Source organism: Spermophilus citellus (genome assembly GCF_964194105.1).
Source record: "Spermophilus citellus genome assembly, chromosome: 4".
NCBI lineage: Eukaryota > Metazoa > Chordata > Mammalia > Rodentia > Sciuridae > Spermophilus > Spermophilus citellus.
Window position 1 is genome coordinate 128,483,288 of NC_138185.1, and position 144,179 is coordinate 128,627,466.

Below are 144,179 nucleotides of genomic sequence, written 5' to 3' on the forward strand. Positions count from 1 at the left end.
TAGCAATGATCATTTGTCATGAATTGGAGATTTTTTTCAGAGCATTTCCCTGAAAAAAATCAGGGAAGCTAAGTAATACTATTATCCATCTTTTACAGATGAAATGAGGTCTAAGGGATTAAAAACTTGCTCAAATTCACATAAATCCAAATATTATGTTTTTATTTGCCTTGCTCATGCTGGTAATATTACAGATTTTCATTGCATTTATGCTTACCCAGTACTAGTTACTAGATTTCCACTTTTTATATTTTCCTATAGTGAAAACAGTCCACATCAATGATTTTTCAATATTCAGAAGGAACTAGAAAATTGAGAGAGTTTCTATAGAGGAGCAACCAATATAATTCTACCACAATATTGTTTTGGATTGTTATTTTTCTTTCAAATATTACATATAAATTAATAAGAGGAAAAAATAACAATACACTTATTTTAACATGGAATTGTACTCAGCAATGATTTTTTATTTGACAAATGAAAGTTAAATAAATGACAAACGAAAATTCATTATTATTATTTTTTGTTCAGAATCTGTAGTTACAGATTGGAAATTATACAAGGTCACAGCAGCTGGATGAAACTTGGAAAGCCCTGTCACCCGCTTCTTCAGATGATTTGACATTAGATACTCAGTTAAATTGTATTCTGTGTGGCTGGAAAACGACACCTGGCTCTTTAAGAACTGCCTGTCTCATTTGACTTTTCACCTTGACACACTGAAGGTAATGACTGGGAACTCTTCATTTTAAAACTTTCAACTCAGAACCTTTTCTCTGTCCCAACACCTGTGCTTTAGCGATAGACTGAGGCCAGAGCCACCTGCATGACTTCAATAGGACACTTTATCAGTTGAAAGAAAACACTTTGAAATAGGGTCTGGCCTAACTTTGAGGTTGGAAGGGATGGTTTTATTTACCTCCCAGTAGGAAGCTATCTACTTTAGATTTGAGAAGAATTAGAGAATTATCTGTGTTGATTTTGACATCAGAAGTGCAGATATTTGGAAAGTGCTTCAAAGCAACTTTGATTATAAGTGAGAATATAAACTACTAAAACAGTGTCTTGACTTAAAAATATTAGGTTGTGCATTCTATTTTAGCAGCAAGCCCAAATCCCCTTTTTTCCCCCAATCAAGCACTGTTTCCAGGAAAGAATAATTGAAAATTTAATAATTTTAATTCTGTAAAGATAGTCAATCAGATTATAAAATTACCCTGTTATTAAACATCAGTTAAATATGGTTGTTCTTATATCACTATTACCTAGCAAAATAAATAAATAAACAAGTCCCAATATAAGCTTCTCTCATAATGAGCATATGGTTTTTTACCCACAATTAAGAGAACCAAAGATCTAGTCATGGTGGTGCACACCTGTAGTCTCAGCCACTAGGAAGGCAGTGGCAGGACGATCAGTTGAGCCAAGAAGTTCAAGTTCAATATCAGCTTGGGCAATATAGTGAGGCTCTGCCTCAGATAAAAAGAGCCAAGATAGCTCTGAGATAGCTCAGATATCAAAACTGGGGCTTCTATAACATTTTTTTCTGAAAGAAATATGTAGCCGGGCATGGTAGTGTACACCTGTAATCCCAGCATCTCAGGAGGCTCATGCAGGAGGACCACAAGTTCAAGGGGAGCCTCAGCAACTTGGTCAGTAACTTAGTAACTTAGCAAGACCCTGTCTCAAAGTAAAATATAAAAAAGGGGCTGGGGATGTAGCACAGTGGTTAAGAGCCCCTGTGTTCAATCCCCAGTACAAAAAAACAAAAACAAAACAAAACAAAAATTCCCCCCAAAACAAAAAGCGATATGCTAATTCAATAATTAAATTCTTGGTTTAGTATTTCATGTATTATCAACTAAGACTACTAATCTATGAAATTATATTCATGTTTGAAAACAGCAATATATACATTTACATTTAAAAGAACACAAGCATTTTTAGACACATTGATCAAACATGAGACCCTTACTTTGCTACAAAACAAATCCCAAAAGAGTATTTTTACGAAGCTATGGTGACATGATACAACTATCTAATTTAAAAGTAGGGGGAGAAGTTTCAAAGACTCATTATCTTGGGAACACAACAAACACATCACTAACAGCTGCCTGGGCATTTTGAGGGGGTGGGGAGACTTAGATATTTAAATCTGCACATCTTTTACATTTAAAAATCCTTCTATTAATAAATAAGGTATAAACCAGGACCCAGAAATCATGGACTATAAAAAAATGGGAATAGACTTGGACCCAGAGAAAAGTCTCAGAAGACACACAAACTGGGGCAGATGATCTACCTAAGAGTTTCCCTCTGTCTCTTTCCTGGCAACAAGAATCTCTCTAGTCATCTGTCCAGCTTCCTCTTTTCTCAGTGGCCCTGCCTGGATCTCAGCACCGGGCTGAAGGATGTTCAGACTGAGTTGGCAGAAAACATTCATGTTTAAGTGCATTTGGGAGCAAATTAAACTGGATCCTCTCCTGCCCATGGGGACTAGATATATCCTTTAAATTGTTTAGGAAAGAACAGCTCACTTACTGCTGGAGTCACTTCATTTGATGCTGTTCTCAGCCTTTCCCTCTACCTGAAACTCCAACCATATCAAGTGCCAGTTCTTAGTTGGAACAAAACAAAACAGGCCCTGGTGAGTAAGCCCTTCCATAAATCAGGCTGACTTTGTATTCTAGATCAAAGGTCAGCAAACCCTTTCTACAAAAAGCCAGATAGTAATGTTTCAGCTTTATGGAGCCATATGTTCTCTGCAGCAGCTACTCCACTCTGCTGTTATTCAGCAAAAGTAGTCATAGCCTGTAAACAAATGAGTGAGACTATGTTCCACTTTATTTACAAAAATAGGCAACAGATTGGCTTTGGCCCTTGGGTTATCGTTTACCCCCACCCCCTTTCTACATAATAACCACAAATAGTGCCTCTCTTTGAAACTGCAAAGTGCTTCCTATGGTTCTGGCCAGATTAATGCCCATTCACTCAGGTTTTAGTGCTGTAGAGTGAGCAACCAGAGTGCCCAAGGGTTCAGTATTTACGGTCCCCTGCAGTAAATCAACATGATCAGAAGTTGACAGGAACCTGATCAGACCTGATTCTGTTTCATTTAGAAACCTGAGCATGCAAGTTTTCCTGGCTTTAGCTAATCTTGGAGATGAGGACAATGGCCATTCTGTGGTAGCAGGTGCAAATTCAGAGAAAACTAATAAATTATGGATAACATAGCATTAAGAAGGCTTAAAGGGTCAATGTACTTTCCCAAGGTGCTTAATATAAGTCAGTACTGGGGAATTCACTGCACAAGAAATAGGGACTATCAACTCAAAGGTAAATTTGCTCACATTTGGCTGACAAACCAGAAAACAGAACCAGACTTGTAAAAGTTGTGAGAAGAATAACAGCCAAGAATCACAAAATTTTCTACAATTAGAGAACATCTTACCAATTACCCTAACCAGATGGTTTATATTATTAACAGGGGAACCAAGGCCCAAGGAAGGAGAGCTAACTTGCCTAAATGAGTTGTTTATGGAGAACTCACCATTTAAGTTCCAATCTGTTGCTATTTGAGTAAGCAATCTGATTTTAAAGGTGCCCACTGACTACAAACACTCATGCTATAAGATTATGTTCTAAGTACCTTGGCTACCTCACTTGTCTTTAGACAGGTTTTCTGTTGGATAGAAGTGACCCCAGAAAACACCTGAAATGTACTGGTGGTGGGGATGGAGGAGAGGGGAGGGGAATGGAAGGCAGCTCATCACTGTTTAAATGTAGCTGACAAAAAATGCACAGGATAAAGCATTAAATGGCCATCTTCCCAGGAGTATAAGTGCTGATCTCTCATGTTGTATGATAACATGGCAAGAACAGACTGGGAAGTTCTCAAATCAAAGTTTGCATTAATCTGTTTCTCTCCTAACAAATCGAAGGCGAATGTGATCCTCGTATCTTTGGTGTCTGTGACGTAGAGGATTCCCCGAGCTATGAAGGCATTACCGGCCTTGGACTTGGGGTACGTGGTATTGATGTGCTGCACCACTGAGAAGGTTCTCTCGTCCAGCTGTGCTACAACAATGCTCGAGCCATCCACACTCGAGGCATAGATGATCCAGAGGCCCTTTTCATCTACAGCTAGGTTGAAGTAAGTCTTGGAATTTGCAAAAAGGTATTTCCGATCAAAATACAAGGCATTTTCGAGCTTCAGAATTTGGGATGTTTCTTTGCCAAATTCAAATCTGAAATGTGTACAAACAACAAAATAATAGATCTAAGTTACCATTTCTGTTGGAAAAGGTGGTTTTGTGAAACGCCTTAAACTGAGCTAGTAGACCTGGGGTGAGGCCTGGGATTCTGCATTGCTAACAAGCTCCAGGTAATGCCTGTTCTGCTGGTCCTTTTGCAACTCTGTGGGCAGTTAGGATGTAAAGGACAGTGACTAGCCTGTGCTAGCCAAAGAAGCAGGGAGGCAGCAGTATGGGGTCAGGGACAATCCTCCCTGGGGTCAGAATGAATTCACATCTAAGCAACTACTTACTAGCCATGTGACCCTGGGAAAACCACTTAACCTTGCTCATCTTCAGGTGTATGGATTCCAACTGTCTTCTCAAAGGTTCTCAGAGCTACAAGGGCCTGTAAAGATGACCTAGTCTGATCCTTTCATTATAAAAGAAAAAGGAGAAGATGAGTCCACAAATAGAAGTAGTAGAGCCAGATTGGGAATTTAGGATTTTTTTCTAACTCCAAATTTGCTGGTGATTCCTTTACTTCCTGCTGGAATTTCTTTTTTAATCCATATTATTTTAAATTAAAAGTCGCCAGCTGAGAAGACATGTAGCAATGTCAGGGCTGTGATGCTAATCTTTTTTGTCAGGTAAGTGGCGGAAAAATTGAACTGTGGCATGGAATCCCATGCCCCTTATCTCCCAGGGGCTGATTTGACAGGCTTTGTTTTGACAAATCTAGATGACTCAAAAAAGTGAATAATGATTAAAAAATGACCTCAATTCAGAAATAACAACGCAGTGACGTTAGGCTAAAATAAAACACCAGAGGATGCCATTGAGCAGCACAGGAATCTTGGTGTGTGTGCATCTGTGGATATAATTCCTGCGGAGAGCAGGAAGACTCAGGCGCTGCCTGGGGCACAGTCTCCCTTAGTCTCCCCTTCCCCTTGGGAAAGCAGAGGGAGGAGGTGAGCTGAGCTGGGGTAGTTGTGAGGATCCATAGGTGTGACCAGTGGATCTGAAGGCAGAAATGCCTGACTTTGAAAGGCTGCGTCCCTAGTCTTCAGTGATCTCAATTGTGACATGAAATTCCTCACACCCCAAATTCTGATGCCTCCAGGAAGTGACACCTGGAGGGAGCTACAAGTTCATCCAAGGATGAGGAAGTGCAGATGTTACTACTCATGGCCCCTCCACCTTGCCTCAGCCCCCCACGCCCACCCCACCCCGTGTCCAGACCAGCAATTAGTGTAAACCCCAGGCAGGGGCTTGGATAGAGAGCTCTGTCATTGTCCTGTGATGCATTCAGTCAACAAACCCTGACTGACCTCCCTTATGTGCCAGCGGGAGGGTCATAAAGATGAAAAAGACACAGTCCCCACTCCTAAGGTCATCAGAGTACCACACAGTAGGTGCTCTCTGGGGTGCAGTAAAAGGGCACGGAGGACAGAGCTGAGGTCCAGGTGGCTCACCTCACTATGGTGTTGGAGCCCCCTTTGTGGTAGTAGAGAGAGTTGTTGTAAACAGCATGCCCACAACCGTGGAAGTAGTGCGGGAGGTGGATGAAGGTGTAACTGCCGTTCAGAAAGGAGGGCCAGTCTTTGAACTCCTTCACCATGATGCCTGCAGGGGAAAGCCAGGGGAAGGCGATTACCTACCTCCAGCAACCACAGCTGGGGAGTGAGTCTGGGAGAATTTTAAAAGGAGGGAAGGTAAGAGCAACATGTTCCCTAAGGTCTCTTGTCCAGTTTGAAGAGTTGAGACTCCCAAAGTCCAGCTCTCCCTATCGGTTCCTGACAAATCATTCAGATATGGTCATCACAGAATTGGCTTGGCTCCTCCAGAGAGGCCCTGTCTCCCCTCCCCACCCCTCTCTCTAATGTTTATAAAATCTTCTTTGGTATTACAGATAGGACCCAGGGCATTTTACCCTAAATTACATCCTCAGTCCTTTTTATTTCTTATTTTCAGACAGGGTCTTGCTAGGTTGCTGAGGGTCTCACTAAGTTGCTGAGGCTGGCCTTGAACTCGAGATCCTCCTATCTCAGCTTCCTGAGTTGCTGGGGTTACAGGCATGCGCCACCATGCCTGGCCTAGTGTTTATAAAATGTTCTATTGAGCAGCATAGGTCTATACCAGAAACAGCAAATACTTGGCATTTGTGGATGGACCTCTCACAGCCTCCTGCCTCTTCCTGCATGCCACAACAGTTACTGCTAATGTCTTTTAAGCCTCAAATCTTTATCAACTGGTAATTTGGACAGTTACTACTGGCTGACCAGTTAGCCCTGAGGAAATAAAGAAGCTGTTTCTTTTCAGCTCCTTCTCTAATGAGTGCGTATGGCGGGACACATTCTGGAATGAGGCCATTGTTATAGACAATGTGTGGCCACATTTCCTTAGACCAGCATGACTAGGGTCAAAATTAGATGAAGTGTGACTGCAGGATGGTCCTGTACCTTCTCCCCTGGTCCACCAGATATCTGAGAAAAATGGCCAAGAAGTATTCTCCTGAATGGTACAAACCTAGAGAAAGATGGAGGTGCACAAAGAATTTGCCTCTGACATTTCTTCCACATTATGGATTTGGGGATTATAAGGCCTACAGTCATCATGTTGTTGTATCCTTTCGGATACTTTGCCTACAACTGGACAGGCTACATTGGGGGTGCCCGGTTGTGTCCCTGTGACTAGGACTGCAAGGCTCTCCAACCAGCGTGTTCAAGGGAGGTATGTATTCTGACCCCTGACTGTACTTTCTGAAATAAGGAGCAATTAGTATACCAATAATAGCAGGGATTTCAGAAACAGACGTAGAATAAGCCTGAAGGTAAGTGACAGATGAAAATACAATTACAGCAGGTTTGGATCCTCTGTTGATGAAAGTACCTGAAAAATGTTCAGTCACCCAGATACGGTCATCACTCTTATTAGCAGACTCTCTTATCCAAGTCCCAAATGTCTCTGTAACCTTTAATATTTGTGATGGGTTTCCAATGACAGTGATCATGGAATCTGCCAGAAGAAGAAAAAGGAAAGTTACCTGCCAATTATGACTTTAATTTTTAAAATTCAAGACATATTTTTTTTCCCTCATGGCTAGGGATTGAACCCAGAGCCTTGCACATGCCAGACAAGTGCCCTACTGTGGGAAGCCATTCTGACACGTGATTGGGTGACTCCCGTTAAGGGCCTGAGGCGCTTTGGCTCTGTCAAAGCTTTCCCGACCCTTTCCTAATGAGAGAGCCCATCCGTGTGGGGGTGTGCCTGACCACTGACCCCGGGGACCCAATCACTGACCCTGACCTTGGAGTGCAGCCCCCCCTCAACCTTCATTGGATGGAATTCTCCCCTGAATCTCTTGTTCCCCAATAAAGGGCTACTCCCCGGCGTGTTCACTCTCTCTCTCTCTCCTGCTAGCCCTGAGTAATCCTCGCTGCCCTGCTGGGCGGCTAGAGGTGGGAACCAGAGAGGTGAGCCGTCTCGGACCTAGCAATAGAAATAAGGTAACCGAGTTTGTGTGTTTTATTTCAATCTCTTCTAACTAACTTTATGCCTAGAACCTCATTAATGAAACCATTGCGCAGGCCGCGTGGTAGAATTGGCGCCCAACGTGGGGCATTCTAGATTAGTTAGATTGAGTGGGAGCGCGCTATAAAGATAAGGAAAAAAAATAAAGATAAGGAAAAAATAAAGATAAAGGAAGAGGTGACAATTTGAGTCACGAAAGTACCTGGAGATATTGAAGGAAAGAGACGTTAAATTACTTAAAATGGGAAATTCAACTTCTACGGATAAGGAAATATATCTGACTATTTTAGACAGTATAATTAATCAGAAAGGAAAACAGATAAAGAAAACTCAGTTATTACAATTCTTAAAGATTGTAGGTGAATATTGTCCTTGGTTTTGTGACCAAGAGTCTCCAAATTTACTTACTTGGGAGAAATTAGGAAGAAAGTTACAGAGAGTCTGTCTTTCTAATGAACTACCTGGAGGCATAGAAAATATACAGAAAACTTGGACGGCCCTAGAAGTTTGTCTTTTTAAATATATGGGCCAGAGTTCGAGGCCCCCTGAAGACCTTTTGAAAGGCATTCAAGGAGCTGTTAACTCTATTCAAATGGAAAATCAGCCTGAGGCTAAGTTAATTCCCTTTCCCTTAAGCCGTTTAAAAACAAAGGCACTAGGGGCCAAGCCAAAGGTTAGAAATGTGAACTTAAACTCGCAGCCCCATGCGGAGGATTCAGATGGCGAGGATCAGCCCGCCTTCTCGCCGCCATCATTTCCTCCTAGCGGGAGCCGAGCAACAATACGGGGAATTTCAAGGGAGGTTGCAGAGTGTGACGTCACTGGCGCCGACCAGGACAGTCCGCGATTTTTACCGGGACAGGGACAGAGATCGCAGACAGTTTTCTTAGGACCTTCAAAGACAGTTGAATTAAATCCTGAAACGGGGCCAGAACAAATTCCTACTGGGATTTTCGGGCCGCTTCCTGATAATACTGTAGGTTTAATTTTGGGGCATAATAATTTATAGGGAGCCATTGAGGTAATACCTGGTGTGATAGATTCAAAATTTAAAGGACAGTTATATGTTACTGTAAAATCCCATTATGCCCTAAGGCTCACCCCAAAGGATACGATTGCTCAATTAATATTATTGCCTTGTGTCTCAGAAAGGCACCTGCCGGTAGATTCAGTTTCTAAACCGCCGGACAGAGTATACTGGTCACAGTTAGTATGGCAAGAACGCCCTTTATTAAAACTTAGAATTAATAATAAAAATTTCCTAGGAATAATAGACACAGGGGCTGATATCTCGGTATTGTCCAGTAGGTTTTGGCCTAGGAACTGGCCTTTACATGTAGCACCAGCTAACCTAGAGGGAATAGGACAGGTTTCACGGCCTGCTCAAAGTGCCAACTATCTCCGTTGGGAAGATTCCGATGGAAACAATGGAGTATTTAAGCCTTATGTATTAGAGTCTTTACCAGCTAACCTATGGGGAAGAGATATTTTAGCCAAAATGGGATTGTTATTAGTTACTCCAAATTCTATAAGGTCAGTTGAGGAAGTTAATCAGAGGTATTTTCCTGGAGATGATAAGGAGACCTTTCAGGAAGAGTATCTGTTTACAAGCCAGTCTCCACGTCAAAGATTAGTAAATGCTCCAAACCAAAATGTTTACTAGGGGCCCTGAGTACTTCCCCGATCCCTAAGACAGCTGAAAAAATCACGTGGCTCACAGAGGAGCCTATATGGATTGCTCAGTGGCCCATCTCAGGGGAAAAGCTTAAAATAATTCATAGATTAGTTGAGGAACAACTTCAGGTTGGTCATATTGAACCAACGCTTAGTCCTTAGAACACACATATTTTTGTTATTAAGAAAAAGTCAGGAAATTGGAGATTACTACAGGATTTAAGGGCAATAAATCATGCAATTCAGCCTATGGGGTCATTACAGCCGGGACTTCCCTCCCCCACAGCCATTCCTTTAGATTATAGCTTGATGGTAATAGATTTAAAAGACTGCTTTTTCTCTATAAGGTTACATCCTGAAGATTGTGAAAGATTTGCTTTCACTATCCCAGCAATTAATTTTAAGGAACCTGTTAAAAGATATTGCTGGAAGGTACTTCCCCAGGGAATGCGTAATAGTCCTACACTGTGTCAAAAATACGTTGATCAAGCGATAGATCCCATAAGAAATAGCTTTCCTGATACATATATTATTCATTTTATGGATGATATATTATTGGCTCATGCTAATCCAGAGATACTTTCAAAAATTTTTACTCAGAGACTTCGCTTACAGCAATGGGTTTATATATAGCTCCTCAAAAAATTCAAAAGGTATCTCCTTTTCAATATCTAGGTCAGATAATTCAAGGACGTACAATCTGTCCTCAAAATCTTCAGATAAGAGTTAAGGAGTTACATACCCTTAATGATTTTCAAAAACTATTAGGAGATATTAATTGGCTGAGGCCATCCTTAAAACTAACTACTTCTGAGTTAAGTCCTTTATTTCAGATATTACAAGGAAATCCTTCTCCAACCTCTCCACGTCAGCTAACCTTGGAAGCTAAAACAGCCTTAAGGAAAGTAGAAATTACAATTAAAAATACACAGCTTACTAGAATAGATCCTAAAGAAATAGTGTATTTATTAATATTTCCAACTGAGCATACCCCAACAGGAGCCATATGACAAAGATTAGAAGTTATTGAGTGGATTTATTTATCCCACTCTCCTCAAAAAAACATTAATTCCTTTTCATGATTCTATAGCTCAATTAGTAATTAAAGGTAAAACTAGGATTTTACAATTAATTGGATCTGAGCCTGATATCATAATTATTCCATTTTCTGTTCAACAGACTAATTGGCTTTTTCAAGCTTCTAGCTCATGGCAGATAGCCTTTGCATATTTTCCTGGGCAGATAGATAGCCATTATCCTCGTGATAAGATTGTACAATTTGCATCATTAACGTCACTTATCTTTCCAAAGATTGTACGAGCTTATCCAATACAGGAAACTTTATCGGCGTTCACGGATGGTTCAAACTCCGGTAAGGCAGGTTTCTTCAGCTGTGTTCACACAGAGGTAATACAAACTTCTTATACTTCTGCCCAAAGAGCAGAGCTTCAAGCTCTGATTTGTGCCTTAGATTACTTTTCAAATGAGCCTATTAATATCTATTCTGACAGCTTATATGCAGTCGGAGTTACCAAAAATATTGAAACTTCAATTATTGGGTTTACTTCATCACAGAGTTATTTGAATTATTTCATAATTTACAAAAGACAGTGCTAATGCGAAAGTACCCATGTTTCATAGGACACATACATGCCCATACTAATCTTCCTGGACCTCTAGTTTCAGGTAATGACAAAATTGATAAGTTAGTAGCTTTTTGTCAACAGATGTCTTTGTATGACTGTGCCCTAGCTTCCCATTCCTTACATCATCAAAATGCTTCTAGCTTACGTAAAAAGTTTAATATTACCAAAAAACAAGCTCGTCAGATTGTAAGCCAATGCCCTAAGTGTGTTATTCACACTCCATCTCTGCCATCAGGGGTAAATCCCCGTGGATTAAAACCAAATCAAATATGACAAATGGATGTAACTCATATTCCTCAATTTGGTAAACAATGTTATGTGCATGTCATAGTGGACACTTATTCTAGATTTATTTTTGCCACAGCACGTACTAAGGAAAATACTCAACATGTAATTTCTCATTGCTTAGCAGCCTTTTCTGTTTTAGGGTACCCTATACAGATCAAAACAGATAATGCTCCAGCTTACGTAAACTCTTCTTTTCAACAATTTTGCCAAGAGTTTAAAATTAATCATAAAACAGAAATTCCTTATAACCCCCAAGGTCAAGCCATTGTGGAACGAGCTCATTTATCTATTAAGCTTCAATTACAAAAATTAAAAGGGGGGAAATAGGATTGTGACTCCCCAAAATAGCCTTAATCATGCCTTGTTTGTTTTAAATTTTTTAAACTGTGATGCAGAAGGTCACACTACTGCTGAGAGGCAAATGTCTCCCTCAGTAACAGGCCCCTTAGGCAGAGTTCTGTGGAAAGATTTACAAACTGGTCAGTGAAAGGGTCCGGACCCGGTAATAACATGGGGCCGAGGTCATGCTTGTATCTTCCCAGAAGGTGCTTTCCGTCCTATTTGGGTGCCTGAACGTGCTATCAGACATGGAGGAGATATAACCCAGACTCAAGCGACTGAGGAACGACCCGGAGGAGCCACTACCCAAAAGGAAGAGATATCGGAAAAAGATAAAGAAAGACCAGATTGAACCAGCCGAAAAGCTGATTTCATGGAAAGACGTGAAGAAGCTAACAACCCAGGCTTCCCGAATACTTCGATGCCTAGAAAAGAACAGGACCCCAGTCTTGATGGTAGCGACAGTAATTGCCCTACTGGGCTATCAGGTAAAAGGAAATCAAGTAGACACTTATTGGACATATTTCCCAGATCCACCCCTGGTACACCCAGCTGTGTGGACTGGAAAATCTATTCCAGTATTTACTAATGACTCATTCATGATGGGAGGATTTACAGATACTCATATTACTCCCAATCATGTGACTAGATTTAATTATTCTGGCTACAGTGCCCAATTACCTTTGTGTTGGTCACATGATAAACATGCTGGCTGTCTAAAAGTATCATTCAAAAAAAAGACAGCAATTGATAGGCCTAGACTGACAAATAATTCTATTTATGGAGACTTAAAACCTAATACTAGATCAGTAATTAAGATGGGACTTTCCCATAACAAGCCAGTCATTTCTACAAAACCTCCACTGATACCACACTGTCCAAATAGTTCTATAATTGAGATTGGCACCTTTCCTAAATGGATGGATTGTGTAAATACCTTTCCTGTAAACATAAGGTGTCTAAAGATAGTGGGTATATTTTAGACTGGTCTCCAAAAATTGATAAGAGACAATTATGAAGAAATTCTGCTATGACACCTACAAGATTTGTTAGTAATATTTTGACTTATAGTGAAGGAGGTGTTCAAAGAGATATTTGGTGTTTAATTGCTGCCTCAGAGTATTTACATTTTACAGATAAACCTTTACCAAAATTTGTCGGCAAGAACTATAAAGAGGGATCTTGCTATGGCTTAAGAGCCTGTGTCCAATCTCCTTATGTTTTAATTATTGGAAATTTAAAAGTTAAGTGGATAAATGACAGATATGTTGTTACTTATAATCAGTACAACCTAACTAATTGTATTACTAGGTATAATGAAAAAAAAAGGAGTGCTGATACTTCATCAGCCCTCTTTTGTTTTATTACCTGCTAATATTTCAGAGCCATGATATGCTGATGCTGGTTTACAAGTCTTGCAGCAAATTCATGCCCAGCTAACAAGACCTAAACGTGCTATTGGAGTCATAATTGTTGGTGTTTTAGCACTGGTCTCATTCATTGCCTCAACTGTCTCTGCGTCTCTGACATTGTCTCAAAATATTCAACATACAAAATTTCTTAATAATTTAGCTCACAATACTTCCAAGGCTCTGCGTAATCAAGTAAATATTGATGAGAGGATTGAAACTAAATTAAATGCCTTAGAGGCAACTGTTATAAACATTGGTAATGAACTTTCAGCCTTAAAATTTAAGGAAAGGCTTAAATGCCATGCTAATTATAAATATATATGTGTTACAGCTTCCAAGTACAATGCTTCTCTCTGGGATTGGAAAAAGGTTAAAAACCATTTATTAGATATTTGACAAAATAGTAATAATAGCTTGGATATTCTGGAACTTCATCACCATATCCAAGACATTCAAAATAATAGAGCTGATTTTTCAGATCCTTCTTCTTTGGCTAACCAAATATTAAAGGAGTTAAATGGATTCAACCCTGGAAATATTCTTAAACACTCCGCTTGGTACGTTATTGGATTATTCTCCTTGCTGTTAATTCTCTTTTGTATTGTAACTATAGGATGGCGAGTCTTCCAATCAAGGATCCAGAAACTCCAGAGAGTGAACCGCTGCCTCATTGTTAAGAAAAAAAGGGGCGATATGTGGGAAGCCATTCTGACACGTGATTGGGTGACTCCCGTTAAGGGCCTGAGGCACTCTGTGTCGAAGCTTTCCCGACCCTTTCCTGATGAAAGAGCCCATCCGTGTGGGGGTGTGCCTGACCACTGACCCCGGGGACCCAATCACTGACCCTGACCTTGGAGTGCAGCCCCCCCCTCAACCTTCATTGGATGGAATTCTCCCCTGAATCTCTTGTTCCCCAATAAAGGGCTACTCCCCGGCGTGTTCACTCTCTCTCTCTCTCTCCTGCTAGCCCTGAGTAATCCTCGCTGCCCTGCTGGGCGGCTAGAGGTGGGAACCAGAGAGGTGAGCCGTCTCGGATCTAGCAATAGAAATAAGGTAACTGAGTTTGTGTGTTTTATTTCGATCTCTTCTAACTAACTTTATGCCTAGAACCTCATTAATGAAACCACTGCGCAGGCCGCGTGGTAGACCCTACCACTGAGCTATGCCCCTCGCCCCAGGAAGCTTTGTCGGTGTACCTGCTTGAGGGGAATGGTGTTCACTGACTTTCTCGTCAGCTTTTCCCACCAAGGTATCATCGTTTGGTATGGCACACGTCTCACCTAAAACAACAACAACAACAACAACAATAATCAAAGCAAATGCAGTTGGCACAGTTTTAGAACTGCTGCTTTTCCCCACCTCATTCCAGACTCTATTTCCATAAACATCCCTTAGACTATGTCCACCAAGTTTCTTGTTTGCTTGTTTTTTAAAATATATATTTTCAGTTGTAGTTGGACACAATGACTTTATTTTATTTATTTATCTTTGTGTGGTGCTGAGGATCAAACCCCGTGCCTTGCAAGTGCTAGGTGAGCGCTCTACCACTGAGCCACAACTCCAGCCCCTTGTTTGCTTGTTCTTAAGAAGCCCCCAGCTGTTATACTTTTAATTTCCTCCCCTGCTTGATGATTTCCCAGCAAGCTTTCCATGACCACAGTTACTAAGATAATACAATTCTAATAGGATGTCTAATAGGAACAAGGCTGCATCATGCTAACTGCTAGGCAGAATTATGATCAGGCTCCATTTATTGAGGGGAGGAGCAGTGACTTCTTTGAAAGCCAGATTTGTCCCCTCTAACAGCTGAGTGCCTCTCCCTGTCATGTCTCCTGGAAAGAGCCGTTTATCAAATAGAATATGGGCCCTTCAGGGAAATATGAGCGAAATTCCAGTCAGGATCCTCCTCGAAGTCTGCCCCTGCAGTGACGGTATTCAGTTGTGCCTTCTCGCAGTTTAAGTTAGGTGATTCTCCCTGGGTCACCTCTTTACAGAAAAAAATTCTAAGGTCACCCTAAAAATACTTCCCACTAATGTGGTCCTTGATTTTTAGTTAGCCTTCTATCCCACAGCCACCACTGCCACAAATTAGCTGAAGTTCTCTGGGCCTGCCAGAGGTCAGGCCTGGGTCAGGTCCCAAAGCGTGTCTTTCCATCTGTGAAAGGGCAACGGTCTGAGAGGGGGAAGCTCTACAGCTAGACAAGACTGGATTTGAATTGTAGCTCTGTCACTTACTCATTGAGTGACCTTGGGCAAGTTACTTAGCTCCTCACGTGGCAGTTTGTATCTTTTAGTGGGAGACAATAACAATGCCAATATCACAGGATGGTTGGAGAATTAGGAGAACTAAGCGCTTGGCACCAGGCCTGCACATCACTAGTGCTCAAAAATTACTGGTGGAGCATTGTTAACCAAATACTAAAAAATAGTGATAAGAAGACAAACTATTGCAACAACAACAACAAAAAATTAGTAGTGGATGGGTCGGGGGTAGTTCAGTGGTAGAGTGTCTGCGTGAGGCCCAGGGTAAGATCTTCCACACTGAAATACTGAAACAAACACACACACACACACACACACACACACACACACATCAGTGTGGTGGGGATGGTAGTTCTATTGTTAATGTGTGTGCAGGGTTAACCAATCTGATTGCCCCTTGATCTCCCAAGCATCAGCCAAGCCCTTCTTCTCCCATGAGTTTGTGGCTACATAAAGCTCAGTCCTTGAGGGAGAAGGATGATGGATATGGCAAGGAGAAGGAACAGTCTGGTGGTAAGTGAAGGTAAAAGGTGAGGGAAATAGGTGGAGGCTCAATTCTAGGCCTTTCTCTGTCCTCTTTCCCAGGATAGATGGCTTAGATCTTCCATGAGCATGTCTCAAAGGGAGAGCTCCCATTCAGGGCAAATCTACCCCCTCAGTTTTAAACAATCTGGTCACATAGACTGGGATGCAAATCAAGAATTTAGGGTCATTAGTGGAAGGGGCTGGTGACCTGCACATTGGCCATTGAACATGTTTGGCTGCCGAAGGCCTTTGGATCTTCTGCTTCCAGGAGGCCCAGGAGGGCCTGGAGGGCCTGGGGGTCCAGGGGGTCCAGGTGGGCCTTGGTCACCTTTGGCACCTGCAAAGACAGAGAAGAAGTGAGGAGATAGAGAATGAAGAGGGAGAACAATTGATAAAGAGTTATCAACAGAGATGGGGTTTCACATGAGGGAAAGGACAAGGGAGCAGTTCCGGGGGGCCCACTGAGCTCACCCCTTCCCAGAGGTGATCAACTTAGCACTTATCTCTGCTGAGTTGAGGAGCCACCATAGTAGGTATTGAGGACCCACTATGTGCCAGGAATTGTGCTAAGAGTCTTACAGATCTCCACCTCAGTCTCCCAAACCACTCCTCTCAGAAGCTGGAGTCTCAGGGATGCTGAGCGATCTGCTGAGGTCACAGCCTGCAGACAGCAGGAACTCAGCTTCAGCTGTCACGGCATAGCTCCTCCTTTGAACAGGCTCATGTCAGTGGGTCTCAGCCCTGACTGCTTGTTGGAACACGGAAGATGGTGGAACACAGAATGATGGTTTCAAAATTCTGAAGCCTGGGCCCCATCCTGACCAATCAGAATGTTGGAAGCAGGTTGGCCTCTGTATCTTTAAAAGCTTCCTCATATGCAGCCAGGTATGAGAGGCGCTGCTGTGTGAGGGAGATGAACCAGGAGCTCCTTCAGCTCTGCTTCTATTCAGCTTTGTGACTTTTTAAACCCTTCTGAGAGCCATTTCTTCGTCTCCACATTAAGTCTCATGGTCCCTGTCCTGCCCTGTAAGAACCAGTGAGGTCACTGCTATGGTGATTTGACAGCTGTAATCTTGCCCACGGATAGGCAGTCACACCTTGGTCTTTAGATGGTCAGCGAGGGTGGTTGCCCTTTGCAGGGGTCATTGGTTTTGGAGAATTCATAAAGAAGCCACTCTCTGGGCTGTTCAGCCCTTTTGTTCTAACTTCCAGGGTTGAGACTGTAGAGATCAAGTCTCTTTAGCTGCCTCTTCCCAGCCAGACCACGTCAGCCTTTTCAGTCTTTCTGGAGTGAACAAGTGGGGGACCGCCGGGGCTGCAGATGGGTCTATGACCACTGTGGAAGGGGCAGAGACCTGTAGGTAGAATGGACCTGATCCAACCCTCCTGCCCCTTCTCCACTCCACTGAGGGTGCACTGAGTTCTGCCCTATCCCTTTTGCATTGGGTAGAAGGATGGTGCTTTTCTGAATAAAAGGTTTGTCACCCCTCACTTATTCAGCAGTGTAGAGAATTCTGGATGTGTAGATTTTCTGTGTGACTGAAATGTATCTCAAATACATGTATTTACATATATGACCCTTTCAGACCCTCCTTAAAGTTTACATGTTGTGCCTAGCAACATCCCTTGTTTATAAAACAAAGTACATTAAACATGACTTGATCTTCCCCTGGTGCTTTGGCCTTTTGCCTGGCGAAGAGTAGAGTAGGCATTCAATCCATCGTGCCTGGGTGGCTGTCTGGCTGGCTGTGCGACTGACTTGGGATCATTATTGTGAATATTTATTACCATCCTCGATTCTTGAGGACACATACTGTGCCTTGTTTACTTTCATATTCATAGTTCTAGCTACTGGCAGAGTTCTTGATTCATGGATGGTATTCTCAGATACTCAATAAATGTGTATTGAGTGCATTAGTAGAAAGTTATGTTTTCATGATATAGATGGTTTCCAAAGTACTGTGATTTCAAAATTCTTCTGCATCTCCTCCTCCATGACAATCAGCTCCTTCTACCATGTGATTATCTGTGGGGTGCTTCCCCTAAGCTTCCTTCCACACAAGTGCTGACTATCATTTTCACTCTGGACTAGAAAATCAGCCATTGAATTTTGCCCAAATTCTCTGTTAAGTGGTTTAGATGGCTATAGCTTGACTGTGAAGAAAATGCTTGTGACCTCTGTCAATTGTCCCTGGAAGTCTCTAGAGTGGCTTATTTACTTGTTGCTGGATTTCAATAGATATTTGGAAAAAGGAAACTTCCTTCAACCCATTCAATCTAACTATGGCTTTTAGACCTAAGTTATTTAAATGACTCATACTTAGATCTCAGATCTGGTCTTGCCCACATGGAGAAACAGGTACCACTTTCTCCTCTTTAAAAGTACAGAATTCCAGAATCTGCTGCAAAACAGAGGACTATGGAAAGACAATAAAGAGAGAGGACACAGAATAACAGTTGAGCTGAAAGCCAGCGAGGTCTCTGAGCATGTGTGCCCTTGAAGGGAGCCAGAGAGCACTCCTCCTACCTGCCAGCAGTACATCGTTGGACACATCTCCTTTGTCTCCTTTTTCACCCTTCTGTCCTGGTGGGCCCTCATTTCCTGGTGAGCCCAGTTCGCCAGGGTCTCCCTTTTCTCCCTTTTCCCCTGGATTTCCTGTGGCTCCAGGAAGCCCTGAGGGAAAGGAAATGACATATTAGCCTGTTGTGCAATAGATTCCTGGTACACCACTTTGCAAAAATTGTACTTTATCCTTTTGGGGTAAAGCAGCTCTGAATCAAATCATAGAGCTGAATAGAATCCTTCATAGCCATTTTAAGGCAGAAAAATGGCTGTATATACACTAAAGAATTGTGTGGGTGTGTGTGAACATGGGCACACTGCAGATTGAACCCAGAGGTACTTTACCACTGAGCCACATCCCTGACCCCTTTCAGTTTTTATTTTGAGACAGGATCTCCCTAGGTTGCTGAGGGACTGACTAAGTTGCTAAGGCTGGCTTTGAACTTGCAATCCTCCTGCCTCAGGCTCCCAGATCGCTGGGATTATAGGCGTGCACCGCCACTCCCAGCTTGCTAGAAATTTGGCTGGGCCAACAGGTTAGAGAGAGGAGGGAAGCACAAGAAGGACAATTACTATAGGAGAAAGAAGGTGAGGAAGGTCAAACTAGAAGTCTGGCACCATCCCCACAGCAGATGAAGAGGATCCACAGAGGCATGTGCCCTGGACTAATGCAAAATGCTTCTACTCACAATAGCAAAACAGGTGAAGTTGCTGTAGGATGACTAATGGAGTGAATAAAAGATAGTGGGTGAAATTTCTGCTTTTACTTATGGAGAGCCATGACTATAGGAATTACCATCCTCTCACACACAACTAGAAGTCTTTCAAGATCTGAGTGACAGTATGTCTTGGCATAGACCATGGACAGGACAGGGCACCCTAGATCATTCCAGCTTACTGCTGGGAAGTAATTCCCAGTAGCACAGGGAGGGAAAAAACAAAACAGACTAGCAAAATCCCTGAGTTGAGTAAAGCATCAGTTTGGGGAGATGGACATGGCTAGAATTTGCTAGATAGGACAGCAGAGAGGAGAGAGCTGTGTTGTAGAAAATTACAGAGAAAACAACATGGAAAGAGCTTTTCATAAGGAAGTCTGGAGGCCATGAAGGGAGCAGGACTTAGCTGTCACCTGGTCACATCCACCCTCTGATCTGAAAGTATCTGGAACAATAAGAAGGAACAATTATATTATGCTCAGAAGCTCAATATACATATCAAGAGGTAGGGGACTCTTGTTTTCTGGACATTTCCATGCTATTTATACATTCTTTCCTTTATCTTCTATCAGCCCAAAGCCATTGTTCCTTTTCAGCACCCACTAATCTAGACAAGCTCCCACCTTTCTTGCCTTTCTCAGAAAACTGATTCAGAGCTATATCTGAACCCATCTCCCGAGTTGCAATTCCTAAGACCCCAAATAAAGTCCTTTTACTCTTACAGTTCTGAGTTTGGATTGATTGGCAGCAGAAAGATCACTGGGGATCTTCAGAGGACTTCCATGAGTCTCTGGCTATTTGATGACCTGTGCAGGGTAAAACTCTACAGACCCAGGAAGAGAATTCACAGTTCAGTATGCAATTCTCAGAGCCCACACAGTGAAAAGTTCTCATCCCATCAAAGTGGAGAGACCCATAAAGTTATGGGATAGGAACTGAAGTTTTCTGAAGAAGCCACATCTGTATGAAAGATCCTTCAGCCTCTTCCACCTGTGCCGAGAAGAACACTGTGATTGTGAAGAGATGGAATGTCACATGTCCAGAGCCAACTTATTTTAGCCTATCTTAGGCCCTTTAGAAAAATAGCCATTTACTCAGCTTTTGTATCTGACCTAACATTCTCCTATCAGGTAAATTTCTTGGAATGTATTGTTAAGGTCAGCAGATCTCTAGCCTCCCCCAACCCTAAGGCGAAGAATGCTGTAATAACATCTGAAACCTGCAGAAATATTTTTCCACTTCACTATAGTCCAACCACTTCATGCCCCACACATGGCTCTAAAACTTTATATAACCTCTTTCAAGTCAGAGTGCATCACTCAGGGTAACTTGAATTATGTTCCCAGACCATGGTCACTGGTATTTGTCTCAGAATAAATTTTTTTTTAAATTTCCTTGTTATTTTATGTTGGCAGGTATATTAGATCTTGGAAAAATCATGTATTAGTAATGGAACTAAATTAGCCCCAGGGTAAAAACTGCTTGGGGACCATTATTACAGAATTTAAAACCAAGGTTGAAAGGATCAGAGATATTTGCAAGTAATTTCACTAACTGCCTGAATAGACTCCAAAATTTAATCTCCTTAGTCAATGTAATTTGGATATTAACATATTAAGCAAGAAAAAATTATATGATCATCTCAATGGATGCAGAAAAGGCATTTGATAAAATTCAACAATCATTCCTAATAAAAATTCTTATCAAACTAGAAATAGAAGGGAATTTCCTCAGTCTGAAAGAGGGCACTTGTGAAGCCTATAGCTAGTGTCGCCTTTCCCAGTGAAAGAAATGTGTTTCCCCTAAAGTCAGGAACAGGACTCGGTACCTACTCTCATCATTTTGATTTAACATTCAACAGGAAGTCCTAGTGAGTGCAATAATGAAAGGAAAAAGAGATCAAAGTCATGTTAATTGGAAAGGATGACATAAAACTGTCTTTATCTGCAGCTGACGTGGCTGTTCATGTAGAAAATTTCAAGGCATCTATAAAAAAGCTAGTAGAACTCATGAGTACACAGGTATCCAGGCCCTGAGAGGAAAAGTAGTTGCATAATATTGTACAAAGACATTGCTAGATATGGATCAATTAATGAGATACCTTATCTCAGGAATATTTGTCCATTTTGATAAGAGTCACCTAAGTGGTTTAACAATGACACTGCTCAAAGTGACAGAGATGTCAGGCAACAAAGAAGAGCCAGAGGCATTCATTAATGCAAGCAAAACTTCAATTCCTTTCTCATCTGTAATCAAGACAACTTTGCCTTCTCTGACTGCTCTGTCAGTTCCTGTGCCTTCTTTAGGCTCTAAGTGACTGCCCATTTGTTCATATATTATACCCCATTAACCTGAGCAATACCCATTTTCTAACTGTTATCCTCTGGCATTGCAAATATCCTCCCTCCAGTTTTAAAACCATATCTGACCCAGCACTATTGGGGTACAATCTAATTGTCCCAAGAGAATGCAGAATTTCATGCAGGAAGGCACCTTAGAGGTCATTTAGATCAACCTCCCAGCCAATCCTAAAAGGCTCTCTCCCAGCTGGCTCTTCTCCAGGTTGTTAAATGGTGGGGAGCACATCACAACCCATCAGTTTGTACTCAAATGCTCTTTCTGCCGTTGAAGTCAATTGTTCCCTCAAATGTAAATCTGGATCTTTTATTACCTTTCATTGACTGCAGACAAGTCATAAATATCCAAAATGGTTTCTGTCCTCCCATATTCAACGGACTATCCATAGATCATCCCAAGTAAGACAGCAGTATATGAAAGAACCCCAAGGTATTGATCACTGTCAGTAAGTATAGCAAACAAAGAAACATTTGCTAGATTTCAATCAACTATTAAAAAAAAACTTTAAAATTGGGAGTTCATAACCCACTTCAATCTAATGTATGAAATATGATATGTCAAGAGCTTTGTAATGTTGTGACCAACCAATAAAAAAAATAAAATTAAAAAAAAAAACTTTAGTGAAAACCATAAAATTCAACTATGGCTGGAAGCTGGAAGACCCATGGTCACTGCTTCTGCCAGAGGTGAATCTGGGTGACGTCATGCCCTGAGGGAGCTGCAGGGTGTCCCTTGGTTGTTAGTACTTCCTCTGGTGTGGACTTAATACTATAGTAAGAAGAAAAACAGTTGGGGCTGGGGCTGGGGCTGGGGCTTAGCGGTAGAGCACTCGCCTAGCATGTGTGGGGCGCTGGGTTCGATCCTCAGCACCACATAAATATAAATAAATAAAGGTATTGCAGCCAAATACAACTAAAAAAAGAAATATATTATTAAAAAAGTAATGCTTATTACTGAGAAAGGAGTCATCTCTTGCAACAGCTTCCCTGCCCACGGTCACTAGGTCCACTCACTTGACAAGAGCTCTTATGCAGGGCCCTCTACATGAGAAGATGTTTCCTTTGTCAGTATTTTAAATAGGCAATTTGGCACATTATCTGAAGGAGACAAAAGATTAGGACGTTGCCATAGAGTCCAGACTGCACAATGTGCCAAGTGCAACAGATCCCTTCTAAAGGTCTCACATGACCCAGATTTAGCAGAGCTCAGGGAAATGGTATCTGCTGGTTATACCAAGGTTTTCTTTTTCAGTCATTTATTCTACACAAAGAGCCTTTCTGCATCATCATCCAATTTCCCCTTCCTTTCTTTTATTACTACCTCTTATGTCTCTTATTTTCTTTGTCAAAAAGGCCATATGTGAAGCCGGGAAATGTTACGATTGTAATGAAGCGTAAGGCAGCTCCCACAGGGACAGGTATTTATTTAAAGCTGATAAAGCTCTTTGCTTAAAGGTGTTTTTGCCTCTTAGCTGGGGTGTGCCTTGCCATTTTTAAGCTCTTGTTAAGAAAGAGGTAGAACGCTTGCCTACCTACAGTCTGCCTTTGCCCTCTTGTCCACCAACGTGTCTGACAAAGCATCTCCTTGTCTTTGTTAGCAAAATCACTGTGGCCAATGCATGTCGGAAATAGAACTCCCCCAGTCACCATGCACCATCAGAGGACTTCTGTGCAACACTTTCTACTCTGACTTCAGCAAAGGTCAGGACTGCGAGGCCTGCACGGTGACACCATCGTACTCTGTGATCTGGACCCTGGTATATTTTTTGCCCTGGCACTCATGGTTGGCTCTGAATCAGCACATTCATCTAGAGAAGAAAGGCTGTGTTTTGCCTGCCTAACTTCTGTCCTAGAAGTGGCTCTCCGCTATTTTTTCTTCTGGTGTCGCCTACTCAAAACAAACATCTCCATCAGCATTGGAACTTGGGGTTGTAAGAGAGCTCCAGCTGGGGTCAACTCCATCGTCTTCACGACAGGGGGTGAGGGAGGACATTTTATTTTCGGCAGTACCATCTGTCACTTAAGCGGGGGAAAGGAGGCCAGAGGGTGTCATATAAAACTAGTCCCAAACATGAAGAAGGAGGAGGGCATTTATTTCTGTTTCTTAGATGAGCATTTGATTTTTATAGAAGACATTGCAGCATTCACTCTTATGTGAGAAAACAAGAGACAGATGGAAAATAAAGAAAATGCTTGATTTTGAGGCACAAGAATGTCAAACTTCATAGAAGATGCTAGTCGCACAATTGACAACAGTTCAGTCTCTTTGGGTTCCAACTCTCCTCTCCAAATCTAAGTCCATGTTTTCACATGCATGCAGGACAGTTCCTCTTCATTTCCTTTTGGTCAAGACATGATGTTAAGTGAAACAAAACAGAAAGACAAACACCTCATGTTCTCACTTATATATGGAAGCTGAAGTTGATCCCAAAGAAGTAGAAATTAGAATATCAGTTAGCAGAGCCCGGGAAAGGTAAGGGCAAGTGAGGACAGAGGCAGGACTGTTAGTGAGTGCAGGGGTGAAACTGGGCAGGAAGAATAGCTTGTAATTTCTATAGCAAAACAGGGTAACTGTGGTTGACACAATTAATCGAATATTTCAAAATAATTAATAGAGACAGTTTTGGATGCTCCCCAAACAAAGGAAGGAGGCATGTCTAAGAGGACAGATATGCCAATTACCCTGATCTGATGATTATACATTTTGTACATGTATTGAAATGCCACACGTTCCCCATAAATATGCATAATTATCATGTATCAATTAAAACGTACTAATAAAAAGTTAAAAAATTGGACATGCCAAAAAAAAATTTTCCTTTTGGTCTAAAATCAAGATTCTTTTTCATTTTTAGAATCAATAACAATAATAATAGCTAGCCCTAATACGGAATTGAACTGTGTGTCAGATCCTGTTCTAAGCACGTCGTATGAATACTCATTTAGTCTTCCTAACAACACTCTGGGGTTGATGCTATAATTATCTATCTTACAAACGGGTACAAGTAAAGGCAGCACTGAGTGACTAAATAACTTGCTCCAGGGCACGCAGCTAGTAAATGCAAGAGCCAGGACCGAGCCAAGTTCCTGTGCTCTAGATCTGGATCCATTCTATCCCACCATGGTTCTTAATGCTTCCAGGGTCAGATACTGAGGGTCTTTGATACTTCTGTGTCCTGGAAACAACTGTTAGGCTAGAGGTCTTGCACTCTGGCTCGTTAAGCTCACCATCTTCTCAAGTGTCCACGCTGGTTCCCAGTCACTCCTGCGCCAAAGCCCTACCTGCTGTGACGTATGAAGCAGTCTTCAAACCAGGATAGTTATAGACTACGTGTCGTGCGTAAACTTTGTATTCTCTTTCAACAGGTTTGTAAGCCCTTACAGACAGGCGCTGTGCTCTGTTCTCACTCATGCATGCATTCATTCCTTATTCATTGATTATTTATTGAACCTCAGCAGAGGCCTGGCTTATAGCTGTGACAAATAATGAAATCTATACAGTCCCTGCCTCCCTAGACAGACACTATGGTGGAATATTTAAAATGGGAAGCCATAGTAGAGTGGCTGTAACTCCACCTGCTCTAACTATGGGTGAGGAGGTCAGGGCCCTGAGGATGGAATGACATGTCCAAGGCCTCATGGTCAGTCGGGGATGGAAGCAGTTCTCCTAGAACTCCTTTCTCTGTCCCCCAGGGAAAAGTGGCATGAAAACAGCCCTGACAGGCTATGACTCACAAACATCCTGCAGGCCTCTCTAAAAGACTGGAAGCCTCCCAGCCTTCCCAGGCAGGCTCAGTAAATAAGGCTCAGGTGGGTGGGTGTTTGAAGCCCAATATCCTCCAACGATCACCTGCTCCAGCTCTCAAGCCCCTGGCTCCTTTCATGTTTGCTGCTGCTCTGGGTGTCTCCAATAACCCTGCTTGCTGCTCCACCGGCCCAAGCCTCTTGGGCATGGAAGTTGAGTATATTATGGGTAAGAACAGGCGTCCAGCACTCAGAGAAACCTGGATTCAAGCCCTGCTTGACTCACTTACTAGCCTTTTGATGTTCGACAAGTGATGTCCATCCACCTACAATGAATTTATTGAGCTTCAGTGGGCATTCCAGGCACTGGAGGGGAGAATAAAGACAGACACGGTCCACTCCCACAGACCTCACATTCTACCTAGGGGCTCAGACCATCAGCACAGCCACAATAAACACCCTGAGGTGATTTCAGGGAAGGATAATGTTTTGGTAGAGAGCAGAGGATAGACAGAGAGGGCAGGGATGATTTGGAAGAGGAGGCAACATCTGAACTGAGTCCTGCAGTATGGAAGGGCCAGCCATGGAGGAGGGGCAGGGAGCAGGAATTTGGGCAGTGGGCACAGCAGTGCAAAGACCCTGGGGCAAGGGTGGGCTTGGGCTATTTGAGAAACAGAAAGGTAAGGTTTCTCCATCTGGAAGGAACTCAGCTAGCAAAAATATCCCCCCCTTGGGTGGTGCCATGAGGATAGAATGAGCAACCCAGCGCTTAGTAGCAAGCAAGCCTGACGGTAGGTGGTGGCTGTTTACTATTGCACAGAAGATTGTTGCTAAAGGGCACATCCTGCCCCAGATGAGTCCCTATCTCTGTGGAACACAGTTCCTTTGGCACTTGTTGTTCCCTCTTTCTGGAATGCACTCCCACAGCTCCCTCTCCCACCCCCGCCTGGAAAACCACTAAGGATCCTTTTACTCTCGGCTTTAACTTCTCTAAAGTCACACCCAGTCATTTCACATCTCTGCTTAGGATCCTAAAGGGCTTTCCTGGAAGCTGACAGTAAGACCCATACTAAGCTGAAAGGTCCTAGAAGGTCCTGGCCCCACCTCCAACTTCACTTCACTACAAGCACTCCAGCCCTCCCCAAGTCCCCATGGCCAGGCATTTGCATATATTGTGCCCTCCCTCTGGACTCCTCCTCTGCTCTCATCCTTTGGGTCTGACCTAAGACAGAAACTCCTGCCCCACTGTCTCTACTACTGTGCCTCCTAGCGTCCTGCTCTGTCTTCCAAACCTACATCACCTTTTGATTCTAATGTGGATGATTGCTCACTGGTAATGTCAGCCTCCCCACCAAAGACGGAAGGTTCCTAAATGTTCCCCGACTAGCACTCAACACCTGTTCAACTTTAATGTTCTATTTTTATATCATTCAATGTGTCTAAAATATTACTATTTCAATAGAAATACATATTTATTTTTCTTTTCAGTGCTGGGGATTGAACCCAGGGCCTTGCCAGGCTAAGTGCTCTAGGCTGATCCTTTTCTAAATGATCACTAGATGCTGCAGTTCTCAGGTCTCCCCACCAGGTTTTCTTGTCCTAACATGCTCCTTTCCTAAGTGACCACACTCATGCCCACATGCCCAGTTGTCTGTCATGACTTCCTAAGCACCTCTCAAGCCCTTAGGTCTCCTCCAACTGCCCAGCTATATCTCCAAGGCTCCCTGACATGTCCCCCTAGATATCTCAAGGCATCTCAAACTCAGCATATCTCATGCTGAGCCCCCAAGTGCTTCCCTACATCCAAGTCTGGAGCTGGGATGCTCCCCTTGGAGAGGTGCTCTACCTGTCCTCTTCAGCATTCATCACCATTAGCAGACCAAACCTTCTATTGGTTATTCTGGTTTATCGTCCATCTCTTCCAGCTAGAGGGGCAGCTTCATGAAAGTGTTGGGGCACTGAGAACAATATACTCCTAAGTATGGGTATTTTTTTGGCTTGCTCAGAAATTTGATGTAAAGGACATTAAGGTCTCAAACACAGGCTCAGAATCAAGATCCTCTTTGCTTGTCTTGTTTCTGCCCACTCACAGCAGGGAGAGGCTCTGTCTGGAATTCCTGTTATCACATGAAGACTGCAGAGGGGCACACCTATGCTTTCCACTCCCACCCCACCCCCAAATCCCGTTATCTATCTTAGAGAAGAAGACTGAGGACTGCAAGCACACCCTGAAGGATTTCCCTTATAAGATCTGTTCCTTAGGCACCTTCAAATCCCAAAGAGAACCTTTATACAAGCTGGGGTCTGTGTGTCCCAAGGGCCCATTCATTCTCCCCAATAATCACTGACAACCCATCAAAACTGTCAGCATCCCCCTCCCCATTGAAAAAAGGGCATATAAGCTTCTGAGCGATGCTGGGCTAGTGGGTAATGACACCACGTGGCTGCCTCTCTGCTCCCATTTGATGCCTTTGTCAATGTACTCCAGTGAGCCTTCAGAGGGGAGAGGAGAAATTTACCTCTGTCCCACAAAGGCAGGGTTTTGTCTACTTTGTCATTTCTGGGCTCTAGTGTCTGGAATAGTACCTGCCACATAAATGTACATTTCATAAATAAATGAACTTTTTCTTTTCTGCCCTCCTACGTTGTGGGTTCCAGGCTTAGCATATCTCCCCAAGGCCAGGTGTCAGTCTCAGATCTTTTTGTTTTTTTTGAGTAATGGGAAGTGAACTCAGGGGCACTTGACCACTGAGCCACATCCCCAGCCCTATTTTGTATTTTATTTAGAGACAGGGTCTCACTGAGTTGCTTAGTGCCTCGCTATTGCTGAGGCTGGCTTTGAACTCGTGATCCTCCTGCCTCAGCCTCCTGAACTGAAATCTTTTTGAAAGCCATCTCTTCCCTACCTGACTCACACCTAGTTCTATCATGGCGCCCTCTCACCAAGACTGTTTCATCAAACACGCTGCTGAATCCTTGGGACTGGGTCACACGTTTGGAGCCTTCCCAGGATGAATCCAATGTCTGTACTCTGATAGTCATCATTATTCAATGCCGATGTTCATCTATAATTATAATTATTATTCTACTTGGAATTGTCCATCACTACTCTGTAATTCCAGTTGTAATTGCTGGCCTTCTGAGGCCTCAGCTGTCTTGGACTGTGTGTACCCATTTTCATCTACAGGGCTGCCCCTGGGAACATAAGCAGGTAGACCTTGCCAAGGGGCAGAGGTGCTCAGCAATTTTCTCCTCCATTGGCTCTCATTTAAATTGCTTATGGGAATAACAGCACAGGTGCTTAAAGGGGTAACTGTGCTGTTTGAAAGAATTTTCTAGTATTTCTTCTACATATTTCCTCAGCTGAATCTGCCAGTGCTTCTCCATGGACCCTGGGATTGATGCTTATAGCCCTTCAGAACCTGCCCACCCTGGCCCGGGCCCCTGCTTCTCTCTGCTCCCTGGACACATCTGATACCTTGGTGCCTCTGGGTCCTTGCTGAGATGATGGCAATGTTGCTACCCACAACAGGGCAGAGGAATCCCCTAGAGAGGCCAGACACCTCTTTGTAATGCTCCTGACGAGAGGACCCTATGAGCTGAATGCCCACCGAAGGGAGCCCTGGATGCTGCCTTTCTGTTCAGGTGGTTGGAGCTATACCCCTAGCCAGGGAAATCCCTCCCAGGGGCCAACATCTGCCTATTAATTTTCAGTCAAATACAGAACTTTCTTGGAAGAAGGAGGCAACAGAAGAGAAAACAGGAGCTGAACCCTGAAAGAACACCAAGTGTCCACACCTACGGCTGTCATACAGCCCATGGAGTATCCTCCCAAGGGGGCCAGCTCCCTCCATATGCATCAGAGAAAGTCAAAAGGTGGGCATTAGGGTATTAATTCCAGGGAGAGATGATCTCTTCAGTTTGACATAAACATCTGATGGTGTTGAACCAAAGAGAATGCCCTTGGCATCCCAGTGACTTCCAGGAAGGAGTTAACTTTTCATGCAGAAAATGAAACGCCCTATTCACTTTGTACATAGCTTCAGACTATTCCATGTGAAATCATGGAGACAAGAAATAAAGAAAGCTGGGTGTGATGGCACATGCCTGTAATCCTAGCAGGTTGGGAGGCTGAGGCAGGACAATGAGTTCAAAGCCAGCCTCAGCAACTTAGTAAGGCCCTAAGCAACTCAGAGAGACTCTGTCTCTAAATAAAATATTAAAAACTCAGTGGTTAAGCACCCTTGAGTTCAATCCCTTGTACAAACAACAAACAAACAAATAAGAAATAGGGAAATTAATTCAAAGAGTTGCCAAAATACCCATTTTTCCTCTTTTTCCATTTGCTCCTTTTTCGCCTTTTGGGCCCTCTGGACCAGGCTGTCCGTCTGATCCATTGTGTCCTGGTAACCCATCAACTCCTGGAGGTCCTGCATTAAAACACGGAAATATAAACATTTAAAATTGTTTTTTCCACTGAAGTTAATGTGCTTTCCTTTATTCCTTTAGCCAGTGAAACTGGGGGGGGCATCCGTCTTCTCTACATCATGTCCTGCTTCTTCCCTCCCTTCTCTGTCTGAAGAAGTGACAGGTGTTAGGAATGGTGATGGCAGGTTCTCCAGTGAGAGGGCCTGAAGAAGGATGGGATGTGGCCAGGTCACCTCCACACCTTTCCCTCCCCACCTCTGTCACTTTGGAAGGATCCCAAGGGCCCAGCCACCCACATCCTCCACTTGAACTAGGAAAGTTGATAGACTCTTACCTGGTGGGCCAGGTGGACCTAAAACAGAAAAAGAAATTTTGGTGATAAGACACAGGTGGGAGAAAGAAAACTAGCACCACAACCACCTCTTTGTCCTTAAAATGTCCTACTCGTCTATTGACCCTCAGAAACTGGTCTCATATTTCTTTATGTAGAGTTCATCATATTTGTTCAAAAGAGCCTTAAAAACAATTCAACAGAGATCCATTGGCCAATCGAACCAATTTAAGTTTTAAGAGACCGACCCACGGCCGGCGACCGCCCGCCCGCTGCCCGCGCGACTGGGTGGCTAGAGACCGCCTGCCCGCCGGCAACCACCCGCCCGCTGCCCGTGCGACTGGGCGGCTGGAGACCACCCGCCTGCCGGTGACCACGCGGCTAGACCCCGAGGTGCGGCCCAGCAGGTACAGCGCAGAGACTCTAGGAAGAGGTCTATAGCCAGGCCTTCATGAAGTAGCCAACCGGGAGCTGAAACCAACTAGAAACAGACCAGTCCCACCCCTTCCTTCAGACACCCCGGAAAGGAGCCTGGGGCCCACCATAGCAGAGAGGTGATGTCACCGGAGTTCGGCCAACGGAATTCCTTCCCAGAGGAATCCACTTTAGCAGGCATAGTCTACCACCACAAAGGAGAGACAACAAATTTATAGGAGAGAGCAGAAACACAGCAATCAAACAGAGCTGGAAAGTAACGTGAATAACTTGAAAAAACAAGGGAAAAAAGGATTACAAACAATGCAGGACAACTTAAATCTACAGGAGGACCTAGAAGCATCAGAAACAGAGATAGGGAAAGAACTCAAGGCATACCCAACTCAGATGGAACAGAATATTAGAGAAGACATGAGACAGCAAGTCCAAGCAATGAAAGTATATTTTGAAAACGAATTAAACAAACAAATTCAAATGGCAAAGAACAAGCTTTACCAGGAGATAGAGATTAAAAAAAAAAATCAAACAGTAATCCTAGAAATGCAGGAAACTATAAACCAAATTAAAAACTCAAATGAGAATATTACAAATAGACTAGATCAAGTAGAAGTCAGAACATCAGATAATGAAGACAAAGTTTATCAACTTGAAAAGAATATAGTCAACACAGAAAGGATGCTTAAATCTCACGAGCAATCTATTCAAGAGATATGGGATGTCGTAAAAAAACCAAACTTGAGAGTCATCGGGATAGAAGAAGGCACAGAGATTCAAACCAAAGGAATGGACAACCTATTAAATGAAATAATTCTAGAAAACTTCCCAGAGATGAAAGATGGAATGGATTGCCAAATCCTGGAAGCCTACAGGACCCCAAACATTCAAAACCGTAATAGACCAACTTCAAGACATATAATTATGAAGATAGCCAACGTACAGAACAAGGAGAGAATATTAAAAGCTACGAGAGAAAGGAGGCAGATTACATTCAGGGGTAAACCAATTAGGTTAATGACTGATTTTTCATCACAGACTTTGTAAGTGAGAAGATCCTGGAACAATGTATTTCAAACGCTGAAAAATAATGATTTCAACCAAGAATACTGCATCCAGCAAAATTAAGCTTCAGATTTGACAATGAAATTAAAATATTTCATGATAAACAAAAGCTAAAAGAATTCGCAGCCAGAAAACCAGCACCACAAAGCAGTTTGAGCAAAATACTACAAGAAGAGGAATTGAAAAATAGCGCCCAAAACTAACAGCGGGAGGTATCTCAGTAAAGAGGGAGAAAAATAACCAAAGAGGAAAAACTAGCCAAACTCAAATAAATAAATAAATAAACATGACTGGAAGTACAAACCATATTTCAATTGCAACCTTAAATGTTAATGGCCTAAATTCACCAATCAAGAGACATAGGCTAGTAACCTGGATTAAAAAAACAAATCCAACAATATGCTGCCTTCAGGAGACTCATATGATAGGAAAAGACATACACAGGCTGAAGGTGAAAGGTTGGGAAAAATCATACCACTCACATGGCCCTCAGAAGCAAGCAGGAGTGGCCATACTCATATCGAATAAAATCAACTTCAAACCTAAGTTAATCAAAAGGGATAAAGAAGGACACTATATACTGTTAAAAGGAACCATCCACCAACAAGACATAACAATTATCAATTTGTATGTACCAAACAATGGTGCTGCAACGTTCAGAAAACAAACTCTCCTCAAGTTCAAGAGTCAAATAGACCACAACACAATAATTATGGGTGACTTCAACACACTGCTCTCGCCATAAGACAGATCCTCTAGACAAAAGCTGAATAAAGAAACTATAGAACTCAATAACACAATCAATAACCTAGACTTAACTGACATATATAGAATATATCAACCATCATCAAGTGGATACACGTTCTTCTCAGCAGCACATGGATCCTACTCAAAGATAGACCATATATTATGCCATAGGGCAACTCTTAGTAAATATACAGGGGTGGAGATAATACCATGCATTTTATCTGATCATAATGGAATGAAACTGGAAATCATTGATAAAAGAAGGAAGGAAAAATCCTGCATCACCTGGAAAATGAACAATATGTTACTGAATGATCAATGGGTTACAGAAGACATAAAGGAGGAAATAAAAAAATTCTTAGAGATAAATGACAATACAGACACAACATACCAGAATCTATGGGACACAATGAAAGCAGTTTTAAGAGAGAAATTCATTTCCTGGTGTTCTTTCCTCAAAAAAAGAAAAAACCAACAAATAAATGAACTCACACTACACCTCAAAACCCTAGAAAAGGAAGAGCAAAACAACATCAAATGTAGTAGAAGACAAGAAATAATTAAAATCAGAGCAGAAATCAACGAAATTGAAACAAAAAAAAAATTGAAAAAATTGATAAAACTAAAAGTTGGTTCTTTGAAAAAATAAATAAGATCGACAGGCCCTTAGCCATGCTAACGAAGAGAAGAAGAGAGAGAACTCAAATTACTAACATACGGGATGAAAAAGGCACAGACACTACAGAAATACAGAAGATAATTAGAAAGTATTTTGAAACCCTATATTCCAATAAAATAGAAGATAGTGAAGATATCGATAAATTTCTTAAGTCATATGATCTGCCCAGATTGAGTCAGGAAGACACACACAATTTAAACAGACCAATAACAAAGGAAGAAATAGAAGAAGCCATCAAAAGACTACCAACCAAGAAAAGCCTAGGACTGGATGGATATACAGCGGAGTTTTACAAAATCTTCAAAGAAGAATTAATACCAATACTTTTCAAGCTATTTCAAGAAATAGAAAAAGAAGGAGCTCTTCCAAATTCATTCTATGAGGCCAACATCACCCTGATCCCGAAAACAGAAAAAGACACTTCAAAGAAAGAAAACTACAGACCAATATCTCTAATGAACTTGGATGCAAAAATTCTCAATAAAATCCTGGCGAATCAAATACAAAAGCATATCAAAAAAATTGTGCACCATGATCAAGTAGGATTCATCCCTGGGATGCAAGGCTGGTTCAATATACAGAAATCAATAAATGCTATTCACCACATCAATAGACTTAAAGATAAGAACCATATGATCATCTCGATAGATGCAGAAAAAGCATTCGACAAAGTACAGCATCCCTTTATGTTCAAAACACTAGAAAAACTAGGGATAACAGGAACTTACCTCAACATTGTAAAAGCTATATATGCTAAACCTCAGGCTAGCATCATCCTAAATGGAGAAAAACTGAAGGCATTCCCTCTAAAATCTGGAACAAGACAGGGATGCCCTCTCTCACCACTTCTATTCAATTTAGTTCTTGAAATACTAGGCAGAGCAATTAGACAGACAAAAGAAATTAAAGGCATAAAAATAGGAAAAGAAGAACTTAAATTATCACTATTTGCAGATGACATGATTCTATACCTAGAAGATCCAAAAGGGTCTACAAAGAAACTGCTAGAGTTAATAAATGAATTCCGCAAAGTGGCAGGATATAAAATCAACATGCATAAATCAAAGACATTCCTGTATATCAGCAACAAAACTTCTGAAATGGAAATGAGGAAAACCACTCCATTCACAATATCCTCAAAGAAAATAAGATACTTGGGAATCAACCTAACAAAAGAGGTGAAAAAGATTTATACAATGAAAACTACAGAACCCTAAAGAGAGAAATAGAAGAAGATCTTAGAAGATGGAAAAATGTACCCTGTTCATGGATAGGCAGAACTAACATCATCAAAATGGCGATATTATCCAAAGTTCTCTACAGGTTTAATGCGATGCCAATCAAAATCCCAACGGCATTTCTTGTAGAAATAGATAAAGCAATCATGAAATTCATATGGAAAAACAAAAGACCCAGAATAGCAAAAGCAATTCTAAGCAGGAAGTGTGAATCTGGAGGTATAGCGATACCAGATTTCAAACTGTACTACAGAGCAATAGTAACAAAAACAGCATGGTACTGGTACCAGAACAGGCGGGTGGACCAATGGTACAGAATAGAGGACACAACAACCAATCCACAAAATTACAACTTTCTTATATTTGATAAAGGGGCTAAAAGCATGCAATGGAGGAAGGATAGTATCTTCAACAAATGGTGCTGGGAAAACTGGAAATCCATATGCAACAAAATGAAACTGAATCCCTTTCTCTCGCCATGCACAAAAGTTAACTCAAAATGGATCAAAGAGCTTGATATCAAATCAGAGACTCTGCGCCTGATAGAAAAAAAGTTGGCTCCCATCTACATATTGTGGGGTCGGGCTCCAAATTCCTTAAAATAGCACGCCCATAGCCCAAGAGTTAATAACAAGAATAAACAAATGGGACTTACTTAAACTAAAAAGTTTTTTCTCAGCAAGAGAAACAATAAGAGAAGTAAATAGGGAGCCTACATCCTGGGAACAAATCTTTACTCCTCACACTTCAGATAGAGCCCTAATTTCCAGAATATACAAAGAACTCCAAAAATTAAACAATAAGATAACAAATAACCCAATCAACAAATGGGCCAAGGACCTGAACAGACACTTCTCAGAGGAGGACATACAATCAATCAATAAGTACATGAAAAAATGCTCACCATCTCTAGCAGTCAGAGAAATGCAAATCAAAACCACCCTGAGATACCATCTCATTCCAGTAAGATTGGCAGCCATTATGAAGTCAAACAACAACAAGTGCTGGCGAGGATGTGGGGAAAAGGGTACACTTGTACATTGCTGGTGGGACTGCAAATTGGTGAGGCCAATTTGGAAAGCAGTATGGAGATTCCTGGGAAAGCTGGGAATGGATCCACCATTTGACCCAGCTATCGCCCTACTCGGACTCTTCCCTGAGGATCTTAAAAGAGTGTACTATAGGGATACTGCCACATCAATGATCATAGCAGCACAATTCACAATAGCTAGACTGTGGAACCAACCTAGATGCCCTTCAATAGATGAATGGATAAAAAAAATATGGCATTTATACACAATGGAGTATTACGCAGCACTAAAAAATGACAAAATCATGGAATTTGCAGGGAAATGGATGGCATTAGAGCAGATTATGCTAAGCGAAGCTAGCCAATCCTTAAAAAACAAATGCCAAATGTCTTCTTTGATATAAAGAGAGCAACTAAGAACAGAACAGGGAAGAAGAGCATGAGGAAAAGATTAACATTAAACAGAGATGAATGGGGGGAGAGAAAGGGAGAGAGAAGGTAAATCATATGGAAATGGTAGGAGACCCTCAATGTTACACAAAATTACATATAAGAGGTTGTGAGGGGAAAGGGGGGGGAAACAAGGGAGAGAATTGAACACCAGCAGATGAGGTAGAGAGGGAAGATGGGAGGGGAAGGGAGGAGGGATAGTAGGGGATAGGAAAGGTAGCAGAATACAACAGTCACTAATATGCCATTATGTAAAAATGTGAATGTGTAACCGATGTGATTCTGCAATTTGTATTTGGGGTAAAAATGGGAGTTCATAACCCACTTGAGTCAAATGTATGAAAGATGATATGTCATGAGCTTTGTAATGTTTTGAACAACCAATAAAAAAAAAGAAAAAGAAAACATTAACTGAGGTTCTTTTAAAAAAAAATAAAATGTGGCCCATGCCAAGAGAAAAAAAAAGAAAAGTTTTAAGAGACCAAGAATAATTTCGGAAGCAGCCGACCTAATTGAGGTGAGTGACAGTGCAGGTGGGCTCTTGTGCAGCCCTGGCACAGGGGCTCAGCCATGAGCTCAGCCCACCCACTGCTGTCATTGGAGGGCTGGAAGCCTCTTTCCTGGGCAGCCAGCTGGCCTCTGGGGGTATCACCAGCAGATGCTGGCTTGCTAGATTTCTATTTGTTGCATGAAATAGCCTGAGAAAACTTGAGGGCTCAGATCAGGTAACAAACATTTTCCTTTAATGTGAAATTACCTAAGGATCTAAGGGACTTGGATGAATCATTTACATGTAACCAGGAAAAAAAAAAGATTTTGCTTCCACAGATAGGAGTGTCTTATTACCAGCGTGTCTACTTGAACAATCAGACAAGTCCGTGAGGCTGTAACAAGAGGAGGTGAATTGCTTTTGTTTCTTCAGACCACATATAATGAGTATCAATATCAGAGTGGAAAGGTCTTCCACAAATCCAAGCCTATGACCATTCAGAAAACAAGCATTTACTAAGCACTTACTACATGCACCAAACTCTACCAAGGAATCTCAGGCCCTGTGTCTTCTGTGCCTATAGCCCGTGTGAGGAAGGTGGACCCTTTGAAACCACAATGCAGCATGAGAGAGCTACAGAGAGGTAACCCCTTCCCCAAAGGGGTGCTGGGGCAGTCTAGCCATACAACGGTCTGAGAAGACTTCCCAAGACAGTGAGCCTTGAGCTATGACCCTGAAGAAATGGTGAGCCTAAGACAGCTGTAGGTTAAGAGCCAGGCATTCCACACACAGCATCAGAGTTAGCAGCACAGGTCCAGAGGTCAGAACCTGGGAGATTCAGGTGGGAGAAAGGAAGAGGATTGGCCAAGCTAGATGGGTAAGAGATGAGGCTAAGTCAGAACACAGGTGGCTGGGCAATAGAAGCACTTGACTGCCATGCCAGAAGGTGTAGACTGTAAGATGTGGACTCTCTCTGAGAGGAAATGGGGATCTACAGCAGGTTCTTCAGCAGGGGGTTGATGCTGGAGATCAGTGTGGGTTTGAGACCCTCTTTGTAGTTAGACATCAAAGAGAATCATTTGGACTAAGATGAGAGAGACATAGAGAGACACGGAGCGACACAAAGATAAGGGAGTAACTGCAGAGGAAATAAACAAATCTCTCTAATTAAAATCAGGGATAAGGTTGGGATAAATCTGGTGACCACAGAGTGGCAAAGCTAAAAATTCAAGAAGTATTTCAGTGGAATGAGCAAGATTGTGTAAGATTCCTCTCAGATAACTAGAGGATGACTGATGGATAGAGGCTGGGACATAGGGACTCTCAGATGGATAGGTGTTGGAGGGTATGCTTTTAATACAGACAGTTGCATTTCAGGTCAAAATGCTTTGCTGAAAATGGCTTCCAATTCTCTAGCCAGTGCAGCCTGTGGCTACTTGACTTAACCACCAGGTGGTGCACACACACACACACACACACACACACACACACACACTGGAAAAGGGGTGGTGTGGAAAGGGTGGTGTGGACAGTGAACACAGGTCAGAAGAAATTAATTAATCATCATTCCTGGCTACAGATGCAGGCACATTCCATTGCACAGATTGGTAGGACAATTTGACTGCAAGGAGCAAGATTGACTGTAGGTTTCAGGAGTTCCCAGAGAGCCCAGTGACTATGTCTATGGGGTGAGGATGTAATGAAAGCTCAGGTTGGAGCTGCATGTTTAGGACACATTAGCCCTGACCAAGGGCCTCTCGGTAGGGAAGCATTTGGATTAAGTTTCCCTGACATAGCTCCACTGACTTCCTAGCTCCAGTTCCTACTGTATGAATCTACGGAATCTCCTGCAATGCTAGTTTCAATGCAGGTCCCTTGGTCAGGTCTGGAGATTCTAATTAGAGGCCCAGGAACTTGCATTTTTACCAAACATCACAGATGATTAGGATGCAGATATTAACGGGCCCTCTGATGTGATGTAAAAATTTTCTGGAAAAATAATTAGTTACCATCAACAACTCCTTAAAGGAATCCTTGTGAATGAGGGGTCCCTGGCTAGGGAGACTCATTGTGGGGAAGTGAGAAATTTCCAGGTTGGCCTATGAGAGCCCCAAGTGCCATCCATTGGTCGTCTCTCTTCTTGGAGGGGTAACCTTATTGTTGAAGTGATGGGGCTGCAAGAGGGCAGCTGCCTGGATCCCTGAGTCACCAGGACTTCCTGGGAGAGTCACCCAAACATCACTGGACTTTATGGAGTGAGAAATAGTCTTTGTTGCATTAAGCCACTGAGGTTTTAGTTTGCTTCCCCCCCCACCCCCCGCGGTGGACACAACATCTTTATTTTATTTGTATGTGGTGCTGAGGATCGAACCCAGCGCCCCGCGCGTGCCAGGCAAGCGCACTACTGCTTGAGCCACATTCCCAGCCCCTGAGGTTTTAGTTTGTTACCCAATCATTGCCTAACTTATCCTGACAAATGTATTCCTATCACTTTATAATAATTTGACATCTCACATTTTTTTCCTCTCATAAGTTCTAATGCATTTTTCCTATTATCTAACAGAAAAATCTTAACTGAGATAAGAAATACAGGCACCTCAGTTAGTGGGAAGTAATAATAAGGACATATGAGTCTCATTATTATCAAGAGCAGGCCTGGCCAGTGGCTAACATGCAGGGCTGTGGAATGCTGCTGCCTGTCTCTTCCCACCATGGCAATTCCAAATCGAGGGGAAGAGAATCACCTCTGAGTATCTCTGGTCTCCCGCCAGCAGCCTCTATTCACTCTGGAATGATTTCCAACAAGGTGCTCCCTACCCAAGGCACCTGTTTAGCAGAGCATGACCATGGAAGAAGTAGCTACATATTTCTCCAAGTCTTGGGAAGATATAGGAAATAAAGAAGTCAAACAAAACCAAAGAGAAACATTCAAGTGAGGGCTGGGTCTGCACATTCAGAAAGAGCTAGTGAAAGATACAGGCCTGTAAACCTTACGGAACCAGGTTTGGAGGACTGTCGTCCTGATTCTCCCCTCCTCTTTCTCCCTAGCAAGGACTCCCTGGGACTCAGCCTTCTTGTAGGCCCTAGCTTCAGTCTCAGGGTCAGAGTGGGTGTGGTCTCTTTCCTGTGAGAGACAAACTTGGCTCTACTTAAGGGATGGCCAGAGAGGGCCCAAGCTCACACTGGGGGGGCTGAACTCACTAATACTAAAACAGCCTTCTGGTTTGGTCAGGAGATCTAGTTGGGTGAAACACCAATCTGAGACACCAGCTGAGTTTGGCCTGTCCATTCATTTACCAAGGCTACAGCTCTGAGGCCTTCATCCTTACCCCATTTTCCCTGGGACACCCTCTGCAGTTGCCCTGTCATTACCTATTGGGCCAGCCCTGGGGCACCTGGCTTGGAAAAGTATCTTTCTTTCTTTTGGTGGGGGTAGTAGTGGGGTTACTGGGGATTAAATTCAAGGACATTCTACCACTGGGCTACATCACCAGACCTTTTTATTTGTTTTTACATTTTGAAACACAGTGTTACTATGTTGCTGAGGCTGGCCTCACACTTGTAATCCTCTTGCCTCAGGCTCCCAGGTCATTGAGATTACAAATATGTGCTGCCACATCCGACAAGGTATCTTTCTTCACATGTCCCATTAAACTGGGACATGAAACTTCAGATCAATCTCGTTTACTGGATACATTTAAATTCTGGGCAAAGGCCATGGTGTCCTTAAAAAATTAGAGTATGAACAGCAGTATGAATCGGTTTTAAGAGGCACTTCTAATCAATTAGTAGTAGCTTCCTGGAATTCCAGAAAAGAATGTCACTAGGCCATGCTCAGTAGCAATCAAGATCCATCACTGATGTTTGCCTGATGTCTGCCCTGGCAAACTTTCCCCGACTGACATCTTCTTGGGCCTGCAGATCAAGGCTCTCTGCTGATTCCTCAAGTTGCCCAACTTAGGAAATAAGGGAGTAGTGACAAGTGCCATCACTGGATCAGGGTCACTTAGATGCAAGGAGAATGGGCACTGTGGATCTGAAGTGCCTCTGCCCCCAATGAGCAGTTTGGGCCACATGCTAGTTCAGACATGTTTTCAGAGAAAAGAATAACTGAAGATCCTGTCTTTTTCAAGCCATCTGTTCTTCCAGAAGATATGTTTCTGGGTTCCCAAGAAAACTTGGGTCTGGCAGTAAGATGCACCCAGAAAAGCATATGTCATATGTTGTTTGACAAATTTTGCACCAGGAAAACACATAACCACTGCAGTTAGGGAATTTCCCTCCCTATTCACCCTGAGATGTCACAGGCTATACAAACTACACAGTATCTCCAGAGCAACTATAGCTGAGGCAAAGAAATGGAACAGGAACAGGGTTTCATGGTCATAGCTAGACTAGCCCCCAGTTACATGCACCTGCATTGATTGATTGATTGATGTACTGGGGATTTAACCCAGAAGTGCTCTATCATGACATATATCTCTAGGCCTTATTATTTTATTTTGAGACAGGGTCTCACAAAGTTGCCCAGGCTGTTCTCGATCTTGCAATCCTCTTGCCTCAGCTTCCCAAGTTGCTAGCATTACAGGTATGTGCCACCATGTCCAGTTTTATTTACTTTTTATTTTTGTGTGCTGGTGGGGATTGAACCCAGGGCCTTACAAACACTAAGCTCGTGCTGTACCACTGAGCTCCATTCCTGGCTTCCACATTTGCTTCTTAAGAGATGAATCTAGTGTAAAAGCTAGATCTTGCTCTGGGGCCCAAGCCCAGGGTCTGCCCTGGAGAACCTTTCTGCCCAGCATCCTCTTGCACCTAGGGACCAAGGCTCTCTGCCCATTCTTCAAGTTGCCCATTTCAGTCCTGGGTCCTGTCATCTACCACCCCCTCAAATGCAGGCAGTAGGGTCTATCCCAAGTCATCTTCTCACTTTGCAATTTGTACTTTTCACATCAAACTTTTAAATTGAAGAGATTTCTGTGTAAAAAGGAGGCTCAATCCCAAGCTAACATGAAAGAAGGAGTGCTGGCTTTTGAAAAGCATTTTGAAGTGCTAAAGAATCGCCTGCTCAACCCATTTCCAGCAGGGATGCAGTTCCCTGCTCCCCATCACCCTCCCCTAAGTGGTCTCTGGAGCTCCATCCTGTGCTTTCACCACCAAGCCCGGCTCTCAGGTCGGCCACTGTACCAGTCGGAAGGGAAGGGGATTTTCCTGTGCCTCTCAACGAGGCTTTTGTGCCTGTCATTTCATCCATCTGAACATTTCTCTAGTACTCATTACTGTCACACCTGGGAGCTCTGAAAAGGCCCTTCCAGAGATGGAAGAAAGGTGCTTAAACCACTAGAGTCTCCGAACAAAGGACCAAGCTGTTCGGAAGATATTTAATTTTCTGTGAGGGACAAAATGTGACTTGAGTAATTCAATTAGAATTTCCCAAGAAGCCCCAAGATGATAGTTTTTTTTGCTCTGAGGCCAAAAGAAGCAAATGAGAGTGAGCTTGGACTTGGGGCTCCCAGAGGGAAGCTCTCTCCTTCATTCACTCCTTACATAAGCCACAGATTTCTCCCTTCAACAAAACTCGCACATTGTGTTGTTAATGTGTGTCAGGCAATGAGAGGAACTGGGGAGAATACTGCAGACAATGGCTTAAAGCCAGGCACAGATTGAGCAGGGTGTCTCAGCAGAGTGAAGTGCTGATGTGGCCTCCCCAGAGCCTGAGGTCATAAACTTCTGAGGCCCAAGGAAAGCTCCAGCTGGCTTCATAATTTTGCAGACATTGCTTTAATGTAAAAATGATTTCCTTAGAATGCTCCTGTTAGGTCGATGGTGGCGACTTGCTGACGACTTAGAACAAAGCAGCCCGCGCAGGAAAGGAACATCAATCAGGCACTGGTGGAAATGCCTGTCAATCAGTGAGTTCTCCTGACTAACGCCTGTCAATCAGCAGGATCCCCTGGCCAATCCAGGAGTTCAGCCAACTCCCCTGACCAACTCCAAAGGGACAAGAGACCCTAAAAACACCTTTTCCTGTCCCAACGCCTTCCCTTCCTGCTGTAAGCCCCATAAAAGTCCAGTCTGGTCAGTGTCCTCAGACCCTTCTCCTGTCCACTCTGTGGGTCTGATGGAGTTCGGCCCAGGAGTGATATCTCAATAAAGCCTCATTTGGCAGCCCTTTTTAAATCTGCCTCCTTTGGTTGCTGCCCGCCTCGCCTGATCTGAGAGCTCCCTTCACTTTAGAGGGGCAGGAGCTGCCATGTCTGAGGTCAGGCTGCTAGGCCCTTCTCTGGCCTGGCCAGAGCCTTACTGGACTTGGGTGACTGCTCTGCTGCCTGTGTTTCTCTCTGCTCTCACCTTCTGAAGGCAGGATTCTCCTTCAGAAGGTGAGATACAGATTTCTTTCACACTCAGATTTAGAAAATCGTCTCAAAACCTACCCTTCCATCAGCCATTCCTTGTCCCAAGTCTTGACGTGCCCCCAGCTTGTGCCTTTTCTCTGTTCTCTATGTCAGTGATGCATGTGGTGGAGGGGTGCAGTATGTGGCCAACCTCCAGGCCCACTGAGCACATGGTTCGAACCTCACAGAAAATTCTTCATAAAAAGTAAGTTCAAAGTCAGCCTCGGCAATTTAGCAAGGCCATAAGCAACTTAGCAAGACCCTGTCTCAAAATAAAAAGTTAAAAAGGGGATGTGGTTCAGTAGTTAAGTGCCCCTGGATTCAATCCCTGGTACCAGGGGAGAAAAAAGCATCTCTTGACTACTTAGAAATTGGCTTCCAGACCTTCCTGTTCATGCTATATGTATGATGCAAGGAGAGAATTACTCCTGATAAGAGAACTCTATTTCTCATGTACAAGAACTCTACCATTTTACAAGGTCTTTCCCCTTTTAAAACTAATGGGAATGGGGGAAATATCTATGGCCCTGGTTCAAGGTACCCCACGTTTCTAATTACCCAAGGCCTAATTATTTTCCATGGCTGTATTTCTATGGCAATACCAGAACTTATTATAATTTTTATAATTATATTATAATTGGCTTTTAGCTCAGTAAAAACACCTGGTACAAGTAAACCAACATGTATTTTTACAACATAAAATGCTCCTGTGTTCACTCTGCCACTGCCTTTTGGCTAGCACAGGTATTGGCTGAGTGAGCAGCTGGGTCAGTAGCGGCCAGCTTACCTGTGAGGCAGATGCCCTGGGTGCTGTTGCAGAGGTCCACCATCACTCGGATCTGCAGAGGAGAGAGGGCGATGAACAGCAGTCAGTAGGCATTGGGCCCTGAATTTGCCCTTTATTCAATCAAGCAGAAAGTAACGATAAAAATCCACCAAGTAACTTCAGGAGAATGTGCAGAATTTTGAGGAAAAGGGTTGACTTAAAACTGAAAAGAACCCTTTAGAAGATCTAACAACATTTGATGTGAGTGCTCATCTATTAACATCACAGATAGAATTTCCTAGATTTCTATCAACTTCTGAGAAGATAGAGGATGGCGAGGGAATCACCAAATCCAGTTTTCACCAGTGTAATTAGTTGACCATCCTGCCTCTGAAGGGTCCGTCTGTGGGCCTGAATAAAGAGAGTGGTGAGCTTAGTGGTTAGAAGCACGCACTTATCAAAGGGGAGAACGCAGCTGAGATATTCAACCTCTTGACACTTTTGTTTCCTTTTCTAAAAACTCAAATAACATAAGCACCTACCTTGAGGGTTGGGCTAGCTCAATCCCTGGCATGCAGAACCTGTGCTTTGGCGGCAGTGATTCTCATGCCATGTGGAGCCTGCCTACTCACCTTGGATAACTACCAGTCACGTTGGTATTAGCCTGATATCTGGTTCTCCCACATCCACTGTCTACCCCTACCGTTCTCTGCACTGTTCCCTAAAACCAAGTTTGATCATGTTAGATCCATAGACTGATCTGAAAGATCTCTAAGAAAATTAGTAAAATGCAAAGTACAAAATAGCATGTATAATATACTTTCATTTATGGAAAAACAGTGGTGCACACACAAATGTTTCTACATGCTTCTCTCTTGCTGATTTTCATTTTTGGCTTTCTAGAATATTTCTGGAGACCACTAAAAAGCCTCAAGTGAGTGGGAATAGAGGGTCAGGGGGAAGAGAGCTGTTTTGTCCTTTGTTTTATTCAAATGTTCACTGATTACTCTTTCAATTAAACTATTTTCAAAAGAACATGTTTTGATGTGAGGAGAAAAGTGATTTTGCCTTTTATCTACGTTGAATCCACTTGCTAGGAGTCCAGAGGAAAACTCACACTGTGTTTACTTTTTGCCATGTATGAATGTAAGTGAAAATAACCAAAATGGTTTTGGTACCATAGTGAAAGCAGACTTCCTGGTCCAGCGCTGCCTTTTATGCAGTAGTGGAGTCAGGTATCAGAGGGGCTCACTTTCTGGGTAGAAAATGGCCTCTGGTTACAAGAAGAATCTGGGTTTTTATAGATTACACTGAGAGGTGGCTTCATCGATAGAATGTTTCCACCATGCGACCAGCGCACTGGTTTCATTAAAGAGGTTCTTGGCATAAAAGTTAGCTAGTGAGATCAAATAAACACACAGACTCAGTTACCTTTTTCTATGACCAGGTCCGAGATGGCTCTCCCCCTGACTTCCACCTCGAACCACCCGGTAGGGCAGCAGGGATTACTCAGGGCTAGCAGGAGAGAGAGAGAGAGCACGCCAGGGAGTAGCCTTTTATTGGGGAACAAGAAATTCAGGGGAGAATTCCATCCAATGAAGGTTGAGGGGGGAAGCACTCCAAGGTCAGGGTCAGTGATTGGCCCCAGGGTCAGTGGTCAAGTCACACCCCCACACTGACAGGCTCTCGCACCAGGAGAGGGTCAAGAAAGCTCTGACACAGTTTAGCCAGAGCGCCTCAGACCCAATCCGGGAGTTGCCCAGTCACGTGTGAGAATGGCTCCCCACAGAATGTGTCAATTTGGGCATTCAGGAAACAGGTTGTGAGAATTTGAACCTTGTTTTTACTGGGCAAATATGGGGGGGTCCAGTGTTTATCTTTTTGTGCCAGGGGTCATTGTACTGGGAAAGGATCAATGTTTGGCTTCTTCCTCCAGGGTCTATTGTCCTTGGGAAAGAATTTACTGGGAAAGGATCAATATTTGTCCTCTTTCCAGGGACTGCCATTTTAGAATTGATGTTTGCCTCCTTCCCAGGGATTGTCTTGCCACCCGGAAAGAATTTACTGGGGAAGGATCAATGTTTTGCCTTCTTCCTCCTTATTCCTGGGTCACATTGTTTGAGGGATTGTAATTTTCCATATCCTTCAATATCAATAGGTATTTATTTAGACACTTGTTATGATATATACCAAACACATTACAAATCTATAAAATGTGTATGAACAATTTAAAGATGAACAACATAAGAAACGTGTACATTTGGCCCTCTGTGGGGTTTTGCATCTACAGATTCAACTAACCACAGATTTAAAAAAAAAATGTATCTGTACTGAGCATGTACAATCTATTTTCTCATCATGATTCTATTAACATATAGTATAACCTTTATGTAACACTTATACTGTATTATGTAAATATTTTAAATAATCTAGAGATGATTTAAATTATACAGGAGAAGGGCTGGGGATGCAGCTCAGTGATACAGCACTTGCCTCGCATGCACAAGGCCCTGGGTTCTATGCAATACTATGTCATTGTCTATAAAGGACTTGAATATCCTCAGACTTGGGTATCATTGAAGGGTTCTAAACCAATCCCTCATGGATATTGGAGGATGACACATACCATCCTAGTTGAAGAACTGGAAATTTCCAGTGGCTTGGAAGCATCCCAGGTGCCCCTCCCCACCCAACAACTCTTCCAGTTGAAGTATATAAGGCAGATCCATTCTCCCCCAGGTAAGAAGAGAGGTTTAGAGAGGTGCCATCATGTACTCAAGGGCACACAGTTTGCCTTTAGAGGGAGCAGGCTGAACTCCACATTTCCTGATTCCAGGTCCACTGTACTCTATTATGGCTTTGATGATCACTTAAGTAACCAGACAGAAAAAAAAATTGATGTGCTGTTTTTAGTCATTTTCATAAATGAATGTAATCAGCTGCACTGTGGACAAAATTTATTGTCTTTAAAAATGTATAATTAGCCATTGAAGGGACCAGAAAAGACTTACAATGCTTCATTTGTTGCCTGGGGGATCACAGCAGAAGGAGTAGTTTCAAACAAGAGAAGCATCAATAGGGAAAATGAGCCTTTCTCTTTGATACTGATCACTGGTCTAGGAAGGCACAGTGGAAAAACTAAGAAGGAGTTTTCATTTCCTGACCTTTTGGCTTCATTTTTATGCTAAAGTTAATTTAGATACTTATCAGTAAATTACCTTAGTCTTCACTTAGAAATATTCTTTTAACAAAGGTAAGCTCTGTAAGATTGTGTTAAAGTGAAACACATGACAGAAACCTGTGGCCATAAAGCCAGAACTGCTCCCCATTTTATCACAATGATGAAGTATTTGGGTGAAAATAAGGCAATTCAAAACTAAAATAATAAAATCTACACGGTCACATTAAAGAGTCCCATTTGTAGGCTTCCTAGATCTTGATTTAGGTTTTGAGAATGTTGAAGCTGGAGGAGGCCATTGTCCTAGGGGTGTTTCACGGGATTTAACCGTGGCATGGCCCTGTCTCCGGTCAGAGGCCACCTCCCACCACTCTTCCCTAACGCTGTGCACTGGGGCTCTGGTTGGCTCCCACCTAGCCTTCAAGATAGGCCTTCCCCAACCCAACTGAGAGGAGCCCAGGCAGCCACCCCCCCTTACTCTCCTGACTTGTCTCAGTAGCATTTATTATCCAATATTATCTTTCTTATGTATTTATTTATTACCTGCCCCCAATCTCCAAATTTTGGACACAGGAAAACTTGCTCTTTGTTTTGTCTGCATCCCCTGTGTCTGGAACAGTCCTGGTGTCCGGCCTAGAGCTCCAATGGGGAGAATAGCATCCAGTGGGAAAGTGAGGGAGAGTCTGCCTTGAGGGGAGCCGACAAGAAATTGCTGGTCTGGGATTATGATACGGGAATCTGATGGTGTTGGGAAGAGGGTTGGACCGGGCACAGGAAAAGGTCCATGACAGTGGTGGGAAGTCCCTCCTAACTCAGCTGGTCTAGCGTGGAGGACATGTTTTGTGGGAACAATGACCTTCGCCCTGGGTGTAAAGTAAAGAAGGGTACCCAGAGAGCGCAGGCTTAGTGCATCGGTGGCCACAGCATCACTGAGGACGGAGACTCGTCTCCCCAGAGGACCTGTCAGTTTCATCTCCTTGGCAAGATCAACACAACAATGGGCAGAGTCACACTGCATCGTATGGGAACTTGTCCTCCTCATTGAAAATGTTGGGGCTCAGAAGACAACAGAAACCCCAAGATATAGGCAGAAGCACCCTCAGAAGCAAAGTTTCTGATCTTCTCTTGTCCTCTGTCTCTTGCTCCTTCCTTTCCCCACAAGGCAAGTTATAGAAACTAGAAGTCCTTTTCCCCAAAGAAAACTATAAAGCCTAAAAATATTGCTCTAATTTCCCTTACTCCCAACCACCCTGCCTTTCTGTCTTGGAGCTGGCCATAAAGAAATTCTCTGCCATGTCTTGTTGGGCAGTAGTAGATCATAGACCCTCATTTCAGAAGGGGTCCTGCTCCATGCCCAGGAGGAAGGAATGCTGCATAAAGAGGCCAAGGAGATTGAACAGAGGCCTGGCTGGGTTCTCCCTCAGCATTAGCTCTGTTAGCATTAGCTCAATACTCTCATCCAATCATGGCTGTCCATGCTTGGTGGCACCTAAGCATAAAAACAGATAGTCACCTGAAGGCCCCATAAAATACAATCAAGTCAATTGATTATGCTTCTCTCCTGAAAACCTGTATTCTGGTATAGGGTTGTTGGTCCCAGCCCTTTAAAATGGGCAGCAATGGGATCATTCCCCTTTCCACCCCTACAACATGTGGCAGTGATAGAGAAGACAGCCCAAAATGGGCCCTGCTGGTGACCTGACATGGCCTCCCAGCTTTCTCTCGGGAAAGAGAACTGGTCTCACTGGATTAGTAGGATTCATGGGGAACTGGGCAAGGAAGGGGCCCCAGGAGGAAAATAATGGACATGATAGCCTGGCATCAGATGACTTGAGCTAGCTTTTATTCAAATTAAATATAGAGGGGACATAGTTTGGCAGCATCTCTTAAGAAGCAAATGCTACAAGTTAGGAATCCCACTTGTAGGATGCAAGGATAGCTGGACAAAAATGCTCATTGCCACACTGTGTAGCAAAAACATGCAAACAGCCTGAATGTTTATCAAGGGACTTGTAAACAAATTTAAAAGGATGAGGTAGAGCTATATGGACTATATGGAAAGACAGCTTTTAAGTGAAAAGAGCAAAGTGCAGCCAAGCCACATAATAGAACTTTTCAGTTGAAAAAACAAACAACAACAAAAAACTAAATATGTTAGTATAAGAACAGAGAAACACTGGTGGGTCATGAACCAAACCATTAACTGAGATTGTTTTTTTCCCCAAAGATTGAGGCTGACTTTTTGTCTTAGTGGTGCTTATTATTACCTAATATTTTCTTGCTTATGTATGCATGTATTTACGTACTGAAAGGGGATTTTCCCCCCATTCTTTGTTTACAGTTTTAAAGATATATTGGAATGATGAATGATGTTTACTTTGCTGTCCTTTTAGTGAGAGAGCAAGAGGACAATGTGAATGAAATAATGAGACTAACAACCTGGCTTTCTGACCCCCAAACAGCAAACCTTGACAATCACCCCAGCACTTGATAGAACATGGACAGATTTCTATTGTTTTAGACAAATAAAGAGAATGAACTAGAACAGTTGTCTAGTCTAGTGATTTTCAAGTGGTTCCTAAGCCAGAAGACTTTTCTTGTTTCCAAATAAATTGCCAAATCCCAAAGTTAAAAAAAAAAAAAAGATTAAAAACAGAGCTGTCATGGGCCATGTGGGGTGGGGCTGACCTTAGTTATTGTCTGTAAAATAAGAGGGTTAGACTAGACAGATGATTCTCAATCTCTGCTCCCATTAGAATGGTGGGGGACAGGGGGAGGTGGGGACACATTCAAAGGCTCCAGAGTGAGGGGAGGAGGGATGAAAAAGTCAACTGAGGAAACTAGTAGAGTGGCTGGCCGCACTCACCCAGCCGTCTTCCAGAGCTGACTTCACCCCGACCCCGTCCCCGACCCCCAACACCTCATCTACTTCCTCACCCTGCTTAACCTTTGGGAAAGGAATTGTCTGAATTCAACTTGAAATGCAGATTTTTGCTTTCATTTAGTTTGCATATGAGCAGGATATTAGATTTTTACTAATACAGGTATAATTGAAAGTGTGTCGATTTCTGTGCAAAACTGAAAGGTTTAATCAAAAGTGTATCTTTCTCATCAGAATGAATAGACCTAAATGAGTGAGCTACATCAGTTCATCCCAACTCAAAATGCACAGAGGTTAACTGGCTACTCTCTTGAACTTCTTTTCTCTGGCTATTTACTCTCGGGATTGGTTCAGAAAAAAGAACAGAGCAAACCTGCTGGTCCTTCCTCTGGTTCGGGTGTAGCTAAAACAATGAGCCTTGTCTGGGTTTCTCTGAAGTTCAGCAAGCACAGATTTCCAACTGCTAATTGGAAGGCTTTTTAAATGCTAAGTCACCTTCCAGATCTGACCTATTGTGCAACTTAAATTCTTTCTCTCTTAGACAATTGAATACTCTTTTTTGACTCTCCTTAATTATGCAAATTGATGTTATTATATGCATGCAAATGTTCTTGTTAGAAAAAGCTTGAGGGACCTGATAATCAGCCTGCCATTGACCAAGATTCCTTAGACTGGAGACATAGGACTATGAATGGGGTGGCCCAGCTGCTTGTCATTAGAAGGTTAGACCCCAGATGTTGGAGGAGTTCCTCATGGGGTCTGATGCTGCTGTCAGACACCACGGCCTCATCCATGGGAAAGGTAGAAATTAGCACTGTGGCCAAGGTCTGGTGAGGGTGAGCTGCAAACCCAAGAGTAATGTGGACTTCACCTCTGTTTAAAAAATGAAAGAAAAGGGGAAAAAATGAAAGAAAGGAAGAAAGAATCATAATTCTAATTCCTAAGGCCAACCATATAGCCACCTAACCAAAACTTAAGCCTTTCTGATTTCCACCTCTCTAAACACTAGCTTTGGCCCAAAAGAAAACATGAAGAAAGATTTGTTTGTTTGTTGTTTTGTTTTTTGGTGCTTGTTACCAAGATTCAATGAAATTAAAGCAATCAACTATTGACAAGTCAGCTTATATAGCTGTTTGCCTTAAAAAAAGAACATATGGCAGCTAATTATGAAAAAGATCAAAATACTTCCTCCATTATCAACTGTACTCTAAACTGCTTTAACACTGAGCTTTTGAGTCTTTTCTTTTCTTTTTTTTTTCTTTTTTTTTTTTTTTTTTTTTTTTTTTGGTGTGAGATCTCCCAGTTTGGGAACTGTTTTATTATATGCTATTATGGTTTGGATATGAGGTATCCCCCAGAGCTCATGGGGGATAAATATGCAAGGATATTTAGAAGTGAAATGATCAGATTACTGACAGCTGTAATCTAATCAGTGAATAAACCCATTTTACAGTTTTATAGGTGGTGTATGATTGGGTATACCTTTGGGGATTATATTTTATCCTTGGTTCCTCGAGTACTTTCTCCATCCCTCCTTCCCAGCTGCCATTGGCTGAGCAGCTTTCTATTAGGTTGATGGTGGCAACTTAGTGGCGACTTAGAACAAAGCAGCCCGCTGCTGGAAAAGAACATCAATCAGATGCTGGTGGAAATGCCTGTCAATCAGTGAGATCTCCTGACTAACGCCTGTCAATCAGCAGGACCCCCTGGCCAATCCTGGAGTTCAGCCAACTCCCCTGACCAACTCCAAGGGGGCAAGGGACCCTAGAAACACCTTTTCCTGTCCCAAGCCCTTCCCTTCCTGCTGTAAGCCCATAAAAGTCCAGTCCGGTCAAGCTTCCAAGTGGTTTCTCCTCAGACCCTTCCCCTGACCCCTCTGTGGGTCTGATGGAGTTCCGCCCGGGAGTGATATCTCAATAAAGCCTGTTCAGTGGCCCTTTTAAATCTGCCTCCTTTAGTCGCTGCCTGCCTCGCCTGATCTGACACTTTCCTCCATCACATCCTTCCACCATGATGTTTTGCCTTACTTCGGGTCCAGAGCAATGGAGTTGGCCAACCAGGGACTGAACTCTAAAATCATGAGCCAAAATAAACTTTTCCTCCTTTAAGTTGTTCTTGTCAGGCATTTTGGTCACAGTGATAGAAAGCTAACTCTGTAGGGTAAGCTCTAACTTGATTTGGTTTTATCTTTGACACTGTGGATGGAGATGCTCTGAGCATAAGAGTCACACTCTGGGGCCTGTCCTCATAGGCCCCAGATGGTGTTGAGCTGCAGCTCCACAGGAATATCAGCTGAAGGTTTAGCAGGCATTATCAGCTCCTGTGAACAGTCCTGGCCATCTTCTGCCAGACAACATCAGTGGCCTGCTCCCGTCAGATCATGCAGATTGGGATCCTCAGAACACAGAGGAGTCCTGCCCAGGCTTTTCCCAACAGTCCACCTACTGCTCCTTCTGAACCTGCAGCACCACAGCACGGACAGTAGTTAGCTCACTTTGCCACTGTTACTCCAGCGTTTCTCACAGGCTCCCACTGATGGGGCTATTTCATCCTGTTTGCCCTATGCATACATTTTAAGCCCTTTCCCAGCACTAGAATGGCATTGAGTCCATACTAGGTGTTTAATAAACACTTCAGTATCCATTATTTGCTCGACTGGGAGGGAAATGTTTTCCTAAATCAATGATATTGGTTTCTGACTGGTAGTAATGTTGTTTGTATTGTTGGCTCAGGAAACTATGCCCCAAAGTATGTGCTTTGGTATGCTAAGTGCTTTTGAATTAAAATAATTTGGAAGTCCTTAAAAGCTGCCTCAGAACCAAGGATTTTCTAAGCTTCTCCTACATACCCTGCACTTGGGAAGGGAAGGGTTCTTTCTAGAAAATACTTCCAAAATAAATGCAACAGTCTTAAACTCTATCCTTAAGAATCTCATTGAATAACTAGGAAAGATTAACCACCAGAGAAGAGATTAATAATAACCAACATATAGAGTCAGACTTTTAAAAATCTGTCCTTTTGAGGGCATCTCTGAGATTACCTTGTGAGACTTTATCTGCATAATAAGACCACCTTGTTCACCAGGCAGTTTCCTTCCCTCACCCTTCTAACCTGCTGCCCCCTCCTCCCAGGAGCCTGAACCCCCTATTTCCTTCTGTACTCACAGTGCTATTTAAATTCAACCATCTGAATCTTTGAGTTTCATTGATATTTTGTATGGCTCCCATACTTATGCATGTTAATAAGATTTGTATATTTTTCTTCTATTCATCTATTTTCAGTTTATTTCAGCATATTTATTTTGAACCTACGAGGGAAAGTTTGAGTTTCTCAACGACAGGAACTGAAAATTCACTATTTGTTTATTTGTTTCTCTTTGTGCCTCTTTAGGATAATTTCAGTTTTGCAGACACTCCAAAATTCTCTAGAAATCAGGACCTTGAAGATGCTAGAGTTATCTTATTAGAATCCCAAGACATGTTATCTCCCTCCTGCCCATATCATTATCATAGTAAAATCAGAAACCACTATGTATCCTGGTCTATATGGTAATAATACACAAAATTTTCATACTATCTTGAATCAAGGTGCCCCACATGAGGTTCTGCATCCAGGTCATGTTAGGACTGGGTCAGCCATGCAGAGACTGGGGTTTTTATATGGAAAGGAGTCTAAGACATTACGGGAAAATACACAGCCACAGCAAAACATGTGTTGTGGTTTGGATGTGAGGTATCCCCCAAAAGCTCAGGTGTGAGATAATGCAAGAAGGTTTGGAGGAGAAATGATTGGGTTATAGCCTTAACTAATCAGTGAATTAATCCCTGATGAGATTAACTGAGAGGTATCTGAGGAGGCAGGTGGGGTGTGACTGGAGGAAGTGGTTAGTTGGGGGTGTGGCTTTGGGGTATATATTTGTATCTGGCCAGAGGAGTCTCTCTGCTTTCTGAGCATCATATGAGCTGCTTCCCTCCACCACACTGTTCTGCCACACTTCAAGCCTTGAGGAATGGAGTCGGCTGTCTGTGAACTGGGACCGCTGAAACTGTGAACCCTCAAATAAAACTTTTCTTCCTCTACAACAGTTCTGGTCAGATCTTTTAGTCACAAAAGTGAAAAAGCTGACGAAAACAACAGGGTACTCAGCAGAGCTTCCTGCTTTGCTAAGCGCACTAGGGTCTGGTGGGGGCCAGGCTGCCTCCCAAGTGATAGGGCCTTTCTCTTAGGCATGTGTCTTGCTGAGGAGGTCTGGAGAGCTGAACTGAATCACTGGAGACTGAGTGCGGCCCTCCAGCAGCCCTCCTTTGCAGTCTAGCTCAGTGGTTGCTCAGATTCTCTAATGAAATGTTGAACAAATAATTAACAGGTGTCAGTCTGAAGTCCACTGACAAGCACTGGCCAGCTGTCGTGCATACAGAGGCTGTGAGAGTCACATAAGCCAAAGCTTGGCTGGGTTTGGTAAGGACTTGTGGACAACCCAATTGAAGAGGCAGTGCCAGCAAACACATGCATGCCAAAATCTCTGAGGAAAAAAAGAAAACAAAAAAACAAACTTTTGGGGCTGGGGTTGTGGCTTAGCAGTAGAGCGCTCACCATCCTCAGCACCACATAAAATCAATAAATAAAGGTATTATGTCCAACTACAACTATAAATAAATAAATAAATAAATAAATAAATAAATAAATAAATAAAACAAAAAACAAAGTTCAGCCAGGATCAGGGCCTTTGGAAACACCCTGTATGACATTGGTTAACACTGGGAACATGCAAAAGCACATGGCTCAAGTCCCTGAAGAAGCACTCCTCCCCCAGATGTGCTTCAAGGCCTTCTTAAGGGTCTGACCTCAGGTCAAAGGGAAGACTGGGTAAGCTTGGCAGGGGCAGCAATGGTCTGGTTGTTTTTTCTTATTAACTGCAGCGGGACCCTGGAGATGTTTCCCAGCCCCTATGACAAAATAAGAAACAAAGTAATAAAAATGGCAATTCTTATCTTAGATGGCAGTTGTGAGGACTCAATGAAAAAGTCCTCACGAAAATAACTGCTTGTTTGTATTGGTATTATAGAAACATATCTAGTCATGAATTGTATGCAAATCAGCTGATTTGCTTTCTGAAAAATTATCATTTCGTCAATTAATACAATTGCAATGAAGCCTTCTCATTAAGGTCTAATTGCAAGCTTGATCTATCAATTGAATTAAAAATGTAATATGAGAAGGATTTTTTAAAAATAGCCAAGCATGATTCAATAAGTGTCATAACTCACCACCAAATAAATATAAGCCAAAACTGGTTCCTAAACCTTTATCTTCTCATGCCTGAAGCCCAACAGGCTCCATCAAGTCCCCACTTCCCAGCCAGGTCCTGTCTTCAGTTCAAGTGACTGCCACTCAGTGATGACAAGTATTTTTGGTTTTCCTCTTGTTGCCTGGTCAGATGGGAGTTGCCAGCAGCAAGGATTCCTCCTTGTACTAATTGACTGACCAGCTCCAGAACCAGAAATGCTGGATCATTCTCAAAAGAGGCCTCGGGGCTGGGGGAACAGCTCAGAAGCAGAACACTTGCCGAGCATATGCAAGGCACTGAGTTTGATCCCAATCACTGGGGGGGGGGGGGGGGGGGAAGCTTCAGGCAATATTCTTCCAGTATCCCTGCTTAATCTTTTCTCATTCAGGTCAGAAACACAGTGTTATATCTGATTAAATATAGTATCTGATCCTGAAACAGTTCTTCTCTGGAATTAAAAAAAAAAAAAAGCAGCTATAAATCAAGTTACTAATCTTAAACATGTGCCCATACTTTGTTTTCAAGAAGTCATTTTGGCCAGGTGTGGTGGTGCACACCTGTAATCCCAGTGGCTCAGGAGTGTGAGGCAGGAGGATCACAAGTTTGAGGTCAGCCTCAGAAACTTAGCAAGGCCATAAACAACTTCGCAAGCCACTGTCTCAAAATAAAAAAAAAAAAAATTAAAAATCTTGGGGATGTGGCTCAGTGGTTAAGCACCCTTGGTACCAAACCAAACCAAACAAAAATGAAATCATTTTGTAGTGGGTTGCTTATTTGGTAGTTCTGCAATTTTTGAACTATTTTGGCCAATATTTTCTTAAAGGAGACAAGATCTTTTTTACCTCTGTATATTTTAGATATATGTAAATGTAATAGAATAACTTTTGAATTAAAGTATATATGAGAAAATATAGATGAAGATTTGTCTGATCTTGAGATCTAGAGGAAGGAAGAAACATTCTAAACATAAAAACAAAAGCAAAACCCATCAATGAACAACTTTATTGATCTGACTAGGTGAAAATGAAAAAATTTCAACTACCATCTCACTAAAAGACCTATAAACAAAATTAAAAGGAAGAAAATGTCCTAGACCAAAAGGTATAAAGAACATGGGTTTTGGAATCAGACACAGTCTGTCTGAATTCCACTTCCTTTACTAAGTAGTTCATATAACGGCTTAGAGTGCCTAACATCTCTAAGCTTCTGTCTGCAAAATGGGAAATAACAACAGCAGCAACAACTTCCTCACAGAATTGTCTGTAGGAAAAGATAATGACCTTCTTGAAATACATACCTAAAGCTCTTAGCATAGCACCTAGCACATTGTATAATTGTTATTAGGGGGTAAATATTACAAAATATATAGGACAAGAAAAGTGAATGATGTTCCTTTGTAAAGAACACTTGTAAATTAGTTTTAAAAAAACAAAAACAAAAAAAGATTAAAACCCCAATTAAAATAAGCAAAGAACATGAACGAACAGTCATACAATAAAAAAAGTTCAAAATCACTAATCAACATATCAAAAAATATTCACTGTCACTACGATCAAACACTGGCAGCCCCTTTCAAGGGGTGAGGGATCCAGTCCCTCAGGAGTCGGGCCTTTCTCATTTCAATTTCAGGCTACCAAGACTCCAATCCCTTCTCCCACCCAATCTGGCTTAGTTTGAGGCCCCTGATTCTCCAATATTATGATGTCATTCATTGACTTACTAGATTCAAATTATACTTTTCTTCGACTGTTTTTGAATATCCTTTGATATTTTTGACTGTTCAGTCAACAGTAGGACCTTTTGGGCACAAGGCTACAACGTGTAGTGTCTGGGATGGTCAGCCAAACTGTCTTGGAATTGAAAGTTGCTTCACAAAGCTTTAGCATCCCCAAAAGGTAAAACTCACAATGTCTGGTGTTCAAAAAAAAAAAATTACTGTGCCTAAAAAGAAACAGAAAGACAACCAAAAATGGGAAGGGAGAGTGGAGAATCAGCCAACTGAAACCAACCCAGAAATGATACAGAAAAGGAATTAGAAGAGAAAGACAATAAAATAGTTGCTTTAACTGCATCCCACACATTTGAAAAGCTAGAGAAAAGATGGAATACGTTAGATAAAAACTAAAAGTATAAGAAACACCCAACTCATACTTCTAGTAATGAAAACTGCAAATTCTGAGATGAAAAGTACTCTGGTTGACATTAAGGGTAAATTAGATATTGCAGAAGAAAAATTATTGAACCGATAGATATAGCAACAGAAACTATCCAAAATGAAACCCACGGAGAAGCTTTTAAAGATGAGGGCTGGGATGTGTGGCCCAGAGGTAGAGTGCTGGCCTAGCATACAGAAGGTTCCCCAGCACCACAAACAAACAAAATGAAGCATCACTGAGCTGTAGGGCAACTTCAGGTGGCTCAATATATGTGTAATCAGAGTCCTGGGCAGGCAGGAAGGGCAGGAAAAACATTTTCAGTGACCACAGCAGAAACATTTCCAAAATTTAATATAAACTACAAATCCCTAAATCTAATAAGCTCAACAAACCTCAAATACAGGAAGCATGAAGAAAAGAACACCAAGGCATATCAAAATAAAATTGCTAAAATCATGTGGGAAGAGAAAATCTTAAAAGGAGCCAGAGGAAAAAATGACACATTTCATACAGAGACAAAGCCAAGATGAACAATAGACTTGTCATCAGAAATGATGAAAATGCTGAGCTGTGTGTGGTGACAGCGACTCAGGAGGCAAAGGCAGGAGGATTACAAATTTGAGGCCAGCCTTAGCAATTTAGTAAGTCCCTGAGCAAATAATGAGACCCTGCCTCAAAGTAAAAAGTGCTGGGGATGTGGCTTAGTAGTAAAGCACCTCTGGGTTCAATCCCCAGTACAAAAAAAAAAAAAAAAAAAAAAAAAAGGAAAAAAGAAACAACACAAATGAGAAGACAGTGGACAGTGGAGTAACATCAGTTAAGTGACTTGAAAGACAAAACTTTTTTTGTTTTCAGTGTCAGGGATCCAAGCCAGGGCCTCACACATGCTAGGCAAGTGCTCTACCACTGAGCTTCAACACCAGCCCTAAGAAAACCATTTTCAGCCCAGAAGTCTATACTCGAAATTATTTTCAAAAATGAATACAAAGAAGTTCTTCAGAGAAATAAAAATGATATAGCTCAGAAACTCATTATTTAGACAAAGGAAAAGCATGGGAGAAGGAATAAGTGGAGATCAAACCTTTTCTTTTTCTTTAGACAAGCCAGAATAAAGAGTTTTCTGATATTTATGCATCTACCTGTATCATCCTCAAGATGAGAAAAACCACCTGCTGTCCCAGCCCCTCCCCCTCCCATCCTTCAAGACCAGGCTCAATGCTGCCTCCTTCTGGAAACCTTCCCCAGTTGTCCGCTGCACCCTCTTCATGCCGCTCTTTGGGTCCTATTATCCATTGCTTTGAGTCCCAAGTGTTTGAGAATTGGCCTCTTCCCTCCCAGTAGCCCATACATTCCTGGAGTGCCCCTTTCTTGTTCTTCCTTATCACCCACAGTTCGCACCCACACTGCCTATATTAGGAACTGAATGTTTGCTACATCGACTTAAATTTTACTAGGATAATAAAAGATTCGTTTAAAAAATGTTTTTATTAGTGCATTATAGTTCTATATAATAGTGGGTTTCATTTGATACATAATCATACATGCATGGGATGTCATTTGCTCCATTTCAGTCCTTATACCTCCTCTTTCTCTCTCTTCCTCTTTCCCCCTGTTCCCCTTCCTCTACTCCATTGGTCTTCCTTCTATTAATTTATTGTTTTAAAATAATCCTTCATAGGTATACATAAAGGTGAAATTCACTGTGATATATTCATATATGTACACAGCATAATTTGTTTAAACCTTTTTTCAAGAATTTTTTTTCCTTGGTATGGGGATGGAACTCCAAGGTGCTTAACCACTGAGCTACATTCCCAGCCCTTTTTATTTTTTTATTTTAAGACAGGGTCTTATTAAGTTGCTTAGGGCTCACTAAGTTGCTGAGGCTGGCTTTGAACTTGTGATCCTCCTGCCTCAGCCTCCCAAGCCACTGGGATTACAGGTGTGCATCACTGCGCCTGGTGTTTTCAAGACATTTTTGACTGATTTAAAATTATTTATTCATAACCAAACACTTGATGAGCCAGGCCCTATGCTTTTCAAAGTAAGACAAAATTTCTGGGTACGAAAGACTCACAATAGAGTTAATTGATTTAATTTGGTTGCTTAAAAAGCTTTTATTTTTTCCAAGCTGTCTAGGTTTAATGAGGATAAGGTGGACTCTTGTTAGCCTCTCTGTGTCCAGCTAACGAAAGAGAGGATGTTCAGCTTCTCCACGGTTTCCTGAGAGACCCACTCCCAGCCAGGTATGAAGCTAACTCCTTGACATCCTCACTTGGACTTCTAAAGAAAATATCAATGTTCCAAAACTGAACTCTTGATCTTCTCCCCAAAGTTATTCCATCTGTGTTTTTGCCATCTCAATTAATGGCACTTCTTTTATTGTCCATCCACTAATACTGGAGTTACTTAATCCCACCCCCCCCACACACACACACAAACACATCCCACATTTAAACTGTCAGCTCAAGCCTCAGGCATTTCTAGACAAGCTCTCTACTTTATCTTCTCTACTGCTACCACCTGGTCTTAAGTTACCATCGTCTTTCATCTAGATGACTGATAGCTGTCAAACCTGCCCTACTTCTCCCCAACCTGGCCACACACAAAGTCTATTCTCATTACAGAAAAATAAGAGTCATTCTTCTTTCTTTTTGAAATTTGTTCTGTTAGTTATACATGACAGTAGAATGCATTCCGACATGTCCTACATAAATGAGTCTAACTTCCCATTCGTCTGGTTGTACATGATGTTCAGAGTCATTCTTTGTCACTGGTCTGCCCCACGTCCTCCAAAGACTTCTCATAATAGCCAGTGTTCTAACAATAGCCTTCGAAGCCCTTGTTCATGAACTAGTTCCCGTTCTTCCTTCCCTCAATCATCTTTCTGACCTTTTTTCCTACTACTCTCTTTTTCACTCACTCCACTCCAGTCTCCTTGCTGTTCCCTGAGCTCTCTAGACACTTTCCACCTCGGGGCTTTGCACTTACTGTTTCTTCTGCCCAAATGACCCTTCCCCAGAAATGGACACGGCTGACTCCCTCAAGTCTTCGCTCAACTGTTACCTGCTCAGTGTGGCCCTTCCCCAGCCACACTGCTTAGAATTACATCTTCCTATCCTTCTCTCTCATTCCCTCCCCTGCTTTAGAGTTGTCCGCAGTGCTTATCACCTTCTAATATTGTAAATAATCTACTAGATTACTTTGTTTTTCCTGTCTGTTCTTTACCTCCCCCAGAACATAAATTCCAAGAGATCAGAGATTTGTATGTTTTGTTCATATTGTTTTTTGTGCATCCACAATAGTGCCTGGGACAAAAGAGGAGCTCAGTGATGACATGTGGGATGAATGAATGAATCTTTCACAGATCTCTAAGTCAGTTTTACCAAAACCTATGTCATCTCCTATGTGGTGGGTAGCATGAATTCCTAGGAAACAATTTTGAAAATGCTCCAGGATCCACCTCCAAAACTTTTAAAATGACAAGAAACCAAATACCAGAGTTTTTTTTTTCCTTGTTGAGTTGTAGATAACTCTGTCAGAAGGTATTTATCAAATACCTTACTAGATCTTACTAGAGGCATAGTGAAGAACTGTGAGATATATTTAAAGAGACAAGGTGACTGACGGTAAAATTAGAGACAAAGAAATAACAGACACAAATACATGCACAAAGTTTCAGTTTACGATATAAACATATAAGTGCAGGAGTTAGGGTAGGAAGAGATGAGTGTTTTGAAATGAGCTGAGAATCACTTGTATCTCCCAGGCCTCTAAAGGAGCTTCTGAAGCAAGAGGGCTCTGGAACACTGTTTCACTCACCACCGATAACAGTGTTTTGTGCTCACATTATCCCCTTCAACAAGCATCTTCAGATAATTTCTGATTCTTATCCAAGCATTCTTATCCTCACCCAATAGTCAGAAAAGTGTGGATAAACCATATTTAAGCAACTTGTTTGATGTTGAGGGGAATGGACAGAGAATGAAACCATTATCCCCAAACCCTGCTCTGTAGCATTCTTTGTGCACAGCAAAAACATTTGTGAAGATGTTTTATCAACCTACTCAGCTCCTCTCCCCAAGCATAGGAACATCTACAAGTGGCTACTCCAGAAAACATGTGGATGAGGTCCTCTGGGATGTAGTGAGATGCTCACCCACAAAACAGTTGTTGATGTGTTAGTGTCAGAACAGGGGCTGTCTGGGACCTTTGGTCTAACAAGCATGCAGATTCAGTCAATGAAAGAATGAGTGTGTAAGTTCATGTTGGATATAAAGGATAAAAATATTTGCAAATTATGCTCAGTGTAATTAACATTTCTAAATCCAATATCCAAAATACATTTTTTTAGACCCATGAACCATCAGAAAAACTATCATCTGGAAAACAGGATTTTTTCTAGAGGTCTCTGTGTTGCCCCAGTTGCCTGAGATTCCATACTGGGGATAGAACCCAGGGGCGCACTACCACTGAGCTACATCCCCAGCCCTTAAATTTTTTTTTTTTTTGCATAGGGAAGAGAGGTGGGAGGGAAAAGGAGGGAGAATGGGAATTGCATGGAAGAGGGAAGGAAACCCCCTTTGTTATACAGAATACAGGTATAACCATGTGAGGAGAAAAAAAAAGAAAAGTGGGTCACATTAGATTGGGTAGAGAGAAGTGATGGGAGGGGAGGGGAGGGGAAGGGGGGAATGGAAGGACAGCAGAATAAAATAGACATTATTATTGCTGTGGGTACGTACGTACGTGACTGCATGACCAATGTGATTCTGCAACCTGTACACTCAGAAAATGAGAAATTAGATCCCATCTGATTCAAATGTATGATATGTCAAGATCATTGAACTGTCATGTGTAACTAATTAAAACAAAAACAAATGGGTATTTTTTTTTTTTTTTTGCTAAGTTGCCCAGGATGGTAACTTGATCCTCCTGCCTCAGTCTCCTGAGTAGCTGAGATTATGGGCGTGGCCACTGTGTCCAGCTGCCTTCCACTTTTTAGATTTGTAAAGACTTCTCTCATGGAGAAGACAGAGTTCTCCTTGGGAGTAAGCTGCTTTCCCTTCCTTGAAGCCCTTGTTCATGAACTGGTCCCTGTCCTTCCTTCTCTCAATCATCTTTCTGACCTTTTTTCCTACTACTCTCTTTTTCACTCACTCCACTATAGTCTTTCTTGGTTTTCCTTCCCTCTTTTCTTTCTTTTCAGGTCATATTCAGTCCCAAACACAGTCAGCACCCTCACTTCCAATCCATTTCCACGTTTCCTCGTCTCTGTCCATGACACTGCCATCCCTCTCTGTTTTGAACAGATCTGGCCCATGTGGCCCTTTTCCTTAAGTCCAATGAGTTACCAAGGTCAATTCATTCTTCTCTCTTTTTACCTCCAGGATATAGTCGCGTTGTGCTGTCTCCATTCCCAATGCCTCCACCTTAGCCAGACAGGAATCATTTCTTGTCTGCATTACTGAAACAACTTCCTAACTTTCTTCTTGCCTTCAGGCTTCCCCACTGCAGTCTTTCCAGACCACCAAGTCTGTCCTCCTATAAAACCATATTCTTTACAACTTTCCTCTTAAAGGGCCAACAATGGCTCACCAGTTCATTCTGAATTTAGTTCCAGTTTTAGAAGACATTCTCCTCCTGACTTGCTCCATTTTTATCCCATCCCTAGACCTCTCAAGTTTTGACTGCACTGGGAATGATTCGCCTTCCTTGCTTAATCTCAACATTGCTCATTCAAGGGTAGTCTCTTGAAACCGGCCTCCATCACCTGAGAGAGGATTGATTTCCTCTCTTCTTGACACATCACATAATACACTATAAAGGATTTCTCCCCAAAGGTCTTCTTGTTCAGAGAATTTGATACAACATCTTCAAGGGCTGTTTTTGGGGAGAGATAGCATTTTCTATCTTTGTTTTTTGGTTTTGTGGTGCTGGGGATCAAACCCAGGGCCTCACAAATGCTAAGCATGTGCTGTATCACTGAGTCATGCCCCTAGCCCCATTTTCTGCTGTTAACTGAAAAGGATTCCAGATTCTGCTCACTCACTTACTTAGTTAATGAAAAAAAATGGAGAATTATTTTGTGGTCACCAGCTCAATATTTTAGCTAGGGTACAGTTATTCATAATTCATTTCTCGAACTTCACAGTTTTTATACCTAACCCAGGCAGAGCCCTCAAAGTCCCCAGCACTTTGTCAAGCACAGGATACTTTTTTCTGAGTGGCAGATGAAGGGGTTACTCTATTACTGCATTAAGAACAAACTCCACAAATTGCATTTTGAATGATCTTTAGTTGGCATTGTTACTTTAACTCTACATTTCAGTAAAGAAAATTCAGTGTTGAACTTTAGTTAACTTGAAGCAAATTATATCTATTTAAAACATAGAGCTGTTAAAACTCAAAGATCTACATAAAAGCAACTGATGGGCTGAAAAATGCTCATTTTATAGCTGAATCACAACCTAAAAGCTTCAGCTTGTTTCATATAACATGACCTTTAGTCTGTAGATAAAATGCATGCAAATTAAGCTTGAATGTCAACTAGATTTGGCCAAGGATTTCTTTGGTGGTGGTGGTGGTGGTGGCGGGGAGTTTGAGGAATGTAGAGAGAGAAAAAAATGAATGTCTTTTTTTTTTAATCACATAAGTTTTTTTTTTTTTAAATCAAATTGAGTATTGTTCTGATAGTTCCCATATAGGTAACCGCATCCTGGAGAACACAGACCCCCCCTAAGAAGTAAATTGTTTTACTTTCTTGGAAGTTGTTTTGCTTTGCTTTTCACTTCCATTTTCTCAATTTTTCCAAATGAAAGCATACATACAAAAACAATTTTTTTTTTCAGGAATGCCACCAACAGGAATCAGTGGAAGTTAACAGAAGTTAACAACAGCTAAGCTAGTCAGGAAGAGGGGGAAGATCACTCCTTTTCAGTGGTGCTACCCCTCATCAACAGCGGTGGACAGGGCGGTGGGGAGCTGGAAATCCTGAACCACTGAAGAAGCCCTCCTACCATCTCAAGAGTCACTCTGTCTTGCTGTCATTGATGAGATGATTTAGTTGGTGTAATACCAATCCTCCATGAGCTAAGATATTATCCCAAGGCAGCAGCTGATAAGAGCAGAGACAACAGACAACCAGGCACTCCAGAGGAACTGGAAACAGAAAACACAGATACAAGAGTCGAGAGCATGGGGCAAGAAGGACCGACAAATAATAGTGATTGCCATGGGCTGAATGTTTTTTGTGGCCTTGAAACTCACATGTTGAAACCTAATCACCCCAGATAGTGCCTCATTTTAATAATAGCAACAACCAACACTTAGTGAGAATCTGACCTCTACTGTACTACATGTTTTAAGCCTCCTAACAACCCTATGAGGTCTTACTGATGAGGAAACAGAAGGTTGGAGAAGTTAAAAGACTGCCAAAGGCCACCCAGCCATCAACCTGTGGGACCAGGAGGTGAATCCGTCTGATTCCTGGTCCACGGTGCTCACCACCTCATACTTCAGACAAGAACCAGGGAGAGAATCTAACTGGGAACTTAATAAAGAAGAATGGATGCCAGGTTGTTCTACTTTAGGGCAGCCACACAAAGGTCGAAGGTACAGCAGAGCCAGGTGGACGGGAGGTTGGGCCTGCCACAGAGAGATCCTGAGACAAGGGTGTCGGGAGCACCTGTGATCTGAGAAGGTTCTGCTACTCCTTCAGAAAGGGCCCTTCACCCAAGGATCCCTCAGTCTATGGTTTAGTATGCAGCACCTCTCAATGATGGGGTCTGTGGGGGTCTGCTGTTTCCCTAGAGCAGAGAGACACTTTCTAGGGATCATGTGGCTTTGGGTTCCACAACAAAAATCCAGTTTCTCCTCTGTCTGGTGGCAGTGAAGGTGGAGTAAGAGCCAGGGAGATAGTGAGAATGAAGATGAGAGCAGATAATTCAGTGGGCTCCAGAGGCCCCATCCTGCTCAGGCCATAAGGGCTCTGCAAGCTTGTTCCTTCTGCCTTCACCTCTGCTACCTTGGCTGGCAAAAGACTAGAGATTTTTTTTTTTTTTTTTTTGGTCCTGGGAATTAAACCCCAGGTGCTTTGTTTTTGAGCTATAGCCCCAGCTCATTTTATTTTTTTATTTTGAAACAGGGTTTTGCCAAGTTGTTGAGGCTGGCCATGAACTTATGATCCTCCTGCCTCAGTCTACCTAGTCACTGGGTTTATAGGTGTGGCTACCACGTATAACTGAGACCAGGGACTTTTTGATAGCTCTGGGATCTGGGAGCAGGTCCAGATGGTTTCATGCCATCAACATGACCACCGTGTTCCCATGGTTCCAGATGCTGTCTTGACCCACTTGTTTCTTACATATGCCCATAGAGAATCATGATAATCATATATAGTCATCCCTCAGTACCGACAAGGATTGGTTTCACAACCCACCCCCCATACCCAAATCTAGAGACGCTCATGTTCATTATGTAAAATGGCATAGCATTTGTATACAGACTAAGCACTTTTTTCTGTATACTTGAAATCATTTCTTATAATACCTAAAATAATATGAATGCTATCTAAATAGTGTTATATTATTTAGGAAATAATGACAAGAAAATAGTCTATACATGTTGAGCACAGATGTAATTAAAAAAATTTTTTTAAATGAGGTAACTTTATTTTTTTATGTGGTGCTGAGGATTGAACCCAGGGCCTCACATGTGCTAGGCAAGCACTCTACCACTGAGCCACAACCCCAGCCCACAGATGCATTTTTTTTTAAATATTTTTTTTTAGTTGCAGAGGGACACAATATCTTTTTTTAAAAATTTATTTATTTGTATGTGGTGCTGAGGATTGAACCCAGGGCCTCAAACATGCAAGTCAAGTGCTCTACCACTGAGCCACAATCCCAGCCCAACAGATGCAATTTTTAAAAAACATTTTCCATCTGTGGTTGGTTGAATCTGTGGATGAATATGGAGGACTAATGATATCTACAGGAAATGTTTTGTTTGTACATGTGAAGCATGTACTGATAGTGTCTGAAGGATGGAGCTAAAAGGCCAGCTCTCTCCTGTCTTCCTCCATGTACATCATTCCCTGAGACAAGAGTTTATGGACACATTCACTGTACCAAGACCACTGGGCACAATCTTAGCAGAAACATAGCTTTAAGTTCTTCCCCACCATTGATTGATACCTAGAGATGGCATCTGACATACAATCAGCTGCACATTGTCATGTTCTCAGAATATACTGTCCTGGCATCCCAAGACCATGGGTACATTCTGCTTTGAGGAAGGACATGGAAACCCAAGTCCCAGGCTCTCTGTGTGGTTTTACAGCTTTGGATACTTTTTCTTCAATGTCCTTCTGTATTAGGCTTCTAATTTCTAATCTGGGCCCTCTTCATACTGCAGGACTTAGGGACACAAGCTGTCTTCTTCAATTAAAGAGAACAGAGTTTGAAAGAGGCCTGTATTTGAGGTTAATGGGTGGTTAAAAGCTTCCCTCAAATTGACTGCTCTTGGCTGTGAAGCTAGTAGTGTGGCTCAGCCCTACAGCCTCCATTCAGGAAGATTTAGGATCCTGAACGCAATCTCCTTGGGGGAGGTCTTACATCCCGGATTTAACCAAAGCTGAACAACCCTGATTTAGTAGTCTTGGGCTCTCTAGAGTATCAACCCTAGTGCTGCTGCTCCACAATCTATGTGGGAGGTCAGATAACTTTCTCTAAAGGATCAGACAGAAAATATTTTAAGCTCTGTGGGCCGCTTGGTCACTGTTGGAACTAGTCAATCCTGAAGCTGTTATGCAGGAGCAGCCACAGACAGTAAGTTAACAAATAGCAGTGATTATATCCCAATAAAACTTTATTCATGGTTACTGAAATTTGAATTTCATGTATTGTTCATATGGCATGAAATATTTTTAATCTTTTGACCCCCACCCCCACACACAGCTTTTGAAATGTAAAACCATTCTTACTTCATGCACTGTACAAAAACAAGACCTGAGCTGGATTTGGCCTATAGACCATAGTTTTCTGATCCCTGGTCTAAATCTTCATCTTTCATACCATTTGGAAGTAATATAGTCCAAGGAGGTGGGAAAGAGAGGTAAACCTTGGCACAGCTAATTTAGGGATATAGAGCACCCAAGCAAGCAGGAGTTGTTACTAGAGGCAATGTGATTCCCACCACCTCCCATGAACAATAGAATTTGTAGATTCACATGAGTGTACTATATAGCAGTCATCATGAAAATCCTATGTTTGTGACAATTATGTGTTACACTTAGCCCAGCTAGAATCTCCTCCTTGCATGATTTTGAAAAGACACAGGGACAGGAAATTTCCACTAAGGTTTTTTGGTGGTGCTGGGGATTGAACCCAGGGCCTTGTGCATGGGAGGCAAGCACTCTACCAACTGAGCTATATCCCCAGCCCCATGGAATGGACTTTTAAAAGCAGAAAAGGAAACAAAACCAAACCCAAACCACACCAAATACAAATGTATCATTTCTACCTCAACCAGTAATAGTAATAGTAACCGTGACATAGTTACCTCTTACTTTTCAGATTCCAACTGGTAAATAACATGGTTATGGTCAAGCTAAATAAAGCCAGTTTTGTTCAAAATTCATGATTATGAGATGAGACTGCTACAAACTCATGACTGCACGTCCTAACAGGGCCTCTAACAATGTGAATGTTGTTCAACCAACTCAGTGTCAGCCAATTAAAATTTTTTTTCTTTTGCATTGCTGTCAATATTTGAAAGTTGAGAGATCTCACATGAAAAGTCAGAGGTTTTTGTTTTGTTTTGTTTTGTTTTACTTCTCTTGACAAACATACCATGATCAGGCACACTAGGCTCTGGTTTTTGTGTAGCAACCCTCAGTGAGCACTTCCTTTTTAGATAGATCATCTGAACCTGCTCTGGTTTGGATTCATCCTCTGAAGGTCTGCACTTTGGAAACCCAATCCTAAAATTCACATTGTTAACAGCATTTGGAGGTGGGGCCTTTGGGACATAGTTAGGATTAGATGGGGTCATGAGGGTGGGGTCCACATGATGGCATTAGTGGCTTTATAATAAGAGGAAGAGAGATCTGAGCTAACAAGCTAGCTCTGTTTCACTGTGGTGCCTCTGCTATGCTATCATGCAGCAGTAGAACACTTACCAGATGCTTGTGTCATGCTCTGGGACCTCCCAGACTGAAGAACCATAAGCCCAATAAAAATTTATTCTTCATAAATCACCTATCATCCAGTATTTTGTTATAGCAACAGAAACATACAAAGACAGAACCTGAAGTTGGTACAATCTCTATCATGCCTAGTAGCAGCTGCCATGTAACTGGGGCTTATGAGCCTTTTTTTACTCATATTAAGAAGAATAGCACAGTCACATGGTTCAAAAGTCAAAAACAATACAAAAAGCTATACAGTGAAAGGCTCATTCCCACCCTCCATAAGTAAGCACTTTTATTAATTCATTTATTTTTCTCCTTCTTGCTTATACAAGATGATGTAATATACATTTTTTCTCTGCTTTGCTTTCTTCACTGACAATATATCCTGGAGATTGTGCTAAATGGTGCATAGAAAATTTCCTCATTCTTGTTTTACAGCTACCTAGTAGTGGGTGTATAGATCAGATTATTTAACTATTCCTAGATTGATGGCCATGGTTATTTACAGTCTTTTGCTTTCACAGATATTCTGCAATGAACGACAACATACACGTGTCATTCATAGGTGAGAAAGTCAATTGTGCAGGATAAATTCTCATGAGTGAGATTGCTGGGTCGAAGGATAAATACATCTGTAATTTTTCTAGATTTTACCAAATTGCTTTCCATTTGGGTTGTACCATTCTGTATTCCAAACATCAGTGCAAGAGTATCTGTCTCCCTTCAGCTTCCTCAATAGAGCCTTCTGTAAAACCTTGGTAGTTTCGTCACTGTGACAAGTAAAGATTATACTTCAGGGTAGTTGTGATTTGTATTTTCAAATTAAAAATATATTTCCATGTGTTTACAAGATAGTTATATTTCTTTTCCTGGGAAATATGTATTCCATTTTCATACTGGATTCATATTTCTGTTGCTGATTTTCATATTAAATTCTTGGGTTTTTTTGGTATCAACTTTTAGGAGAGCTACACATTAGGAAGATCATGTAGCTATGTTATGTGCTCCAAATACTATTGCTTGTTTGTCATTTAACTTTTGCCTTTGTGGTAATTTTGTTGTTGTTTGCCATGTCAAAGTTTTGTTGGGATTTCATGTGTTTTTAAAATGTAGTCAAATTTATTTCTTTATTGTTTGTGTCTGGCTTTTGAATTACAGTTTGAATGAAGACCTTTGCAATTCAAGATTAAAAATTAACTTGTCCATAATTTCTTTCAGTAATTTTAGTTTCATTTTTAAAATTGTGTATCTTTGATCCACTTAGGGCTTGTTGTGTTGCACACTGTGGAAACAGAACCATGCTTTTCTAACTTTTGCTTTTCCCAGAAGGCTTGCCTATAGTCTCAATATCACTTCTTTTATTTTTAGGCACCAGAGATTGAACTCAGGGGCCCTCAACCACTAAGCCACATCCCCAGCCCTATTTTGTATTTTATTTAGAGACAGGGTCTCACTGAATTGCTTAGTGCCTCACTTTTTGCTGAGACTGGCTTTGAACTCATGATCCTCCAGCCTCAGCCTCCTAAGCCGCTGGGATCACAGGTGTGCGCCATCGAGCCCAGCTCAATATCACTTCTTAACTCCATCCTTCCCCAATAATATGAGGTGCTATCTTTGACAGGTACTAAATTGACATAATATATTTAGAACTACTTATGAACTTTCTATTTTTTTTCTCATTGGTCTGTCTATTCATATCACACACTGTTTTAATTAATCAGGCTTTAATTATATTTTCACAACTAGTAGTGAGACCTCCTCATTCCTCTTCTTTTATAGTCATTTCCTTGCAATGCAGGTTTGGTGACTTTACTTTTCCATGTACATTTCAGAATCTGCTCGTCTAGTCCTGGGGAGTGGGGGTAGATGGAGAGACTATTGGTATTTTTATGTTGGAATAATATTAGATTGATAAACTAACTTAAGGAGAATTAACTTAATATGATGCTAAAAGTCCTACTACAAAAGATGTTTCTTTCCATTTATTTGAATCTTTTGTGATCTTTCAGAGTAGTCCCCAACCCTTTCTCTCCTGGCCCCAGCCCTTTCTTCATACCAAAGATATAGATATAGATATAGATACATACACAAGTTTTTGCACATCTTTTCTTCTGTTATATCTTTGTATAAGAAGTCTATCAGGAGCTGGGGATGTGGCTCAAGCGGTAATGTGCTTGCCTGGCATGCATGGGGCACTGGGTTCGATCCTCAGCACCACATACAAATAAAATAAAGATGTTGTGTCCACCGAAAACTGAAAAATAAATATTAAAGAATTCTCTCTCTCTCTCTCTCTCTCTCTCTCTCCCCTCTCTCTCTATCTTAAAGAAAAAAAGAAGTCTATCAATTTCTTTGTACTATTTTTATATCTTACTTCCCACTGAATTCTGTTTTTGTTTGAAATAGCTTTTCATGACATTCCCTTGGGTTTCTCTTGGTTTGATCTGAATATAGCCAGACTTTTGCTTCCTTACTTCCTTTGCCTCATTGCATTGGCTAATCCTTCTAGGACAATTTGAGATACTAACAGTGACAGTGGGCATCCCTGTCTTAACAGTGACTACTAGGACCATCTCCAGAATTTCTCGGTTAAGTGCAAAGCTGGTTTTGGGGAGTGAGAGATATAAATTGTATTTTATCAATGATTCCCATTATATTGCATATTTTAAAAATCAAGCATAAGTGTTAAATTTTGTCAAATGCGCCTTTTTAGTGTCTGATAGCTGTTGAGCCTTTTTTGAATAAATCATTGGGATTTGCAACTGCTACTTTAAAATAGCAAGATTGTTTTTCTTGTTAGGTGCTCAGCATTTTGAACAATGCCCTGGGTATAGAAATATATGGTCCCCCAGAGCATTGATTATCGTGGCTACACATTTACCAACCTCAGTGGGTTACATCTTCTATGTTTGATTAATTTGATTTTTGTCAAACACCTTCTGGATGTTCTAGATTTGGGGCAAGAAAGATAGGATGATAAAACTATCAGAATATCAGTGCAGGTGTGATATGAAGAAGGGGATGAAAGAGAGTAGCTGCTGAGAAGAAAAGCTAGAAAAAATATAAAGATTTGGGAGAAAGAAAGATTCAAGAGAAGCAGCAGAATCTTACCTCCTCCTTACCCCTCTCACCAGATCCTGGGTCCCATTTCTGGCCTGGCTTATTGCTTCCTAGGCCTCATCCACTGCCACTTTTAATATTTTTCCTCCAAAGTACCCACTTGCTTTTTAAAGTCTTAATATGCTTGGCTGTACCAAATTAACTGTACTTCAGTAAAAATTAATTATCATGCCTCTTTAAAAGTCATTTACAGCTGCCAACCAGCTTCTGGTCAGAATGTGCTGATCAGAATTACCATGCTGAGGAAGGTACTTTCAGCCAAAAGTACAAAAAATATGAAGTGTCAGTCAGCTCGAGGAGGCTTAACTTGGATAAACAAACCATTTTGGAAGGATTTTCAAAACGCTGATATTAGTCTGTGTAGAGCTTATTTCTTTGATCCTAGATCTTTAAGGACATAGGACCTCAGGGTGAGGGCCTCGGGGCTCACTCTCATTTAAGTTCTGGTGCTCTATAACAAGGCTAGAGGAAGTTGTAGACTTCAACCATGAGAAATGTGCATGACTACCTCCATGATATATTCTAGATTCTTCTCTTATAACTTCTCTACTAGAGGTGCCCAGTGATTTTTTTAAAAAATTGTTCTCATGTGAATAATTCTATGTTCTGAGAAAAGCAGATAGTAAACATGAGCAAATTTGAAAAGATGAATGGTGAGAATATTGCTATAACAAACTAAAGGACTTTTCAGTAATAAAACTAGTTCCTCTGCTTAAGCAAAGGCCCTGAGGGCACGGTGAACAGGGCACAGTGAAGGGGGCACAGCCTAACCAGCCCATGATCATAAGGAAGTCAGGCTAGCTCCTGCCTTCTGGCCAGCATGTGCCCTGCCCCCAGGCTACACCCTAAACTAGTTCATTACAATATCTGGAGGTGGAATTCAGTAAGTTCTCAGACTTCCCAGATGATTCCAATGAGCTGTAGGACCTGCTCATGAAAGTGAGGTCTTGAGACCAGCAGCATTGATATCAGTGGGAGCTTGTTCATAATGTAAAATCTTAGGTCCCCACTTCAGATCTTTGGAATCAGAATCCATATTTTAAAAAGATCCCAAAGATATTCCTGTACACCAAGGTACTGCTGCAGTGTTTCTTTTTTTTAAATATATATTTATGTTTTAGTTGGACACAATATCTTTATTTATTTTATTTTTATGCGGTGCTGCAGATGGAACCCAGGGCCTCGCACAGGCTAGGCGAGCGCTCTACCGCTGAGCCATAACCCCAGCCCTGCAGTGTTTCTTAAAGTGTGTTGTCTGGACCACCTGCAACAAACTCACTAAGGGGAAGTGAGGTGAGGAGTGGAGGCAGAGGACTTCCTAAGAAGGCTGATTCTGGAGATGATGATTCTGTAGGTCTCAGAGTGGAGCCCTAGAGTCTGCATTTTAATGAGCTTCCAGGTGATTTCTAAACCACTGACCCAGAACTACCCTCAGGAGGACAGTCAGCAGCATTACATTGCCTTCTCCTGGCCTCTGGGCAAGTCCCTCAGTGGCTGGAAAAGATCAAAACACACAAGCTGCAGGTGAGGAACATGCTGATGATGATCTACAAATGCTTCCCAGCTTGACAATTTCGATGTTTCTGCTCTCTACTCTGTAAGAGCTGGTGATGGCCCTCCTAGAGCACCTAGAATTAAATCTACCTTTTGGGTTGACTCTGAAAGGAGTCTCTCCATTTTCTTGCGTTAGTGATTGAACAGGTGACAATTTAGTTATTAAAGTCTTCACCTTAAACACAGGATTAAAAATATAAAATGTTGATGCTCTCATGTATCTCTCTTTGAGGGTTTCAAAAAACACCTAAAATGCAGGGTCAAGAGCCAAGAGAGAGGAAAGGTAAATTCCCCTAAGAAGTCTTCATTTTACAGCTCTTTTTTGAAATTTTTGCTTAGGCTCAGATTTTTAAATGAGTTAAAAAAATAAATGAAGCTAGGAATGGAAAATTTGATCTCTCTCAAAAGATTTATTTGAAGTGTGTATTACTTGTAGTTTTAAAAGCAGTCAAGCTCACATAAGATATTTAGCAGCTTTTATGATAACAGATGCTTTAAGTGGATTTCTTTCCAAATACCTAGGATTCTGAATTATGGATTACTTGAAGTGACAACTGAAATCTTTCTAATTATAAAGTGAAACAAGATCGGAGCTATTCTAATGGATAATGAGGTGGCATGGGGAACTGCAATATGATCTAAATATATTTGTTAAAGAATTATTGAATTAAATAAGCAGGGCTGGGGCTGTAGCTCAGTGGTAGAGCACTTGCCTAGCATGCTTGAGGCACCACATAAATATAAAATGAAAACATTGTGTCCACCTATAACTAAAAAATAAAATATTTTTAAAAAGAAATAAGCAAAAGCAAAGAAACTTAAAGCTGGAAAAATGATTTGGGTGGGGGCTTCGTTTTAAAGACTTTCTTTAGAACAGTGTGTTATAATTCTTGGGGGTGGGGAGAGGGAGAGAGGCAGGGAGAGATGGAGAGAGAAATAGGGCCCCTTTGAAAATGTAATGAAAAACAATGAACCCTTCCCCAGGAGGGTAAGGTACCATCACACACACACTGGCAAGTTTCTGGAGTTCCATAGATTCTCTGGAGCTCATACAAAGGGCAATCCTCAGGCCCCACATTAAGAACCTCAACGTTGCCAGTGCTTTTAAAGAAACATTGCTCCGTACTGATTTCTTCTGTTTGGAACAGCTTGAGATCCAAGAGCAACTTTCTCAGTATCTAGGTCCCAAGGCAGTAAAATCAGGGCTGACTTTTGCTTAAACGGAGACAATTAAATTAGGTAGACAATTTCGTGGGGTCAAGCGGAGGTCAAGTGAAAAGCTGGACCACTAGACTGTGCCAGGGAAAGAAGACTTTTGTTAAAGATGCCTGAGCTATTTCACAAAGGTCGCCTCCATCTTTCAGAGAGACGCTGACATAAGCGAGTGGCACAGGCAGAGCCCTGAGACCTCTGTGGCTCCGTTCATATCAGGAGGCAAAAACTGTCCTAAGTTGGGAAGGAAAGAAAATCCATTCACCTGAAGACTCACATGACGTCAGGCGTGGAAGAGACTTGCCCGTCACCCCTTCCCCAACAGATGAGGAAACTGACCCCAGAAGGGTTAAGGTGACCTCCCTAGCCACACTCACGCCCAAGGACCTCCCCGCAGCACTTCGCCTCCCTTTTCCCGACACCTCCCGAGGTTCTGCCCGGCGGGGGCGCCACCGGGAGCCGAGCCCCCGCCTACCGGCACCATGGAGTAAGTCATCATCATCAGCATGTCCTGGCTTTCTGTGCGGATGTGCTGTGCTGGCTCCCCACGATGGCTGCGCTTGTTGCGCGCGGCGCTCGCGGGGTCCGGGGGTGGCGCTGGCGCACGGCGCGGCGCGCGGCTCAACTCCGCCAGGAAGGCACGCAGGGCACTGTCCTCGCGCTGCTCCCGGCCGCGCTGCGCCTCCAGCTCCCGCAGCGCAGCGCTCAGGCCGCGCCACTGGCACAGCGCAAACACCGTTCCTGCCGCATTGAGCACAGAGAGCAATGCCACCGCTACCAGGGCGCCACGCAGTCCCCAGCCGGCTGCCCGGTGACCTTGCTCAGCGCCTGGGGCCATGTCTGTGAGCCTCGGGCTAGGCAGGGCAGGGTTGGGTCCCCTCCCGCAAGGCAGTCTTTATACCCTTCGCCCGCCTCCAGCAAACCGTGGGCTGGTGGCAGCGCTGTGAGTCACGCCGCTCTTCCGCGGGGTTGGCGAGGCGGGCTGGGGACTGTATAGGTGGCGCCGGAGCAGCCCGAAGGGACAGGCGGGCAGCAAGGGGGTGAGAAGCTAGTGGAGACAGCCCGCGGAGGAGGGGCGGGCAAGGCTCGCATTCCTAGAGCCTGGCCGGCCAAGCAAACCAGCAAACTGGACTCTCCTTTTTCCCCCCGCTGTATAACCAGTGGGCATTGTCATGACCCAGACGGGCACAACGAGGGTCAGACTGAGGGGGAAGGCAGGAATTCTTAAGGCCTGAGAAGTCTCTAGATTGCATCCCATTCCCCCTACACTGCCTTCTTTGGATGAAATGATCAGCATGCCCAGATGCCAAGGCAGAAGCCCACTGTCCCTGGGAGGTTTACTGCTGGACCCAGCACCAGGATGCCTGTCACCCCTCCCCAAGGACAAGGGGCCTCATGTAACCACTGAAGATTCTAAGATCTTTCCCCGGGAAGGGCATGGTTAAGGACAGGGAGACAGTTGGTGTTACAGGGTTAAAAAGGCTACTGTCAGAACCAGGAAGCCCAGACCTGCCTGGCAAGCAAGACTTATCCCAAAGGGCGATTTCCAAGATTTGACAAGCCAAGAATTCTCCCATGAGACCCATATCTGGGAGGCAAAGAGCTATGAGGAAAAAATGAAGCGTCAGGAGACCCTTTTCCATCACCCCTGGGCTAGGGGTGGGGCAGTTGAGAATGTCCCAAGACTATACTGAAGTTCTTTCTGGCTTAAGGGCTGGAGAGCCTGGTCCAGGTTGGAACCTTACTTAGCCCGGTGGTTGTTCCATGCTTATTACCTTTTCAGGACACCTTCACTTTCTTGTTAGCTCAGCCACTTGTCCTGCCTCAAGAGCCATGGTCCCTTAGTCATTTCTGAGCCTCCTGAAAGGACCTAGTCACTCACCATGTTTCTCTGCTTCTTCCAGAATAGTAATGCTTTGCTGGGACCCTGGGGCCTATAGGAGGCCCTGGTCATATGCAAAGACCCAACCAGAAGCTGAGATTGCTGTTTTCATAGTAGACAACCCAAGAAGGAGATGGCTGCTGCGTCATCAAGCCACCTGGCATAGTCAGGGAAAATGGACTTCTAGCAGGGGGCACGGTTGTTTCAGCCAGTGCTGGAGGAAGAACAGCAGGGTATGGGTAGGAGGTAAGCATCTTTTGATTTAACAGTGGAGCTCTGTAACCATCTACTCCTCAAAGATTTGCACACCTACAGGTAGGCTTTGTGGCACAGGAGAAAAAAAAAACAGGGTGACATTAGATTTCTTGCCTCCTCTCCAGCAAGTAGAGCCTCCCAGCAAGAATAAGGATACTGAAGTTACACCTTAACCAGTACTCTGTGTCAGGGTCTGGACTCCCAAATTTGAATAAGAACATTAACCAACTTGAGTATTGTCTAAGAACAGTCTTCTAAAGGGCATACAGGATGTGGTAGAATTAGGAAAGTTCCTTGATAAGGGGACATGATGACTGAGCAGGGAAGGCAGCAATGTAGACAACTTTGTTCAATTCCACCCAACTTCAACACACTGGAACTTCTTTGAAGAATTGTTGTGTATTGTCTTTCTTTTCTGATCCATGTCACAATTAGGGCAGATGGCAAGGAGCCATCTGAGAGGCAGAGTTGGGGCTCAGCATCAGTAAGTTCTTCTTTTAATTCAGTAAATATTTACTGAGTGCTTACTGTATATTGGGCACTGTGATGGGCATCTGAGATGTAGGAATGAATGAGGCAGGCAGTGTGAGCAGTTGGAACACAGTGGTGCCTCTGGGCTTTTCTTCACCCTAACATTCATTAACGTTACCGTTGCCCATCTGTCACCAACATCCACCCTCCCCAACAAAACATAATTCTCCTGAGGTTAGGTGATGTGTCTTTTTTGACCCTGTGGTGCCCATCATATAGCACAGCAGCTGCCTTGCTCTGTGCTCTTGCTCCTGGACCCTCTTCTCAGACCTTCTTCCCATCAAGGTGCCACACATCCACTTTCTTCCTCTGGCCTATCTTGGTGTCGCCCCTTCCTCACTGAGTCTTGCCTTGCCATACACTCCCTCTCTTTGGACTCTGCAAGCCCCAGGAGCTCAGTGGTCAGGAGCATGAGCTTTGGAATCAAGTAGAACTGAGCTTGAAGCTGCCTTTTCTCTTTAAAATATTTTATTTTTACTGCACTTTAGGCTTTGCAATTTTACAGATCACTCTTGGGAAACTGCTTTTTAATTATGTGACTTTAGACACCTTACTCAGCTTCTCTAAAGAGACCATTACTTGTGAAGATTTAATGAGAAAATACTTGTAAAGCACTTAGCATATAGCATTTATATATATTATTTTTTGCTCTTAGGCTGTATGAGCTCGTGGACAGCAACACTGTGCATTGTGTTGTTGATCAACATCTTCATTTCTCATTTAGGTTATAGTGTGCTTAAGGCAGGGACCTACTTTCACTGTGGCCATCACAGCAGGAAACAGCAGGAACTTGTGCCAAGTAGGAATAGTTGATTAATCAACTGGTTGGTAATCACACTTTGTTGATGCTCTTGAGCAACAGAACTTTTGAATGCATGGCAAACTCGAGCTCTTGTCTGAGTAGCATGGCTTTGACATGAGTTCTGTGGGGCCCTTCAATTTGTGGATGCCTAAGCCTCTTGAGACTTCTTAAGAAGCAGACATGTCTCGTCTCCATAGTATGCCTACCTGGTACTTCTCAGGATGGGTTGGTACTTTCTACTTATTATTATTCTTTTTGTAAAAGGTAGCTATCAGTCTGACCTCTTTGTTGATATGGAAGATTCAAGATATAGTAGGGGCACAAGGAGATATCTGAATTCCCTTTTCTGGACACCAAAGAAGCCAAAGAACACTGTGTGCTCTCTTTACAATGAGAAGCAGTTTTTTTCATTAAAAGGAAGATACTTTATTTCCAAAGGTTAAATAGAATGGTCCCTAAAAAATGATTCCAGCTAGTTAACTTTAGGGCTCTAGAGAATCAAATCCAATTCAAGAATATACTCCAATTTTAATTCCACAGCATTTCCTCCTGATTGTGAAGTGAATAATTTTCATTTACTCTAAGGCTTGGCACTTGGGTATTTTGATCCTACATGGGGTAGCAGTTATGTTGTGACTCCTGATGGTGTTCTGCTGTCTGCCCTAGCTTTTGTCCCTGCCAGTGATTGGGAAGAAAGTCTCTTTAAAAGTTGCCACCAGATACACCTTTCACCCAGTCTCCTCTCCTTTAACTTCCCATTACTACATTCTAAACCTAAGAAACTTCAAACCACCGCTAGGGTATGGTGATGCCTGCCTATAATCCCAGTGACTTGGGAGACTTCAGCAATTTGGGCCTAACGGCTTAGTGAGAACCTGTCTCAAAATAAAAAATTAAAAGGTCTGAGGACAGAGCTCAGTGGTAAAATGCCCCTGGGTCCAGTCCCCAGTACCACAAAAAACAAAAACAAAACAAAACAAACAAACAAACAAACAAACAAAAAACCCCAAAACAACCAAACAACAACAACAACAAAACAACAACTTCAAACTACCCAACCAAAGTTATCAATTCTCTTTCTTCTTCTCCCCCGCCCCATTCATATCCATTTATTCAATAAGTGCTTCCTGCCTACTGTCTGCCAGGAACTGTGCTGGGAGCTAGGAATAGAATGGAGACAGAAACAAGAACTCATTCCTGCCTTCCTGAAGCCTGTCATCCAAGTGGGGAGACAGAAATTAACCTAGTTGTCACAGACACGTCATCAGAGGAGGCAGCGGGATTCTGTAAGATGCTATCACTGAGGAGCCCAAGGGCAGGGCGGGGGGGTCAACAGGGGTTTGTCTGAGGTAATGAAACTTTGAGCCGGAGTCTGACGCAGGGTAATTGCTGACAAGGTGAGGGTCAGAACAGGACTGCAGAGTCACAGAGGGAACGGTATGGTCATGGCCCCAGGCAGGAGGTACTGATGTTATTTCAGGTACCCTTATTATTTCTTGAAGGGTAAGGAGGCTGCAGTATGGACAGCATCAAGAGGGAGGAGAAGGCAGTGAAGTGAGGCTTGAGCCAGGCCAGGGGCCAGAATCCATGGGTGAGACCTGTAGGGTTGGGGTCCTTAGTAAAAGCAATGGGAAGCCAATGAGGAATTTGAAGTGTAAGGCTACAAAGGGGAGGGCTGTGTGGATGGATGACAGATTTTCACTTTTAAAGATTACCTTTTATTACCAGTACTAGTTAGTAGAGAAACTATGTGTATCTCTTTCTTCCACCAGGGTCAACCTCAGCCTTTCAACCCATTTTTTCAAATGGAGTAAGAGAGTGTTGAGTTCTAGCAAATGCCTCTTCCTCTCTTATTTCAGATAGAAAGATAATTGAAAGACCTGGAACCAACACGTAGATTACTTGGATAATCATGATGCTATCTGGGGTTTGTGTTAGTCTCCAGTATGTCAACATTTTCTCAGGAATCCACTTTAAAAAAATTATTTAGTTGTAGATGAACATACAGTATCTTTATTTATTTTGATGTGGTGTTGAGGATCAAACCCAGTGCCTCACACATGTGAGGCAAGCACTTTACCACTGAGCTACAGCCCCAGCCCCAGCCCCAGGAATCCACTTTTGGTAGCTCTAGTTGACAGCATTAAATCAGGGAACCTTTAGGGTTGAGAACAAAATTAGGTGATACTGTTTCATTTGTGAGACCTTAATCTAAACTAGGCAAGTAATGACAGGTTTCTGCCTATCATAGTTGCAGTATCTTTGACTTTTGAGTCACCCATTCATCAGCAGATGCAGAACTATCTTTGATTGCTGCAGTGGGGTCATTTCAATCCCCCCCAATTCCATTCTTTATTTCTTCACAAAAACATACCCTCCCCATCCCATCCTGCCCTTCTGGAGCATTGTAGCCAATTGTACAGATTGGCTTCTCTGGAAGTAGATGTTGAGATGGAATTTGATATGCAAGATATTTCTTAGGGACAGCACCTGTGAAGGCAGGGGTGGGGTTAGATGAGGTGGCGATACATGAGGGCTACCTCAGAGGGTGTGACTTTGCATTAGGTGACCCTGCAGCTGAGACATGTCCTAACCTCAACCCTGCAGTGGGGCAGCAAGTGACTATTTAAAGGGGAATCTGGGACACAGGTCAACCACCTGATTAGTGTTGGATACGGGTCTGCCAATTCCAACATTAGTAAACTTAAATCAATACTGTGTCAGGCTGTGGAGAGACGCCTTTCACTTTTTATCTGGAGTATGGCCTTTCAGTGAATAAAAAAGGGATTGTCTTTAGAAACCATTAAAATATGAAGAGAAGCTCCAGGAGTGGATTCTGTGAGATCATGAGAATCACTCATGAATTTGAAACTGCTTAGTCCACCGAAGTAAGTTAATACTGCAAAGCCCCATTGACGAAACTTGAACCACTGTTTTGTTTTTTGTTTTTGAAAGGATCAAACAAAGCCTTGCATGTATAGTGCACCTCAGTTTTCAAAGTACTGTCTTATGTCACTAGAGTTCCATAATAAGACTGTGAAGTGGGCAGGGCAGGCCTTCTTTATTTTCTTTTCTGAAAATGTGGTGCAGGGGATGAAACCCAGCCCTCACACCTACCAAGTGCACACTTTACCACTAAGCTACCTTCCCAGCCCCAAGGGCAGGTCCTAGAACCTGCCTGTTCACAGATGAGGAAACCAAATCTTAGGAAAGTTAGGTGACTTCCCAAGGTAAGGTATAGAAAGCTCATCAACACTCACCCATACCCCTGCTTAGGAAGTAGGAAGCTTTTTGGCCCAAAGTTTGGGCCAGTCAGAAATGAGCAACACCATGGACAGGAGGCGGAAGAATGGGGGCAGGGAAAGGATCCAAGGAATTTCTGCTGTTAGGGTTCATTCTAAGCCTCTGAAATAAGGGATCACAATAAGTTGCCGAGGCTGGCCTCAAACTTTTGATCCTCCTGCCTTAGCCTCCAGAGGAGCCAGGAGGTACTTCACCATGGCTAACCAGTTGGATTCTTATCTTTATATAATGAATTAATCCTATGAGTTTGACTGTGAGTGACAAAAAGAATGAGGCAGCTGATAGGACTGAAAAACAGAATTAATCTCTCTAGCAAGAGAAAAAAAGAACAGAAATTTAAGCTACATAATTAACATAAAGGACACGGGGGTGGTGGCAACAAATGAATAATAAACATTAATAAAATAGACAAAAAATATGCTGTTTGCTATATTAAATGCGAATAAACAGAATAATTCCTTAAAAGAGACACTATATCAGATTTGTTAAAAAATAAAAAAACAAAACAGTTATATGCTATATACAAAAGAGAAACACATCTAAATAAGACAGATAAAGAAAAGTTGAAAATAAAAAAGAGGAGCAGAAATAGATACTAGGTAAATGCAAGTGACAAAACAGGAAGCATTACTCTATTAATACCCAACAAATAATGAAACCTAAAGTTTAAAGGACTAAGAGAGTTGCTATGTAAAGAAAAGAAAATAATTTACAAAGAAGTCAATTTACCAGTATGTGCTAAAAATCAAATGTGAGAAAAACAGTAAAATTGTCCCTAAAGCTTCCGAGGAAGCCACATGTAGTCAGGGAGACACTGACCCATCCCGAGAAGTGGCAAAACTGGTGGAGGAGAAGACTAAAGGAGACAAGAGGCTTCTCACATGTTCCACAAAGTGGCCCCTAAGGAATCTCTGCTGACCTTAACAGTGGAAGGGAGCGAGGTTAATTTGGGGCCAAAGTAGGGGTCACCCAGCAGGGCAGTATAGCCAAAGACTAATCTACAAATATGAGGATGGAAGAGAAATCAAAGCCCAGGTGCTGCCCCAGGTGGTCATGAACTGGTTTCCCCAGGGTCTACCCAGCAGCAGCTCTTGCCTATACTCCTAACACATGCGCTTGAGCAAATTCCACCTTCTAAACAGGTCACACTCCTGGCACACCTTACTGAGTGTCCTGGTCCCCCACCCACTGCTGTGTACCCTGTGTGAAGTACCTACCTCCAGCAGAGCCTGTACACAGCAAGGCACTAACCACGTACAGCCACTGTATGAAGCACCCCCGCACATCATCCGCCACACCATGGGATGCAGCTCAGAGGCATTGGAATCACCATGCACATGGTTGCTGGGAACACTGTGACCATGTTAGCAGATACCTGCTGATTGCCCAATGCCCAACTCCTGTTGCCCATCATCTGGTCACTGTGCCCACGTACTGGGTCCCAAGAACATCCACCTACAGCTATGTGCCCCGTCCATGGTGATCACCCTGCAAATAACTGCTTGTGGATGGAGCTATGCAGTTCACCACCGAGGTTTCACAGCTGGTCCGAAGCCTTGGAGCCTTGCGCCTCCAGCCAGGACTTTCTTCATATTGCTCCTGACACTTAGTTAAACTGGTCCAGCACTTCACTGCACCGTTAGTCTTCAACTAACTCTGTGAGTTGGTCTTAAAGCAAATTCTGTTTTGTGAACAGTTTGGCAATTTTGTATTTAGCTAATTGTAATGATAAAAAGGAAGTAGTAATCTATTCTGAATCATATTTAGTTGAATGCATGTTTGAAAGAAAAACAAAGCTTGCTGAATCTTCCTGCAGTGACTGATGGAAAACAATCACTGGCGAAACCCCAAAGAATGGAAACATTTCACAACTGTATCACTGATGCACTGCTGTATGCAAAGTCTTAAAGTTAAAAAAAGGAAACAAACAAACAAACCGGCCATTCACAGATATTTAAAAGTAAAAGTCAAGGGTCCTTTAAAACATGACTTGAGATGTGTACTTGTGTCAGCCCTACCAAGAGTAAGTGAAGCCAAGAAACTACAGATAAAGGGGTGTTAAGCATGAGTGTCTGATGATAACTATCAAAAAAGACTTGGCTTGGCCCACACCTGTGATTCCAGTGGTTCTGGAGGATCAAAAGTTCAAAGCCAACCTCATCCAAAGCTAGGTGCTAAGCAACTCAGTGAGACCCTGTGTCTAAACAAAATACAAAATAGAGCTGGGGATGTGGATCAGTGGTCGAGTTGCCCCTTAGTTCACTCCCCAGTAAACTCCCCCCCCCCCACAAAAGAGACTTGGCCTAAATTCTAAGTTTTTCCTAAGTTGTCCTGACTTAAGTCTGATCTAACAGACATGCTTTTGAAAAAAAAATCCAGAACTTGAGATGTAAATAAAACTATTTAAGCTAACTTGGCTGCTACCACTATTAAGACCTTTGGCTACTATACTTCTTAATCTCCTTCTAAAATTTGTATCTTCCAGATTGCAACCAGTTCATGATTAAGATGATGGCAATGCGAGGACTCCAACCCAGCCCAACAAGTGGGACCAGTCTTTTCTCTGTCTGCATTAGACCAGACAGGCAGAGACTTTAGATCCCTGGCTAAGCAGCATCACCACTCCTTACCAGCTTGAAGAAGCCATAGAAGATGGATCTTTGCCCTTCATTGAGCCTTCAAAATAAGGGATCACAAGTCTTGGGGGGTTGGGAGAGAGGTGAGATATGAATTTGGGGATACAGAAATGGAAAGATAAGACAGTCTCAAAAAAGAAGTGCCAGGAGCCCTGGAAAGCAGGAAGTACCCATGAACCTTTAAAATACAAAACAAGCATTGCTGAGCAACCCAGTCCATGTCCTTAGACTGTACCCTTGACCCATGCCCTTGGCCCATGCCCTTGCCTGGAAATGTAACATGAGGGAAAGGCACAAGCACTGGGAATACTGGTGCGAAGCTGTGTACCTCTGCCCTGGCTGCACCTCTAGTCCAGCCCCTAGCAATTGTCCCTCTATAAATATCAATGCCCCACACCAAGGGGTCACCAACTTTCCCTCTGGAGATGGCCTGCATTCTCTCTTGAATGTGTATTTCTTACTTTACCGCCCCCCAATGTCTCTTCCCTGAGAGAGCCTACATTCTCCTGGAATGTGTCTCTGTTTTCCTAAATAAACCTTTGTCTGTGTCTCTGACTGGCGTGTATGCAAAAATTCCACTTTTCTTGAGTCTGAGGTCCCCTGTGTGGGAACTCCTTAGACTTTGGTGACAAAACCATTCATGATTCTAGCACCTTTTTGCTTTGTATACATTAAGAGGTTGTGCCCACTGAACAGCCCACTTCCCATCCAATCCCACCCCATAATACAGATATACCTCTTGAGAAGATGCAATCATACTACGCTTATCTTCCTGGGTCAGTATATATGTTTGTCTGTTGAGGTATTACCCAGTCCTTATTTCGTGAGGAGGGATTTTCCTAAAATACCTATCTTCTTGCTCCTTCTGGTCCTTTGCTTTTCCTTGTTAGTCAGTTTTCCATCACTCTGATCAAATACCTGAGATAAACAACTGAAAAAGAGGAAAGGTTTATTTTGGCTAATGGTTTCTGCCAGGGTCACTGACAGCTTCTTTGCTAAATACAACAAACACTTTCTAGTCTGAAGGACCATCCTCTCTGCAACCTTGGATACTCCTTTGATCTTGGCTTCTGAGACACTATTTTCTCTTGGTTTTCCTCCTCCTATTTCTATGACTGTTCTTCAGCCTTGATTCCCCTCCACTGCTGGTGTCACAATGATGGAAATTGGGTTCATGCTGGTATTTAGTGGATGGGGCCAGGGATGTCAGAGGCTCTGCAGTAGTCAGGTAGTCCTGCATGACTGTCAAATGTTCCACTGTGTATTCATGGTTATGAAAACCTTGTTCATAATTAGTTAGGTCTAGTATCAAGCTCCATTTTATACATAAACATGAAGGATTTTTAAAGTTTTGACATGCACTGACTTTTTCAGAAGTGCAAGCTGAAGTGAAGGGGGTACTTTTTTTTTATCAGGACTTTGCTGAAGATTGCTCAAAACTCTAGAAAATCATGTTATGAATGGCAACACCAGTCACATTCATAGCAAGCCATCCTCACAACACACTTGAATCTGTGTGCATTGATATCTGTTGCTTCCATGGTGATTCTGCACACAGGTGCAGATGTCTAATACATGTTAGGTATTCCAGTGTAGTTGTGTACATGTTTTTTTTTTTTTTTTCAGGGATCAAAATACTTATTTTTTTATAAAATTGATCTTCTGTGTTCTTTGATTTTAACATAGTGTGTTATAGTGATATATTTAATATTATGGATTTGGGGGGAAATTTCATGTGTATAAGAAGGTGGTGTTGTCTATGGGTTTTGTTGGAGCACAACAAAGGAAGAGTTACAAATTACTTGTTAGAAGAAGGGACTGTGTCACTGTGGCTGAGAGCTGCTATTCTAATTGAACCCAGTCTCTAAAGAACCACTCATCTGCCTGTTGGGCTGAACCCAGCTCAAAGGGTGCAGTGAAGTTACTGGGTGTCCCATCACCTTATCTTCCACTTCAGGATGACTTCAAAAATGAACAAGTCCCTGAGCAACTGGGTAATCTGTTTTACTCCTCAGAGTTGCTGAGATCTTTCTCTCTTCAACTAAGGGATGGGAGTATGAAGAGACTTCACACCTGGTTCCTCCCAGGAACATGCAGACTCTGCCTCCTCCATGAAGGTTTCTGGGTTCCCATCAGCTCTGTCTTGAGCAAACTCTTTCCCCTTCTTCTGTTCTGTTGGGACTTGCTCTACTTTCACTTTTTTTCATAAGTTAATTTCTTAATTTCTCAAACAGACTATAAACTCCTTGAAGGGAGAGATTGGCATGCCCCAGGTCCCAAGGCATTTGTAAGAATGTCGAATGAATGAAGGAATGGGTGGATAGAGACATGGATGGATGAATTAATGTGTGCATGATGAGACAATATCAGATGCTCCATTGATTTCATCCTGGTATCTGTGGAAGTCAAATGGAGAGAAGCTGCTTTGTGCTGTCTACCCAGCCAGCTTGCCAGCTGAGCCCCTAGTGGTGCCTTGGGCTTTAATCAGGAGTTTAATTAGTTCTGACACTTGATTCTGCAAAAACTGGGGAAATGCAATGAGCACAGGCAGGAGAGATGTGGGCTGTTCTGTGGTGCTGTGTATCATTCACTGGCTTCCGTGTAGGGCTGGACTCAGTCCTAGGTACCTGCTAAATGTTAGAAGCATTTGTTCTTTCAAAATGCCAGATGATTAAGACCTTTTACTGAATGCCCAAACCCCAAAATACGAGCTGCTTTTGGATGGTGAGTGGTGTACACAAAGTAGCTGGGGCCATGGTGGGTGTGGGAAAAGAAGTTGTGGACTTGAATTCTCAAGACTGGGCGTGGCCCCTGTTTCCTACCAAGGAGCTGTGTGGCAAGTCAGTGTATATTCCCAGGTTTGAAAGTCTACAATTCAATGACATGCAGTAAACAGCAACTTGAGGGATTATAGGGTGATGTGTTCAGGCAACACTGACCTTGAAGCTAGAGTTTAAGCTCTCAGGCTCCCCTTGGCATAGGCCCATCCCAGTGGTCCTGCACCTCTTTTTGACAGATGGTAATATTACCCTAAACCTGGTTCAAAATTCTGTGTTCCTGGCCAAAGGGATCGAGGAAGGGCATTTTCTGTTATATAACTCTGTTCTACTTCATAACTTCTAATTTTTGAGTTTCAAGGACAATGGGTCAGGTACATTGTTCCTTTCTTAGGTACTTAGCATGACTTTGGACAGTTCTGATAAAGGAAAAAAACAAAACAAAAAATAAACCCAAACAAACTAATGAAAGCCTGGATCTCTGGAATTTACCAATGTAATATTTAAACTTGAGTCACATTCTACATTTTCTTGTAGTTTAAATTTTTAACAACAAGAACATTTTTACTGTAGGATCAGTATGATGTCTTATCTCTTGTCCAGGAGTTCTCAGTATTTGACCTAAATGCTACAGCTGCATATGTCTTTCTTTGTTTATCTAAAAGAAATTTGCCTCTGGCTAAACTATGCATGGAGCTGACAGTGATCGGCAAGTCTTTGCTGTTGTAGCCATCTGCACCAAGAATAGGTTAGGACATCATTCCTAATCAAACTGGGAAAGTTCTCTGGACTCAGGAATTCTCTTAATTACTTTATCTTGAAACTAACATTTTGTTCCATTTTTGTGGAGAAGAGAAGGAGATGTTTTCTCTCTCTACTCTTCTTGGAAATTTTCACACACAAAAATGAATTTACAATTTTACTTCTGATTTCAATTTGTGTCCAACACAAACCCCAGAATTTTGTTATCGTTTGTCTCTAACTTGTTTTTCCAATACAAACTCACTTCTACTGTAGAATTACTCTAGGACCTTTAGAGGTAGTTTAAAAACAAACAAAGTAATGAACAGTTGAAATGGATTTCCACTTAACATTTACTCTATTGGTCTGAAATTTGCATTTTCCATTTATGTTTTTATCATTTAATTTCCATGTTTGTTGGTTGGATTTAAATGGACATTTAATTTTATATATATTTAGTTGTAGTTGGACACAATAACTTTATTTATTTTTATGTGGTGCTGAGGATTGAACCCAGTGCCTCGCATGTGCTAGGCAAGTGCTCTACTGCTAAGCCACAACCCCAGTCCCTGGACATTTAATTTTTAATCAGCTATCAAGTTACCTTTTACATTTGACTCATAATTATGTTTTCATTTATGCTATTTTATTAATAATAATTCTTGTCCATTGAAGAGCAGGACTGAAAGGACTGGGTCTGGCCCAGAGACCCAGAGGTCCAGAGATAGTAGCCCTTTGGATAGGTCTGTGACCTTGTCATACAGGATATATTACTTAATTCATCAGACTGAAGCTTAATAAACATGATGGTGCCCCTCTTTATGGTGTTCTAGTAGCCTATGAATTGGCTCTATTTGCTTTTATTTATTAGCATTTTTAGAAAAATCCCCCAATTTATTTAGGAACATATGAGCCTAATGGTAACTAGGAATATCTAGACTACTTCCCAGGAAGTTCTGGCTTTATAAAATAGTGATCTTTGAAAAATGACCAAAAATGTCTACATTTAAAGAAGTAGGAGTGTCCACCCTCTTGGGGTCTGGAGAGCTGACTTCTCACTGGCCTCTCGGTGTGGGAATAGCCCCATTCTATGTGCTGCATGATTTTAAAATGGGACCAAGCTTGTCCTCATGCTGCCCAGTCTTGGAGGGGACTGAGAGACACTGTACATATGTGAATATGTCAGAAGAGACACACGTTTGAATAGTTTTTTTTTTTTTAAACAAAGATCCCTGTGTTCCTTCGTTTTATTCACGATGTAGACAAGCTCCACACACATGCCTTTCTCTACTGTCTGGCCCAGTCTCCTGTTGTCCTGTTATGGCCAGGGTCGGAAACCCTGCAGTGAAATTCAAGTCTGTGGGGTTCAGATTTTTGGAGTGATTTCTTGAGTGAAAAAAAATCCACATACACAAAACAACATTTGGAATCTCTGTGGTGAGTTAGGGAGGTGGGGGGGGGGATGGAGCATGGAGAGGGTTGGAAGGGAAAACTCTGGCATGTTCTGCTCCCTCTCCTTCTTCTCAGCAGAGCTCCTGAGCATTGGAGCTATTAGATATGACACAGAGGAGGGTGGGTACAGTTACCCAGAAGAGGAGACTGAGGCTGGGGCTGGGGACATGGGCTTTGAGATCCGTGCTGAGCTTTACAGTTTGCAAGAACTTTTACTTTATCTCATGGGGTAGGTCAGCGACTCATGGCCACGTAGCAGTCATAGCAGTGGATTTTGGAGGGGTCAAATAAATTTCCAAATACTACATACTTGGGAAAAAAGGAGAGCTACACCCCAATCCAGAAATTTGGTGTTGGAAAGCTCCCATGCCACAAAACATCTCTCTGTGGGTTCATCTTGGAGGCTGGCCTCAAGTTCTGTTATTTAAACATTGGGAACTTCGTTGATTTTCTTTCCCCATAGGACATCAGTATTTTCATTCTATTTTTTAAATTAAGAATATATAACTTTAATTAATAAATAATAGCCATAAACAAAAGTGATAGCAGATTTGCCACTACATACAGTTTATAAAATAAGGATATCCGTATTATTTGACAGAAGTCAAAGAATTTTCTTACGAGTCTGAATAAGCGTAAAAAAAAATTACGACACTAATTTTCTAATTATATATGTACGCTTCCTTTTTTGAAAGTGAGACGGCTGTGTCAAGGGCACGTGGCATTTCCCGCTGTTCTTCTGTGTCACAGGAGGCAGTTGCATAAGTTGTGCCAAGGGGTGCGGGTGCGGGGAAGCTGGAAGCTGAAGGGGGCCCCCCCCCCCCCCCCCCCCCCGACCCCGGAGCCGGTGCGGAAGGCTTATAAACCTCCTGCGCCCGCCGAGCTACAGGGCGAGTATTTTCATTCTTTAGGAATTATTATGCCTGAGCATGGCTACTTCCCAGCTCAGAGTAGCTTCTCAGTAGCAGAGCTTCTCAGCAGACAGGAAGGAGAGGGCTAGAGAGACGCCTGGCATGATGGCCACCCCAGGACCTGGACTCTCAGGGTGGTGATAATATGGGAAAGGGATTTGGGGAGAGGCCCAGAGACATCGGCCCTGGGGTACTGGAAGGGAAAGCAGGAAAAGGGCAGGAGGTCAATTCCTTCTTCCTGCGCCAATTAAGTCCTGTCCAAAGCCCTTCTAGTGCCAGCATTCATAGATACAGAAGAAAACACCAAATTTCCTAGAGCTGTTGTTGAGTCTTGGAAGTGCCTGCGAAAGTTCTGCATAGCACACTTCAGGAGCAGTTCAGCCCCAAGTGAGGTGTGCTCCCCATAAACCCCTAAGTCTAGGGGCTAATAGGATGCATCACTGGTATGGACTCAGGGAGCTGGAAGGCGATCCACCCTAGGAGAGAAACAGGTTTGTAATAGTGAGACCCAGAAGGCAGGACTTCATTGAAACTACACAATGAGTTCATTTCACCTAAGTTTCTTGCAGTCAAATGCACTTGCAAAACCCTAAAGGAAGAGGTTGGGGAGGGAAGGTTGCAAAACATTTTGCATTATTCTAGAAATTGAGAGGTGTGATGACTGAAGGGGGCCTAGAATGTATTTTTAAGCTACTTGGTGATGTTACTGACATTTGAGTGTTTCCAATTCACTCTTATCATTTAGATAATTAACAGCAGTATAATAGCAGCAGCAGCAACAAACATAAAATTTATCTCTAAATGCCAAAGCAGTTCCTTTCTCTAAATATAGTATACAAAAAGAGAGAAGCATTTGCATAAATTAGCTATTAATTTTCCCTTTGTGCTTCCAAATCAGGTGAGGACTGAATCATTCTGAGAGAATTCAGAGGAAAGCGAGGGCTTGTTGCTTGGTGTCTGTTGGGCTCTCTCAGCAGGAGTCTGGGGAGAACTCCCAGCCTGCCTGGCCATTGGGACACCTTCCTCTGTAGAGATGGGGGCTCTCCAAACTCACCGATGGCTCCTTCTCCTTTCAAAGTGAGGCTGGAAGGGGATTGCAGTTTTCTGCTCTGTCTACTTCAAGTCCAGGATGCAGCCCCTTTGCCTGGGGAGCCCTGCTCTGACCCATGGCCTGTGATGAGAGACCAAAGCAGACAAGCACATGGAAATGGAGCTGTGGCTCTCTCTCCCCCTTGCCTTGCAGAAGGGGACCCAGTGCTCCCTCACTTAGCTGCTGCTCTCAGGAATTTCATTTATTGTGCTTGCTAAACAGTGTTGCAGTCAATTTAGTTCATAGGGCATTGATGGGTTTCTTTTCCTTTCCTCCCAGGGAATTCCTCTGAGCTCCTGTCTCTGCATGAGGGCTTATGGAGAACAGGGGAATGCCTTTGGAAACTCTAAGGCCCAGTTGATTTTAAATCAATAGACGAGGGAAGGAGCTCCTGAGAAGATGGCCATTGGGCAGTGGATTGTGAAGCAAACAGGATACTGACAAATCAAGACATAGGCATGGCAGGCAGAGGGAGCCATGGGAGGTCAGGAGGAGGAAGGCGTGGTAGGCTCTGCTGGGTGCAGTGAATCATTATGGTGGGTGAAGTGCAGAACATGGTGGTGGATGGGAAGAGACACTTGTAGGACCTGGCAAGGCTGATTGTGAAGAACCCTGAATTCCACAGGCAATGCAGAGGCACTGGCAATCATAGGTGCCTTTTAGGGAAGGCATGGCCAACAGTGTGAAGGGCAGATTGGAAAAAAAGAGCAGGAGCCAGTTTGAATGCTAGTGCTTGGGTGTGGGCAGATGACTGACAGCAAGGGCCTGGGGTGGGGTGGGGTGGGGTGGAGAGGGAAAAGGGATGGTTGAGGTCATATATGGGGGAGAATCAAATCATTGGTTTATAGATGTACCATTCCATCGAGGCCATGAGCCTATATTACTTGAATGTGGCTAGTCCAGCTTGAGAGGCACTGTAAGTATGAAATACGTGCCAGCTTTCTTTTTTTATGTACCAGATTTCAAAGATTTCATATGAAGAATGTAAAATTTCTTAATTATTTTCTTATATCGATTACTTGATGAAATAATAGCATTTAGGGCATGCTAAGTTAAATATATCACTTCACCTGCTTCTCTGTTTAATGTGTGTTCTAGCACATTTGAAATTATTCAAGTGGCTCACATTCTGTCTCTGCTGGACATTGTTGGGTTGGGGGGAGGGAGATGAAAAAGGTTTGGGAACAGGAAAGGACAGGGCTAAGAGGAGGGCCTCAGGAATAGTGTTGAGGAAAAGGGCAGATAATGCAAATTTAGTGTCTCTCCAAACTGAGGAGCCTCTTAGGCTTGGTGGGGCCTAGGGAAGCTTCAGGAACTGCCAGTGCTCCAAAAAGAACACTCAGGAATGTCCCTCTGGCCTTTCCACTTGCCTGCCACCTGTCCGTGTGCTGCTTTCTGCTTGATTGTTGCTTACCTGGGTCTCTTGTGTTCTTGCCTCAGCCAAATCAAAAGCCTCCTCCTGGGTTCAATCTTAACTATTGGGAAAAAAAAAAAGTAGAATTTTTTTTTCCCCTCAAGATGGGTCATAGAAATTAAAAGAATACTTTAATCTTCCCCTGCCCTTCTATGTTATAGCTGGCCATAAAGCAATTCTCTCTTTCCTTTTTTTTTAGTACTGGGGATTGAGCCTAGGGGCACCCTATCACTGAGCTACATCCCCAGCCCTTTTTATTGTTTGAGTCAGGGGTCTCACTGAGTTGCTGAGGCTTGCTTTAGAACTTGCAATCCTCCTTCCTCGGTCTCCCTAGTCACTGGAATTAATAGGTGCTTTACTGGGCCATAAAGCACTTATCTGTCTTGTCTGATAGTAGATGATAAAAAAACCCCATTTCAGAAGGGGTCTTGCTCCATACCCTTGAGGAAGGAGTGAGGAATCTGAACAGACAGGCCTCTCTGTTTCCCTACTCACTGTGTTAGCATGAGCCCATGCCCCTTTTGTCCAATCACATTTGGACACAGCTGTCCATGCTTCAGTAGTGCTTGTTCAGTAAAGTCTTCATAAAACCCCACAGGAACAAGGTTCAGGGAGCAACTGAACAGCTGGAATTGTAGAGGCTCATATCTGGTGAGTGGGGAAGTTTGTCTGCCTTGTTCATTTGTCACAGGATAAAGGTCAAACTTATCAGCCTGACATTCAAGCTTCTTTCCTCATATTTCTCACCTCACCTTCCAAAACTCCTTTTCATGCCCACAGGGTTCTGTCAAGCTTCTAGGTGCTTCCTTCACCCCTAAGCAGAAACTTCTTGCCCAAGTCTTCATGTGTCTAAATCCTATGTAGCTTTGCACCCTCCCAGCATCTAGCAAAGGTTCTTGTGTAAATCAAATATTTTTTTAATCAATTAAGTTTGATTACATAACAGTAGTTTAAATAGGATAGGAGTTATTTCTCTTTCGTGCCAAAGAAAGCTAACCAGGCTTAGGAAGGTGGCTCTAGGAATTAGGAACCCAGACTCCTTCTGCTTTGCTGCCCCACTATTCTTAGTACATCACCCAGGGTCCAGTTCAGCTGCCCAAGTTTCAGACATCTTAAAAAAAATTTTTTTTGGAGGGGTACTGGGAATTGAACCCAGGGATACTTAACCTCTGAGTCACATCCCAAGTCCTTTTATTAAAAAATATTATTTTAATTAGGTACCAAGTCCTTTTTATATATTTTTTTGAGGCAGGGTCTCACTAAGTTGCTTACGGCCTTGCTATATCTGAGGCTGGCTTCACAATCCTTCTGCCTCAGCCTCCCAAAGCCTCTGGGGTTACAGGCATGTGCCACTGCGTCTGGCGGTTTCAGACATTGGTCAGCAGAAATGTTGCTGAGGGAAAAGGGTGTAGTCCCTCCCTTCAAGGAGACTTGGATGTCATAAATGGCACTTTTGATTATATCTTATTGGTTAGAACTTAGTCACATGGTCACATCTGACTGCAAGGAGCCTGAGGAATATAGTTTTTTTTTTTTTAACTGTGCAAATTGCAACTTCTAATAAAATTGATAGGGAAGAGAGGGAGCATGGATATTGGTGTGCTCCTATAATGTAATGTGCCACATAGTCATGTTTAATGACATAGTCATGGTTAATGACAGGTGCAAATATGATGGTGGTCCCGTAAGATTATATCACCTAAAGGCATCATAGCCATCTTAAGTTTGTGTTAGTATACTCCATTATTAAGTGACACATGCCTGTAATTGCCTGTCAGTTATTGAAAGAAAAATATAAACCTCAATAGAAAATTCAAAGTTCTATATACGAAATTATTTAAACACACTTAACTCATTTGCAGTGATACCTACATGTATCCTGCTTTTTGAATGGGAAACAGCCCAGTCCTTCTTCACCTCCAATGGGAACGCTAGCATGCTTTTTTTCATAAAATGATAAAATGATAGCTCAGAGTTGATGTGGAGAGATTCTCAGCCCTTCCCCTTACCACATTTTACTTAAAGAGAAGCTGAGGAATTTGCCCACAGTCATATAGCTGAGTAGTGGAGGATCCAGGACTGGAACTTGAGTTCCTGGACCCCTTCAGGGCTTTTTCCTGCTCACTTTAATGAATGATCTGGTCAGGTTCTGCCAGATGCCACCTGCAGGGCTTAAATTCTGTGGCTCTCCGAGTCTAGCTGGGGATCCTGCTTAACCAGTACTTCTAAAGGCCGATCTAGGCCACATTGAACCAAAAGGCCTAAACCTGGGAAACAGTGCCAGCATGACACTCAAAACCCCTCAGTCTGAAGAGAAGAAACATCAAGAAGCAGAGGAGTATGCTATTAATAATAATACATTTTTGCTTAGAAAGAATTATTACTTCCTTTGTCTCTAGAATGTACACCCCGGACTTGGGCACTGAGTGCAAATACAGAGAAGCATAAGAAATGGCTGCTGCTCTCGAGGTTCTGGATCTTTAAATCTTGTCTTGTTTTCATTCATTCATTCAGAAAATTGTTTCTTGAGCATCTACTGGAGGCAGGCCCAGGATGCTCTGGGAGTACAAGGCAAGTGGAATGAGGGTATGGAAGTTGGTCTCTGTGTTAAAAAGAGCCCTTTGGTCTTAGGGTGGAGAGTGGATTGGAGTGGGTAAGACCAGATGTGAGCCATTTAGGAGGAGGCTGTCACAGCAATGGTGGCTTGGACCAGGAAGTGGCCCTGGAATGTAGAAAGTGATGGATGGCTTTGAGACATCTTTGAGAGGTACAACAGATAGGCTTTGGTGACTGATTTCCTAAGAGAAAGCTGGAAGAAACCAACATTCATGAAAAAAAAAATCAAAATTACCGAAACAGAGGCCAACACCCAAAGCAATGAATAAATTTGTCCAAGAAGAAAATGACTGTATGACCCTGTGTTTTGAAGAAAGGATGGTCACTGTGGGCTGGAGGGATTTTGGAGGGTTTCCTAGAACAGCTGGGACTGGAGTTGAGCCTTCTGCAAGGGCAAGGTTTGGGTGGGTGGAGAGAACATTCAGGCTGAACAGCCATGCCAATTAGAGTATAGAGGCAGGCTGCTGTGGTTTTTCTAGCAGCTGGTTTGATTGTGGTTTTCTTGGGAAAGCCTTGATGATCTGGGTCTCCAGGGCCTGCTACTGAAACTGCTGTTGGAAAGAGGGACTGGGGAAGATGGTGCTCATCACCCTCTCAGAAATGGTACAGATTCCTTTGTGTACCCCAGGTCACCAGTGTAGGAAGCTCCAGGGGTCTATGGACCAAAAGACAACCCAGCATGCCTGAAGCCCTACAGCTACTGGTTTTCACTGTGAGAAAGACAAAAAATCCCTCTTTCCCAAAAGGAATACTTTTGTGCTCATGGGCCTCCTGCTGTGACCTGCCCACCCCCCCAACCCCCCCTTGCCATGTTGGGAGATGCTCCAGTTCCAGGGGTTGCTTCATTACTTCTCACCCCAGCAGAGCCCTGCCGGGCAGACTGTATCCGTGAGCAAGGCCTCGGCACCCAGTAGGGTGACTGCATGAATCCAAGGCTGCAGAAGACATGCTCCACCCTGGGGATGAGGAGCAGCAGCTCTGAGAGGTCTCTTGCCAGGTACCATGTCCTGCATAGGCATCCTGTCCCAGGCCCTTGCCTGTACCCTAATGGCCATCCTGTCCCACATTTTCCAGCTGGGAATCCATGGTATTTCCTGCTTTGGCCCAGCCTCCAGGTCCTGGCACTGACTCTAAGGACTTCTGCAGCTTTTCCTGCTATGTTCCTAAGATGAACATATAACTATGCCTCACTTCAGGAGCCACTGTGACCCAGTGCCAATGCGGACTCTACCATGTTATCTCTAACGCTCATAGCCCTCTTACAAAAAAAACATGTATTACCTTCATTTTATCAATGATGTAACTAAGTAAGATTAGATGACTATTTTCCTATTCATAATACTGATTATAGGAAGCATGATATTAGACATTTCATAGATGTTTTATCTTAACAAGGATAAGCATTAGTATTCCCCTTTAGCAGATGAGTAAACAGTCTCAGGATAAGTAATGAATCCAAGGTCACACAGCTAGGAATTGGCAGAAGTGGTATCCAAACTGAACTCTAACACCAAAACCTCCTCTCTTCATCTTCCCAAGTAAATAAAGCTGACCAGGATGGAACTTCCTTTCCTGAATGTAGATTTCAATTCCCGAGTAGCAGAGCCCTGTCTTGTGTGATCCTTTTGAAATTCTTACAGGTGGCAGATTTGAGATCCAGACGTGAGGGCTCCACAAGCCACCATGCTCCTGTTCTATTTTCTCTGTCCCTTTTGTGCACTCCTTGCCGCATGAACATGGCCCCAGTTTGGATGGTGCCTACCCATTGCTCCCCTTGGCCTCCTATCTGAAGAGGAGGACTACTCAGCTTTGATTCAGCTTGAAGGATTCACCAAGGGTAAAACAAAGAATAGAAGGCCTATTCCCCTGTAGGTGAAATGAACCCACCCACCTTTTGTCTCCTTTTGCTCTCAAATGTTGACAGTGTGCACTGAATCAGAATTATCACACCCAAAGAGACTACTTTGTATTTTTTTTTGAAAACAGAGAGACAATGTATGAATAAATGAGCCAGGAATGGCTCATGAAGGGAGGGAGGGATGACCTCTGGCACATCAACTCAGGGTTGGCCCAGTGAATGTGCCAGCAAGGGAAGAAAGGCTCCTTGTGGGGAGGACAGCTGAGTGGAATTAGACGCTGAGGTTGAGCGGCAAAGCTTGTCAAGGCCACTCAGTGGCAAAACCTAAGGACCTCCAGTTCTCAATCCTACCTGACTGAAGACCTAGAATCTTCACAAGGAGCTGAAGAGGGAGGAGGAAAGATATTTTCAAAAGAGACGTCATATACAGGGTGTTGGGACAGAGAACTTCCTGTGTCTAACACAGGAACCTCTCCAAGCCAAGCAGTCTTGGCCATGACCCGCACAAACAAACTGGGTTTAAACAGGCAGAATGCAACATTGAGCTAAGAAGAAGGTGGCAAACAAATTGAACAACACAGAAATATTTTTTAATCGACTCTGCGACCTTAAGGGTCCTGCTTCCACACTGGAGGGACAGAGGGCCTGAGCCTGGGTTTGGTTTATTTTATAATGGGGACATCAAAGGCAGGGATAAGATTTCAAGGGTGGAGTCTTCCTTTGTGATGTCTCATGGTCAGCAGATAGACTGACATCTTGCAGGTCACACCCATCTCAGGTGCTATGTGGGATCTTAGGCAGAGCTTGAGGGGGAGGCTCACCTGCATCATGCGATCAATCCAGGAGAGGGAGTTCACAGAGCCAGACCTAACCCCTCATTTGGCTACGGTGTGCAATAGTCCACACACATAGCCCATGGATGGCTCATGACAAAGCAGTCTGACTAGAGGCAGATGAGGGGACGGGAGAGGGACAGAAAAGTCTTGGAGCTGCTGTCAACGCTGCTTCCTTTCTGGAGGAAAAAGCAAAGAGGACCCAAATCTGCCTTCAGATGTGAGGTAACTGGCCCCCCCAGGCCCAGTGGGCTGTGGCCCATAGCCTGACCCCAGCATTGCTCAGGACTCTGGATCTTGGTGGTGGGGAAAGAGGGTAGACTTGGAATCGAGAAGAGTTGGCTCTTTCTCCAGCTTATGCTGCATGGTCTGGAACAAAATCTTCAAACAATTTCCACTTCAGAAACCAAAAACCTCTACCACCTACCTGGGAGGATGGCGCTTTTGGGGGTAAAGTGAGCTAATGCATGTGGAACTGCTCTGTGGACTGCAAGAGGCTATGCAAATGGTGGTCATTACAGACAGGCAAATTAACATGTTCTGACTTGACACTCAGAATCCGAGGCAATGCGGGTATTATGTTCCATTCCTCGGCATCTGAAAACAGTGAAATTGGAAATTCACTTACTGAGAGTAAAAAGTTTCAACAGAGCTTTCTGTTCTTTCCAGTGAATTCCAGGCTTCCTGTGGTGCTTGCAGGGCTCTGTGGGAAGCAGCCGGGGAAAGCTGGCTTCCATGCTGGTTGCTATGAAATTCCATTTTTGGTCTTGTTCTGTAGCCACCTTCATTTCATTCATTTACATCATTATGAATGTTGGAAGGACTCTTAGCAGAGAAATGCCAAGTTTCTTTTTTTCACAGTGTTAGGTTTTGATAATGTTAATTTTCGAACAGACTAAGTCCACATAGGAGCATATGATAGAGGGTGACATGTTGGCCCTGAAAGGAGCTTAGAGGACCATGTAGTTTAATCCTGAGATTTTTCAGATGAGGAACTGAGGCCTGGGCAGGGAAATTGGTTTTCTGTGGGTCTCGAATTTGAGTTTGGGAGCCAGAATTTATCCCCAGGGGTCTCACTCTTATTCATTGCTCCTTTGCCTACCAGGGAGTTGAAACCCCAGATACCTCAGAGTCCAGGCTGGGAAGGAGCAGGTCACTGGGCAGGTAAGATACTAAGGAGTTGAAGGATGTCCAGTTTCATTTTTTTCCCTCCCATTTGGGATTTGCTGAGTCACCTGAATCTGTAAGTTTATGTCTTTTACCAAATGTGGAAGTTTTCAAACTTTTTTTTCTCATGCCATTCCTTTCTCCTCTCCTTCAAGCATTCCAATGACATAAAAGCGATTTGCTATTGCCCATAGATCCCTGAGACTATTTTTTCCAGACATTTTTCTTTCTACTTATCACATTGGATATTTTGTTGATTTACCTTCCAGTCTACTGACTCCTTCTTCTGTTACTTATATTCTTCTGTCAAGCCCAACTAGTGAATGTTTTATTCCAGATGTTACATTTCTCAGTTCTAAAATTTTCATTCACTTCTTTAGTGCTTTTTTACTGAGAACTTCTTTCCACTCATTTCAATAGGGTTCACATTTACATAATGAAAGCTGTTTCTAATAGCTGCTTTGGAGACTTTTTCATACTAATTCCTACAATGTCTTATTCTTTCCCCTTTAGAATTGGTCAGATCTCCCTGTGTGGCATAGTTTTAGATTGTATCCTGGATATTCTGGATAATGTGTTCAGAGACTCTGGGTGCTGTTAAAATAAGAGTGATGTTTTGGTTTTGCTGTGCTTTAGTAAGCAACCAGCCCAGTTAAGTCCAGGCCCCAAGCTCTGTTTTACCTTCTGCAGGTTTCCAAGGCTCCACTGTGCTGTTTGGGCATGTTCCATACCTGTGCAGCGTGTAGGTGAGCTCAGAACTTTCCTCTGCAGCACCTTTTGCAGCTCCACAGAACTGTTTTCCCTGGTGTTCTGACTAGAAAGATGGGTCTCTCTCAAGAGTCAGAGTCACTACTGATGTCACACTTTCATGCCACTTGGTCTGCCCTCAGGATAAAGTGGCAAGGGAAGAAGAATGAGGACTCTCTCATTCTCTTCACATAACAAGAGTCCTTTTTCTTACTTTATCCAGAGTCACAGATTTCCTCTGGTGGTAGCAGTGTGGTTTGGGGGCTTCATCTGGCCTAGGTGCTGAATTGAGAGAGAGAGGAAAACAAGTGAGGTAAGGTAGGGATGATTTCCCCAGGACATTTTTCTCTGACTAGGAGGGCGAGTTGGGGATGGTAAATGTGTGGTGCGATCAGAGGCAGCCTCAGGGTAGCAGAATTGCCTGTCCCTCCTTGTTCCCCACTTGCCTTCAGTGTAGGCTCTGGGTCAGAGTAGAGCTTGGGGCATTGAGGTGGGAGGCTTCTCTTCTTCCAGAGTGGTTACTCAGGGGCAGCTTCTCCTCCTTCTCTGGGAGGGTTGGGGGAGCCACCAGGGCTTCTCCCTGTCAGTGTCCCACCTTCCTCTCCCAGTTCCTTTCCTCCCACCTCTTCCTTCCTGCTTTCTAAATTATTAGCAGGGAGAAAGGAAATGAACCTTGACTGAGCCCTGACTGTGCCAAGCACTTTACATTTATTCTTTTTTAGCAGAGGACCCCTGAAGAGGCTGGGTAGATGTTAGCTCTTACCATTAGTGTCTCTATCTCCCATCTCCAGGCCCAAGGCAGCAGGTGATTGATTGCTCAGCCTCACAGGTGCTGCAAAGAAGAGGCAAGAACAACGTCAAAATGGCAGACACAAATGATAGTATTAGAACTAATCACAAACATTTCTCAGGGTGCTTCTCTTTTGGAGGCCTATTGCATGAGAAGGAAGCCGAGGCACCTCAGAAACTGACAGCTTACCTAGGGACCAGCAGATGTATGGGAGCCTATGCAAACTCCGGGCACAGGCAGCACCTTTGGGTACCAATTTGCACCAAAAAAGCATCTTTAAAAGTTGCCTCATACTTGCCCCACAGCAGGGTTTTCACACTATTACAATGCGCTGTTCCAGATTTTTAATTTCCGAAATTCTCTGTTAGTCATGAGCTAATTTTGTAAGAATATCAGAGTAAGCCCACAATAATCGGGAAATGGATGGCATTAGAGCAGATTATGCTAATCGAAGCTAGCCAAGCCCTAAAAAACAAATGCCAAATGTCTGCTTTGATATAAAGAGAGCAACTAAGAACAGAACAGGAAGGAAGAGCATGAGGAAAAGACTACAGTAAACAAAGACGAATGGGGGGAGAGAAACGGAGAGAGAAGGGAAAGCATATGGAAATGGTAGGAGACCTTCAATGATACATAAAATTATAAGAGGTTATGAGGGGCAAGGGGGAGGGGAAAAAAGGGAGAGAATTGAACAACAGCAGGGGAGGTAGAGAGGGAAGATGGGAGGGGAGGGGAGGGGGGATAGTAGGGGATAGGAAAGGTAGCAGAATACAACAGTCACTAATATGGCATTATGTAAAAATGTGAATATGTAACAGATGTGATTCTGCAATCTGTATTTGGGGTGAAAATGGGAGTTCAAAACACAATTTGAGTCAAATGTATGAAAGATGATATATCATGAGCTATGTAATGCTTTAAATAATCAATAAAAAAAAGGAAAGGAAGGTTGCCTGAGGCTGCTTGTCCCCCACCAAATAAGTAGGGTCCTTGCCAAACCAAAATCTTTGAAGCTTTGTGAAGTTAGTGGATTCCCTAGAGAAGTACCATGTCCTTTTGATTTTTCTATATGTCACATTTTGCATGACGTCATGTCCTCTCTTTTCCACTGCCCTGCCCTAGCTGGTTTTTTTTTTTAAGTTACTTTTTGCCATAAACTCTCATTGGGTTCTCTGCCACCAATTAAAACCAAATACTACCAATCATGGAAAGGTCTAGACTCAGCGATCAAAACCTTCCACTGTGGGTTGCTTTTCCCAAACATTTCTCTTCCCTGTTATGTCCCTTCCAAAACAATTTTAAAAGGAAGGAAGGAAAGAAGAGCCAAATATTGACTCTTCTTAGGGAAAAATAAATTTGCTATGCTTTTGTTTTTTTCAACATTCTGAAAGAACCTAAATGCAACATGAGAGAGCTTGTTTTGTGGCTTTTGGAGCAAGCAACAAAATGAAGGAAAGTTTTAAAAACAACAAAATTCTAAAATTCCAAGTTTCCTGGGATAGAAGTGAAGCATTGCCTTTGAGACACCCTTCTGGGGCCTCCCCAGCATGTACATTTCATCTCGTTCTGGATTCCATTCTCTCCACCATTTTTTTAAGTAAATCTTTTTTAGTTGTAGTTGACACAATACCTTTATTTATTTTTATGTGGTGCTGAGGATCAAACCCAGGGCCTTGCACGTGCTGGGCGAGCACTCTACCACTGAGCCACAACCTCAGCCCGTCTCTACCATTCTTGTTGGGTAGGTAAAATCCCAGAGTGGCAGCCCGCATTGCTCACCTGAGGACCCCTCTCATGAAGAAAAAGCTTGGGCCTTAATTCCAACCAGGGGAGCTCAGGCACTGAGGAAGAGGCAGGCTTCTTTGCAGGACCTTGCGTTCCAGTGGTTCTGCCTGACTGATTCAGCTGGCCTGAGTGCTTTCTTCTTGAAGGACTCTAGATCTTATGTCCTCCTCAACATTTACTCCTTTCTTTTCCTACAGTATTAGTTTTCTATTGCTAAGCAACTAATTACCACAAACTCAGTAGCTTAAAATAACAAAAACATTGTCTCATGTGGACCGGGAGTGTAGGTGTGGGTTGGTTGGATCCTCTGCTCAGAGACTCCTTGGGCTGAAATCAAGGTGCTGGTCAGGACTACAGTCTCCTCTGAGACTTGGGGTTCTCTTCCAAGTTCCCAGCTTATTCGAAGAATCTTGTCCCAGCTCCTACAGGTTAACTAACATTCCCCATCATGTGGTCTTCTATACAACATGTCAGGTTGCTTCTTCAAGGCTTTCTCTGGAGATGCATTGAATCAATTTGATTTCCAGGAAGTACTGGGCACTATGCTGGGTTAGTCAAGCCCACTCAGGGAACAAATCTCCTTTTTAGTCACATTTGAATCAACTGATTAGGGACCTTGATCATATCTACAAAAGTCCTTTCTCCATATAAGGGTAATATAATCCATAATTGCAAGCATGAAATTGTATCATATTCATAAGTCCTACCCATTCTCAAGGGCAGGGGACCAATGTATATAATATATGTATGTGATATATATATATATATATATATATATATAATATATGATATATATATATATATAATATACGAGATATATATGTATATATACATATGTATAATAAAGAGGGAGATGTTTGTACCAGGAACAGGGTTTGGGGCCATCTTAAAATTCTGTCTGCCTCAGCTGTCTCCCTCCTGTCCTAGGGTCAACCAGGCTCAGTCTTCTGATTAATATTTTGGCAGAATGGGTCCTGGGTCACCCCCTTTGTCACAGGAACTGTCTTGCTCCCTCACCACGTGCCTCCATGCCAGCAGACTGCTGACTGTGATGCTGGCATGGCTGCCCCTCCACCCAGCTCCGAAGTCTCTTCAGGGCAAGGCCTCTCCACATCTGTCATGTCAGAACTGAAGCACAGTCAAGAGCACATCCTAGGTACTCAGGAACTGTCATTGAATGGAAGAGTTGGAAGCAGGCCACCAGAGAGTATGTGGGCAGACAGGAGGTTGTCAGCTGGACCGGCTCAGGAAGTGAAGATGAGCACTGAAGGCCAGTGAGCAGCCCCTTCTACTTCATGGGTTAAGTTTACTATGGCTGCATTTGGTCTCCAGACCAACATAACCTGATGACTGCTTTCTCCCTTCTTCCCTGCTGGCCGTTTCTCCTAGGCTTAGGGTGTAGGCCATGCCCTCACTCACAACTCTATTCTTAGACATCCAGAGTCACATTTTTCTGTGATACATTGAAGAGTTGATGCTTGGAGTGACTCCTCACACCAAAAGGAGGGGTGGGGGTGGCAAGTGAACTGTTTTTAAATGCAGTCTGAAAAGTCTTGAAAGAAACCTAAAAAAAAAAAAAAAAAGCACTATTGTCAAGTCACTGGGAATTTTGTGGCATAGGTGGATTCTCTTAGATGATTTTCCAAGTGACAAATCCATAATCTCTAATCTACTTGTCTTTAAAATAAAACAAAAAATTAACTATGGAAGTAATATTTGGAAAAAACAGAAAATATAAAAGAAATAAACATTCTCTATAATCTCACCACCCACTGAAAACCACTGTTAACAAGACTTGGAACTGGACTTGAATTGGAAAAATCAGGGAGAGGTCTATTCCTGGAAAAGCCAGTATTGCTGACTCCTTCCAAACTTCACAGCAAACATTAGCTTAGGGATGTTAGGAATAGGGGAAGCACAAACCATGTCAAGATGATTTTACTTGGCAATTTTCTACCTGGCTGGCAGGTAAAGGAAGATGAATGGGAAAAAAGTAATGATTTCTATAACACTCCTGAGAAAGCATTGCAGGGTAAGGGTGGGGCAGGGTGCAGGGTGGTGGTGGGGGGAAACTGTGTGATTCTAGTGCCAGGGAAAAGGGCCAAGCAGAAATTTTAACTCAATATATGTGGAGCCCTCATTATATCTCCAAAAGCAGGAGGAAAACAATAAAAATGTTGATTTTTGAAATGGCCAAGTAAATCCAAAAGTATTTATTTTAAATGAAGTTGCCTTTAGAACCAGTGTTGGTTTCTAATGAATCTCTCATCCTGACCTTTCTGGGCTTTTGCCACAACTGGTGAACTTAGAGGGGCTGAAAGAACTACTACCACTACCCTCATTACCCCATTTTCCATTCCAACTCCTTGCTACATCTTGCAACTTGCCTTTTCCTCTATACTTGCTTCTTTGAACGATTCACTGGCTCCCAGGGGCCCCAGACCCCACCTTTCCACCTGCATAGTGGATCTTCAGGCTCCACTTCCTGGTCTACCAACACATGATATTGTAACTCAAAGTTGAATTTGTTATGATGTCTCTCTGCTGCTTGGCTCCTATCTCCCTTCCCATGGGCTCGGGCCATCTAGTGGGCTTCATTATTGTCTCTTAGGACCATCTCTTTAGTCATTAGCCATTCCCCCATACGTATGCAATTGGCTGGTTTTTACTTCCCTGTCTTTGCTCAAACTGTTTCCACCACCAGAAGGGAGGATTCCTTGAGACTTGCATACACTGCTTATTAGAGTCTATGCCTAACCTAATGCATTTAGATCTCCTACTTGGTTGGTATCTCCAAGCATGCATGTATTTAGAATAGATTATGTGTGTTTTCACATGCTTACACTGTTTATGTCCTTGAATTTATGGTAATTAAATAAGAATGATTACTTATTACAATGTGCCAGGACATATATCTTTCTAAAATGGGACTAGACAAAGGGAAAAGTAACTGAAGGTACTAATTGAAGGAGTATCAATAACTAGCACTCTCCACCCTTCTATCTCTTCCTTTGCTCAGCCTGTCCTGCCTAAATCCTCTAACAGGATAATGTGACTTTCAGGAGCAAATGTTCCTACCCTCACCCTTTTCAACCCCCAGCCCTACCTCATCTTCACCCTTTAGTGCAAAGACTCCTGGGAGCAGCAACATTCTAAGCTGTTAAACAGCTGAAGACTGCCCAGAGGATTCTGTTCCACAGTGACAGTTGGCTGAAGACAGTGAGAGAGACAGGTCTTTCAGGAATGGGTTGTGGGTGAGAGGGAGAGGGACGAGGCAGACTCCTGGCCTGAGCTCCTCCCAACCCCCTGGCCAGGCATGTGGCACCTTAGTTAGAACTTCACCCCTCCCTCAGTCATTTCTGCATGCCTCCGAGAGGATCTACTGGGCTCAGCCCTATGGGGGATCCAGAGATGAATCAGACATGGATCCTGCCCTCAAGGAACTTATTGACCAGTGGCAAAAAGTGCCAAGTACATAGCAAAGACAATTCCAAGGGTCACGGGACGTCAGAAGAGAGAAAGACCATAAGCTGGACATCCAAGAAGGTTGGCCAGAGGAGGTCGCATTTGAGTTGGACCTTGGAAGATGACAGGGAGTGTTCCACAGGCACATATTGGAACTGCTGGTTATGGTGCTGGACACCTTCATTTCGAGGCTGTGATCTGTGTGCATGGGGTAGGGGAAGCTAGAGAAGGGTAAGAGACCAAGGAGGCTCTGGACACCTTCTGTAGTAAGAGGACACTGAGGATGACACTCTGCCTGCTTTCCCCAGTGTTGCCCAGTCAAAAATAGGCCATGGTTTATAGAAAGTAATGGCTAAAAGTTGAACACTCAGACTTGTATTTGCTAAGTGCCCTCTGAGGGCAGTTGGCTAATTCTCAGCCCCACCATTCTACAAGTTTGTGATTCAGAGAGAGAGTCATAGATCTTTGGACCTGGGCAAGTCCTCCACGTGAATAATGCTCCTTCACAGTAGAATGGGAGATGAGACCCCCAAAAAGTGAATATGCTCAGGGCTGTTCACTTGAATTTGCAGTAGTTTCAATGTTTAGTTCATGTCTGCCAGCGCAACCAGTGTGCACACATATTTTGAAGAATATGTGGGCAGATAGAGGTGAGGAACAGGAAGCCTGGAAGTAATATTGGGTAGGGAGGAGATGGCAATGGGTTGCTTGGTGAGAACCCCAAAAGATGGCCAAGAAGGGAGAATCATTAGAAGTTGAGATTTCTTTTTCTCTATGTTGCCATTTTGGAATTGTAGTGCTACCATTTTTGTGGAGATTACTAGAGGATTTTGTAAAATTTTTTCTCTGGCAGGGAAATTACAGACATCATGACTGTTTATGTTTGTACAACTTTCAAGAACAATTGTTGTTTAATCCTTGGGCAGCATCACACCCTTTGGACTTTGAAGTCCCAGAATAACTAGTATTTTTTTCAGGATTCTAGTCATTCCCAGTGGGCTGAATGTACTAGCCAGCAGTCACCCTAGCCTTGCAAAGACCAAATGATCCAATGATACCTTATAGAAAAGAAAGTGACAGATAAGTCAGGTCTAGTCAATCCAAGGATGAGGTTCAGGAGATTCAGGCCAGAGAGCAGCAGCATATTTGGGACAACCAGATAAAAGAAAGGGAGAGCAGGCATGGTGGGTCAGCCATAGGCAGGTCAAACAGTATTTAAGCCTGCTGCTCCTGATCCTAAGAACACTTGGGAGAGGAGAGGCATTTCTTTTCTGCTTGACGTATTGGTAGAAGGAACTTTGGCCTTGGAGGTATAGCCCCTGCATCCAAAATGAACTAAATTTGCCTCTGGTTAAGTCATATCAAGGAAGGCTAAATTGTCTTAATTTGGAAAGGACACTTTGTGCCATCTCAAGTTTTATGCTCAGTGTTTGCCCATGTGGGGCAAGAACAGCCATAGAAGGGTGCAAATAATCTCAGGTTATCAGAGAGAGGAGACAAATTACAAGGGGCCACATGGCTAAGTCCAGTGTGAGAAATTGCCTTTGGGGGATTTTAGCCCCCCAAGTTCAGTCTTTCCAGCTTCTGTCTGCCTCTAAGCAGCTTGCTTCAGAAGTCCAGTTTTCCTATGCCCCTTCCAAGTCTAAGCAAAGGAGCTCTTTAACCCTCAATGTGGCAGGTTCCTTTGGATCTGATTTCTCTTCTGACAGCTCCCCTTGAACCTGGGCTGGCTGCATGTTCTTCCCTGGACAGTTTCCTTTTTTTTTAAATTTAGCTTTCTGTTCACTTCTCTTCGCCTCTTTCTCCTTCCTGCTGATTCTCCAATCACAATTTGCTGGCCTTCAATCATATTGGTGTCCAGTCCAGTCCATGCCCGAAGATTCTTTTCTGTCTCTGAGGGTGACAGTTTTCTTAAGGGGAAATGCACTTTTTACTATGCTTTTTTAAACAATAAAAATCACATGAACAAAGATCCTCAAGCATTTGGTCTGATAAGAAAGGTCTAGAGTACGGATGTACTTTGGGGGATGGACTCTGCTTGCAGGAAGGAAAGGCAGCAGGAACTGGTTCAGCAGAGGGTTGGAGGAGGAGCCAGTGGTGGCCCTGCTCAGGCTGCAGGCTCTGGCAAGCCCAGGCCCTTTAAGGTCTTCTTCCTGAAACGCTCTGTCCTGATGATGGACAGGGAAGGAGGGATCAGTTTGCTCAACGCTCCCATGAGTGACTCAAACTGTCTCCCCTGGAAATAATATCCTATGAAAACAGTTGAAAAACTCTGAAGTGATATAATTAGAGTCTTAACCCTCTTTGAGAATCTAATAGGCTGCTTGCAGCCCTCCTGTTAGTTGTGGTTTGTGGTATAAGCAGAGAGCACTCAGTAACTTATGTAGAAAAATGTTGGAAGACTCCAAAGAAGCCTAGATGAGGAGTTGAGTTGAGGTCATGTAGTTGACTTCTATTTTAAGGATTCCTTAGGGGCCACTTCCCCCTCAAAACTCTTCCTATGGGTTTCTATGAAGAAGATGGCCTGAGTTTTACTCAGATTGCTCCCAGGACTCTCAAGCCCGGTGATGGACAAATTGGAAGAGTGTACATGGGGTGATGTGGTTCTGCTTTATGGGCTGCTGTTTCCCACACTCCCTGCTGTCCAGGTTGGCTCTACATATCCTCTTCCCTCCACACAGAGGCAGCTACATCAATGAAATTCTCCCATCACCACATCTGCCCAGTGAAATCCTTTCTCTTCTCTGGGTTGGTCTTACATATTACCACCTCCCTAGAACTTCCATGAGTACCCTGTGGGAGCTCAAGGTACCTCCCCCTGGCTCAACAAGCATTTGATTGGTTGTTTTCCTATACTTCAAAAGCTGGGCTGTGAACTAGGAGTAAATAGGAGATTGCTGAGCATCGAGGTTATAATAAGCCAGAAAGTTGGCACTTGTGTATTCAGTGATTAAATTCCTGTAAAGGGACTTCTCAATGACATTGCTCTGTGTGTGTGTGAGGAAGAATGTGAAAAGGCTTCTCATGGACTTGTCTTTGCAGAGGTACAGTCAGGGCTGCTGATGTAGAATTTGAGCAGCTGAGGCAAAGCATCTCTGGTCACATGGCCCATCTTTCCCATCCTCCAGCTGACCTGATCAAAGGCCACTTTGGGGAACAGCTCTGTCCTGAAAGCCACTAAGAGCTGTGGAGGCAGAAGTAGGGGAGGAAAGACAAATATCAAAATTCTTGGATGATCCCGGGTAGCCACTGGACAACTGGGGGATGAGAATGGGTGACAGAGCCTTTCACCTTTGGGGTCAGCAGCATGCCCAGCTGCAGGGCAAGAAGGCTGGAACATCTGTCAGCTGGGCAGCAGCTCCTGTGAATGATCTGCCTTTGTCTTTTTGTGGGTGGGGAGAAGTGTGCGTTTATTTGCTCAGCAGAAAACCATGTAAACCAGGAGCCAGAACAGAAGCCTGGTGGTGGCAAGATGCCCAGTTGCCCTTCAGACAGAAAAGGCCATCGACAATGGACAGGAATGCATGGGGCCTCAGAAGGAAAGGTCCTGCCTTGGCAAATGGCCCCTTGCCTCTCTGGAGGCAGAGGATTGAGAGAGGCAAAAATAATTTTGTTGGGTCCTACAAACGTACCCAGAGCTGTCAGATGCGGTCTGGCCCTATTCATTTCCTTTTCCAACTTACCATTAGCTGTGCAGGAAGCTCACATTGGCAGTCAGCTTACACCTCATTTTCTAACTTTTGGAAAAGAAGCAATCCCACTATCCCAAGGTGCCTCTGCGCCCCAGCCCCAACTTCTGTTTTCTCATTTCCCCTGGCCCTGCCACCTCTTCAGCAACAGTTGCAGTGGGACAGGACAGTGACCATTGGCAGCTGAGAAATTTTTGAGTCAACAAGCTACCAAGACTTAAAGAGTTCCTGTGAAAGCAGGAATTTGAAGTTTCAGAAGCAAATGATGAATATGATGGATGGGCAGGGAAGGGAATGTTTTGGAATTTAGTCCTAATTATGGCAGAGCTGGAAGAGTCCTTAGAAACCATCTATTCCATTTTTCCCCTCCATAGGCAACTGCTTCCTTTCTACAGATGAGGAAGTCAAGTGAGTGGTGGTTTAGGGATGAGACACTTAGCTTTGGTGCTGAGCCAGAGCTTGAGTTAGGAGCCAAGTCCTGATGCCCATGTGGATGCTCTTCCCACAAAGATCAATAGAACATTTTTTTTTTTTTTGGATTCCTTTGTTAGTTTCAAAGGCTATTCTAAAAACAAAGGTTCATGACCTATTTCTAGCCTCATCATAATGGTTCTATCATTACTTTTCATCATACCCAAGGGCATAAATGGTGGGGAGCTATCAAGATGTGTTATCAAAATAACAGTTAAAACATTGATTTCTTATGCTTTGTTTTCCATAGCATGGACTTCATCAAACTAAATTATTCTACAAACCCTTAACAAAATAAATCCAAAGTGTGCAGTAGTTTAAATGTCACTAAGACAAAAATCTCAGTTCATAATATCAGCTGAGGGCCTATCACTTAACCTGGCAGGAGCATTCATTTCCTGACCTACCCTCCACAGTAGCTGCAGCCCAGCTGCTGAGTCCCCGCTGAGCTCTTAATGCAAGTCTCTTCTCCAGCTCTCCCGCTTTGCTCTTGGGGTTGCTAGTGAAGGGGAGGGAGCTACAGCCAGAAGGCCCTCACTCTTAACTCTTGCTTCCAGGCCAAGCCCCAACGTCTTCTCTGTGAAGCTTTCCTGGATCTTCCCCTGTTCCTCAGAGTGGTCCACATTCTCCCCTATTCTAATGCCCTCACAGTGCCCTTTATAATGTCCCTACAGTCACATTGTAAGGTCATGAGACTAGGTCCCCTCCAGCCCTAGAAGTGTTTTTGTAATTCATGTTCCTTCAGCCTCAAAGACTACTATGAGAAATTTAGTGCCCACAGGAGAAATAGAGCTCACACCAGGTGCAGTTCGCTAGTGACAAGATGCCACCCCTGGGGGTATGTATGTAACAGGGAGGACGAGGGAGGAGGGAACAGAGCAGTGGGAATGTTTGCAGGAAAGCCTCTTGGAAATCGTGGAGACTGAGGTACACTACAAGAGCCTAGGCTGTGGAACTGACTCCTGAGTCATTGGAAGAAAAGCCCCTCTTGGAGAGGGGGCTGAGAGGCTGGAGCAGCTCTGAGTCAGACCATCAGAAAGGCTTTGAACATTTAAAGCAAACAACTATCATTATAATGGAAGAGATGCCGCTTTGCCTCTCTAGGCCTAGCATGCTGAGCCAAGGCCATCATAGTTTAGCTTGAGGCTTGTCTGTTGAGGAGAAGGGGGATGGCCTATTCCTGAGCTAGGACATGTCAGAGATGGGAAGAGGGATGGTTATGGTGTTGGGAGACCAGGCTTTTCTCTCTTGGTTCTGCTGCCAGTTGGTTGTGTGTCTTTGGGTAAATCTGTTCCCATCAAGATGGCCTCAGAAAGGCTGAGTTCTAAAGTTCTTCCAGGTCAAAACTTCTGGGGGTCCCAGAGTTGCACGAGCTCACCTCTCCCCCCAAACCTTTTCATTGGTGTTTATGAAGACAGGGTCACGCAAAAGTCATGACTTGGTCCTTTTGGAAACAGTTGGGTCAAAAAGTTATGGTTTTCTGCTCATCTTTGAGCTGCACCTCACAGAAGACAATTCACAGCCCAGCTGATATCCTGGGATGAAGTCAATCAATCCTCATAGGAGCATCCGACCAGAATTGTCTTTCCTTGGGTGTTCAAAATTAACTTTAAAAAAATTGTTTTTTTAAGTGTATTTTGGAGAAGCACAAACCTTAATTTCTTAATAATGGCTCTCCAATAATTACTTTTACAAACAGGAATATAAAAGGTAAATGGTATTGGTGGTAGAGTGGGGGACACACAAGAGATACCATTTTAAAATTTTGCTAGGTAAAGACATAGAGGCAAAAACCACAAACTCTGATCTACCATCATTGTTTCATGGTTGGCAAAAAGCATTTTTTGATACCTCCCCACCCCAAAAAATGAGGAGGATATAATTTAAGTGTAGAGGAAAGCCCTTTACATTGAATATGGATACTTATGCATGGATTGACACTGGGGATCACCAGTTTAGAGGTGACCATGTCATCTGATGAAGGTCCACACTACTGCCCATTTGTTCTTTACAGGGACTAGCCCTCAATATAAAGAAGCTATGGTGATGGGCTCTGTCATATCCCAGGAGTCATCTTGAGTTGGGAGAGGGATATTCACAAAAGCCTGTCAAATCTACATTCATTTTTTTTTCTATTTCCTCCCAATCTCAGAGGAAGAATGTACTTTCCCCCTGCTCCTCAGATTCTTTCTCTCAAGGCCCCTTCTACCATAGACTCTGTCCAGAGGGTTGCTGCAAAAAAAAAAATGCTCCCCTAACCCAGCCCCAGCCTGAACTAGAGGCCTCCCTTAGCTGCTGTCCCCTTCCGCTCTCCCCTCCATGGCCACCTCTGCCTCTGGGGCCTCTTTGTCCAAGGCCCCAGCCCCTCTTGCCTCCCTGCTTCCCCTCTCTGCAAACAGCTAAGCAATGGACAAGTGACTTCTGAAAACCTGTCTGGGACCTGACTGTGGTCTCTAACCATGCGATGTGCTCTGGGCAACATTCTTCTGCCTGCCTTTCTTGGTCTAGCCATGTTTGACTGTGTCACTCCTCTCTTTTCTCACTCTTCTCTCCACTCCCCAAACAGTTTTGTAATGGGAAGGCTTGGCCCCGCTTTCCCACAGCTAGTCAAGGAGGGAGGAGAGGACCCTGGCTTGACATGCCTTTCACTTAATCTTCCCAGAAGATGCAGATGGGACTGTGCCTCAGCAATGTCCAAGCCGGGTGGAAGAAGGCGTCTGTCTTTCTGAGTTTGGACTTGGTTTTCTCGTTTTTATTCCACAGTCTCATGCCTGACTCTAGTTTTCTCTACCCAATAGCCGTGCCTCCCAGGAGCCTCTGGGTGGAGTACTCTGTGGCAGGCTTTGAGGGCTGGGATGTTAATGGAGAATGGTCTCGGTCTTCACTGGACTTGTAAGACCTGGGACAATAGGTGTTTCCCTTACAGCTAGGCGAGGTAATCTGGCAGGAGCTCCAAAGGAGAGGGGCAAGAGGTCAGGGTACATAATGGAAAATCCTCAAGACAGAGAAATGTGGCCAGAGCCAGACTGGCCAACATTTTACTTGTCCTCCTGAATCACCCGCATTAACAAAGGATAATGTGCGATCCTTCCTGGAGTAAAAAGCATTCAGCAGCTCTTCACAAAAATTCTATTGTAAAATTTGTGTCCTACCTCAAAATTATTATATTTTTTAAAAAAGAGGGTTGTTAATTCACTTCAAGCCCACTCAGCTGCTGAAGAATTTTAAGTATTCAGCTAGAGATCTTTGTAATGAACAAGTAGCTCAATTATTCTAGTTTCATTATACAATGTATCAGACATTCTTTGGCATCAAGGAATTAAAGCACATTTTCTCTGCCAAATGGCAACAATATTTGATTTGAAGAAGTATCCTACACAAGTGGTTCTTGACTAAATGCAGTTCCATTTAAAAATAAGTTTCCAAATGCTTTAACCTCTTATAGTGTGGTTCATTCAAGTGGTTTTTGGGCTCAGACTTGCTAATATTGTGTTTAAAATAATCTGTGCAAATTCCACAATTGAAAATATTTTGCACTAAGCATTAAACTCCTAAGGCTTGTTCCTGAAACTGAGCAGATGTCTCGGCAACTTTCCCTGTTTTATCCGGTACTTCCTTTTCTTCCCAAGACCATGGCCAGTGGAGGACTCAGTCCAAACTCTCTGGGCATGTGCCAAGCAGAAAACAGAGCGCTGGAGCCTGGGGATCAGGTTTATGTCCATCAAAGGGCCTCAGTTGGAGAAAATGGCTTCTCTTGAGGAGAAAGCTGCTTTCAACACATATTAATGGGGACCCCTTCTCTCCCAATGCAAATGTGTAGGAGGATCCCCATGAGCCCATGCTCCTTTGTGCAATTTAGAAAAAGGTGTCCCATCTGGATGGACACGAAGCCTGGCAAAAGGGCAGGGGTAGGGTCTCAGCTGTCTTGGCCAGCCAGCCAGAGGACCTGGTGGCCCTAAGTGGAGAGTGACTTTCTCCTTGGATTTAACACTGTTACTCCAAGACAGCCCCTTTCCCACTTCAGGGTCTGAAGAATGGGACAAATGACAGAGTAAATCCATGAAAGTTAGGTATGATTTGCTAGTTGATGAAAGTGCTCAAGGCTTTTCTTAGGCCTTGACTCTACAAGACCCTTTGCCATCACGCTGAGCCATTTCCAGGGCAGCCTGGGCCTCAAGGGCAGACCAGATGATCTCCAAGATGCTAGCTACAAATTGAAGGGAAATTGCTCTATAGGCCGGTGATGCTTGTCAAATCACTATCTCCAAGGGGTTGAGGTCAAAAGGAAGACGTTATAAAATTGTTGCCACCGGAGTGTGGTCAATCCAGGGCTGACAGATACTGTGGTTGAGGATGATTGTTCCATGGAGCATTGAGCAGATTGAGCTGAGTAACTTAGGATGACACAGCTTGGTTTTTACACTAATTCAAAAGAAATTTCCTCTGTCCCTCTCCCACTTTTCTCTACCCTTCCCTCATTCTTTTATTGCCAAATGTCTTGAAAGAAGAGTCCACACTTGCTGTCTCAATAGCTTCTCTCCCCACCATCTGACTGAATCACATTGATGAGAACCAGTGTTTCCAATTGCTGAAGACCCTGGCCTTTTCTTGTTTATAAAACCTATTTGTCAGTGTGAAGTGTTGTAGGCTGATAGGTTCTCCTTCTTTTTTTCTCATTGCCCTCTTTGGATAACAGTTAAATGACCACCTCCTGGTTTTTCTTGTACTCTTATGGCCCTCTTTCTGCTCCTTCATTAGCTCTTAAGCCTCGGGCATCCCTTGGGGCTGTAGTCAGAACTTTGTCCCCCAATGTCTGTCTACTGTGTTGGAGATTTGACTCACTTCTGGGGTTTCCCATCATAATAATGGTTCTGCAGCTGATACCCAGATTTGTACCTTCTGGTCCTGCCCTCTATGCACACGTTTCTAAATGCTGGCTGGCAGCCCCTCAACATGGGTTCAAAGCCATCATCTTCCCCTTGTATTTTGCTCCTCCTACAGAAATGTTTTAGACTTGGGCACCACACATAGGTTGGGATCCTGGTTCTGCACTCCTCTGTGTAGCCTTTGAAGCAAGGTACTTTTTTCTCATTTTGCATGAAGGCCACCAATGCTCATTGTTATTTAATAAGCACTTATTAAGTGCTGCTTCCCTCCCTATTTCATATTAGAAATGAACATTTGCCCTCTAAAGTGAGCTTAGAAATGTCTCATTGTTTAATAATGTGTTTTCCCTCTCCTTACAACTTCCCCCAGATCCATGTCAGTTCTTCAGAAACACTTCTCACATTGGTCCTTCCTTTCCATCTTGAAGGGAAGTTACCTGGGTCCACATAACCTGCTTCCCTGCCTCTCTGCCCACCTATCCAGTCGACTCTGCATACCACCAATGCCTGAAGCACAGTTCTGATCATATTCTTTCCCTGCTCAAAACCTCCAGTGGTTCTGCCCATTCCATATCTTTATTTTTAAGGGTTTTTGGAATTTTGTCATTTTTTTGTTTGTTTTTATAATCTGCCTCAAACTTAAGTTTTCAGCCAAATTTAGGTTGGTTTAATCCCAAGGCATGCTGGAACCATGGTGATAAGGAACTTCAGGGGTGAGGTGGCCAGGGCGACCAGTGTCCTATACAAAGGTAACTAATCCAGAGGCTGGGGTGAGGCTTTTGGGTCCTTGTGATACTCAAAAGTAAGTGGAGCTTCACGGGTACCTAGGCACCCGGCTCTAGCTCTTAGGGCAAAGGGCATGGGAAGTCCTATGCAGAGGATCAAAGCATATGCCCCAGCCAAGGACTGGAAATCCAGAGAGTCTTGGAAAAGGGAGACAAAATTCTTACCTCTATGTGCTGAGCAATACATGACAAGGGGGAGGTGGAGAGTATAGAAGGCAGTTCAGTGGTCCTGGGCTTTCAGAAGCAGGGTTAATTCTTGACTCTGAGGGTGGATACTCAACTATTAATCTCTGTTTCCTAGCTTTAGGCACGTAAACTTTCAAAGAGTGCTTACTTAATTGGCATGAAGTCCCTAGACTCGCCTCTTTCCACAGAAGATGCCAGATCCTACAAAAGTTCTCTTCATTACCTGGCCAACTGAAAACTGCGCAGCCAAGAGAAAAGACAGATTGGGTGGTGCTTTGGTTGTAAGTCTCCATCTCAGGCAGTAGAAAGTTGTGTGTAGAAAACCTTTCTCAGTCTCTTGGGGATTTAGGAATAATAAGGGACTCTTGTAATTTGGCCAGAAGGCACTCTTTTTCTTCTCAAAAGAATTGAAACTTCCCTTTGTTTAGAAATATCAAGCGCGCAGTGATCCATGTGCTGAGAATTTAGCTGGTCACTACCATCTGGGCTCTTTGTCTACTCCTAGCAGCTTCTATGCAAGCCTCCCCTGGGTCCCATTCTGGATTTATTCCTATTTTTAATAGCTAACATTTACTGAGTGCTTACTATGTGCCAGGCACTGTGCAAAGGGAAACACATTGCCTCATTTCCAGGTTCCTGGGAAACTGAGCAGGAACCTAAAGTGAATAGAATCTCTGAGAAATGAGGGGAATGTGGGCTCAGCGAAGCTAGGACCAGCCAGGTGAGGCCAAGGCATTCAACAGGTGGTTTTGCAACTCGACCTCAGGCTCAGGCCTGCTGAGCACCCTCCGCTCACTCAGCAGTAGGCTTGCCATTCAGTGGTGAGCAAGGGCATGATGGAGGAGGGTCAGGGCTGTTCAGTCTCAACCCTGGCCAGCCTCTGCTGGGTCTGGCAGAATGAATGTTGTGTAGGATATTGGGGAGCTAGAAGAGAACTCCTTCCCCAGCACCTCCCACTTTAACCCAGTCCCTCTCAGGCCTCTACTTTTTAAATGCTAAAAATTCCTTCCATGGGCCAAGCTGTGTAAATAGCTCTTGAGAAGGTAACAGGGTTGCCTCCTGTTTACAAGAAGAGATGAAAGACTCAGTAAAGTTTTCCAGCTAAGGGCAGGGACAGGATGGATGCCCAGGAAACTTGGCTGGCTGAAGGAGAATGGGGAGAGATGGGGGCACAGTGAGAGAAGAGAGCCCTGTAGACAAACCCCTGCCACCAAAGCATTGCTAAATGTGCCAGAAGGACCCACATGACCTGAAGCAGCACGGTGGTTTGCAGCCTCTCATGAAAGAAAGCAGAATGATGACAAGCAGAGACAGGATCATGTCCCTGTTGAGGAGAGCATGACTCTTGGAACGTGAAACCCAGGGCAGGAGGTGGGAGAGCTGCTATATGCCCAGAATTGTCCCAGGAATTGCTTAAGCAGTGGCTCAGTTGGTTTTCCCCAAATGTATGATTTTTGAAAAGGAATTCTTTTTAAAAAAAGTTTTTGGAATTTTGAGGTAACTCCAAACAAAGCATTGGAACTATAAATGGCCCTCATCAAAAGGAATAAAATGTCACAGAAAGTTGGATTATCCCAAATAATTTGACATATCTGGTTGTCAGAGACATGTATCTGCCACCCTCTTTTGCAAAAAGTGTAATTAACCCAAACCCCTAGTTCTGTAGCATTTCAGAACAATGTACACATAGTTCACCTTTAATTTCTCTTGACAGTGCCAGAAGGAAGCTGGAATACAAGCATCTGGGAGTGGTGGTATCACCATCTTACTGCAGATACTTTGGTTGCATTGAAGGTTGCCAAAGAATACTGAGTGATGGCAGGGCCCTCTCCCCAATAGTGGGCCAGATGCTAAGCCCATGGCCAGCTGGAAGGGCAAAGGACACAGCAATCACCCATCTTGACTTAAACAAATAGTCAATACAAGGAGTGAAGGGGGTGGTCTTACCCAAGGTGCAAAGCAGAGCCCGGGTCCAGGGCAGAGAGGTAGATGTCACGACTGAGGATAGTCTGCATTTAATAGGGAGTCGGCAGGGTCAGGGGTCCAGATCAGGGCTTCTGTTTCCAAAAGAGTGGAGACAGAGGGCCAGTGGGAAATAAGAGTGAAGAAGGAGACTAACAGGACGAGAGGACACTTCCTCCATAGTGGGCCACAGAAGCATGCTGATGGTGAGGACAGAGCTGGAGTACTTACTAGACAGCTCATCTAGGAAAGAGAAAGCCTAGCTCAGATGAACTCTAGGTGCAAGACTCCAGATTTCAGAAGCAAACCCCAAGCCTTGTGAGACTGTGGAGACTCTGTGACCCAGTAAGAGTTGTAGAACACTAGTGGCCAGCTCTGGGGTACCAGGCTCCAAATTAGACTACTGGGAGTGGGCTTTGAGTAGGTGCCACATTTTGGACTGTAGGCAGAGCTGAGGCTACTTGAATAAGAACTTCTGTTTCAGGACACATGTGGTCTGGGAATGTGGCAGGATTGAGTGAGCTCAATGCCAATAACTCAGCTATGGGAACCTGAGGAGAGCCAGGGACAGGAGGGCTGGTGACAGAAGGCCGAGGGTAAGCACTCAGTTCACTCCTTCTATAGTCACTGCAGAACTGCTGAGTACCACAGGCATCCACAGGCCAGGGATAGGAAGATGAGTAAGACATGGTCCTTACTCTTGAGAGGTTCGAGGATTTTTTTTTTTTTTGGGGGGAAATAGATGGGGAAATAGACGCAAATGCCTTAAGATGCTTAGTACCATTTGTGGTACTTTTAAATTAGTGAATGAAAGCAGCTTCCATTTTACACCAGTAATCCATTAGCTATGTATACTGGATTTAGTCATCCATGGACAATTCTCCTGGGGCATTGAACTTTTTAACAGTCCACCTGCAATTTACTTGCAAGATGCACACAGATTTAGCTGCCAAAATAATCAGCTTTCAGTATTGAAAGGGAATTCTTTCCAAATGTTTTTGGAATTTTCTCTAATGTCTAACAAGGCATTTGAAATGTAAAAATGGCCTTCATCGAAAAGAATAAAACGCCACAGAAAGTAGGATTGTTCCAGACAATTCAGCATACCTGGTTGTCAGAGACATCTACCACCTTCTCCTAAAAATTAACCAGAAACTCTAGTTTTATAGCAATGGCTCCATTTCAGAACAACCTCAAGCTCCAACCTGCATATAGCTCACCTTCCATTTCTCTTTTGACAATACCAGAAGGAAATTGGAATACAAGTGTGCGGAACCACTCTGGATGGGACATGAGAGGCTGGGGTGGCTTCTGCTTCATTTAGCTCCAGTTCCTTGAAGAAAACCAGGAGTGAGTTTAAGAATTGCTTTGGGGATTTTGACTGGACAACTGGAGGGAGAGAGGGAAGGCAGGGCATTTGAGAGTCGGGTGAAGACCTGACCTGGCCAGGGCGGAGTTAGGGAAGAAGGTCTGGCCCCCCCAGACAAGGTTGAGCTGGACTGCCTGCAGGAACAGGCTACCTTCTGAAGAACAGTGGTACAAATGTCAGCTGCAGCTGCCTGAATATCCTGAGGAGGCTCATGACATCTTCAAGGAAGGGACACACAGAGAATCTGACACGGCCTGCATGGTACAGAGACACTTCAAGTTCAAGTGGACTCAGCTTTCTGGCATCTTCAAAGCAAGACCTGCCCTGATTTGCCAGAGAAGAACAGCCCCCAACCCCCTACCCCCACCCCCCAATCAAGGGACCCATTGTGTTAGCACTGCCTCTTGGAAACAATTGTCCTGACTGCAGGACAGTCTTTGGCCTTCTTCCTCTTTTGGCTAATGAGTCTCTTTTATTTTTTTTTTATTCCTCAAAGATATATTTTTCATTATTTTGATATAGTGGTGATTGGCGGAGGGCTGCTGGGAGGGACAGGATGGATACGTAAGGAGGGAAAGCCTTGATACATTTTCTAGCTAATTCTCAAAGGTCCACTTTTAGTTTGGAGTTCATCCCTATGTGTGGAGAGTGTCATTTGGATAAGTAATGTATATGTGGAACGCATGGTGGCCACCCCCACTTTGGCTGATCCTGCCCTCTGCTGGTGCCTTCCCAGGGATTAGAATGTTGGGAGGGATATAGCTATAGCTCTTTCTGCTCGAATGAGCCTCAGCAAAGTTGGCAGGGCACCTCCTGTCCCCTTTAGAGACTTTCCTGTGGTTGTATTCTGAATCTGCCAGGTCTGGCCTCTCTTACCATGTCCTGGGGTAAGGGGCAACTTCTGTATGTAAGACAGTGCTTCTCCTGGGCATGGAGCTCTGCCTTTTGTTTCCTTCTGTGTGATTTTTATCAGCCTTCCAAATCAGACTTACAAATCAGTAAGTCTGCATAATGAAAATAGCTGGGGGGACCCCTGAGTGCAGTCAAGAAGGTGGTATCATCTTAACTCATGGTGGGAGGGCCTTTGCTGTCCCAAAGGAGAATTCCCTTTTTTTGCTGTCCAAGGACAGTGGGCTTTGAACATGTCTAGTAGTCAGGACATACTTGGCTTTGAACTGCACTCAATGTGCTAAATTAAATAAGCACTTTGTACCCTGCTGGCTGGAAATTGTGGTTCACATAGGAATCAACCGTCCTGATGCGGGGTGGACAAGCAAGTATTTAAAGAAAGACAGAGCAGTTTACTGGCACTTGGAATTGATTTTAACCCATCTCATTTAAAGATGTGCACTGGCCCAAGCTTGAACAATATTGTATGGAGGAGGTAGAAGTGGGGAGGATGCTTATTGGCAAATGAGAGATGGCAGGGGGGACAAGCAGATAGAGAGAGAGAAGGGAGACAGTTATAGGTAGACTGCATAAGTCAAGAAAAAAGAGAATGGAGATAAATTTGATTTACAAGTGGGAATTTTGCCTCTTTTAACTGAACTTTGTTAGGACACAATTTTTGGCTTACAATTGTGTTACAATTAGTGATTTTCCTCAGTTTTTTTTTTCTTGAGGATTAGAAGATACTAGAGTTGGTGGATTCCTGTAAAATTTGTGTGGATAGTAATGTATACATCATTTGGGGACAAATTTTTTGTAAGTTTAAGATGTTTGGTTTCTATTTCCTCCTGTAATTCCCTCACTACCACCTATTTCCCACCCCTTCTCCTGTCTTTTCTCCCCAAGTTGACTCCTTGCAGATGATTACCTGAGACTCATCAGACAGTAACTAGATGTAAATTACCAGCTGTGAAAAGGGTCAATCAGAGCCAAACACTATGAGAACACCGTGGTTCTTTCTCCAAGAAAGTGGTGAAATTGGACTGTCAGGGCACTTATTAGACTGATCTTTTGTTATATTAATCATCACATAGATTGCAGTACAAGAGCTTCCTGCCTTGAATGTCTGGTAACATGATAAGTTGGACACGTGTTCTAGAGAAGCTCTGGTGGTTGGTGGTTGGTGTATTCTTCACTGTGGTCTTTGACGTGTCGGGGGCTTGGGATGGGGAGGGTCTCAGAGGTCTTCCTGGAAGAGGGTTGCAATCACTTCCCAATGGTAGGCTGACTGCCAGAGTATTACTGTGACCAGAGCTTTGGGAGATTTTGTTGGGGTAAAATACATATTTTCTGTGGTAGGGGTGGAAATGGAGAAGGAAAGAAGGGAAGAGGAGGTAGGTGTTCAGCAGGAGAGAAGGGGCAGAGTTGTTACAGATTATTCTCCTGGGTGGTTGATTAGGCTCATTGTGAGGGGAGGGAAAATATTTCCCAAGGACCCAAGGTATATCATCTGGCCTTACTCTTGAGATGATTTTTGGAGAACTGGTGGGTGGGTATATAGAGACAGGTGTGTCCTAGATAGCTGGGATGCCCATCTGGATGGGAGAGTACAGTGATAAGAGGTCTTTTTCTGAGTAGGGCTGTGGTGACCAGTGCTCAAAAAGAGTGTATGAAGTGTGGTGTCCTGAGAGCTCCATCTGCTCTAAGGCTGAGGTGAGACTGGAAAAAGGGTGAAGTCAGAGAAGGCAACTCTACCATGTGTCTTGAGGTCTGCTCCTTATGGACCTCGGCCTCTGTAACTTGGGTCTTAGCATGTCAGAGGTCTCTGAGGGCAGCCGCAAAGATTTTTCAGAGCCTAGAGAGGTGCCAGCACAGGAGGGGAGCTTGGTTTCAGTTCTTCTGGTTAGCACCAGTGGCTGTCCCCTGGGAAAACAGGCTCCCTCCCAGACAGCTGCTTATTGAACTTGAGGTGGCTGGGCTTTGCTGCCCCCTCTGCTCAAATCCTCTTTACTGGTAGTTGATGGGCTGATGTGGTTACATGTGACTTCACTGACATAGGAACCCCACACTCCTGCGCCTCCACACCCAGACCCACTCTAGCCTCTCTGGATAGGTTTCTGCCCAGCACAAGGTGTCGAGTTAGGCAAAAAAGCTTGGGACAAGATGCCTGGTATGGTAGTGACTAAGCTTCTACCTGCTGCTCTAGGAACCTTTGGAGAGTGCCCCAAACATTTGAAGCCGTCTCCATTCTTTCTTAGTAGGTCAAGTTTCTCTTTAGGCCATTTGGTGTCTTCTGGGAACAGTTTTCTGGAGAAAGGATTAGAGAGTTGTGGTCACTACACTAGAACCTTCCCAGGGAGGAATGGATCTTCCTACCTTCTTAAGAGCTAATGAAGGGGGCGGTGTGAGCCTTCCTGGAAATGGTGTCTGTCTGTTGGGTTGTCAGCCAGGAGAGGCCATGTCCTGGGGGGAAATTACTGGCAGTTGGGCAGGATTTCTGGACACTCAGTTGGGGATGACATCAGGGGACACTGGCTTCCCCAGTGAGAGGCATCTGTAGTGACAGTCACTTCTACTAAAGAAGTTGCCTTTGAGCTCAAAGGCTCTCCACGTACCTTCTCCTTGATCTGGAGGCAGGTGTCACTGTCCTGGGTTCCCTGGAATACAGAACAGTTCCCCCATCCCTGAGGCTGGGAGATCCAGCTCATATGGCTGGGCAGCTTCACAGCAGCGGTGGAATCAGGGTGTAGGGGCTCTGTGGTCCAGTTACCTGTGGACAAGTGGCCTGCCACACTGCAGGACCCAAAATGACACAGAAACACACCCCTTGTATAGTTCTATCTGTGCTAAGAATTTATTTCAGAGCCTCAAGTTTGGACATTTGCAGGTAGAGCCCTCATGGGTCCAAGCTTGTTTCCTTTAGCCACACTGAATGCCAAAAGCCAGATGGGTCCTTCATTGGCCATTGCAACTCCCTGTTTCTACCCAGGCAGATGAAATCATGGAGTCTGACAAATACTACTCTACAGAAGGCTACCTGAATCACATCCCATTAGGTAGAAAGTGGCCCGGAGGCAGGCGTGGCATCTCATTCCCTAGAGACAGAAGCTCTAAGATTCCAAAGAAATGTCCATCAGGTAGGTGGACAGTTGAATCAGAGCCAAAAGAATGGAGGAACCAGGAAGGATGGATAAGAAGCATAGGGTTGTGTTTTTAGACCTAGGTCCAAAGCACAAATGTCTCTGCAGAGCCTGCTTCTATGGAGGAACCAGTCAGATGGGGTCTAGGGCCAAGGAAGAGTTCAACCCCATCAGATCTGCCTCTTCTCTCTCCTTTTCCCTGTGACTTACACTGTAACCAAAACATTTCATTGTGTTCTAAATGCAAAAGCCCTGTGCAAAATGCCGGGACCTGTGGAAAGAGAAGTCTAAGGTGTTTTCTGCCTTCAAGGAATATACGCCCAGGATCCCACCCTCTTTGCTCCTTTGCCTCTTCTTGCCCCCCTCTCGTTGTTTCACCAACACTTTCTTGGCACTGATTATGTTGATAAATTTAAACTTCCCTTGTCTTTTTCTGATTCTTCCCTTTCTGCTTTCAGTTCTCTCCCAAAATATAAGCAGCAGAGAGAAGTTGTGGGGATTAGAAGAACGACAGACAACTTAAGAGGAAATGTCTTTTTGGTTGGCATCCGGAGCTGATTCTGTGATGCTCAAATTCTCTGTGTCCATTTGCACTCATAGCTCAGGTTGGGGAAAGTCAGTGATTCATTTCCTCTTGTAATTAATTTCTGCTAAGTGTTAGTTGCATCCCATTTTCACAGGGTATGATTTTTTTCTTTTTCTTCTCCCCCCCCACTTTTTTTTTACAAACTAGAATATGTCTCAAGCTAAATAAATTGAAATGGTTGCAGGTCTTTCATTTACTTTGTGGATTAGTGATGGGATAATGATGATCTAAAGTGGACAGAGCTGAAGGGTGAACTGGAGCTGGACTTTGTACCCAGGACTGTCACCCCCTTTGGCTCTGGCCTCCTTCACCTTCTCCTCATCACTAGATGCTTTCCTCCTCAATCCAAGGCAGGAAGTTTTCTACAATGGCAAACCCTTCAGAGACTGGTAATATTTCTCACTCGAGACGTTTTTTCCACCCTTAATGTCAGCTCCAAGTCTTTGGTCTCATATTTGCTTGCTTTCTTCTCACCTAAGATGAATTTAAAAAAGAGCAGACCTTGAAGGATGGAGGAAGTTAGAAAAAGAAGAGATGTAGGAGGGAGTCCTGTATGCAGCTAAATAGTACTGGCTGTCTAGCTTTATTCTGTTGCAAGCACCTCCCATCCTACCTAAGAAGCTTGGAATATGCCCATTCCTTTGAATATAAAAGAATTTGTTTGTTTCTTTTATAAAATACATGGTATTGCTAAAATGTGAATGTTCTAGGATGGGTAGCTTTTAGTGGAAAGTTAATTTGAAGAGAGGTACTCAATGGGCAGAGTCACAAAGCGGGAGATTGAAACCCCCAAAGCCAAAGCTTCCTACTTAACCAATTGTATCTGTATCTGTCCCTTGAATATGCTCTATTTGAATGCAGGGGAGAAGACAAAAGGTAGAACAATTTTTAATCCATCCAAGCACAACCCTTATTCACAGCGCACACACACACCTGGAGCCAAAGCAGTGACAATCTAAAAACATGTAGCCCAAAGCTAAGATCCTTTCAGATTTCCAGCTTACATCTTTTCTAAGCATACCTTTTCCCTCTTAATTTTCCTTTGAAAATACCAAAGTAGCTCCAAAATTCCCACATATGTTCACATTCCAAACTGCACTCAAGTTTGCCTGGCACAGGTGTGTGTGTGTGTGTGTGTGTGTGTGTGTGTGTGTGTGTGTGTAAATCTGTATTCACAGCACCTGTCTAGGACCCCCCAGGAGGAGCCAAAGTTACAGAGAGCCTAGCGACTGTAACTCCATCAAAGGGAGCCTGTGGCATTACTCTCTGTCCATGAGAGAGTACGCACAGATCTTTTCCCCTCCTCGTGGTCAGTTTTCTCTTTGTGATTAGTAATTGGCTTCTCTTGGTACGCTACAATCTATTACAAAAGCCAAACGTTCAGAGGGTGAACTGAAATGACACAATTTGGTTATAATTTACGTTGGCCCCGGACATATATATTTTTTTTAATGATTTGGTCTCTAAGCAACTGATCTCTTAGCAACAAGAAGCACCTTTATAAAAGATGGCACACAAAGAGTGATTGCCAGAAAGCAGCCCGGTTCTTAAACAGCCGCGCATCATTAGCAAAACTCACCATCTTCAAGAGTCCAAACATTAGAAGTGACCAGCAAACCCAGGTAACCTTGCTATTTGCACATTTTCCTGGAAAAAAAAAAAACTCATGCAACTATTGAAGAGAACAAAAGTATTTGAAATATGCTCATTTTTTGAGGTCTTATTAGTCTTGGCTAACTTTTAATAATAGAATGTTTTCTTTAAAATAACTGTTTCTTGGTTTTTCTTAAACAAGTTGGAATTGAATTTTGTGATCAGAAAATGGTTCGCTCAAAATATTTCATTGATCTGAGACTGGAAGGGGGAACAATCTATCCTTTTCAGAGTTTATTTCTTTAGATTTTCATTTGAAGAAGGGAAAATCCACATTGTGGCACAGTAGGAGTTGTGCACAATCCACCCCAAGTGGTGTGTGTTATTAGGGAGATAAAAAAAAAGTACATGATTTTTCTAGCGTGTTTTTGAACTGCTAAGATATAGAAAGAGTAGCAAAATTATTTTACTTCCAAACTTCTACTGTTCAATCCAATGTCAATTTCAGTAGCAAGTAATGATCTTTTGTTATGAATGGTCAAGGACTAGTTTTTCTTTTCTTTCATAGCACAATAGCAAACATTTTTCTATTCATTTTCATTGCCGTAAAGATCCGATTCATTTCAAAATTAAAGATAGGAGAAATTAGAACTATCTGTATCTTGTTTGCTTATTTTGTGTACCTATAAATTGAAGACTTAAAATATTTTTCTAGAAAATTGGAGTTGGAGATGAGAAACAATGGTTATTTCATCTTTAGCCCTTCAATTAAGATTGTATAATTACCAACCCACTTGGGGTACTCAAAGTGCATAAAAAAGATGAGGATTTTGTGAAGGTGAAGTAAAAACAATTCCTACTTGAGCCCGGAAACAGTGTTATCTAGAGGTCCTGCAGATTTAGTGAAATAGACTGTAGAAAACTGCAGTTTCTATAAAGACAAGTTGGGACGGTGATGCCGACTTTTGTTTTTTTCAAAGAACTGCTGTGCCATTTTTTATTAAATTGAATTGTATGCTAACATCTCGGGAACAAACAAAAACAACAAAATAGTGGAATACTTTGTCTGAATAAAAAAACGTGGCAATGGGTCAGGGGCATTTAAAGTCAGGACAAACCCAGAAAAGTCGGGACACAGAGTTGCTCTTCTAAGAAAATGGCACCTTAACAGCACCATATAATTACACTTGATTTAAAAATCTGCTTCCAACTTGTATTTCTGTTATTGCTACCAACTTCAGGCAGAATTCCTTCTTGTGATGACTCTGCATGGAAGTTAGCAACGTGGGTAATTTAAAGTTGAATTGCAGAAACTTTTTATTTAATTTTTAAAGCAATACACTTTGAAAGCTCAGAGAAGCATATAGTTTTGTCCTTTACAACTAGAGATTTTTTTTGTGCTTATATTGCAGTGTGGCAATTATTGTAGAAATGTGTTTGTGATGTTAAGGTTACAGAATTCGGATAAGTAACTGTAACGTGTAATGTGTGTTGGCTGTGCCTGGATGTGTTTCCAGTTTTAAGTGCACTGCAGTCTCCTTACTATAGCGGGGAATAAAAATGAAAAGCAACGATGCAGTAATGACTATCTCAGTCTCCTTAATATAGGGGGGAATAAAAATGAAAAGCAACGATGCAGTAATGACTATATTTCAAGAGGCTGTTACATTTTGGTAGTGGTTCCTTAAGATTTTTCAAATCTAGTTGCTGTGTCCTTTGAGGTTTATGTCTTCTGAGTTTCATCTTTGCAGAAAGAAGGGATCCAGCAGCACTGAAGAGCTTGTCATTTTGGCTGGCTTGATAAACCATCTGGCCAAAGGGACAAACAATTTTAAGATTTGAAACATACTATGAAATAATACTAAATAGTGTGGCCATATAAGAAAAGCCAAGTCATTCTGCAATGTTGGGATTACTTACTGGTGACACACACACACACACACACACACACACACACACACACGAATGAATGGTTTCAATATAAATCAGGGAATCAGCATGAGGTACTCTAGCAGTGAGAGCTTCCCAGGAAAAAGGATACTTTTAATTTCATGAACAATAATTTTTACAAAGATCTTTATTTAGTGCCTAAAAATCCTTGGCAAACTTGATGGCTCTGGAATCAGGATTGGGGTGGGGTGGGGCAACAGCTGGTTGGTCCCCTGGCAAAACAGTCCTGCTGTGAGGGAGGTCAATGCTACAAATGGATCCATTGACTTTGGATGCCTTCATGCCTGAAAAAAATGATCAGGCAAGAACTTGATCAATGACTACATAATTGGTCTTTTGACAGAAATGTCTTAACCCTCCTAAGCCATACCTGGGATAATGTAATCTCTCTGGGGTAAAAGGGAAGCAAGAGAAAAATCTGGAGCAGGTGATCTGGGCAAGGCCCTTTGTCAGTGCTGGGCAATTTACAGTGTGCAGTTCTGTTTAATTCTTACAACTATCCAAAGGTATCAGTGTCTCCACTGTATACACGTCTAAGTAAGCCAGGTTCGGCAGTTTGCCAAGATGTTACTTAAGCACTGAATGGTGAAGTTGGGGTTTGCACCCAAGAAGCTCTGACTCCCAGGCCTGTGCACTTTTCTTGTGCCTCAGTGGCATAAAGAGCTATCTGAAACTGACAATAAAATAGTAAAGCAAGAACTCTAAGTCATTGGACTAGAGGTGGAGGCATCTTTTCATGGAAGAGATTCCTTTTGGAGTGAATTTGGGTCCTGTGTTTTTGAAGGCTGCCATGGGCTATGAGCTGCAGGAGGGCACTTGGGCTGTAGCAGTGGTAGCCACAGGGTGTATCACCTTTCCTTGCCCTGATGCACATCCCAAGTACAGTGGGTAGAACTCTTTGAGGTACTCCTTCTGTGAGAACAGTCTGAGACAGGCCTGGACCACAATAGTTAGGGACTGCACAGGCAGAGAGGGAGTTAAACCAAAATCCAGAATGGGTCAGGTGACATGCTATTGAGTGAAGGTGGAGAAGAGAGAAGCATTGGGGCTGGGGTGAATACGGAAGTGGGGAGGGGTTGCAAAATGATTAATAAAAAGGAGCATTCTCCCAAGGACGTTGCTTTGAACTTTACAAGACTGTGACTTCCCATCCCCTCTGGCTTATGCTGTTGCCCAATCTTCTAATATCCCTACCGGAAGGGATCAGTCTTAGGTTCACTTAACAAAACTTACCTGAAATGCTGTTTGGGTAGCAGAAGACTTGCTGGAACAAAACCCTCTGTGCATCCATACTTCCTTTCATCTTTATGTCAGTCGGCTCAGTGATCTGGAGGGTTTTGCTGAAAGACAGATGGCTCATGTAGACATGGTGCTTGAATTCTGGTCTTTTGACTGGAAAGCTTGCATCTCTTTCCTCCAATGAGGAAATATGATGGCATTTATAAGCAGAAACAAATTCTGAGATGTGACAGGGATCCAGACAGGTTTGGGGTTGGAGGTGGCCTACCTTGAGCTTGGCATGACCCATCAAGTGAATATAGAGGCAGAGCTTTACCTGCTGCACATGAGTCCATTCCCAGAGGAGGAACTAACATTTCCAAAAGGTGTAGGTCATACCTTTGAAAAAATTTCTTTTTTCAACTCCTCCCTACTGAGGTATACCTCTGGCTAATTCCTCCAATAATAATTTGGAGGACTGATAAATAGCTTAGGAAGTTTGAAACGAATGCCTACTTTGTAGTAGGTTTTTTGCCTACTTTGTAGTAGGTTTTTGTAGTACTTTGTAGTAGTATGCTTCTACTTCCCTAGGGTTCTTGTTTCCAATCAGACATGCTCACCCTGAGTTCCTGCCTGATTCTTGGTGCAATGACATGTATGGCTGTCACATTGATGCCACATACCTACCATGGACAGCACATGCCATATCCCCCTGCCTGGGTAGTGCGCAACAAGTTTTCTTTCATCTGATAACTCTGGGTTGAAGAAGAGGGCCACGTAGCTCATTTCATTTCTTAAAAAGCAAACCATTCTTAAATGGGAGCTGACTTGGAGCCTGCTTAAATTGGACTTCTCATTTTGGAGGGGAAGGAGCTGAGCTGATTTTCTCATCTGTGCAGTTACTCAAATCAGAGTGTAGAGCTCAGTTCTCTTGACTCCCAGTCCAGCGCTCTTTCCTCTGTGTCGTAATCATCATTATTACAAAGAAGGGGAGAATGCAAATTCTGACCCCTATTTTGCAGGAAGATAAATTGAGGGCATAATGAATGAATGACTAGCACTCAAAAATATATAAAAATATTAAATCAATAAAAGTGATTTAAAGGTATGAAACCTCTCCAGGATTAACCATCTTTATTCTCCCTGCTGAATGCAAATATGCAGAGTTTAATATTAAAATGAACACATTAGAGAGCTCAAAGCCCTTTGACCACATAGTTTCTCCTCTGTAGGAAAAGTGAGGAAGGGGAGGGGAAAATGATCCAGAAACATTTATGAAACATACTGTTCAGACTGATTATACACTTATGGAATCCCAAAAAAGATAAATTAGTGTATATTATGTGATATCGAAATCATAACAGCCAAGCCCCACATCAAGAATAACAAAGGGAACTGTAAGCAGTAGTTCTAGTGAATGGATCCTCCTCCTGTTGGACCATTTTTTAAAAAATCTTTTTCCTGTAGATAATTACAACTCCCATTCTTGAGATTGATACTGCCACAGAAGAGCATCTAACAAAAATACCTTTTTGTGGAGGAGCAATTATAGGAATCTGACAATTCTGATGAGAATTCTAAAAATGCAATGAGAAGTTATGAACTCATAGGTGTTGAGTTCTCTGAGCCAAGTCCTGTGCTAGGACCTCTACATAGATTTTCTTATTTATTATTCCAAACCTGTGATGTCAGTATCCTGAGCACTGTTTTCCAGGTGAGAAAGCTCAAATTCCTCTGCACTAAAAGTACTTGCCCAAGGGGGCCGCACCACAAAGTATTGTTGTTTATTGAGCAACAACATTGTTCAAATGACGCAGTGAGTGCTGGACCAGATGCTGGTGATATGAAGTTAATTAAGACATGCTCCTTGTCTAGATGAACCTTACAGTCTAGTGATACTTATTCACAGTGAGTGTGGGAACTTCTGCTCTTCAGGGCTTCAGTTTCATAGAAAACAAGAAACTTGCAGTCACCTCTAAGAGATTTGGGTTGGAAAGGCTAGAGAAGAAATACAGGACTGGAGTTTAAAATGAGGGGAAAATAAAAGATCGGCAGAAAATTGGTATTCAGAGCACGTAGAATAAAATGGACAAACCCTTGGAGGAAAGAGTAGTCAGGTCACATAAAAGGACCAGCAAACCTTGTGTTTCTTTTCTTGGCTGAAGGAATAAGATAAACAACGAGCTTTGGAGTACATGACACTGAGAGAAAACCCTAAGGACAAGGCAAAGTAGTTTGGACTTAGTGGATAGAAAATGCAGAGCCCAGTACAACATCTGCTAACGCAGGGTCCTGGTTTCATAACATCACCAGGTTTTGGACACCTGTGATGAAAAGAGTACATACAGAAGAAAATATTTTTGTCCATGCAATATTGACCCTGATGGGGATGGAGGGAGATGATATAAACTAGGAAATCTTGAAATCCTTGAACTAGTCCAGAGTGGCAATAGCTACAAAAGAACTAATCCAGAGAAAACAATAGGCGGCTAGGCTTGGTCATTAGATGGAGGAGGAAAGAAAACCAAAAGAATGGTGGTAAATCTGAAAGTAAAGACAGATTTGGGGATTGGCTCCCTGTTTAATGGAGGTTAAATGTTAACTTGGTTTTGGTTATGGTTTCATAAGTGAATACAAACTCTTAAGTGTCAATAAGACAGAATTATCGAATTATGCTGCCTGTGCTTTTTGTCCACAAGGTTTAGATTTTGTATGTGTACCTATCCAAGTGGGACTATTCTCTGGAAATGTTAAATATGTCCCCCAAACTACAAATCAAGATACAGTGGGGGTCTAAGAAAAGATTTGTTCTCTTCTGAGGATAGAGGAGAAAGGCAGCAATCTGAAATTGCTAACGTGTGGGAATTTCCAAGCTATATTGTAATGATTTCATGGGGTCAACAGGGTTGTTCTGAAAAGCCAGGAATCCTGGGGCCAGACCATTGGCAAATGAAGCCATGGTGAGAATAGTCCTGAATGTTCCTGAGAGTGCTTGAAAAGGCATATCTAAGAATGAGTGTAGAGGGCTGGGGTTGTGGCTCAGCAGTAGAGTGCTCACCTAGCATGTGCGAGGCCCTGGGTTGGATCCTCAGCACCACATTAAAATAAATAAATAAATAAATGTATTGTGTCCAACTACAACTAAAACATGGAGGAAAAAAAAAAGAGTATAGAGAGAGGCAAAGCAGAAAACCTCAGTCTGAAGACTGGGGGACCTGAATGATAAATGAGATGAATCTTCTCACAGCATCATGACAGCATCACAAGAGGAGACAGAAAAAAGTGACGAGACTTTTAAAGATGAACCAGAAGCAAAATTAGTCACATAGTTCCAATGAGATGTTCTCTGCAAAGGCAGCAGAGGGATAAATTTTAAAAATGCTTAGATTGCAAACAGTTTATCGGACAGGGTGAAAGAGAGGTCACTAGTAGCCTCAGAAAGCAATCTGGGTGGAAGAGGAAGCTGGGAAACTAGACTGAGTGGCAGGCATCCTGGGGGTGGAGTGAATGAATGTGAGACAGTCGGTTTAAAGACTGAGCCTCAGCAGAGACCTGTTTTGTAATCAGTCGCCCCTTGGTCAGCTTGAAGTGGGAGGAAAGAGCATGAACTCTGGAGTCAGATGAGAGAAATCAAATATGAGACATAACGAAGAGATTCAACCTCTATTTCTTCATCTTTAAAATGGAGCTACTTCTATTATCACACAAGGTTTTTTATTCGTTTGGTTTTCATTTTTAAAGACTAAAAGGAGATAAAATACCTATAAAATATGGGGAGGTGCTTGGTGAATACCAACTCCCTGGAACCATGATTTGTTAATCTATGTCACTTGAATTGTTGGAGTTCTTCAGAAACTTCTGGAAGCTATTTTTGAAGATGAGGGATTTCCAGTCAGGAAGATGGATGCTAATAGGGAGCTATGGCTACTATGCCCTAATCTTCCCAAAGTTCTGGGATCCATGAGAATTTTTCAGGGGGCGGGGGGAGTGGAAGGAGAAGAGACAAAACTGGAACTAGTAATTTAGCAAGGTTTCAGAATTCCAGATTACTAAACAACATTTAATTGTATTCTTATACACTAGCAGCAAACATTTAGAAAATATGAAATAAAAACAATTCCAATATAGCAGTACCCAAACAACAACAAAAAATAACTTAGGAGTAAATTGTAAGGAAGCTTTCAGATACTAGCACAGGTCTGTATCCTGTGAAAGAAGAGAAGAAAAAAGAATTGTGTGGAAAAGGCTTCAGATCTTAGTGTAGTTCTGTAGCCAGCAACCGGGAATCCCCAAGCCTAAATTGCTAGTTGGAAGAGTCCTGTATTGCCTGGAATGGGCTACCCCAGAATATATAAACTCTTAAATGTCAATAAGACAAATAAGCCAATTTTTTTAAATGGGAAAAAAGGTAGAAGGTTTGATCAGATACCTCACAAAAGAAGAATATGGATGGCCTTATAAGCTCATTTAAAAACACACGAACTTATTAATTATTAAGGAAATGCAAAATAAGACCACAATCAGATGCCTCCAGAATGGCTCAGATTCAGAGACTAACGCATGCCAAGTGTTGGTGAGAATGTGGAGTGACTGGAACTCTCATACACTGCCAGTGGGGACACAGTGGAACCTTGGAAGATAATTCTGCAGTTTCTTAAAAAGTTAAACATATACCTACTGTATAACAGTCATTCCTCTTAAATTTTTACCCAAATGAAGCATATGTCCACTCAAAGATCTGTATACTAGCATACATAGTGTCCTTATTTAAAACAGCTAGACCTGGAAAACAAATGAAATGTTCACTAAAGAGTGAATGGGTAAACGGTGGTCAAAGCTATACAATAAGGGAGTACTCACTCCACAGTATTAAGGACAAATTGATATGAACAACGTGAATAAAATTTCAAAAACAATATGCTCAAGCTACACAAAGAAGTTACACAAAGTATAGACTGTATAATTACATTGATACAGAATTCTAGGAAATGCAAACTCATTAAATGATGACAGAATGCAGATCTGTAGTAGTCTGGGGCAATGGATATTAAATGTCATCGCAATCTTGGTGATGATTTCACAAGTGTGAAATATATATGTCAAAACTCACGAGTACACTTTAAATATTTGAGGTTTATTGTATGTCAATTATGCCTCAATCAAGTGGTTTCAGTGGGATGGGAGGAGATGAAGTCTGATGTTACAAATGAAGCCCTCCCATATAATAAAAAGATTTGAAGAGTGCCTTAGAAGAAAACCCAGGGAAAAGTGAGTCTGGTGCTTTCAGCCCTATTTATCTACTTAGTATCTATTGTTCCTCAGTCCCAGGAGGTGAAGGCTGGGTTAGTGGTTAGCGCCAACGGGCCCTCTGGAGTACTCTAGCTAGCTCTCCTTGGGTCTACATAGGGAGGATCTTTCCCCAGAAGGGAGAGGCAGAGGAGCAAACAGGGCTGGCCTCCAGGGTGGGGGGCCAATGAAATCACATAGAGCCTGGGGCTGAGAATGGGTGGTGCTCACGGTTTAACGGTCTGCAGTTGCCACATTGAAATTTTTAACTTTAAATTCAATGTATTTTGCATATAAGTTTAATGGGATAGTGGGTGCTCAACACCAGGTCACTCTCCTGCTTCTTCCCGGGACGGGTTCTCTGCTGCCAGCTACTACTCTACTGCTCTTCCCTGGCATTCACTGGGGCCCAGATGCTGGGAGGGTCAGGGGTGGGTGCACAGCCATGGGACTGAGTCCCAGGATGGGGGTCACTTGACAGGATTGCATTTGCCCTACAGGCATCCCTGAATCCAAGGAGCATAGTATTAAATAGAAAATAATAATTATAGGTGACAGGTGAAGAAAAAGACTGCAGAATTAAGGGAAAGGCTTTTCCCCTGGTCTTTGAATGAAAGGATCCATGTTTCCACTTTGTGTTGGGCATCACAAACTCCGTGGGTCACCCTGGTGGAAGAGCAGACTGCTTGAGACGAGCACAGGCACTCCTAGTGTGGAATGCCTAGTGCTCTAGTGCTCTAGTTGTGTGTGACTGTAAGTAGAAGGGCTGAAAGCTTCCAACACCCTCAAGGGAAAGTTTTGGCTCAATTCACCCTGCCGGGCAATGATAGACCCTTGTAATGAAGAATATGGAATGTAGGGCAGTCTTACTCTCCAGGTCGAGAAGTGTGTGGGATAGAGCCTCCCCATTTGAGTTCCTCTCCAGTATGGAATAGGGGTGAAGGTCCCAATTTGATGTTTTGAAAAGAGTAGTCATGACAATAGCCAGGTCCTAGAGAAAGTAGCAAAATGCATAAAGCTCACTTTCAGTGCCTTGCCCTTCCGGTATTGCAATGATCAATGACCCAGCAGCAATGAAAGCACAGAGAAGATGAGACCTAGGAACCTTCCCACATGTCCTCCTTAGATTGGTGATACCACTTTGATTTGTCAGTTCTTTGCCCCCAGCTTCCTCCATATAGTCCAGGTCAGCTTGAGAAAATTTGCCCTAAAAGGGCAAGAGCAGGTATGACTTTTTTTTTTTTTAAAGGAAGAATACTCTACAAATCTATTAAACTTATATGATTTGGAAGTAGAAATAAACTTGGAAAGTTCTGTTAAAAATGTCAGAGCCTGATAAATTTTGTGCTAATCCTTGAGTCCAAGGGTTAAAGAATGACTGGCAGAAGTCTGTCCATCTCCACCTGGGTGGGGAGGTAGGTGTTGCTCCTTCTGCCCCATGGGAGGACTCCCACCCAGTCTTTCTTAAAGGTAGGATGAAGTCACATAATCTTCAGGGGCATTCGCTGGGAAGAGAGGCACTCAGCCTTGGTTCCAAACTCTGTCACTAATGAGCTTTGAGACTTTGGGCACATGGCTAAACCTTTGAGGATATGCCAGGGTTTGCCCTGCTTGATCCATGTCTATGAAAGTGCTTTTTAAAGGAGAATTATACACTAGGTATAAAATGTGGATGTGGGGGGATTATCACATATTCCTCTGGATCTTCTCCCAGTCTGGCAGCTTTTTGTGAAGTGAGCATCAAATCTTTCCTCTGCTGTATTTGGGGTGCACATGTAAACATAGATTTATTTCACCTTTGCACAAAGAAGACCAGCCATTTCCTGCAACTTGGGGGAAAACTAATTTGCTGTGTCTCTGCGGCTGCTAGATCGAGACCACCGGGGTAGCCTGTATAGCCTGACACCATGGGCAGTAGGGCATTGGAACGAAGCTTGAATTGCTAAGAAAGACAGGCTGATGACACTCAGAGTCCAATAAGCCATTGGAAATGATTGGCACTGGGTGAGTGGAGACTGCTTGCCTGGTGGAGAGGGAGCAGTCATTGTTTGGGTGCTGCAGTCTGGCTGGGCACAATTCATGAGCCACTTGTCAAGCAGGAACGAACTTTATTTTTAGCATCCAAGCCTCACGCGGCACCACGCGAGCTCTCTAGGAATTCCTGGAGAGCCCAACCGCCACCTCCGGCACTTCCGGCGAGCACCTCAACTGGAACTCTTAGGTCATTTTCAATTTTCCTGCTCTTGAGGCCGATTGGCTGGGTCGCGTGGGCAGAGCCAAAAGAGTCCCCCAGTGAGCAGCTACGTGGTCTGAAAGGGCAGGGAAACAGCCCAATGAGCGTCACCACAGAGGAGCCAATCAGCTGGAAGCTTGCTGGGTTCTCTTCGGCTGCGGCTCTCAACATCTCCCCCTCTCTGTTTAATTAAACAACAAGCATGTGGCTTAGGGACCGTGCCTGCCTTAGGTTGTCCAATACTACATATGGTCCTTACCCGTCCTTGGATGAGCTGACCTCAGGGCATCAGCCTCCTGTCTTAGGTTGGTACCATTGCAATTGGATCTTACCTGTCACTGACTACTGGTCCAGCATACAGCCACACCTGTGGATAGGTCTTTGTACCAGTGTGTGGGGGGGTGAGGTTCTTTGCCTCACCTCTGTTGGCCCCCAAATTTTAGCTGAATGACCATCACAAGCAGAAAGGAGGAGGATACAAAATGCCACGACACCAAGCCAATTGACGGCTCCTTTTGGAATAATTGTACCACCGATGACATCGTCAGCAAAAATACCCCGGCACTACCACAAGTCACTGCACCAACAGATAGTTCACAATGCATACAAGTGATACATAGGAGTTCAAAGCAGAGGAATCCATTAATATGTCCATTTCCTCCCAAAGCAAATCAACTTTTTGATTGAGCATCACTTGTTGAGTTACATTATTGATTGATGCATCAGTTTATACAGTTTGTTGTGATAACTATTGAAGAAGCTATAGTTTGGTTTTATCTTTGTCTTCACCGGCACTGGGATGAAGATAGGAATTCTGGCAATGATGGCTAAAGAAAAAATTATGTAACATTCCAGCAGGCACTAAAAGAAAGCAATTTTCTGAACAATTTACATTATCCTGAACAGAATTATTAAATATAATGAAAAGGAAAGGTGAAAGTAAACAAACAGATCCATTAACCTCCTTTTTTGTTCATATATTAAAACAATCCTCAACAGCTGTCTACCCAATTTAAATTAAACCATTTAAATCATGTGAATAAGAAAAAATATTTGGATCCATTTTTTTCATGAGCGCTCGTCATATATGATATATGGACATACACACGTACAAACAACACAAAACACAAGTGTGCACACATAATACATACAACACATACATAATAGTAAAGGCCTTGTAACTTTTTACAGGTGAAATCTCCATTGCAATGTTTAAAAACTCCATAGTCAAAAAATAGAACTGATCAGCAAAACATTAACCTAGGTCTGTATGAGCTCAAAAAACAAAATAGAACTTCATGATGTGGGAAAGGACAATAATAAAATAGATATTGAAAAAAGCATCCTGGTTTCATTAGCCTCCAGGTGTGGGAGAACCACTGTCACAGATGTAAGGATAGCCAAACTGGAGTTCTGGATATTGGCTGTTATGAATTTGAGCCAAATCATCTTCTTTTTGGTCTGTAGAAATCGCTTTAGTTAATCTCTCTGGAATCCAAATCGACTGCTGTTCTCCCTGTGGAAACACACAAACAGACCCCAGACTCCAATCACTGGGTCAGGACCTTTCCATTGTCCTGTTAGAATATCCTTCCAAAGTACCTTGGGCTTATGTACATTTTTTGGACACATATGCCTTTCCGCAGCAATAAGCCTACTGTTCCTTGGGGAAAAGGCCCTTTTACCCCTGTGGGAATAATTTGAACTCCCATCTCTGGAGTTAGTACTGCTCTGGCGGAGGTGCAGATGTCCAATCCTGCGCTCCCTCTGGTTTGTCTAGTGAGGGATCTAATGGATAATGTGTCCTGGGCACTATCCTGATGGTGTTGCTGGGTTCCTCCAGTGCCCCATATATTTGTGGTCATGGGCCCCAGAGCATTGGGTCCCCCTGTCCATTTTTTGGCAATGGAGCCCGATGCCTTTCTCCACGATACCGTTTTTTGGTCCTTGTCCTTTTTTTGATAATGGAGTACCCTCTATGGTGGTTTGAGAATGGCATTCATTAGCCCAATGTCTCCCTCTACGGCATCGTGGGCAAATACCCGGTATTCTACCCCTTTGATACCTAGTTTTGTTAAACCCTCCTCCTATGGGGCAATTCCTTTGAAAATGTCCTGTTTGTTCACAATTGGAGCATGTTTTTGGCCTGGCATCTAAAGCCTGTTTTACTGCAGCTGCCACGACTTGCCTTTGTTCATTAATGTCTCTACATAATTTAATATATGTGTTTAAATCTCCATGTTTCCATGGTCTAATGGCCTCCTTGCACCATCTGTTTGCTTGTTCTTAGGCTAGCTGTTTAATTAATGGCATTGCTTGTTCTGTATCCCCAAAAACTCTGGTAGTTGTTTGAATAAGCCTATCTACAAATTCAGCATAAGGTTCATTAGCTCCTTGTATTACCTTAGATAACTGACCTTGTAAATCTCCATGTCCTTGTAAAGTCTTCCATGCCCTAACCGCATCTGCAGCAATTTGTGAGTATATGGCAATGCAATTTGTTACTGCTGACCCTCATAAGGTCCCTTTCCTAACAACATATCTAGATTTCTCTGAGGATAACTGGCTGCTGCATTTCACCTAGCCGTCTCCGTGCAAAATTCCTCATTGGCAACCTTCCATAACAGGTATTGTCCTCGATTTAGCACAGCTTTACACATACTAGTCCAATCTGCTGGCATCATGTTCAAATTGGTAATGGATTTGACCATACTTAGAGTGAAGTGTGCTTGAGGACCATAGGTTGTTACAGCCTCTTTTAGCTGCTTCACTGTTTTGAAATCTAAAGCATGGTGAATTCGCTGCCCTCCTGCCTGCTCAAATCCAGGGCATGTTAATCTTTGAGGTTCTGTCTCAGGATCCCATCTATCAACTACGGGGGTTGGGGGCCTCCCAGCATATGTTGTCTCCATAGGTGGAGCTGTTGGTTGGACACTTAAACCCTCTGGTGATAGAAAGGTGTTAGTAGCAGCCTCCTGTTGTAACTTCTCCCCTGATAGCCCTTCCTCCTCTAGACCTTTTTCCTTTGTCTGACTAACTCGAGAGATTTCCTCTTTTACTTGATGTAAGATGTCTTCTCCTAGACTAAGCAAACAAGATTGTACCAACGTCCATAATGGTAATGTGCCAACTGGCAGAGTTCCTGGGCTTTCCTTTTGTATCTTAAATTTTAAGTCTTCACCATGATGGTTCCATTGTGATATATTTAACAACCTCTCTTTAATGAACCATGGGCTACACCTTTGTATCGTCTTAACATATGCCCTAACTGTTCTTTATTTTACTGAGATGCCTCCTTCCTCTAGCACTTAAGTAAAGTGAACACCCTTTCGGTTAGGTTCTTACTAATTTTTAATTCCATATTTCTGTGACGAAGATACCCCTCACTAAGATAATGCAAAAGAAAACTGAGACAAAATGAAACAAAAATGGAACAAAAAGTCACATATCAGCCTTTCTATCCTCCTGAAATGTCCATCTGTCCTTTCTCCCTATATGTTCCTCAGACGCAAATAGTTTTTCCTCAGATGTGAGCGGTTTTTCTTCCGTCTCACCCATCTCCAGGGACAGGCAACTTAAAACAAAAGCGAAACAAAATGAAAGAAGAATCTTAAAATGGCTACCCATCCTCTTGCCCTGCCCTCAGGGCAAGCAGTTTACCTTATCACTTACCCTCAGTCGTTCCCCTACGGGCCACCAAATGCCGCAGTCTGGCTGGGCACAATTCAGGAGCCACTTGTCAAGCAGGAACGAACTTTATTTTTAGCACCCACTCAGCACGCAGCACCACAGGAGCTCTCTAGGAACTCCCCGAGAGCCCAACCACCACCTCCGGCACTTCAGGGGAGGACCTCAACTGGAACTCTTAGGTCATTTTCAATTTTCCTGCTCTTGAGGCAGATTGGCTGGGTTGCGTGGGTGGAGCCTAAAGAGTCCCCAATGAGCAGCTCCATGGTCTGATAGGGTGGGGAAACAGCCCAATGAGGGTCACTGCAGAGGAGCCAATCAGCTGGAAGTTTGCTGGGGCCACTTCGGCTTCGACTCTCAACATTCAGGGACAGCTGAATGTTGCTATAAGGAAGTGTGAGTCCAAGGTGGCCACATCGTCTGCCCTTTTTTTTTTTCTCACAAGAGGTATGAAATATGGACTTGTATTGTTTAAAGTAGCCAAAATTATATAGAATCACAAAGAAGACAAATTTAATGCATGGCATAAGCCAACATGAGAAAAGTTAGCAGATTAAGTGGGTTAATGACAGGGACTCCAATAAGGACTGAGAAATACAGTAGCAACACAATCCTTCATTCCAGATCCCTCAGAGAGCCTTGAGAGGAGACTAGCTCCTAGAGGCTCTTTCCCCAGCAGCCCACCTCTCATCTCATCTCTCTTCCTCCCTCCAGCCTGAGGAGATTTATATCTAACACCCATTCCTCTTCCCCAAGCTATTTTTTGTGGCTAATTCTTGCTTACTGCTGTAGGGCCTGGATTTGAAAATCAAAACCCAGGAAAATATGTTTTTTTCCCTTCTGCATTTTGCTTCCCTGAGGCAATGAAATATGCTTGGTTGACATAGTGAGGGGGGAGAAATATGGACTTTTATTATTTAAAATATCTAAAAGTGTGAGCAAGTCAACTTCTTTGGGGATGAAGAGAACACCGAATGCTGGCTGCCTTGCCTCAAGCCCCAGGAAAGGTGGGATACTGGCTGGGAGGCTGTACTGGGTGGAGGAACATCACACATACCACCATCTGAGGCCTGAATGGGGGCCATGTGTGTGGGAAGTTAGGACAGTTTCTTATAGCTGAGTAAAAAGTGTTGGACAAGTGGCAGGGGATGAGGCTGGAAAAGCAACATAAGATTTAACATAAGAAAATATAATTGGCTCAGATGCCTGATTCCTTATGCATTATTTTGTAAAGGTGGAGGCCAAATCCTACAACTGTTTTGTGTGATTTATCATTTGCACACTTTAAAGTGACATAAAAGAATCTTCTAAGAGTCCTTTAGGACTCTGGCCTAGAAACCATACCCATCCTAATGTGGTGGTTGTCTTGATTTTTATAAAGTTCCCAAATAAATACTGGTTGGACTCAACTTGAGGCTATCAAGCAACCTTGACTTCACTGAGAGGAGTGCCCCAGCTGTCAGCAAGTCCACCTGCTGTTCTAAGAACTGCTACTACTTTCTCCCTGCCCTCCCTCATTCTTTATTTAGCCACATCAACTCTTCATCTTCCATGATGCTTCCAGCTCCATCTTTTCACTAAACTCAGGCTCAGGCCTCACAACCCTGTTTTCTCTCCTGTCCTTTGTGGGTTTTTCCATCATAAATTCCCCGATTTCAGTATTGGGAGCTGGTGTTGGTGTCTTCAAGGCAGGCCCCCTGCTTCTCATTGACTGTCTGTCCCTCTTTCATCTAAAAAGCTAAAATCTTCACAGAGGCTCATACCAACCATTCATTCACCTAGTCTCCCGCCCACTCACTGAAGGCTGGAGCATCTTTCCCAGGGTCTGGCTCTCCACCCGACTCTTGCCAGCATTCTAAGTAACTAAATGTCCTTGTGGCTGATCCAGCCAATGCCCTGACTGCTCATCCTGTTCCAGGATGGCTGCAACTTTACTGATATTCCTCCCCGGCACTTAGCACACACTTGTGTGGTAGCAGCTGGAACCCTGTCTTTATCAGAGATGGCACCTCCTCTGAGTCCCACTCGCACCACCATCTTCCAGCTCAGTTGCCCAAGTCCCTTCACTGCACTAGTTCCAGCCTCGACGATGAGACTTCGAGCCTATGGTCCCTCCATTCTTGATCTGTACATAAACCTCCCCCTGTCTTCGTTTCCGTCTGGATCTAGCTCAGAGTCCGTGGTTCTTCCTGTCGTGCCCTAAAAATATCACTTATCCTTTGTTTCCCTCTCAATTGTCCTTGCCTGGCAAAGGCCCCTGGGTTTATTCATGCCTATACCTGAACAATCAGGATTACTGGAGATACAACTGGACTCCAATTTTGGCATGGCTCTAATTTCATGTTCTCCAAGCTCACTGGGCCCTCAGTGCTTCCCAGAACTTTTGGCATGCTTTTCTAGACGCTCACCATCACTTCCTCTTCTTAAAGCTGGAATGTTTTCAACTTCTTTATTCCCAGAAAGGAAGACTGGTATAGGGAAAACAGATCAGTTGTATTTGCACCTGTCCTCTCCTCCTGTGACATTACAGTGGAGCACATGTTCCCTCCTCTAGCCAAAGCCAGTCCCTTCCACCAGTGCCCTGGATGGTCCCATCCCTTTCCACCTCATCAGGGGTCCTGTTCCAGCAGGTACAATCTTCAACCTCTTCCCCAGTACGGATTCTCCCCCTCAGCACTCACATTTGTGCTAGAATGCTCCATTTCAAACAAAGTCAAGCAGCCCTCTGGCTACACCCATTCAGTCTGCCCATTATTTTCAGCCATTGTTTCTGACAGTCATACACAGATACTGCTTCCACCTCACCTCCTTCTCATTCACCTTCTTATTTCATTACTTTGGCAAAACTGCTCTTGCTGTGGCCACCAAGAGCATTCTTGCTTTAGCCAATGTCAATATCCTGCCCTCATCTGACTTGCCCTCCTAGCAGCATTCAATACAGTTAACTACATCTTCCTTTTTGAGACACTCTCTCCTCTTGCCTTTGATAAAACTGTTTTTTTTAAATTTTCTTGGTCTTTTTTAGAATTGTTCTAATTGTCCTTTCTTAGGATTTCTTGCAGTTCCTCCTCCTCTTCAATGTCAAACCCTTGAGTTCTTTGGAATTCCCTCTCATACTACATTCTCCTTTGGCAATTTCAGCTTCTCCATGGCCTTAAATACCATCTCTACAGTGGCTGAAGTTAGGTCCCTGGCTTAATTCTTTTCTGAAATTTTGCCTTTTTAATCACAAACAGAAGGACTTATTTGGGTGATTATCTGTATAGTTTGTGCCTGCTCTAGACTACAAGCTCTGTGGGCAGACAGTGTGTTCTTCTACAGGGTCAGTATACAAGAGTGATCAAGCTTCAATATCAACTCCTGCTTGGTGGGTTCACCTCTACTTTCATAAAAGCATCGTGTAACACAATTACAAAAGGTCACTACAGTCCTTTTTTTCAGATTTTAATGTGCACCTATCTTTCCTTCATTACAGAAGTACAAATATTTTCTTCAGCCAGAAATGGAGGAATCTTATGTTAATAATAATTTATAAAAAAAAACCTAGTACTGAGGAGTGAAGGGGGTCTTCACATTTTTGAGCAGAGAAGTGACAACTGATGAGCACTATAGATTTTGGACAGCTGTGAGCAGTAAATAGAGAGAATTGGTGGAAGGAGAGAACAGCGGAAGGGGCCTTTGTTTTGGTTTTTGTTCCAGAACAGGGCTGATGAAAGCCTTAGCTCACAGGTGGGACTGAGATTAGGCAGGAAAAGGGAGAAGCCACACTTTCAGAGATAGAATAACAGTTGAAATATGGGGGTGAGTTGGTGGGCAATGAGAGCTTGCTCAAATCTGAAGACCCCAGAATTTCACCCACCATCTCCATTCTGTGGGCCCTTGTAGCCATGCTGTTCTTCCACTCTTCTCTCGTGAGAATCTTATTCCCCTTTTGTGCTCTCTAAGAAGATGCTCTTAACTGCCACAGGGATGGTGGCTCTGTTCCTCCTCTTTACCCCTACAGTGCTTTGTTCAGATGGCCAATGTCATGGCCTGCTGTGTGTAACATGAGTGCTCGTGTAGTGGGCTATATCAAGGCATTGTGCCATCTGTGATGAAATGGTAATTTCAACTAGAACTGTTGAAGAAAATATCCTGAAAATTCAGAGAAGCATACTTACTGCCTTTATTTCCTTGACATGTAATTAGTTGGCCAAAACCCTGCTCTTTCCTTTGATTAAGCCCGAGACACCTCCTCTGAGCTTCTAAATGACTCTACATCCTGAAAACCAAGGTAATGTCTCTATAGCTCAGCTGGTGACCTACCCAAGCTATCTGTGTGTGCCTGCTTTAGCACTGCAGCCTTTAGACAGGACCAGCCCTTTTTAGTCACACAGATGCGCATCATAGTGTGGTTTAACTCGGATATGCTCTGGGCTGCCTTAAACAGACTTCTTCATATTTAGGGCCCTTCCTCACTTCACAATCCCTAAGATTTCCCAATATTGACTAAGGCTTCATCAATCATTTAGGATCAATGTTTCTGGGAAGACACTCAAAATATGTCTGAATTTGTATCCTATGTGGTAGATTCCTGCAGAATCTACCACACCAGAAAGACTGCATCCTTGGGAGCAGTTCCTGATTACTGTGGTCCTCCTTTTTATCAGAGTCAATCCCTCTGCTGTTCTTTCTGGTTAATATGTGCATTCTCTTTTCCAGTAGGGTTATCACATAAAGCCTTGCTATTTTTTATTTGTAATTCATGTCTTTCTCCCCTCATATCATAAGCTTCTTAAAGGCTGAAACAATATTCCTTAGTGTCCTTCCTACCTGTCTTTGTCCCTCAAATATCAGAATCCCCCCCCCTAAAAAATGCCTTGCACTTAATTGGGGTTTGGGATTCTAGAAAAGTTGGTGAATGAAAGAATCCTAAGCATAACTTGGGCCCTCCCCCACCAAATGCATTACTTGTCTTTGCCCACATTGAAAGTCCTCAGTGAACTCCTCTGCCCACTCATTCCGGCTTCCTGTTGTCTTCCCATCTGTCTGGCATTTCTCTTCATGTCTGCAGAGCTTTTCAGTCTGCTGCAGCCCTGGCATCTGAACTGTCACTCCCTCTTTGGGCTTATTTTTAAAGATATTGAATCAGGTTAGTTTCAGGGTTGAGTACTTCCCATTTAGAGAACTGTGCCACCATTTCTTGGTTTCTCTGGCCCTGAGTGGGCTGTGCTCCCTGTTCCCCCGACCCCAACCCTTGGCAACTCTACAAGAAAATTTTATGAAAGTTTTCT

At 43.1% G+C, this 144,179-nt stretch overlaps 1 protein-coding gene across 1 annotated transcript; it reads right to left on the reverse strand.

The window, feature by feature from the left end:
* Nucleotides 1-248: 248 nt before the first annotated feature.
* GLDN (gliomedin) lies at nt 249-74,919 on the reverse strand. Its single transcript, XM_081288809.1, has 10 exons — nt 74,398-74,919; nt 43,362-43,413; nt 30,055-30,072; nt 29,615-29,722; nt 18,440-18,586; nt 16,121-16,249; nt 14,322-14,405; nt 7,125-7,250; nt 5,708-5,858; nt 249-4,247 (listed from the first exon to the last, which is right to left on the reverse strand). Exons 1-10 carry the CDS (start codon nt 74,758-74,760, stop codon nt 3,770-3,772), a joined length of 1,656 nt encoding a protein of 551 aa, XP_081144935.1. The 5' UTR covers nt 74,761-74,919; the 3' UTR covers nt 249-3,769.
* Between the last annotated feature and the right edge of the window lie 69,260 nt (nt 74,920-144,179).

Coding starts and splice junctions, on each gene's coding strand:
- GLDN (XM_081288809.1), bottom strand. CDS start 74,760: ATGGCCCCAGGCGCTGAGCAAGGTCACCGGGCAGCCGGCTGGGGACTG. Junction 7,251..14,321: donor ACACCATTCCCCTCAAGCAG/GTACACCGACAA, acceptor TTCTTCTGGCAG/ATTCCATGATCACTGTCATT. Junction 5,859..7,124: donor GGTGACTGAACATTTTTCAG/GTACTTTCATCA, acceptor TTTCCCCTGCAG/GCATCATGGTGAAGGAGTTC.